This window comes from Lygodium microphyllum, chromosome 8 (assembly GCF_053477565.2).
Source record: "Lygodium microphyllum isolate KBCC chromosome 8, Lygodium_microphyllum_v1.1.10, whole genome shotgun sequence".
NCBI lineage: Eukaryota > Viridiplantae > Streptophyta > Polypodiopsida > Schizaeales > Lygodiaceae > Lygodium > Lygodium microphyllum.
In genome coordinates, this window is record NC_141142.1 from 138514107 (window position 1) to 138658285 (window position 144179).

A 144179-nucleotide genomic window follows, 5' to 3' on the forward strand; every position below is an offset into this window, starting at 1 on the left:
TTACTTGTCTTATGACAAGGACGAACCATTTCTAGGATGTTGTCTTGATCAAAGAGGAGAATACTAGTTTCATTATGTTACAATTCACGTAAGCATGCGATTCATTTCCTCTAGATTCACAATCCCTAACTTTTCTTGTTAAGACCAAGCACATGTTAAAATTCGCATAACTTCCATTGATCCTACTAGAACATGCATTCACGATTCATGCCACTAAGCTTTTTAAGGTTTTATGTTAAACAAACCATGCAGCCTTTTCCTAACTTCATTTCTGAATGAAATATTCATATGCTCATTGAGCATTACGCAACCTTTCCTAACTACTACGTAGTTGAATGAGATTTATGCCAATTGACTAGAGTTAACCTACTTTATGCAGCCCTAGAATCATTTCCATGCCTTGCAATTTCCTACGGTTGTTAGCAACCTTCTTAATAAATCATTGCGAAGAAAGAGATGTCTAATAATGTGACATGCGATTTAATCTTTCCATTCATAATCGAAGTGTACTACAATAATTTCGACTTTGTAATGATGGTCATTAGTTGATCTAGATTCGTTACTTTTGCAATGCATAAAAACAACTTGCTAAGAATGCATAGACGTCTTATGTTCTTTTTTCATTTGTTTCATTGAAAAATACAAATGACCGATCTTCAATCATGAGTTACTTCCTTTAAAATAGCCAATGTATTTCAATCGCAAAAGTGCATCTTACTTCTGTGAATTAATCATGCATAATTGCAATATTTCGACGCAAATCAAAAATAGGAAGAAAACCTGGACTTGTGGGTTCGGTGAAATGTCCACATGAATGTTAGGAAATGATCCTCTTGCGGTTGCGCCTTATGCCTTTTTAGGGTCCATCGTGAATTCAACCTTCTTGCCTTGGCCGCAGTATCATGATCTTGGCTCATCTCCCTCGTATGCACAATTCCCTTTGAGGTACGGCTTCCTTGACCGAAGTACCGACTTGCGGAATTGGGCTTTGGAAGGCCTTAGGGTTCGAAGCTTGGGCCTTCTTTCTTTCGAAAAAGAGGGATTCGTGAGTGGGTTCTTGCAAAATCCTTGCGAAAACGGAGGCTTGAGAGATTCTTCTCCTTGAAATTCCGGCTAGGAAGGGTTTTATGGTTTTGCAGAAATGGGGCTTTATGAACTTCTACTTCCTTTCATAGAAGTTCCGGGAATAAAGATCTTTATGGAGAGGGAGTGTGAGGGGAAATTTTAGAGATGGGTTTATGGGGGGAATTTGAGTGGAAAGGGGCTTAGAGAAACCCCTCTTCTTCAAAGCCGTGATGGGCTTATTTGAGGATCTAATGGAGAAGCCTTATAGGCTTCCTCCTCGAAGCTGGGAGGGAAGAAAAGTTATCTTTAGGAGGGTTCAATGGGAAAGCCCTTAAACCCGGCAAGGAGTTTGGGCTTGTGACGGATGAAATGGAAAGGGGACTTAAATCCCGGGGTACAAAGGTCTTATGGAGATCCAATAGGAAGGGACTTAAAGAAAAACCCGAGCCTAATAGGGCTTTATGTAAATCCACGGGAAGGGGCTTTAGAAACCCAGGGTAAGGTGGGATTTATAGGGACTTGGGTGGGAATCCACGGGAAGGGCTTTACAATCAGGGTAAAATGGCTTTTGGGGGATGCAAGGGGAAAGGGGGCTTAAATCCTCAGGGGGGGGGTGGGGGTGTGGTAAAAATCGCTTGTGTAGGAATGCAATGGAAAAGGGGGCTTAGAGAGCCCCCTTAGAATCTTCTAAGAAGCTTCTAAGGAGCTTCTGGATTGCAGCACCCATGTGGAACAAGGCGAAGGCGATTCGTGGATGAGGAAAGGGGCAGCGTCACCAATGGATGGTCGTGGCGTAGTGATAGGTGGAGCTGGTGGCATACTCCAGCACGGCGGCTGATGGCTTGGACAGGCGGCGGCCACTACTCTCCCACCACGACGATCTTCAGCAGCAACACATCTACAATGAGTCTCCCATAACCTGGCGAAATCTCCCTTCTCTCCCCCTCTTACTCCCCCCAAAGGGGGGTTTTTATAGGATAAGGGGGGAGAGGGCTCCCTCCCACGTGGTGCCTCACATGGCTATTCTCCCTACCACCTCCTCAGATTCCCATTATAGCCCATCCCCTTCCGTCAGCCACGCTTCGACTGGGGAAAGGTAATTAAAAATTTTGCAATAAATCTATTATTATCCTCTTGACCTCCTCCCAAGAGGATGTTCACCTGCGGTTATGTGGGTTTTTTAAACCTCGGTTCCGTTTTGCCAATGGAGAGTCATGATACCTCGCGTATAGCAAGATTGCACCGGCGGTGACTTTAATGCCGGAATTGTCATTTGCATGAGTCTCACGCGGGCTAGTAATATTTTTCCACAAAAATATTACAGAAGAAGAAAGGAAGAGGAAGAGAGAATGAGAGAGAAAAAGAGGAAAGGTAATAAAGAAAGAGAGGAAGAGAGAAACAATATATAATTGTCCTTAATAGTTAGTGTGTATTTTTTGTATATGAGAAACTACTAATTAGTTTTATTTTGTATTCAAATATAATGTAATATTTCCGCGTACCCCGTACCGCAAATATTAACTTCCCGCACGCCGTATAAACCCTGTGCAAGAGTATTCCCTACTTCGTGATTATTGGTAACCTAATCCACACCATGCACGCTCGAAAATGAGGTCTCCACGTCGAGAATCAAAGGCCGGGGTTAAAGACCGTAAAACCGCGAGGAGACGACCGCTTGGGAAGGGCAAATGGATAAATTCAAGGCAAATTTTTTTATTATTATCCCTTCCCCCAGCCGATGCATGGCTGGAGGAGAGGGAGTGTGGGGGGGAATGGCCAAGAGGGAGTGAAGTGGGATTGCTGGAGGAGGAGTCCTCCACGTGTGTGGAGGCCCTCCTTTCCCAAGGCCTATAAGAACCCCCTCTTTGGGGGGGGGGAAGGAGGAGGAACAATGGGCAGAAGGCTGTCGTGAGGAAGTGCCAGACGGCCGTGAGGAAGGGTCAACGTGCTGGAGGAGGGGTCGTGCTGGAGGGAAGGAAGCGTGTGAGGAAGGAAAAGGCGGCAGCAGACCATGTGAAGGAAGGGGTGGAAGGGACGGACGTGCTGGACAAGCGTGAGAGGGAGGAGGAGGAGGTCGCCGTCGCCAGCCGCCACGCTGCCGCCCAGTCCACCATAGCCGCCGTGAAGCTGCCCGGCCCTTCAGTCCGCCGCTGCTGGATTACGATCCCCCCCTGGACACAGCTGGCAGAAGCTTCTTAGAAGCTTCTCTAGGAAGCTTCTAAGGGGGCTTCTCAAAGCCCCCTTCCCGTGGAGGCCTTTATAAACCCTTTTTTTTTTTCCCCGGGATTCAATCCCCCTTTTCCATTGTATTCCCACACAAGCCCATATTAGCCCGGTGTAAGTTTCCCCCCCTTCTCGTGGAATTCCAACACAAGCCCCTTCCCACCGATCACCCATAAGCCTTCTAGGCTCGGATTTAAAGCCCCGTTCCACTAGATCCTCCAAAAGTCCAATTTTTCCCCTCGGGTTTCGAAGAGCAAGCCTATAAGGCCTTCCCACCAATCACCCACAAGGCTGGGCCTAGGATTTTTGGGAAGGAGAAGAAGAACTCTAAAGCCCCATTCTTGCAAGGCCCATTCGCAAGAGCTCCTTCCCATAACAAGCTTAAATTCCCACAAGCTTGCTCGAGAAAGCCCCAATTTCCACAAGCAATTATTAAGTTTCATTTTTTCCACAGCTCTTCTGCAAAAAAGCCCAAGTTCCAATCCCTAAGGCCTTCCATAAGCCAAATCCCACAAGCCGGTATTTCCTTTTTTTCAAGGATCCGTACTTACAAAAAGGATCTTGTACGTATGAGGGAGAAGGGCAACATCTGGAGGCTGCATTCCGAGGCAAGTCAATTCGTAGACCACAAAGGCAAATCAGAAACGGAATCCACGCCTACGATGGCCCCAAAAAGATCACAAGGTGCGACTGCGGAAGGATCTTCTCCTAGTATTTACGTGGATATTTCACGGAGTCCATAAGTCCAGGTTTTTATCTATTTGGATTCCACACAAAAGTATTGAATTATTCACGATAACTTCACGGATTAGGAAGCACTCATGCATGTTCGAATTCAACTAGTCAAGTTAAATGCAGTTGGAAAATGAATTGGCTATTTGAACATTTATTAGAAATAGCTTAAGATATGAAAATTGATCATTGGTACATTCAAAGGAATGAATGAAAAGAGCATAAGGTGTCTTTGCATTTGTAAGACCTTATCAGCAAGTTTTTCTTTTGTGTATTCAAAAGCGACGAGCCTAGGACAATTGTTGCCTCATTACAAGGTTGAAATTATTGAGGTACACCTTTTTACTAGGCATGGAAAGATTAATGGCATGTCCCATTTTTAGATAGATCTTCCTTGTAATGATTCATGAGGGAAAGTTAACACCCATAAGACGTTATTCGAAAAGGAATAGAGGGGCACGAAAATGATCTATGGACTTGAAAGTGGAATGATTATTTGATGTAAGTAGGACCTAGGGAAGTTAGTGTCCGGATTATCAAGCATTTTTACCTTACCAAGGAAGGATAGGGTTATTGTGAACCATGTGATGCGTAGAAGCAGTGAATCGCATGTTTACACGTATTGGTGTAGTTGTAACTGTTGTTCTCCATTAAATCTAGTTTATTACCTTTGGGAAAGGTTCATCCTTGTCGCAGGACAAGTATATTGTGTTGTCTAAATCACATAAACCACACGGGATTCATATGGGCATGGTTCAGACGATATGATAAGTATCCCAAGTGCTAACTAGGGTTTAGTGCGATAAGAATTCGACCTAGTTTTACACTTGTTGCCAAGTAAAAACCGCAAACCCAAAGATCTTACACACATTCACTAAATGTTGAGTCAATTGGATGCTCATGCATGAAATGATCTAAGGTTTTATCCCAAGGATCATTCGTTTAAAATGATGAAACTCCGACGGAGTTGCCTATTTTTAGGATCATGGGCCAACATAATTAGGAATGGTTTGGAGGATACCCTAAAACCCTGCCACTCGGCTGGAGGTAAATTCCGTGACCGGAAAACGCTAAGCAATTGGGTAGAATGATTCTGTGGAATGATGCAACACATGTGCAAAAAGGTTGCAACATCGTATAGACTTGAGATTTGTCCACAAGAGAGTTTTGTCATCTCTCGAAATGAGGTTGGCAAGTTATTGAAAGAATTTAACTTACAAGAGGATGAGTAATCATCCTGTTACTCACTTTTCTTGGGGGATAATTGCCAAGCAAAAGGGAAGTTAGGTATTTTCCTTGAAGCAAATGACCAGACAATAAACTAAAGCGACATGGTCGCTGGAACCTACCACAACAAAACCTAAAGTATTGGTAGGGTATGACCCTAACCCAAGAATGATAGGAATCTTGCCAAGTTGCAATTGATTCCGGATCGAATGCGGGTTGCATTCGGAGAAAAGAAGTCACTCCTTAATAGTTTGCCAGCTAAACGATCACTGGAAATTGATTGTGGTTGTAACAGTTTAGAAAGCATTGTTTGCATTGTTTGCTCAATGAACTAAAGGATGAGAATATATCTAAATACTTCAGGTTGAAGCCTGAAGGGAGAGGCAGCTTCAGTTACCCCCGACTACCTGCCTGACCCTAACCAAGGGGGTTGTTATCCGCGCCGGGAACGTGGACCGAACTCGCCGTGAGAGGTCTCTCCGTTGAGTTCTACTTGGAGCAGGAGGACGCTTGGGTGCCAGGGGGGGCTCTGGCTGTAAATCCCTCGCCTTCCGGGCCCTGCACAAGAGACTAACGTGACTCGGGATTGGATCTCGAGGCCCGCATACTAGTCTACGGGCGGAAACTTGGATTAGTGATCCCTGGTGGATTACTGGATAGCCTTCGGGTGGATTATGAATACGCCTACGGGCGGGAACTCCTTGTATTTCAAAGATAAAAGGATAAAATGATAATAAAGAAGTTGTTTGGCATTGTTTTCTTTATGTCCTGTGATAAGATTACGTGAAGGAAACGATGCATAACAGGGTTAATCAAAGAAGCTGTTTGTATATGTCAAACTAATGTGGTAGGTAATTACATAACTAAAACAAACCGAGGAAAGTGCGAAGGATGGACCATGGGTCCGTCCTATGGATGGGTGGTCCCGGTTAGCCGGGAACTTTTCTCAAGGTCTTCGACGAACAGCAGGTTGATCTTCAGCATCAAAGCGAATAACGAGGACGATGACCTAGTGTTACATCCTACCCGATTTACGCTGTTGTAGGGGAACGGAATGGGACTATGCCTTATGGCAGAGAGGTCGAGCCTTGCATCCCTCTCATTTCCCATTCTCCTTGAACCAAGTGCAGCATGAATCCGCTTCAGACCGGGCGCTTCCGCGTAAAGTAGTTCGCTCGGGTCTGACGCTAGTTGTTGCTAGCTAATGACCAAACAGGAAAACCCAAACTCAGGTCGATCCTAAGTGGGAACGGCCAGGATACTTCCGCTACGTGGCAGACGCGGGAAGACCTAGATCACAAGTCCCGTAACATTCCATGGGAGTGCCGGGCGGAGCTTTCTAGACATCCTTCCCGATGGACTGCTAAGACGTGTCCGGGATGATTCTAGTGGACACGTTACAGTTGGTATCAGAGCCAACCAACAAAGGATTTGTTTTTAGGAAATTTTAATAAGAAGAAGTAAAGCAAATGTTGTGTCCCAAACATTTCCTTACTTTGAATACTGTCTTGCAGAATTATGAAGCATGGAACAGGTTCTTAGTGTTCCGAGTCATGTTTATGATCGCGATGCATTCCACGGATTATCGACGAAGGGTTGAGATGATGAACATCCTAGACCGCATTTACAATCCATCGCCTGTGTACGTGGAATGGAGATGGATGGGTGTTACAGGGATCTATTACATAACTGCCTATCAACCTGTGTACCTTCAAATTAACTTGAAGAGAATCAAGTGGATGGAGGATTTGAAGATCGTAAAGCTGTTCGTTTTTATTGAGGCTCATGCAAACGCGACCCTACGGGTCGGAGGTCGAAGGGTTAACCAGAATAAGTATGTGTACGGGGAAGTGATTCAAAGAATCCCTTCCGACCGAATCAAGGTTTTGGGACGTCATGCGAAGAAGGGATATCAAAGGAAAAGATACCCCAATCTTCCAATGAACTATCGATTCCTGAAAATCGATGACCCCAATCCGTACTATTACTCAGTTCCTGTAGCTGAATGCAACAACATCTTATTCTCCTCGAATTAATGTATTAACTTGTTCCATCGCCCCAAGAAATAATTGTAAGGGCTATGCTGATATGAATGGAATAAAACTTTTTCCCGATTGTCTTGACTATGAATATTGACGTAAAGTGATTTGGTCACTTGGCTGAAGGAATACGTGGACGTAGTTCTAAAGAGTTAACAGAACTCCCGCTTTAAAGAGAAGTAGATCATGAGATCAAGCTAGTAATAGGAGCTGCGTCAATTGCGAAGAGACCCTATAGAATGTCTATATCGGAAGCTATTGAGTTGAAGGAACAACTCAAGCAACTGTTAAACCAAGGCTACATCCGGCCAAGCAATTCACCATGGGGAGCTCCAGTCCTATTCCAGAAAAAGAAAGATGGGACACTTCGACTATGTATTGATTACCGTGGGTTGAATTAATCAACAGCCAAGAACAAGTATCCTATCCCTAGAATAGATGAGCTTCTTGATCGCCTTCAAGGTGCAAAGATCTTCTCCAAAATTGATCTCAGGTCAGGCTACTATCAAATCAGGATCAAGGATGAGGATATTCCAAAAACGGCTTTCAATACAAGATATGGGCACTTTGAATTATTGGTTATGTCATTCGGGCTTACAAATGCACCTGCCACCTTCAATAGATTAATGCAGGATATTTTTAGACCATATCTTAATGATTTCGTGCTTGTCTTCTTCAACAATACTTTAGTCTATTCTAAACAGGAAGGAGATCATCAATTCCAACTTCGGATTTTTTTTTCTGGGACAAGGAGGTCACGCAAGCGGTATGCTAAGATGATGGAATTGCACGTTCCTCAAACATCAGAATGATCATCTAGAATTCATCATATCGGAAAAAGGAATCTCAGTGGAGCCAGCCTAAGTTAGAAATGTTCTAGGATGGCCAAATACCAACAACTGTCAAAGAAATACTCAGCTTTCTTGGATTGACAGGATGGTATGGGGTCTTCATCTAAAACTATGCCTTGATTGCAGCACCTTTGACTGAATTATTGAGGAAGCAAACGTCCATTGCATGGTCAACTGCCGAACAAACTAGCTTCGATAGGTTGAAGCAAAGTTTGGTATCAGCACCGATCCTAAAACTTCTAGACCACAGTAAGGAGTAGAGGTAGTAACTGATACTAGCATGCTTGCCTTAAGATATGTGCTCATGTAGGAAAATCATCAGCATATTCTTCAAGGAAATTGAAGAGTCACGAAAAGAATTATGCCACTCATGATCTGGAGTTATTAGCTGTCATCCATGCTCTAAAGCTTTGGAGACACTACCTGTTGGGTAACAAGTTTACTCTAGTAACAGATCATAAGAGTCTCAAATGGATTTTTACCCAGAACGAGCTCAACATGAGGCAATGTCGATGGATTGAAGTATTGGAGGAATATGATTTTAAGATCAAGTACCGACCTGGAAAGAAGAATGTAGTTGTTGATGCACTCAATCGCAAGGCATTCCTTAATTCACTAATCTTGCAAAATCTATCAATAGCTAGATCTCTAGCTACAGAGGTGTCCATGCCAAACGACCTAATACTTGAGCTAGCTAGAGAGGAAGGATGCCATGATCTAGCCTATCAAAGGATGCTAAGGGAAGTCTCTATCAAGGACCAGGAACAAAAGCTAGAGGCTAAGTATCATGAATTCTCTATCAGTAGTGGACTTGTCTACTATAGGATGAGAGTATGTATACGAGCAAGCCAGTTATTTAAATAGAAGATATTGTGCGAAGCTCATGATTTCACTTTATCGGGACATCAAAGCTGCGAAGGATAGACAGAAGGCATACACGGATTTGAAGTGTCAAGATAGAATATTTGAGGAAGGAGACATGGTCTTCATTCACGTATGCCCAAGGAAGAGTTCTCTATCCTTAGGAGATTGCAGGAAGCTAAGTCCAAGGTATTGTGGACCATACAAGATCCTCAAGTGCTTAAGACCTAATGTTTATAGACTACAATTCCCTGAAAACCTAAAGGTTCATAATGTATTCCATAACAGTCTATTGAAGAATGAAGTATGTACCTAACCCTAATCATGTACTTGTTGACCAACAAATTGGAATGCCTAGTCAAGGAGACCTTGAACTAAGGCCGGACAAGATTTTAGATGCTAACTAAGATCCAGGACCTTGAGAGAATGCCTCGTCCAGTGGAAAGATTATCCTAAGGAGGATGCTACCTGGATGGATGAAAGCTCTCTCAATCTTCAATATCCCCAGTTTATCTCGAGATGAGGACATCTCGATTCTTCTAAGGGGGAGAGAATGTAATATTTCCACGTACCCCGTACCGCAAATATTAACTTCCCGCACGCCGTGTAAACCCTGTGCAAGAGTATTCCCTACTTCGTGATTATTGGTAACCTAATCCACACCATGCACGCTAAAAAATGAGGTCTCCACGTCGAGAATCAAAGGCCGGGGTTAAAGACCGTAAAACCGCGAGGAGACGACCGCTTGGGAAGGGCAAATGGATAAATTCAAGGCAAATTTTTTTATTATTATCCCTTCCCCCAGCCGATGCATGGCTGGAGGAGAGGGAGTGTGGGGGGGAATGGCAAAGAGGGAGTGAAGTGGGACTGCTGGAGGAGGAGTCCTCCACGTGTGTGGAGGCCCTCCTTTCCCAAGGCCTATAAGAACCCCCTCTTGGGGGGGGGGAAGGAGGAGGAACAATGGGCAGAAGGCTGTCGTGAGGAAGTGCCAGACGGCCGTGAGGAAGGGTCGACGTGCTGGAGGAGGGGTCGTGCTGGAGGGAAGGAAGCGTGTGAGGAAGGAAAAGGCGGCAGCAGACCATGTGAAGGAAGGGGTGGAAGGGACGGACGTGCTAGACAAGCGTGAGAGGGAGGAGGAGGAGGTCGCCGTCGCCAGCCGCCACGCTGCCGCCCAGTCCACCATAGCCGCCGTGAAGCTGCCCGGCCCTTCAGTCCGCCGCCGCTAGATTACGATCCCCCCCTGGACACAGCTGGCAGAAGCTTCTAAGGGGGCTTCTCAAAGCCCCCTTCCCGTGGAGGCCTTTATAAACCCTTTTTTTTTTTCCCCGGGATTCAATCCCCCTTTTCCATTGTATTCCCACACAAGCCCATATTAGCCCGGTGTAAGTTTCCCCCCCTTCTCGTGGAATTCCAACACAAGCCCCTTCCCACCGATCACCCATAAGCCTTCTAGGCTCGGATTTAAAGCCCCGTTCCACTAGATCCTCCAAAAGTCCAATTTTTCCCCTCGGGTTTCGAAGAGGAAGCCTATAAGGCCTTCCCACCAATCACCCACAAGGCTGGGCCTAGGATTTTTGGGAAGGAGAAGAAGAACTCTAAAGCCCCATTCTTGCAAGGCCCATTCGCAAGAGCTCCTTCCCATAACAAGCTTAAATTCCCACAAGCTTGCTCGAGAAAGCCCCAATTTCCGCAAGCAATTATTAAGTTTCATTTTTTCCACAGCTCTTCTGCAAAAAAGCCCAAGTTCCAATCCCTAAGGCCTTCCATAAGCCAAATCCCACAAGCCGGTATTTCCTTTTTTTCAAGGATCCGTACTTACAAAAAGGATCTTGTACGTATGAGGGAGAAGGGCAACATCTGGAGGCTGCATTCCGAGGCAAGTCAATTCGTAGACCACAAAGGCAAATCAGAAACGGAATCCACGCCTACGATGGCCCCAAAAAGATCACAAGGTGCGACTGCAGAAGGATCTTCTCCTAGTATTTACGTGGATATTTCACGGAGTCCACAAGTCCAGGTTTTTATCTATTTGGATTCCACACAAAAGTATTGAATTATTCACGATAACTTCACGGGTTAGGAAGCACTCATGCATGTTCGAATTCAACTAGTCAAGTTAAATGCAGTTGGAAAATGAATTGGCTATTTGAACATTTATTAGAAATAGCTTAAGATATGAAAATTGATCATTGGTACATTCAAAGGAATGAATGAAAAGAGCATAAGGTGTCTTTGCATTTGTAAGACCTTATCAGCAAGTTTTTCTTTTGTGTATTCAAAAGCGACGAGCCTAGGACAACTGTTGCCTCATTACAAGGTTGAAATTATTGAGGTACACCTTTTTACTAGGCATGGAAAGATTAATGGCATGTCCCATTTTTAGATAGATCTTCCTTGTAATGATTCATGAGGGAAAGTTAACACCCATAAGACGTTATTCGAAAAGGAATAGAGGGGCACGAAAATGATCTATGGACTTGAAAGTGGAATGATTATTTGATGTAAGTAGGACCTAGGGAAGTTAGTGTCCGGATTATCAGGCATTTTTACCTTACCAAGGAAGGATAGGGTTATTGTGAACCATGTGATGCGTAGAAGCAGTGAATCGCATTTTTACACGTATTGGTGTAGTTGTAACTGTTGTTCTCCATTAAATCTAGTTTATTACCTTTGGGAAAGGTTCATCCTTGTCGCAGGACAAGTATATTGTGTTGTCTAAATCACATAAACCACACGGGATTCATATGGGCATGGTTCAGACGATATGATAAGTATCCCAAGTGCTAACTAGGGTTTAGTGCGATAAGAATTCGACCTAGTTTTACACTTGTTGCCAAGTAAAAACCGCAAACCCAAAGATCTTACACACATTCACTAAATGTTGAGTCAATTGGATGCTCATGCATGAAATGATCTAAGGTTTTATCCCAAGGATCATTCGTTTAAAATGATGAAACTCCGACGGAGTTGCCTATTTTTAGGATCATGGGCCAACATAATTAGGAATGGTTTGGAGGATACCCTAAAACCCTGCCACTCGGCTGGAGGTAAATTCCGTGACCGGAAAACGCTAAGCAATTGGGTAGAATGATTCTGTGGAATGATGCAACACATGTGCAAAAAGGTTGCAACATCGTATAGACTTGAGATTTGTCCACAAGAGAGTTTTGTCATCTCTCGAAATGAGGTTGGCAAGTTATTGAAAGAATTTAACTTACAAGAGGATGAGTAATCATCCTGTTACTCACTTTTCTTGGGGGATAATTGCCAAGGAAAAGGGAAGTTAGGTATTTGCCTTGAAGCAAATGACTAGACAATAAACTAAAGCGACATGGTCGCTGGAACCTACCACAACAAAACCTAAAGTATTGGTAGGGTATGACCCTAACCCAAGAATGATAGGAATCTTGCCAAGTTGCAATTGATTCCGGATCGAATGCAGGTTGCATTCGGAGAAAAGAAGTCACTCCTTAACAGTTTGCCAGCTAAACAATCACTGGAAATTGATTGTGGTTGTAACAGTTTAGAAAGCACTGTTTGCATTGTTTGCTCAATGAACTAAAGGATGAGAATATATCTAAATACTTCAGGTTGAAGCCTGAAGGGAGAGGCAGCTTCAGTTACCCCCGACTGCCTGCCTGACCCGAACCAAGGGGGTTGTTATCCGTGCCGGGAACGTGGACCGAACCCGCCGTGAGAGGTCTCTCCGTTGAGTTCTACTTGGAGCAGGAGGACGCTTGGGTGCCAGGGGGGCTCTGGCTGTAAATCCCTCGCCTTCCGGGCCCTGCACAAGAGACTAACGTGACTCGGGATTGGATCTCGAGGCCCGCATACTAGTCTACGGGCGGAAACTTGGATTAGTGATCCCTGGTGGATTACTGGATAGCCTTCGGGCGGATTATGAATACGCCTACGGGCGGGAACTCCTTGTATTTCAAAGATAAAAGGATAAAATGATAATAAAGAAGTTGTTTGGCATTGTTTTCTTTATGTCCTGTGATAAGATTACGTGAAGGAACCGGTGCATAACAGGGTTAATCAAAGAAGTTGTTTGTATATGTCAAACTAATGTGGTAGGTAATTACATAACTAAAACAAACCGAGGAAAGTGCGGAGGATGGACCATGGGTCCGTCCTATGGATGGGTGGTCCCGGTTAGCCGGGAACTTTTCTCAAGGTCTTCGACGAACAACAGGTTGATCTTCAGCATCAAAGCGAATAACGAGGACGATGACCTAGTGTTACATCCTACCCGATTTACGCTGTTGTAGGGGAACGGAATGGGACTATGCCTTATGGCAGAGAGGTCGAGCCTTGCATCCCTCTCGTTTCCCATTCTCCTTGAACCAAGTGCAGCATGAATTTGCTTCAGACCGGGCGCTTCCACGTAAAGTAGTTCGCTCGGGTCTGACGCTAGTTGTTGCTAGCTAATGACCAAACAGGAAAACCCAAACTCAGGTCGATCCTAAGTGGGAACGGCCAGGATACTTCCGCTACGTGGCAGACGCGGGAAGACCTAGATCGCAAGTCCCGTAACATTCCATGGGAGTGCCGGGCGGAGCTTTCTAGACATCCTTCCCGATGGATTGCTAAGACGTGTCCAGGATGATTCTAGTGGACACGTTACATATAAGGTCTGTCATTCACGACTTCAAGGACTCGTATGAAGGTTTTTATTATGGGCCTAATGAGAAAAAAAAATTGGGTTATGTTCGAGTTACAAGTAATTCCACATATAGTGCAATAAGACAAGAGATTATACAAGATTCGCAACTTTTTTGTGATTCATTTGAATTCATAGTTGAATATGAAGCTAAAGAGGACGAATGTTGCATCCTAAACCTAGTACAAGAAGAACATTGACATGTAGAAAATGTAAAGCTTATTAGTATAAAGAGGGATTTAAGCATGGTAGATAAGGTCGGGGGGATAAGGGTGGGCCTAGAAAATTCATATGTGAAGGCTTGAAGGATACTATAGAAATTGTATACTTCAAAGAAAAAGCAATGAATGTGATCCTAGTTTGCACAAGCTAAGTGACAATCCAAGGAACACAATATTAGTGAGTTTGGGAATCTCGCAATTCTCATTTTTTGAATACTAAAAAGGTGGCATCTGGATAACATGCCCATAAGTTTTGCAAAACCATATAATCTAACCTATCATTGGAAAGCGCTTGAAAAATGGAATCTATTGAGCTATAGAGCACTCAATTTGGAGTTATAGTGTTCAAGTAATGACAAATCCAAAGAATTGACAACGTGTCCCAAACTTATGGGAAATTCCCATACTCCCCAATATGGTATTAAGTCATGTCATGAGTATACTCAAGAGCACATTGATCTCAAAGTCTATGCTTGAAATCTGGTTCGATCAATGTGAGAAGATTCACAAGAAGTTGAGGGAGCGAGACCCACCAAGAGATAATAGATTTGAGCTTACTATGGAAGATCTTGAAGGTGCACTCTTGGATTGACTATGGTGCCATGAATGTGATGCTTCTTATGGATCAAGAGTCATTGGAAAGCAATTTGTTTACTCGTGTCGTTTTAATTTCATGAGAGTGCATGTGTTAGATGGTCAAGCACATCAAAAAAGATATTTGACAAATAAAAAATTGTTAACCCCAATACAAGATGGAAAAAAGAAAATGCAAAAATATTGAATAATGCGAAAAAAGCAGTCATGCAAGGAATAAAAGAGGAAATACCAAAAGTGCAAGGGGGACTGCAAAAGTCAATTTGAAGGCAAAGGCGCATTTTATAAAGCAAAGACGCCACTAAAATTTTGTAAAAGAGCGCCAGGCTCCCTCCTCCTGTCCGAATTGTAAAACATAGATGAGCATAGGTGAAGGAATAAGGTAACTAGAAGGAAATAGGCAAAGAGGACCTTGGCAAGATGCCTTGCCATGTAAAAAGGGGATAGATGCCCAAGGGATTGAGGACTTGTATATAAACTCAAAAAGTGAATGAGAAGCTCATGCTTTGGTGTGTGGCTAAAGTGGTCTCTTCTTCTTCTTCTTCTCTTCTTCTCTCCTTCTTACTTGCTTATGTATGCTTGAGTGAGGAAGTGTGAGAGTCTGAGGGAGTGAATATGTGAGAGTGAGGAATCGTGGTGGAGAAGCTCTCCATCATCTCCTCTCTTCATCTTCTCTTCTCTTCTCTTCTCTTGTCTCGTGCATGGCTATGGGGGATGGAGCTCGAAGGAGAAGGATTGAGGTTGCTTGAGCTCACATCTCAAATCGTGGAGCTAATGGCTTACTTGAGGGCGGAGGCTTACTGATTTGGGTATCAAGGTAAGCTCACTACAACCCCATAGGATCAAAGGCGTGTCGCGGCTAAGTGAGAGATAGCCATTTGTTCTCACTTGAAATGCTTGAAGTAATAAGCAGTCCATGGGTCTTGATAGATGAGTATGAACTCCCACTTCATTTTGGTTCCATTACTGGGACAACAAATTCAAGCTTGAACACTTGCCCGCTCTTCAAATCAAGCGTCGAAGTAGGGTTTCATCCTCGAACAGATGCTTGATATAGGTAGGGTATTTGGGGTTTTAATATTCAAAATAAGTAATTATTTTCAGTTTTTGATAAGTAAAAAATTAGGATAAATCATTTTAGTAATTGGGTTTTGATTTTTGTTGCATTTAGAGTAGGATAGGATCAAGAAATCGAAGCAAATTGCTTTAGGGTTGCTGCTGTAGAATAGGCCCAAATAGGGCACAAATAGCGGAAAAATGGGAAAAAAAGAGTGCTTGAATGTGTTGATGTCACAAGGGGAGAGATTAGAGAGGTCAAGGATGAGTAGGGCAAGGGTTTAAGACCCCAAAGAGCAAGGGTGAAGCTCACTTTCACCTATAGTAGTGAGAGAGAGAGCTTGAGAGAGAGAGAGAGAGAGAGAGAGAGAGAGAGAGAAAGAGAGAGAGAGACCTAGAGCCCCGGTGGATTGATCATCTTCCACATGTATTTTTCACACATATCAAGTATATACAAACCCTGCTCTTAATCCATACTTGCATTCTGGAGGTTCTTGTGGTCTTGCATGTCGTAAATCGTTGTGTAGAATGCATTTAGTGCCATCGGAAAAATTGGAAGCATGAACCAATAGAGTCCAATCCTAGGAATCGGACACTCGAACCTATTTAGCTTGATCGAATACTAGTGTCTAATTCAAAAAATTAGACTAGAAAACTCGACCCGTCCAATTTTGAAAATCCGACAAGCTATGATCGACAGACTACTTCAATCAGACACAGAAATCAAACAAACAGAATCAGATTCGGACAATCGGCCATTGACCAGTCAGACCATCTACAATCAGATGCAAAAATCGGATGAGGTAGAATTAGAATATCCTCACTCGAACGTCTGATTTTTAGGATCAGAGGACGTAGAATCAGACACTACAGAAGCGAACAAAATATCTGACAGCAAAAGATTGACAAATTTAGTGCATCTCCCAAGCAAAGTAGAACACCTCCCACAGTAGATGAATCCTCTAAAAGCCTTATTGGTGCATTTGACCTTAGAAATCACAACTAGGTGAATAGAAACGACCATTGAAAATCACATCAACTTTTAGCCCCTCTTAGAGCCACAAACTGATTTGTAGGCCCCAATTAGACCTTGCCTGAGCTAAAAGACACAACACAGGACCGGCTAGCAACTGAGCCTAAAGCTATATTCGATCTCGGGGGGTTCACTACATATAGCGTGCGTTCATGGCCTATTTATAAATATCCTAATCTGTGATTTTTTCTTGAATAAAACACAACCCTTTTCTATTCAATTTGTAAGTAACCCCTTTATATGACACCCTTCTGTATTATGTAAAAAATGTATAAAACCCCTTATTTTGAACTCATGTGTTCTATACATATATTCATGAGTGACCCACCCCCCCAAGTATTTGGCCAAGAATATAGACAAGAGTGCAGAAGCTACATTGACCATTCTACATTGCACTCCACGTTGTTGAGACTGGAAGTGCACTTTAAAAAACTGAAATCCTGACTTCGCACCATGCACAGAAAGAGCACCACACACACATTGAGTGAACATAAATTGAGGGTTATTTGTAAATAAGAAGGAACCCACTCAGACTTAACAAGAAGAATGAACCCACCAACAGGAGATGACCCTCAAACCCAGACGGGTGATCAAGAACCCCAACCTGTAGGACCAGGAGAGAAACCCAACATGGAAAGCCCGACGCATAGAAGGATTGACACCATTGGAGGCACAACAGTGCCCGACTTAATCAACCTCATCAACAACTTGCCGGAGCATGAGACCGCATATATGGTAGAAACCAATACAAACCATAGAAATGAAGAGCTCAACTTGGGATATTTCCTAGTTGAAATCCAATGGATGGTGAATAAATACGATGCGCACACCAAGGTGGGACCGGGATGGAGACCACCAAGGTAAGCCGTTAGAGGACATCATAGCAAACCTCGAAGAGGAGAGGAAACTAGTGTGGAGAGCCTTGCAACGCATAGGGGTGTACAAATTGGAGCAAAAAGCCAAGAAATTGTGCCAAGACATAGAGATGCGAGAATTCCAGCAAATAGGAACCAAACAAGACCGAAGAGAGAGAGAGAGAGAGAGAGAGAGAGAGAGAGAGAGAGAGAGAGAGAGAGAGCACAAGAGGTAGACCTAACACTGAGCGAGCTTCTCACAAAGAAGTGGCTCATAGACAATGCGTTGCGGCAAAACAAAGTGCACCACCACTAGCGACCTCATTGCTTTGCAGGATTAGCATCTACCCAAGGATCTAAGAGCCAATCAAAAATCCATATAGTTGCAAAGTAGTTAGGCAAATACTAGTTGAACAATGACCCTTATAGCTTTGTGGAGAAATTGGAGCAGGTTTGCGAGGCCAATGGCCTCATTGATCTCACTCATAGTGCTCATAAGCTTTCGACCTATGCCTAGCTGATAAGGGTAGGATATGGTACACAAGCCTAGATGTTGGGAGTGCAACAAATTCAACAATCGCAAGAGTCTCTTCATCGAGAGATTCTCTAAGATTGAGTACTCCAATAATCTCATAGTGTGGCTGATGAACGTTAAGTAGAAGGACAAAGAAGACATCATGCACTATGTTACCCACATGCAGAGTCTCTTTAAGAGAATCTTGACTAACAAAGGACCCACTAAGAGAGCGGTGTCCACAGTCTTCATCAATGGAATCCATAGTAAGGAACTCTACAAGGCCTTGGCAGGCAACTCAAGCTTGCAAAGAGATACACTAGCTAAGGTTTTCAAAGAGGCGATACGAGTGAATGACCAACTCAAGGAGAGGAGCTTGATGAGCTCAAATCGAGACCAGGCCAACTCTAGAACCTCAGAAAGGGCAACTGCATCTAGAAAATGATCAATTCCAAGCACTCAGGACAAGGGAAAAAGCGTTGACCAAGGTCAAGAGCTAGCGGAGATGAAAATGGAGCTAGCCATACTACAAGATGTGATGAGAAGACCTATGCACCCACATGTCCAATGCATGTATTGTGGCATAAAAAACCTTTCAGCTAAGTGTCACGACCCTAGGTCTCAACCTTGTACCCATTGCAATAGGTTTGGTCATGATGCCATGCATTCTAGACTACTAAGGAGACTTCCATACTCAGAGTCTTATAAGCACGCATACCTAGGGAACTGGCCTCTAAATTTCTTGGGGAGAGGAGCCCTCTTGGCTCTTCCAGCACTGAGAATGACATGAAACTAGCCATTCCTAGGATGGAGATCAATCCCACTGGCATACCTAGGCCGCCTCGACCTTTCGTAACCCATCTACTGAGCAACGCTCCAATTTGCTACATGGAGGAGCCAAGTGATGAGGAGCCTTAGGTAAACCCTTACGAGTATGACGAAGAGGGAAATTCAGTTCTCATGGACTATCGATCAACCATGATGAAGTTAGGAAGAGGAAGATGAATATACTTAAGAGGGAAAACCCAAGAATCAGTGTTGGACTTGCAGTCACCTAGGACACATCCCTTTGCACTACATTGAAAGGGAGCAAGCCAACCAAGATAAGGTTGACCTCAAATGTGTAGAGTGTGGAATCACTCGCCTCTTTCAATACCACTCTCTAGTTCGACAATTGTACCTTCACTACCATTGGGGCTATTCAGAGTCGAGACACTCAAGGGAGAGGCCACACCCATCCCATTGCATGTTATGACTCGAGCACAGATGAAGCAAGCTGGCATATCACTACCAGGGCCTAGAAATGTTGGCACAGCCTCAATAGGAAAGAAGAGATGTAGGCAAAGGAAGAAGAAAACCGACATAAAGGTTACACTTAAAATCGAGAGCATAGGACACTACCTATTGGAAAGAAAGTCACAAACACAGAGGTAGAGACATCCGCTCCAAGGGCTGCTGAGAAAGGGAGTGCTAAGATAGGAGTGTACCCAATCTGAGACACCAACCCGAAGCCATAGAAAATGTCATGGAGTGGGTGAGAGAAGCCCATGAATACCTAAAGGATGTTGAGACCATCTTGGAGAATGAGATCGATGATCTCTCCAGCATAAGCATAACAGTCTCTCCTACATGACTAAGAGATGTATCTTCACCTCAAGTAGTGCCGACTAGACGGAGCTTGAACACCATGGGTTAGCAAACTAGTCAAGGCCATTGGCAAAGGAGTGCAGAATTAGGAGAGAAGAAAATAGCCAACAATCTTCTGACAATGCTAGTGGCCACCCTTGTAACTCTGAGCTTAGAAGACATACTTAGGGAGTATCCAATGCTATGGCAAGAGTTAAAGTAGTGGATAGAAGGATTGCTAGAGCAAATGATAGTTGATATGCAAGACCACGACACAGTAACGCAAATGCTGATCCTGAGGCGTTGCACTCAGTGCCCAAGTCCTTGCACGTTAATGCTTTCTAGGAAGGCATAGAGATGCATGCAGTCTTGCTGGTCCTAGCTTTAGGTGATACCATGAGGAAAGGGATTGTAAATATGAGGGTAGGAATCAATGTGCTTAGCAATGAAGGGCTCTAGGCTTGGGGTAAGCCATTGTCAAGAATGCTAGGTTCAACGTCACACTAGCTAACAAAATGAAAGTGATGCCATTCGAAGTGCTAAACATTTGGCCATTGAAGATCATAGGAGTCTAGTTCTCTGTAGACTTCATAGTCATGAAAGGAGTGGACTATAATATCCTATTAGGCCGACTGTGGATGCGCAACGCACGAGTCATAGAAGATTGAAGCAATGGTCTGATCTTCCTAGGAAATCAAACGGAAGTAGTGAGAGTGGAGAGACGGACACTTGGAAGACTACACCAATTGATCTAGATACCATCTCAACCATGCTAAAGGGCAACACTCATATTAGAAAGTCTTATAGGCCATTGATTAAGTATATTCATTTCCCTAAGGATGAGCAAGATTGGATGCATGTGTTAGCCACAATCAATGTGCCATTTTTGAACAAGGATAAGTATGAACATGTTGCCAAGGTAGTTGGTGAGCCCAAGAACAAACCCTTAGTACCAATCCGTATGGTTACTAGAAGCTCTTATAGACGACCCACCCCCATTATGCTCCATGTCCCGAACAACAAATGAGAGATCCATGAGATCTTAGAGCACCTAACGAACAAATTAGTCGATGACCCAACTGTCACAAATCTTAAGCTGCTTAAGGATCTTTTGGATGAACCCTAGTGGCAGTGGACCAAGATGCACGATCAGAACTTGATGTACAATTGGGCCTTAGTTACCAATTATAAGGAAACACAGTATCAAAACCTAAGGGATGACGAGCAATCAAATGACAATGACTCAAATGACAAGTACGAGGCCTTCTATTCCTTTAGTAATGCAAAGGAGAGATCAACACAATAGAGTATGGCACTGAGGGACACTTGATTGAACAAATATGAGCAGACTCGAAATCCTAGAAGGTCTTTAGAATCAAGAAAGGAGTCATGCATAAGGATTGCGATCGCATATGGTTGGAGCATGTAGGAGTGATTGATTACCAACAAGCAGACCTCGCCCATCCATACCATTTTTTAGAATGGAATCACCATCCAAGCTGCAACCACTAGGAGAGACTCCCTCTTCTAGCAAAGACGGAGAGTTTGATTCTGAGTCAAAAGTAAGCTCGAACAATGATCCTGAGGTACCGAGGCCACCTAAAACCAAACGCGCCAAGGGAGACCTACGAGTCCACCTAAGGCACTAAAGGTTGAGGAAGGAAAGAGAGAGACAGCATAGGGAACCACAACCTGAGGAGTAGAGAAGGCCGCAAGACCTACCAAAACGATTCACAAAATTTAAGAAAGGTGATAGGGTAGTCATCTTGCTAGGAGCCAAGCAACAAGGGCAAGCAAGTGAGCTGATAGAAGAATATGTCAAAGTGAAGGAGGTCAATCTGGCTAAGGAAGGGGAAATGCCCCAACTTGTGTTCATAGCCACAATGACTTGAGTGAGCAAGAAGAAGTGAGCCTCATTGCTCTCTTACAAGAGTATATAGACATATTCACTTAGTCCCTTATCGATGAGTTGAAAGGGGTAGATTCAAGCGTGGTGACTCAGAACATCCCCATGACACCTGATACAATGCTGATCAAGCAACAATGATCGTATCCTATGAATCCCAAACATGCTCATGCTATCAAAGAGGAAATCAACTAAAGCAGAATGGAAAGATCAGAGTTTGCATCAATTATAAGAAGGTTAATGCTGTTACAAAGAGAGACAATTATCCACCACTGTACACTGAGCATATGCTCAAGAGAGTAGTTGGTAAAGAGGCTTACAGTTTCTTGGATAGCTTCTCAGGGTAAATCAGGTGTAAGTACACCCTAATGATAAGCATAAGATTGCATTTTCTACGAAGTGGTGTCTTCACCTACATAGTCATGCCCTTTGGATTGACTAACGCACCAACCATGTTTCAATGGCTCATGTATGCTATATTCAAGGACATGCTTAGGCGAGAGTTAGAAGTGTTCATTGATGACTTGTGTGTGCACTCAAGTTGGAAGGAATACTTAAACAAACTTCGAGCAGTCTTTGAATGGTGTAGATTATATCGTCTCTCATTGAACCACTTGAAGTGTCAATTCTAGATGAAGCATGGATGTATCCTAGGGCACGTGGTGTCCAAGAACAACATTGCCACCGAATTCTCAAAATTTAGGGTTATTGTCGACCTACCACCACCAACCAATTACAAGGGAGTTCAGTGCTTCCTAGAACATACGGGATACTATTGGCGATTCATGTTGAACTATGCATTAATTGCTAGACCTCTATACAAACTGTTGATAATTTTCAAATGAACTGAGAAATGCCAATGTGCATATAAATAATTAAAGAAGGCTCTAACCATCACACCAATCCTAAGAGCCCCGGACTGGATTATAACCTTCCACATTCACATTGATGCCTCGAAGTTTTCCATGGAAGCTATGTTATGCCAACCTAGTGAACACAATCTAGACTATCGAGTGAGCTTCGCTAGTAGACAACATGGATACGGAGATGAACTCCACAACAGAGAGAGAGGGCTAGCCATGATGCTTGCTATAAAGAAATTTTGACACTATCTTTAGGCTACGTTGTTACGCGAGCGGTGATCGAGAGCAAGCCTCACTCATAACTCGATAACGAGACGTTAAGGAATGTCAATTGGGATTATTGACTTTGTCAGATACACAACACAATACAAAAATTTAAATGTTTTGACAAACACCACACGAACCACACACGAAAAACAAAACACTAAACAACGCCTCTTGTAGCTCAAGACAATTCAAACCCGAATTCGGGTAGAACATCACACAACCACTACACAACAAAAAAACCAACAATTTGAAAATAAAACAAGTGAAATATATTCTCGTACCTTAACAACCTTGAGCCGACACTCGGCGCCACAAATCCAAAATTTTCAACTTCCAAATTGGCATGACAAGAGCTTACTCTAGCATGCGACCCTCCACTCTCCTCTCTCACATAATACAATAATTGTAAACAAGGGGGAAAGGCCCTTAACTCTCCATTCTCATCTCCTTATATAGTTTTTCAATCCGCATACATTCTCTTATGCTTTTGGATTTTCATGCTTTTCATAAAAGCTAAGGCTTTTTATGCCTTTAGCTTTCTCAAAATGTTTGGGAGATCAAAAGGCTTAGAAAGGTTTATAGCCTTTAAGGCTTTTAACTTCTTTGATATGTTGTCGTCATTCGTCACAATCACACCGCCTCATGTTCATGATTAATGAAATGCAACCATAATTACTATCATTGTTGTGATGTCGTTTTGAAACTATAACATCCCTCCGATCTGCATACACTGTCATGATCCGTCATGTTCTGGACATTGTCCCCTGCCCTGCCATCATCCAGTGGTCATAAAAGGTGTCTTCATCACATTTTCAAACGTCAAGTAGGTCGAGATGCTATATCGTCGGCCTTGGAAGATGAACTTGGCATCGTTTCCTTATTGCCATCTCATTTAATTCTCATCTTCATAGTCTTTGCCATAATGCCTTCAACCAGCCTGCTCGCCATCTTCAACAATACCACAAATTAGATCGTCATCTTGTTCTGCATTAATCTTCGATAGCCACCCTCTTTGTATCGCTTCTTGCAATGCCATTATTCATATGCCCTGTAGTACGCTGCCATTTATCCCTCAAAGGGAAATGCCATCCTACATTCATTTCAATATTTTAAAGGTCGTTTTGTCTGCTATGCCTCCCGTAGCTATACTTGATGTATATATACCCTTCATACCAAAATCCTTATGATTCACTGGGTCATTCAGAGTTGAAAGCAGTGTTCCTAGCACAAAACTTCTCGAGAGAAATTGCTCCAGATGAATGTTTGCAAACTAGGGGGAGGGCTAAATATGTCAAGCGTTTCTTTGAAACTGAAAAGCCCTAGTCTAATTGTAGTTAGGTTTGATTTCTACTAGCTTAGTTGTTTGCGTGACTATTTGTTTTGTTGTTTCCCAATTGGATTTTTTGTGTTTGTCTAGCTTAGCATTTGTTTCTATCATTTTGTTTGATTTGTTGAGTGTAAAACCTGATAGCCTTGGTCGAGCTTGGTATTTTTTTGGACAGGTAGGAGCTGGAGTTTGCTAGTAGCTGTCGAACATTGTGGAACAAGGTATGTTTTCTTGTCAAGACTCTTGCACATCACAAGGATGATGTGTTCATGAACACTTCACGTTGCACTTGTTGATGCATTGCACTCGGGGGTCGTCTCCTGTTCTTATCATTTACTTCCATGCCATGGGTTGGGATGAAGCACATTTTGCACCATCATTGAGCACTAGTACGGCATGAGGTGCACTGCAGCTATATACAGTAACTTTTAGTTGCACACGCACATGAGAGAGCACCTGTCATTGAGCACACACATTTCTTGCACACACGATATTTGGGATGTTCATCACAAAGATAGGAACCTCTGGTTGAGTGTAAGGTGGTTGGGTGAGTAGAGGGTCATGAAGGACCCCACCAATTGTGAGATGGGTTGTTCATATCAGGTCAACATCTTGAGGACCATCATTTCTTAAGTGATTGTGAGATTTTGGATGGGTGGAGCGGAGATTGATATCTTATTGATGAGAGGGAGAGGTGAGGTCAAGGATTTAAAATAATCAAAGAACTTTTGTTTGCATTATGCATGATGCACAAGCACATCTAGGTAAGGTAGGCATAAATTTTTCAGTGCATCCATAATTTTGTGTGGAACATTGATTGATTTGTTGCATATCATGGATCCTACATTGCATATTTTTTCATATCATGAATGATTGGACACAAATTTCTATTTCATAGCATATTCTTGCTAGGGCACATTGCATGAAATTGAAGATGGAGATTTTGGAAATCCTGAATTGGTAGCACAAAGGCTTCTGTTTGTGTTTCTCTTATAATCGAAGATTCGAGTCCACAAACAAGAACGAGATATATAATCAAAAGTACCTAAGGAGGATCAAACACAAGTATTTGTTGGGATTCATTTAGTCAAATGGCTTCTAGACAAATCGAACCTACTCGATCCACATGTTAGCATCTTGTGGAGTATTGTTTTGTGGCACCAAGGGTTTCAACATGGCAATCTGCAAGTTTGATGATTGTTACAGTTGTCATTTGTGGAGTATGAGTGGGAAAAGATTTCAAGTCTTTCCCCCTCCCATACATCAAATTGTGCATTTGGGAAAAACACAATGGATCTGAAGGCACGAGAATTGAAAATAAAAATCCCTGTATTCATTATATATAAAATGCATTTACATGGGGAGTTTAAGTGCTTGTGACCTAAAGCGTGGCCGCAAGCAGTAGGCTCAAAGATGGATAATAGATATACAAGGAAACAAGGCCATAGAGGAGGTATGGTGCTCCTCTACGAATTTGAAGAAGAAACATCTTCGCTAGCACCACCATCGCTACTAGCATCGCTATCTCTCTCCTCGCTATGCTCCACATTGGGGTTCGCCTACACATACAAAAGATCAAGGTTGCTTATGCACAATTGCAAAGAAAAAGTTATAATTAGCTATACTTTTAATAGGAAAGTAAGAAAGACATACCTCCTCTCACTGTCGAATCCTCATAGCCTGGTTGTATTGCTTCTCAGTGATGAGACCCTCCTCATAGAAGTGAAGCCATGTGGCTACGCGGTTATGGCCTCGATGGTAACCTACCTCTCTAGGAGTAGGTATCCTACCAACGATAGTAGTCTGCAAAACAATTATGATATATACAAATAATTATGAGACACAATATATTAGAATAAATTATATAAAGAATTGAAAAAAATATAAAATTTAAAAAACTAAAAATCAAAATATACTTACAAACTCTGTCTCCTACGACTCTCTGTCACCCGATCCGTAATGCGACGATCCCATGGTTTCCATTTGGATGCGTTGCCTCTACGTGCTGGCGACTCTTCACTTTCTCTACTGCTTTCTTCTTGGCTTTCTTCCACTCTATGCGGTGGCACATAGGTGGTTGGCTATAGGCTCCACGCCCCTCCTCCTATCTCTGCAGTGACTCCCTAGCGCGTGTCATGAGGTGGGATCTTTTGTTGTGAAGCAAATCCCTCACTTTTGTGCATCCCCAATCATCCAAGAATCGCTGACCCTCAGGATTTGGGTACCTCCTATGGACTGCCCTCAACACCTCCTACCATAAATCACTTTTCTGATTCTTCAAGTAAATGAAACAATCTTTATACGTCGCATGCATGACGCTCCTCATGTACGCCATTACATCCCTTCCTTCATCATCATGGAAGATGCCACCAGTATCTGTAACTCTATAGTACTGGCATACAAGCTCCTCCACGTGATCTTCTGGTGAGGGTGATCGCTCACTACCTCCTAGGCAACCCCCACACAAGCCTCATCCTCCCTCTCGACTCTCCCTCCTCCCTCTCTGTCGACTACCCTCTGCCTCGCTAGATGCACGTGCTTCTGCAAATGCACGTGCATCGGCTAATGCTTGTGCTTCAGCCGATGCATGTACAAGCGCTGCACGTGGAGTACCTCCAATTGGAGTTTTGACATTTGGTGTTTGGGAAGCAGTGCCAGGCAAAGACGTCAGATGCATTCCAGACATGACGCTGAACACCTTGTCTGCTGTGGGAGAGCGGCCAAGGTGTCTAATCATCTCTCCCATGAAGTCTTCCTTACTAGAAAAACCTCCAAAGAAAGCATTGACCCCTCTGCTGAACAAGCCCAATGTATCATTCATGCGGTCCAAATCTGGGTCATTGCTAGATGAACCAGGATGATGTTGAGAGAGAGAGAGAGTACGAGAGAGATACACAAGACATGCTCCCAAAGAATGGTTCATATTGATGTAGAGTTAGTATATATAGGTGAGACCCAAGTCAAGTGAGAGATTATATATATAGTTGTAACATCCCCACTCAAACAAAGGTCTCTGGCTGCGATTGAAAAAACCCTTGGGGAGAACAAGGGAAAAACCCGAGCCCCTGCACATACCTACGATACAAAAATGATTTACTATAAAGTTTTCTTGAATACAATGATACATGCCTCAATCAGTGAGACAAGAACTTGGAACAATACCTAGTGCATGTCTTAATGAACTAAAGAGAGCTTCACTAAGAGCTTTTGTGAAGATGTATGCAACCATTTGATCACTGGGACAATGCTCCACCATAATTGAACCTTTCTTGACTTCATGTCGAACATAATGATAATGAATAGCAATATGCTTTGATTTACTATGTTGTATATAGTCTTTGGTAAGACTAATAGCACTTTGGTTATCGCATCGAAGAGATGTACTAGATGATGAAGGATGTCCCAAATCCGCAAGTAGTTATCGAAGCCAAACTAGCTCGCGAGCTGCTAATGATGCAGCAACATATTCAGCCTCAGTTGTAGAAACCGCAACATATCGTTGTTTCTTGCTGGACCAAGAAACCAAACATCCATTTACAAATAAACAATTCCCACTTGTAGATTGCATGGATAAGTGTGAACTTGCCCAATCTGCATGTGTATATCCAATAAGGTCAAGAGAAGTTGAAGAAGATAAAGAAGAATCATCTCGACGACGATAAATAGGACCAAATTCCTTAGTACCCTTGAGGTACTTAAGAATACGTTTTGCAGCACTCCAATGAATAGTGGAAGGGGAAGAAAGATATTGTCCCAAAAAGTTAGCTGCAAATAAAATATCTGGTCTTGTGTTTAAACCAATAAATTGAAGATAACCAACAAGATTAGCAAAAGGTTTATGAATGGCTGATTCTTCATTGCGTGTTGTAGATGCACCCTTGGTAGAGCTCGAAAGAATGGGAGTGTTGGCAGAGTGCGCATTTGTCAACCCAAACCTTTTAACAATATCATTAATAAACTTTGTCTGGAGAAGAAGAAGAATGCCTTGTTGTTGGTGTCGTTGAACTTGAATACCCAAACAAGAATGTATCTCACCAAGATCCACCATTTCAAATGTAGTCGATAAAAGCTTCTTCATAGCATCCAAGAAAGCAATATTATTTGACACAAGAATAGTATCATCAACATATAGAGCAAGAATAGTAAAACATTTGTCCTCCCTTTTGATGTAAAGATTTGGGTCAGCAAAACATGCAACAAAACCTTTAGATGTGATGAACTGATCAATCTTAATATACCAAGCATGAGAGGCTTGCTTCAATCCATATAATGCACGATGAAGCTCGCATACAAGATGCTCGTTTCCTACAATCATAAAACCTTCAGGTTGCTCCATATAGATTTCTTCTTCAAGATCTCCATTGAGAAAAGCCGTTTTAACATCCATTTGGTGAATTTCTAGATCAAATAGTGTTGCAAAAGCCAAAATCATACGAACAGTTGTGGAGTGCACAACTGGAGAAAATGTTTCTTGATAATCTACTCCTGCAATCTGCAAGTAACCTTTTGCAACAAGTTGTGCTTTGAACTTATCAAACGAGCCATCAGCTTTGGTCTTGGTTTTATAAACCCATTTACATTTGATAGGAACATGATTTGGGGGGAGTTCAGTAAGAATCTATGTACCTTTGGAGATTAAAGAATCATACTCAGCTTGCATAGCTTCTTGCCATTGATCCCTTTGAGACGAATTGGTAGCTTCCATATATGATATTGGATCCTCTTGGACAGACATAGCATCATCAAAGACATCATATTCAATAGAATAGAATCCATGCTCTATCTCAATAGGAAGATCGACATAGATCTCCAAATTTTCATCAATCTTCTTTGGAGGTGAAGGAGGTTTATGATCATTAGAATTAGTAGACTCACAAACACTACAAGAGAAAGGCCCTATAGACACGCACTGTACATGCGAAAAAGCGGACGCGTTTATAAGCACGTGTATCAGTGCATCTAGTCACGCTAGTATAAAAAACGCGTCTATATATCCGCGCTGATAAACGCGCTTATAGATGTAAAAATAAACGCACATATTTTTCATTTCTCATAAAGTCCCTGAATATGACCAAACCTCTTAACAGCTAGTATTTGTTTGAATAGGGCATGATTGGATGTATATATGACCTAATTACACCTGGATCATACGCTAGGACATGATATACATGTATAGGATCATACGGACATGATATACATGTATATCCGACATGATATATATGTATAGGGCATATACATGCATAGGACATGATATACATTACCAACTTTACTTCTTTCTGAGTATTACAAATATACATCCAATCATTCAAAGCTAATTACATATATGTGATTTCATGCCCTATATACATCCAATCATGCCCTATACAAATGTGATTGGATAGGGCATGATGATTGGATGTATATATAGATCAAAGGTTGACTTGTGCATTTGCAATATATATATATATATATAGAAAGAGAGAGAGAACTGATCAATACACTCACATGTCTCATTTGTTGTGCACTTAACCTAGCCATGCATGCCAATTCATAGCATGAGTAGATTGATGTAAATCAGTTGGCTTGTGCATGTGCAAGCTATTCCAATCATGTCAAGGTGCACTTATAGCTCACATATAATTTTAGATAAGGTGGACCACATGTAGCCAATGTGCACATGTCCTCTTTTCATCATCTTTAGCCAGTGTGTCCACTTGTTGGTGACTAATACGAACAAGCCAACTACAAATCTCTTATCTATGAAATGTATAAGTAAATTAACTTGGTTAATTTGATGAGGCCAAGTTTTCCTTCCATGGACAGTGTGGTTGACTATATTCTACTTCAAGGTTATAAGAACTTGCAAAAGTCAATGGAGCATCCTAAAAATGACGATACTTTAATTACTATATCAAGTCACTTCATGTACATATCTTTGATTGATTGATGGATAATATGCCTTTCTCTATCTCTTTCATGTACACCTTCATTGCATTATCTCTCTCTAGCTAAAAACCATTCATGCTTTATCCACCTATTGATACTTGCATGCAATTGTAAGTGGGATGGTCTAGTAAGTCACTACATATGTGCCAATTGACTTGCCAATGTGTTATCTCTTATCCTCAAGCTTTGTTATATATGTCACCAGATAGGTCAATTGATTCCCTAAATGCATGCATTAATTCCCTAAATTATTCCTGCGCGTCTGTAAGCGCGTGTAATAGGCATTATGTGCGCATATACACGCGCAATTACACGCGCTTACAGACGCGCCACACAGGTATAGAAAAATTTTAAAAAAGTTGTGGCTTTCTTTTCAAAGCTATGCTTTCCTGCGTTTTTTGCACGTCTTCTGCAGTTCGAGCTCGACATCACTACTCGTGTCTATCTATCACTTCATGAAGACAATGAGGCAAGGAGATAAGAGTAAAAAGAGGACAGATGGAAAGAAGAGCCAAAGAGTAAAGAACAAGAGCCAAACAGCAAGGAAGAGAAGAAGATTCAAGCAACTTACCAAGGGAAGGGAGAAGGAGGACAAGGAGCTTGCAACCTAGCCGCCACCCATTGGAACAAGCAAAGAAGGTGAGTTCTTCTTCTCTCTCTCAATCTTGTTTGCTTTCTCTATTTGTTTGTCTCTCTCTTCTCTCTCTTCACATGCTAGATCTTCTCATCTATGGAGGTTTTTTTGCACGTTTTTTAAGCAAGTTTGAAAGGAAATGGTCCGACTATGCGCGCCTGTCAACGCGTCTAGATGACAGTGTAGACGCAGGTATAGACGCGGAAATAGACGGCTGACCGACGCCCACAGAGATGCACTGACAGACACCCATAGAGACGCAGATATAGATGCGCATAGAGACATAGGTATAGACGCTGCATGTAATATGTTTTATGTGCACAAGGTAATATGATTTTTCTTGTGTAGATGTGGAATCTTGGATCCTCCAGCACCCCATTCAACAAGGAGCAATTCATGGGGGAGATGACCAATTATCTTGGTTGCCCTCCCATTACAGAGGAGGTTTTCAGTGTGATGTCTGGGACACCTATCACATCTTTGCCTACACAGGGATCAGCTGAGGTACATGGATCGGCCGAAGCACGTGCATCTACAAAAGCACGTGTATCGAGTGAGTGCACGTCGAGGGAGGAGGGAGAGTGGTGCGGGAGGATGAGGAGGTCGAGGGCTTTGTGGAGGTTGCCTAGGTGGTGGCTCTCGATCACCCTCACCGGAAAATGAGAGAGGTGAGCCTCCACAAATGTACTACTCTATCACTGATGGTGGTATCTTGCATGACTTTGAGGGGAGGGAAGTGATAGCCTACTTGAGGAGTGTCGTGCATGCCACATACAAAGACTACATGATTCCCTTCAAGCACCAAAAAAATGGTTTGTGGTAAGAGGTGCTGCGGGCAGTACATAAAAGGTACCCTAATCCTGAGAATTTACGATTCTCAGATGATTGGGGATGGTCAAAGGTGAGAGATGCACTTCATAACAAGAGGTCTCACCTTATGGCGCGCGCCAAGGAGTCATTGCGGAGACAAGAGCAGGGGCGCCCTGGATATGGCCAACCATCCAATTGCCACCGCAAGGAGTGGAAAGAGGCCAAGAAGATAGCAGCGGAGAAAATGACAAGTCACCAGCATGCAGAGGCACGACATATCCAGATGGCAACCATGGGATCGTCGCATTATGGATCGGGTGGCAGGGAGTCATGGGAGGCTGAGTTTGTAAGTATTATTTGATTTTTTAAAAAATTAAAATTTGTAATTTGTTTCACTTCATTATGTAGTGTGTTTTAATACGTTGTATGTTCAAATTGTTTTGTAGTATCATATCGTTGGTAGGATGCCTACTCCTAGAGAGGTAGGCTACCATCGAGGTCATAACCGGGCATCCACTTGGCAGCATTTCTACGAGGAGGGACTCATCATGGAGGAGCAATATAATCGCGCCATGAGGATTCCACCACCAGAAGAGGTATGCTTTATTTTTTACATGAAAAGTATAGATAACTCTAATTTATTGTTTGTAATGGTATTTATATACCTTAATCCTTTGTGTAGGCGAACCCTGATGCAGTTGAGGATAGCGAAGGGGGGACTAGCAGTAACGGTGGCGGCAACGACAGTGGCACAGGCAGCGGTGGTGGTAGCGATAATGATGCCTCTTCTGAGGAGATATAGAGGAGCCCCATGCATGCATGCCTCCCCTTGGCTTGTAATTTTCATTTTTGATATGTATTACTTTCAGCTTAGTGCTTGCGACCATGATGTCACAAGCACTAGAACTCATAATGTAAAAACATTTCATCTATATATATGAAATTTCATGTTCTACATACATTGTTTTGTTTTCAGTATCCAATCTTCGAAATAATCTTTCTCTATTTTCCCTAAGCATACAATTTGATGTTGATGGGGGGAAAAAAACCAGAGAGCATGTGGCTTGCAAAGCCACATGCTCTCTGGTTTTTTTTTCATACCTCTGTTTTGCGCGTCTATTAGCGCGTCTAAATTGCAGGATAAATACGTGTCTATTCTCTTCAAAAACTTGCAGAGTAAACGTGGTTTTAGATGCGTAGATACACGCGTGTATAGACGCACAATATGAATATATCCACTTTTTTATAAATATGATTATATATTTACGTAGCGCGTCAATACGCGCGTCTATATGCGCGTCTAAGTGCATGTGTAACTTTGATTATAAGCGCGCTTTTAGATGCGATATGGTAGACACAGAAATAAACGTGGTAATAAACACGTCCGACATTTTTTTTCACAATTCAAATATTGCGTCTACAAGCGTGTCTATGGAGCCTTTTTGTTGTAGTGAAAGCAAGTAAGGAAATGCACTAAGCAAAGACTGTGTATCATCTGAAACATCTGATGACCATGTACCACCCATAGTCTTCTCATCAAATATAGCATCACGACTAATGATAACCTTTTAAGTAGAAGGATCATAAAATTTGTAATCTTTGGAATGATCTGAATAACCAAGAAAAATAACCTTCAAACCTAGAGGATCCAACTTGTGTCGAGTGTCCTTGGGCACATGAATATAAGCAATGCAGCCAAATGTGTGAAAGTGAGAGACTGAAGGTGTCTTCCCTATCAAGATTGTTATACGAATTTTACTAGCAGGTGCAGTAGTTGGAAGATGATTTTGAATAAAAACGGCTGTTAGAAGTACTTCAATCCAAAACTTTCGAGACAAACCAGAGTGTATAAGCATGCAATGTATAGCATTAAGAATAGTGCGATTTTTGCGCTCAGCAACACCGTTTTGTTGAGGAGAATAAGAAACTGTAAACTCATGATGAATACCTTGATCCTTACAGAAGTCATCAAATAGATTGGATACATATTCATCGCCATTGTCACTGCGAAGCGTCTTTATAGAGAATCTAGTTTGAAGCTCCACACTTATCTTGTATTGTTTAAATATAGATAAAGCCTCAAACTTATGTCGAAGAAGATAGACATGTGTGTACTGTGAGAAAACATCAATGAAAGTTATAAAATATCGATATTGAGACTTTGAGGTAGGAAAAGGACCGCAAATATCGGTATGAACCAAATCCAAGAGAGCACAGGAATGTGATGAAGTAGAAGTGTGGAAAGGCGAACGATGGTGTTTTCCAAGTGCACAGTACTCACATATGCCCATACGTGGATGAGATTTAAGATCCATACCTTGCACAAGACCATGACGATGAAGATCAAGAATTTTGGCAAAATCGGAGTGTGCAAATCGTTGATGCCATAATTTGCAATCTGCATCTCTAGGGGCAGTAACAGCATTTGCAACTGTATCGTTCAATGATAGCTCAAATAGATTACCATGTCGAGGAGCCACTGCTATAGTATGTCCATCTTTCTCTATACGACATTGATTATGATCAAAGCCAACAAAAAAACCAAGATCAACTAGACGAGCAACAGAAAGAAGATTTCTTTGCAAATATGAAACGTGAAGAACTCCTCTTAATATTTTAGTGGATGAAACAGTCCCCAGATATAAATCACCCACTCCTTTGACTTGACAAGTTGTATCATCCGCAAGGTAAGCAAACTTCTTGACAGGAAGAGAATGATAATTGTGAAGCCACTGAGATTAGTATGTCATGTTTCCAGTGGCACCTGAATCAACGATAAATAGAGAACCATCATGAACATGAAGTACCTTTCCTAGAGAGATATCATGATGGACAAAATTGAGCTCCTGATGAGTATGATCATCATCAGTTGTAGTTTGTTGAACAATATAAGCTCGAGAATGTTCTTCATCATATCTGCGTTTATAACAACGATGAGATGGATGATCTCTATGTGCACAATAATTACAAGGAGGAAAACTTTTGGAGGAGCGAGGTTGCTTTGTAGTAACTCCATGCTCCTCATCATATTGACGTGCCCAGCAATCAGAAGCCACATGGCCTTTCTTATCACAATAAGAACAATGTTTGTTAGGATAAGCAAGATGAGAAGATTTACTACCTTGATTAGGGTGTCCACCATACTGAAAACGTGAAGCGGGATGCTTATGAGCAACAAAAGCAGCATCAAAATCCCTTTGTTCGTGAGTGACAAAAACAGCATCAGATTTTTCCAAATGATGCTCATGACGTTGAGAATATTCAATAAGAGATATACATGCTTTGTTAAAGTGGATATCATCCTTGTTAGACAGAATAGTGATGATATTGTCATATAAAGGATCTTTGATGGTATGAAGAAGTTGAGTAACAATTTGATTTTTAGCAACACGAGCGCCGGCAGCACCAAGCTGATTGATAATGTCTTTAAAAGCCTCGATATGAGAGTGCATAGAAGTACCAACCTTATATTGAAGATTCTTCAAACAAGTTTGGAGATATAAAATTTCGGTGACCGATTTCTTCTCAAACGTTGAGATAAGATACTCCCAAAAAGCATGAGAGGTTTCCAGATGAAAGACATCCAACATAAGTGAGTCAAGAAGTGCAGACAATATGTACCGACGAGCTGCTTTGTCACGACGAATCCAATCAGTATGATCAATTTTCCATTGTTCAAATAATGGACCATCAATAATCACAGAATTGTTATTCATCACATCAATAGGTTGAACTGGCCAAGACAAGTCGCCCAAAACAATATCAAATAATTTGCCACCTTCAAGAATTAGCATCATCTTTGCTTTCCACCCAGGAAAGCCTTGTCCTTGGAAGAAGGGAACCGAACGTTGGCCAAATGGATATCCATTAATAATTACGCAATTGGCCATGCCTGTATGTCGAGAGAAAACAAATAAGATGAGATCACAGAATCTGCAAACCATGATCAAGACGAGCGTAGTTGAGACGCATGACAATCAAAATAGGGAGATGCACGTAACAACGACGAAAAGTATTGAGTGACTAAAAAGAAAGCCCAAAATAGAGAGATGTAACATGCAAGACGAGATGACGCATATAAGAAAAGTACTATTTCGGTCGAGCAAAGAACATGAACGATAATAAAACATCGCTAAAAATAGCAAGATGTTTGCTTGTCGTAATCAACGTCATTAACGAAGACGAGTGATTAACGAGCTGTAATTGGAAATTAACAAACTATAATTAGAATTACAATTTTAAACAAAGAATCGCAGATTCAAGCAGAATTGTTGTCTTGAATCCTGAACTGTCATAACTTTTGATCCAGAACTCCGATTGACAAGCAGTTTTGACAGGATTCAATTAACTAATACTTCTAGTTTGAACAACTTTATGTATCAAATCATCACTTGTGCAAAGAATTCAATCAAGTATAAACAATTAAACAACTTATCTTCCTTGTTGTTGCTATGCATCCATAGCTCTGATACCATGTTGAGAGAGAGAGACAGTACGAGAGAGATACACAAGACATGCTCCCAAAGAATGATTCATATTGATGTAGAGCTAGTATATATATGTGAGACCCAAGTCAAGTGAGAGATGATATATATAGTTGTAACAGATGCGACATCTGCAAACAAAACACAGGAATAAGATAAATTTGCTAAACTGCAATATTGTATAAACTGTACTATTGTGTAACATATTCGTACAATTCTAGAAATAAAAATTTATTTTTTTATCAGAGCTGGCGCGTGTATAATCGCGTTTGAGATGCAGAATAGATGCACTCTCAGATGCTTCCCTGAAATCAAACCTTCTGGTCGGAGCACGTGTATATTCGCTTCAGAGATGCAGAATAGACGCGCTCTTAGACGCGTCCGAGAAGTCAAAGCTTATGGGCGAGCGCGTGTATATTCACGTCTGAGATGCGGAATAAATGCGCTCTCAGACGTGTCTCTGAAGTCAAAGCTTCTGGGTAGAGCGCGTGTATTCTCGCGTCAAAGATGCAGAATACAAGCGCTTGGAGACGCGACTGCAGACGCGGTGATCGCAAACATAGCTGCGCATCTATGTCTGCATCTGCATTGAAATCTACACGCGTTGTCAAACGCGCTAGGTTGACTGCTCTCAATCCGACAACCGCCATCCATGATTTATTTGTGATATAAGAACTTCAATCATAGATCCTAATACATAAAGAGAGAGAGAGAGAGAGAGAGAGAGAGAGAGAGAGAGAGAGATGACTCACCTTGGGTCTTTGGTGTGGACAGGTGGTGGTGCTGCTTCCTTCCCCTTCTTCCTCTCCTTGGTGAGTTATTCTCCCTTGATGCTTGTTGTTTGTTATCTCCTCTCTTTGCTTCTTATTCCTCTTATTCTTCTCTCTTTTGTTCTCTCTTTCTTCCTCTCCTTGTCTTTCTTCTTTCCCCTCTTGTCTCTTTGAAGTGAAAGAAGAGGTGAGTCATGAAGAGACTAGTGGAGGTAGACTGCATGTCGGCTAAACTCGAGCTTCAGAATGCGCAAAAAACGTAGGAAAGGCGCAATCTGAAAAGAAATGATTCAAGTATCTTTTGAATTTTGACTTTTCGTCTATTATTGCATGTATATGCACGTCTAAGTTTACGTAAACATGCTTATAGACGCGGATTTAGACGCAAATTTAGACGCGTTGTTGTAGAGTTCGTGTAAGAGCTGCTGAACACGGAGTTCAAGTGGCAGCAAGGAAAGAGGCTAACAAGAAGAAATCGAATTTTTGGTGCCAAAGTTCACTATATTGCTTGTCAAGTTTGTAGAGTTACAACAAAGAAACTGCCAATAAACAAATTTTGTTCAAGTCCTTCAGCATGTAACTTTTGGCTTTACTCCAAGGCTCTTAAGCAAGCTCAAACTTTCAAGCCACTAACAAAGGTAGACAGTAGAAGGTTCACAAATAGTCTCCAACCCCATGTATAAATCAGAGCAACATCAAGGGCCACCTGTTCCTCAGCATTGCTGAACTCCCATAAACCTGGATAAAATTTTGTTCAAGTCCTTCAGCATATAACTTTTGGCCTAAGGGCATAGAAGAAGAGCTGAAAGAGAACAAAAGAGGACCAATGAAGTGGGAAGTTCCTCAAAGACTCTCCAAATGAGGTGGGTAACCCTTCTCTAAGGCCTTCCAAATGAACACTTCAGCAAACCTTGAAATTTGAGGCCTAATGCTCATTTTCTCTTTCTTATCATCAGACTGTTCCTTCCAACTGCTTTTCGTAAGGCATAATACCACTGGGCATACAATCTGGACCATTATTTGGGTCACTTTGACCAAGCATTGGATTTGTTTCTGGCTGAAGAGCCATCACATTGTTTGATCTTTGGTCTACTTCCCAAGTTGCTTAAGATGCAGCATCTAAGACTGCCATATTTAGGAGACTTTCTGGATAAATCTGCTGTGCTAGTTGGCTGTAAAGAACGACCTGATGGCTTGACTCCAGTAGTTGCCTTTGTAGCCGCAGCTCTTTTAGGCAACATTGCTATTTTTCCTCTAGCTCGTTTGCATCCTCTATTGTTTGGAATGATTCATATAATCTCAATCTTTGTTGCAAGTTATAGTAATACACCTGAAGATCTTGCAAATGGTGGTGCAGACTCTCAAGACTAGGTGTTGGTGCACTCATGATCGAGCTTCTTGAACACACGTTTGAGTTGCTCCAAAGCTTCAACTTTCCTTTTGGCCCTCTCTTGAGGTGCTAGATTTGCAAATCTCATTATGGCATCCTCTGGAAGGCTTCTGGTCCCATTGACCCAACTCAATTTGCCAGGGGGAAAAAAACAAGATGAGAAGGATATCGATGTCGCAGAGCGTGGCGAGCTCTTTGGTCATCTTCTCGAGGCCCGATCGGCGCTTGCTGTAGGTAACTTGTTTGCCATTCGGGGTCTCAATCCGCTTCTGTACTGCTTTTTCTTTGCATTCTCCATCGACCCAGAGGTCATCTCATTCGCATCAAGCTCTTCATCTCGATCATCTGCCGCCTTTCAGAACACAGGAATGTACAAAGGGGAGGATGGGTGAGGGAGCGAATAGGATTCGATGAATTAAACTTCTCAGAAACCAGAGATATGCCCTGGAATGGAAAATTCCCTGTAGTTTTCCAGATTGAAAACGAGTCAGGATTGAGAGGTTCCCACTAAAGGCGATGGCGTAGTCCACCGATTATAGCGGATCCAAAAACAGGGGTGAGGCGCTATGCCTCCTTTTTTACTCTAAAAAAAACCAGACGCTTTGCTTGGAAGAAGAGAGGCATGTCCAGCCCTATCCACTGAGAAAGCAGCAGTCTAGGTTGCTTTTCCTGATACCTTCTGTCAGAGACCAATCCAGGATCTATCCTTTTTCGTGGTGGTTCCGTCGGGCAAAATAATTGAACAAGTGTTTAAACTTGTGCGGGATATGACCCTTGGGAATTTCGAAATGCATTGAGTTCAAGGTCCATTCCACCATGAGAAATAGCCTCGTAGATTCCATACAATTCCATTGTATCAAAATTGAATAAGAACAAGAGCGTGCCAGGGGTAACCTGCTCCACCAGATCTCTTCTTGCAACAAGTGGCAAACCAAAAACCTTATATCAAAAACACTCTTGCTTGGTATGGTTGTTGCACATGAAGATAACACCAGCAAACCAGGCCCAATAGCTATCCTTGTCGAAGCTTGACACATTCTATGGGATACAGTCTTTGAGACAGCTGTAGAGATTCCTTCCATCAAAGGCAAAGGCATATGAACCCTTCTTCTCCATGGCATGTAGTGCTAATGTATCTTCTTCAAAAATGCTTTGTCCCGCATATTACGTCAGCCTTGATCACGTGTAACCTTTATCTTCATAGCTTAAATGTCGACTTCTACAAAGCTTCCTTTGATTCCACAGTTTCCTGCACTTTTCTTGGAATTCATCATTGAAATTGACAGCATAATATTACTCTTTGGCATCAGTTTTTCATATTTTTCTGACATACACACAACATGCACACAAACAGAAACACACACAAACACAAACACACAAGTGGAGTATGTTCATTGGATGCGCGTACTGAAAAGGACGGAAAGATAATGCAGCAGTCAAACACAATGAAACACACGCAAAAAGATAACACAGATGCACAACAAAAATGGAGGTGTTTATGGCTCGGATGCGCAGCAGCACGACATCCACCCCCTCTAAACCTGCGCATCCTCCGGATGAGCCAACTATCCAGGATCATCCAAGTCCACAAACAGGTCCAGTCCATCAGTTTCCGGTAGACCTGTTTCTCCATCAGCTTCATCATCCATATTCTCTGCTTCTTCTGTTAGAATTTCTTCTGACTGCTCTTCTTCTTCCAATGCTTCAAGTGCATACTCTTCATCTTCTCTTCTCTTGAAAATCTTGACTCGTTTTCCAGCAATGGGCACCCTCAATACCGTCCCATCCAATTCAGCCAACTCATAGGTAGCATTGTCAAAAACTTGTTTCACCTCATACGGTCCAAACCATCTTTGAACCATTTTTCGCATGTTGCTATGCTAATTCTCTAGGCTACTGTCATAGACTAGAACCCAATCTCCCTCTTTTATGGCTCTAGGCCGCAAGCGATGCCTCAAATCAAACCTGTCCTTGTTTCTGAGTCGGGCTGCCTTTAAACGATCAACTGCTAGCTGCACATCTTCTGTCCTTCTCTCTAGTTGACGAATCCGAAGAGCTAGAAGCTCCTCTCTTGATAAATTCTCATGCCATGGAAGAGCACTCCACGTGAGAGCACAGATTTCAGTAGGCATGACAGGTTTTTGCCCATACGTCAACTCTGCAGGCATATATCCAGTAGTCACGCTATGTGTAGAGCTGTCTGCCCACAATGCAAAAGGTAGTAATCTCGGCCAATCTCCAATGCGACCTCTACAAGCTTTTGCCAATGCCTTAACTATCAACAGATGTCCTGTTTCGCTCTTGCCATTCCCCTCTGGATTATAGGCAGTAGTAAGAGCCAACTTAATCCCAAGCCGTGAGAAAAATTCTCTAGCTTCGTCTGCATCTAGCTCTCCACGATCAGCTGTAATCTTGCCTATACATCCATACCTACAAAATATTTCTTCGAACAAGAATTTACATACTGTAGTGGTGGTCTTCGTCCGCAAAGATCTGCCTTCAACATAGTTTGTAAGATCCTCCCTAGCCAAGACAAGATATCTCATTTGCCAAAGTCCCATTGGCAAAGTAACCAAGTCTACCACCCACTTATAATGAATACATAGTGGATAGGTCGGATGCGACTCATCACGATGCCGCACTAAAGAGTAAAGCTGACAGTACCTGCAAGTCTCCACAAAGTGGGAAACATCTTTATACATCCCTTTCCACCAGTATCTTTCTTTGTTTTTCTCATAGGTAGCCGACACATCTCTATGTCCAGCCCAAGAACTCTCATGAAACTCTCGCATAATCTATATCTGCATCGCTGCCTCACAAACTACTCTCAAGGGTAGGCCGCCTCTCTTCTTTGGATACTTCCAAAGAAAACCATCTTTCAAGAAATACCCATAAGCCTTTCTTCTGATTTTCTTGAATACATCATCTGTCCAATCAGCTCTTCGAGTTAATGAACTCAGATATTGACCAATTTGCAGCCACTCGTCAACATAGAGTTCTTCAGTAAAGGCTTCAATAGTAGACACATGACAATCATGAACAAGGACAGAAGCTGCAAACTCTGTCTCATCATCTTCTACAAGCATTGACTCCTCATCCTCATATCTCGCTCTAGACAGCATGTCAGCAACAATTGGATTATTTTTTCCTGCTATATGTCAAAATTCTGGATTAAATGATTTGATGTAGGCAATCCACCAAAGTATCGCTATATCTGGAGTCGAACAGCTAGTAATCACAAGCAAAGGCAAGCAATCCGTTTCCACAACAACTGTAGCACCAATAAAACACCCTTTATCACACTTCAGTTGTAACGTGTCCGCTAGAATCATTCCGGACACGTCTTAGCAGTCCATCGGGAAGGATGTCTAGAAAGCTCCGCCCGGCACTCCCACGGAATGTTACGGGTTTTGCAATCTAGGACTTTCCGCGTCTGCCACGTAACGGAAGCGTCCTGGCCGTTCCCACTAGGATCGACTGGAATTGTTTGGTCATTGTACTAACAGCGACTAGCGTCAGACCTGATCGAACTACTTTACGTAGAAACGCCAGGTCTGAAGCGGATTCATGCTGCACTTGGTTCAAGGAGAATGGGAAACGAGAGGGATGCAAGGCTCGACCTCTCTGCCAAAAGGCATAGTCCCATTCCGTTCCCCTAAAACAGCGTGAATCGGGTAATCGATAATTCCAAGTCATCGTTCTCTCTACTTGTTTCGGTGATGTTGATCATCCTTCTGTTCGTCAAAGACTTTGAGAAAAGTTCCCGGCTAACCGGGACCACCCATCCATAGGACGGACCCATGGTCCATCCTCCGCACTTTCCTCGGCTTGTTTTAGTTATGTAATTACCTACCACATTAGTTTGACATATACAAACAGCTTCTTTGAATTAACCCTGTTATGCACCGGTTCCTTCACGTAATCTTATCACAGGACAAAAAGAAAACAATGCCAAACAACTTCTTTATTATCATTTTATCATTTTATCTTTGAAATACAAGGAGTTCCGCCCGTAGGCATATTCATAATCCACCCGAAGGCTATCCAGTAATCCACCAGGGATCATAATCCAAGTTTCCGCTCGTAGACTAGTATGCGGGCCTCGAGATCCAATCTCGAGTCATGTTAGTCTCTTGTGCAGGGCCGGGAAGGCGAGGGATTTACAGCCAGAGCCCCCCCTGGCACCCAAGCGTCCTCCTGCTCCAAGTAGAACTCAACGGAGAGACCTCTCACGGCGGGTTCGGTCCACGTTCCCGGCGCGGTTCACAACCCCCTTGGTTAGGGTTAGGCAGGCAGTCGGGGGTAACTGAAGCTGCCTCTCCCTTCAGTCTTCAACCTGAAGTATTTAGATATGTTTTTCTCCTTTAGTTCATTGAGCAAACAATGCAAACAGTGCTTTTCTAACGGTTACAAGCACAAACAAATTCCAATGGTCTTTGTGGCTGGCAAACTGTCAAGGAGTGACTTCCTTTCCTCCGAATGCAATCCGCATTCGTTCCGGAATCAATTGCAACTTGGCAAGATTCCTATCATTCTTGGGTTAGGGTCATACCCTACCCATACTTTAGTGTTTAGTTGTCGTAGGTTCCAGCGACCATGTCACTTTGGTTTATAGTCTGGTCATTTGCTTCAAGGCAAATACTTAACTTTCCTTTTCCTTGGCAAATTATTCCAAAAGTGAGTAACAGGATGATTAGACATCCTCCAAATCATTCCTAATTAGGTTGGCCCATGGTTCTAGAAATATGCAACTCCGTCGGAGTTTCGTCATGATCCTTAGGATAACCTTAGATCATTTCATACATGAACATCCAATTGCTTCGACATTTTGTGAACGTGTGTAGGATCTTTAAATTCACGGTTTTTGTCTAAAGCTAGGTCGAATTATTATTGCACTAAGTTCTAGTTAGCACTTGGAATACCTTTCATTCCGACGGAGCCATACCCATGATTAGGTTACTTAGTCACTATCTTGCGACAAGGATGATCCTTCTAAGGGTAATAACTAAATCTAACGGAGAGCAATAGATACAATACCACCAAAACGCGTAAACATGCGATTGATTGCCTCTACGTATCACATGGTTCATGATAACATTATCTTTCCTTAGTAAGGTAAAATGCTTGCCAATCTGTACGCTAACTTTCCTAGGTCCTACTAGGCTTTACCAATTAATCATGCCTACTACTTGTAGTCCATACTTCGAATACTATGCTTTGACTCCTAAATGCAGCTCTTAACGATGGCATGACGACTACGCAATACACAACGTTCTCCTAGCTACGAAGTAGATAATGAAGTTTATACAAACTAGTGTTAATTTATTCCATCTTACAAGCTATTTGCAAGTCCATACGTTCACTTTAGTACTCTATTCTTTCCGGAAAATACCTTATGGTGTTAACCCTTTTCCTATGAAGTCATTGCGAGAAGTATGTTGCCTAATGTGCAGCACACACTTATTCCTACCATGTCTAGGACGGAAGATAATGTACTTATAAATTCCATTTCTTTGCCTAAGTTTAGACTCATTACCTTGATGATGTACCAAAAACTACATGCAACTAGCCTTCTACTCGTTCAAATTCACGACATATATCAATCTTATCTAATGTTCAAGAGATGCCTTAACACATGTATTTCTTTCCAATTTCCGTATGCATGTGCAATTTCCTTTATGAGCTAAGCGCGCCTAATCATTTCCTTATGCGGAATTAACTCGAAGAAACCTGGACTTGAGGAGTCGGGGAGATGTCCACTTGTACATTCGGAGATGAGCCTTCCGCGGTCGCACCTTGCGATCCTTTTGGGGCCATCGTAGACGTAGATTCGGTTTCTGAATTCACTTTCGTCGTCTACGGATTGTTTTGCCTTGACATGCAACCTTTCGGCTTTTGCCTTTCCTCGTAGGCGGAAGATTTCTTTACGGAATGTCGCTTGCGGTAAAGGGGCTTTAAAGACTTATTGCGGGAAGCCTTTCCCGACGGTCTAGTGGGGTTCTTACGGCTTCACCTTCCCCTTCAAAGTCCCGGGAAGGGGGTATTAATGGATCTTTGGGGAGATGTCGTGGGAAAGGACCTTTGGGAAGGGCCTTTGGAAAAATGGTGGGAAGGCCCTTTAAGGAGGCCCCTCTTAGAAGCTTGCAAAGAAGCTTCTGACTTCAGCAGCTACATGGAGGGGTCGTGAACAGCGTGGCGGGCGGGTGGAGGCTGTCTGGCGGCTGTGGCGGACAACGCGGACTGGGGGCGGCAGCTACGGCAGTCTGGGCGACAGCGTCGGCGGACTGGCGATCCTCCTCACAACCAGCACGAACCTTCCTCTCTCCCTCTCTCCTCCAGCCTTCCCTCTCTCTCCCTCCCTAGCACACCCCCTTGATGGGGGGTGTTTATATAGGAATGGGGGTGGGGAAGAGGGTCTCCACCCACGTGGAGAACTTCCTCATGCAATCCCTCACTTGGCCATCCCCCCTCCACACTCCCTCTCCTCCAGCCATGCATCGGTTGGGGGAAGGGGTAATAGTAAAAAAAATTTCCTTAATTTAATTAAATTGTCCCTCCCAAGAGGGTGTTTTTGCGGGTCTTGCGGTTTTGATCTCCCGGTCTTGATTTACCAAAGCGGAGGATCCCATTTCACGCGCGCTGGTCACACATTACACTGTCAATAATTTCAATGCAAGAGATACCCTTTGCACAAGGTTTACACGGTGTGCGGAAGGTTAATATTTACGGTACGGATACGCGGAAATATTACATTCTCTCCCCCTTAGAAGAATCGAGATGTCCTCATCTCGAGATAAACTGGGGATATTGAAGATTGAGAGAGCTTTCATCCATCCAGGTAGCATCCTCTTCGGGATAATCTTTCCACTGGACGAGGCATTCTCTCAAGGTTCTAGATCTCAACTGTCTCTCCCTGACATCTAAAATCTTTTCCGGCCTTAGTTCAAGGATTCCTTGACTAGGCATTACAATTTGTTGGTCATCAAGTACATGATTTGGGTTGGGTACATACTTTTTTAAGAGACTAATATGGAATACATTGTGAACTTTTAGGTTATCAGGAAGTTGTAATTTATAAGCATTGGGTCCTAGGCATTTGAGGATTTTATACGGTCCACAGTACCTTGGACTTAGCTTCTTGCATTTACCTAGAGATAAAGAACTCTTTTTCGTCTGTACTCGAATGAAGACCATGTCTCCTTCTCCGAAGATCCGCTCTTGGCGCTTCAAATCTGCATATGCCTTTTGTCTATCTTTGGCTGCTTGTATGTCTTGTCTTATTGACCTTATTTGGTCATCCATGTCCTCCAACATTTGTCTTGAAGCTTCCACTCTCAGGGTAGGATCAGAAAAATTTAGAGGACTTCGACAATCATGACCATACAATGCCTGAAAAGGAGTCATTTGAATGCTCTGCTGATAAGAAGCATTGTAAGCAAATTCTACTAACGGCAAATATTGAATCCATCTCTTTGGCTCTCGACAGCAGTAGGCCCTAAGAATATCCTCAATGATTTGATTTACCCGCTCTGTTTGTCCATCTGTTTGGGGATGGTAGGCAGTGCTAAAACAGAGTTGAGTCCCAATAGCTTCAAAGATAGCTTTCCAGAAGTGAGAAGTGAAAAGAGAATCTCTATCGCTAATGATCCTTCTAGGTAAACCATGTAGCTTGAATATTTCTTTGATAAACACTCTTGCGATATCGGAGGCTTTATAGTTTGTCTTTACTGGAATCAGGTGTGCAACCTTAGTAAGCATGTCAATTACAACCATAATGGAGTTGTATCCTCCTTGGACTTGGGGTAAGCCCACCACAAAATCCATACTGATGAATTCCCATTTCATTTGGGGAATGTCAAGTGGTTGTAATTTTCCTGGCATCATGACATGTTCAGCCTTGATACGTTGGCAAGACAAACATTCGGTGACATATTTGAGGACGTCACCTTTGAGCCTCTCCCAATAATAGCTCTTCCTGACTGCATTAAGAGTTTTTGCATAGCCAGGGTGTCCGGCGAAAGGGGAATCATGAGCTTCCCACAATATCTTCTGCTTAAGTGACTGGCTTGCTGGTATACATAGCCTTGTTCTATAGTAAATAAGTCCATTGTCAATAGAAAATTCATGATACTTTGCTTGCAACTTCGGATTCTGATCCTTGGTAGATATTTCTTTTATCATTGCTTGGTAGGCTAAGTCATGGCATGCTTCCTCTCTCGCTAATTCGAGTACTGGGTTGCTTGGCATAGATACCTTTGTAGCCAGAGATCTGGTCGTTGATGGATCCTGCAAGATTAGGGAGTTTAGGAATGCCTTGCGACTGAGTGCATCGGCAACTACATTCTCTTTCCCTGGTCGATACTTGATTTCAAAATCATATTCCTCCAATACTTCAATCCATCGACGTTGCCTCATGTTGAGCTCGTTCTGGGTAAAAATCCATTTGAGACTCTTATGATCGGTTACTAGAGTGAACTTATTTCCCAACAGGTAGTGTCTCCAAAGCTTTAGAGCATGGATGACAGCTAATAACTCCAGATCATGAGTGGCATAATTCTTTTCGTGACTCTTCAATTTCCTTGAAGAATATGCTACTGGATGTCCTTCCTGCATAAGAACACACCCCAATTCAAGAATGCTAGCATCAGTTACTACCTCGAACTCCTTATTGAGATCAGGAAGTCTCAGAATAGGTGCTGATACCAAACATTGCTTCAATTGATCGAAGCTATTTTGCTCGGGAGTTGACCATGTAATGGAAGTCTGCTTCTTTAGTAAGTCGGTAAGAGGTGCTGCAATCAAAGCATAGTTTTTGATAAAGACCCTATACCATCCTGTCAAGCCAAGAAAGCTACGTATCTCTTTGACAGATACTGGTGTTGGCCATTCAAGCACATCTCTGACTTTGGCTGGATCTACTGATATTCCTTCTGATGATACTATGAATCCTAGATATTCAATCTGACGTTTGAAGAATGCACACTTCTTCATTTTTGCATACAGCTTATGAGACCTCATTGTCTCCAAAACAATCCGTAGTTGAGGTTCATGATCTTCTTCCTGTTTAGAATAGACTAAAATGTCGTCGAAGAAGACAAGTATGAAATCATCAAGATATGGCCTAAAAATATCCTGCATTAACCTATTGAAAGTGGCAGGTGCATTTGTAAGTCCGAATGACATAACCAAGAATTCAAAGTGCCCATATCTTGTATTGAAGGCCGTTTTTGGAATATCCTCATCCTTGATCCTGATTTGATAGTAGCCTGATCTGAGATCAATTTTGGAGAAGATCTTTGCACCTTGAAGGCGATCAAGAAGCTCATCTATTCTAGGAATAGGGTACTTGTTCTTGACTGTTGATTGATTCAACCCACGGTAATCAATACATAGTCGAAGTGTCCCATCTTTCTTTTTCTGGAATAGGACTGGAGCTCCCCATGGTGAATTGCTAGGCTGGATGTAGCCCTGATCTAACAGTTGCTTGAGTTGTTCCTTCAACTCAATAGCTTCCGGAATAGACATTCTATAAGGTCTCTTTGCAATTGGCACAGCTCCAGGTATTAGCCTTATTTCATGATCAACTTCTCTTGGAGGTGGAAGTTCAGTTAATTCCTCAGGGAATACGTCAGCATATTCTTTTAGCCAAGAGGGTCCCTCATGAGACTCTTGCTTTTGATCCAACTTGTTGAGTTTGATCAAGTAAACAGGTAATCCTTTCCTAACCCCTTTTATGATCCGCGAGACCTTGGCTAGCTGGATTCTCGGCACTCCTGCCTCACCTTGAGTCGTAACAAACTCTCTGTCAGAGTTTCGAAAGGAAACTTGACCCTTTCCACAGTGGATGTGGGCGTCATTGGGCTTAAGCCAATCCATCCCGAGTAGACACTCATGGATGCCTAAGTTCATGACTCTGAATTTGACTGAGGTTTTCTTTCCTCCCAGATAGAACTCCTCCTTAGCAGTTTGCCTAGCACAAGTTACCTCACGACCGTTTGCCAATTCCACAAGCAGGGTAGGTGCTTCTACTGTGGCTATTCCTAATCTCTTAGCACACGCTGGTGAGATAAAGGAATGTGTACTGCCACAATCAATCAAGGTTTTGAACCCTTTACCTTGATAGTCCGACGGCGTTTGAATTACCGAGAACTAGCGATTCGGGCCCTTCCTGTGTAAAGCGGCATGGACTGTTGCTCTTTCAAATTCCGCTTCCATAGTCGGGTCTTCCTCTTCTTCCGCATTACATCTTTGCCTAGTGGTAATGCAAGCAGCTCTTCCTCTACCACGGGTGGCGGCTCCCTGCCCGCGGCCAGCACCTTGACGGTGTCCCTCGCTAAGCTTGGGACATTCCTTTCTGAAGTGACCAAGTTCGTTGCAATGGAAACATCGGAGGTTTCGGCCATTACTGTGAGTAGGAACAAAGTTGTTGACGTTATTTGTCCTTGCTTTCTTCCTTTGTCCCTGATTGTGGCCTTGAACTCTCTTAACCTGAGGTCTGAATGCTCCTTTGCTTGGGTTGCTATAAGTCCAGTTCTTAATACTCCTTGGTTTAGCTTGCACTTCCTGAATTATAGGTGCTGCTCGAATGAATGCATCCTGAAGATCTGATGGTCTCATAGATTCGAGACGGGTATTTACAGGTGGATTTAAGCCTGCGCAAAATTTGGACACCTGCTGTGTCGTGTCCATTTGTGGCGCATACTTTAAGAGTGAGACAAACTTAGAGTAGTATGCGTCAAGCGTGAGTCCTAACTGTTTTAGCTCATAGAACTCATTCATTTTCTGTGTACGATATGCGGGTGGTAAATATCTCCCTTGCACGGCTTGCTTTAACTTCTCCCAGGTAACGGATCCCTCTGAAATCCCTTGATCCCTGCACCATTGTTTCCACCATAGTCTGGCTTCACCGGTGAGTTTTAATTTGGCGAGCATGGCCTGATTGGTAGGTGCAGTGCCAGCGGCTTCGAAGTAGTCCTCCATAGATTCAATCCAAATCTCAGCGTCTGACTGGACGAATCTGCCCCTCCCGTCAAACTCGGGTGGCTTAATCTGTTTGAGGAGGAACGTCTTCTCCTGGATCACAGTCGTACTTGCTGTAGGGGGCGAATTTGGAACCTGTACCTGGGGTTGCGCCTGGGTAAAAGTTTTCTTAACATTATTATATAATAATTGACATTAGCTTATCCTTAGTTCAACTATTTCGTAACTCATGAAGTTACTTAACTTTTCTTCAACAACTTTGATGCACAATTGGATAGTGATAAAAGAAGTCCTTATTTATATTTATATGGCGTAGCCCCATACAACATCTCCAGTCATTACATCTAGTTTGGGGAGAACAACATAGTATTGGATTTGTCTACAGGAACTGTGTAATAGTAGGGTTTTGGGTCATGTATCTTTAGGAATCGATAATTCATCGGAAGTTCGGGATATCCTTTCCGCTGGAAACCATACTTTCCATGGCGGCCCAATACCTTAACTCTATCGGCTGGAATTACGCGGGTTACTTCCTCATAAACATATGAGTTTAATTCAACCCTTCGACCTCGAATATGCAAAGTCGAATTCACGTGAGCTTCCACAAAAATGAACAGCTTCACGACTTTCAAATCTTCCAACCATTTGATCCTCTTCAGGTTGGTTTGTAGATAAGCGAACCGGTGGGCAGCTATGTAGTAGATTCCTGAAGACCCAGTCCATCTTCGCTCTATATATAGAGGTGATGGGTTATAAATCTGCTCCAAGATGTTCATCATTTCAATTCTCTGCCTATAATGCGGAGAATGCATCGCAGTCATGAACATGATCCGGAACACCAAAAACTTGTTCCACGCCTCGTAATTCTGCAAGACAGTATCGAAGATGAGAAAATGTTTGGACAGGAACAATTTCTTTACTTCACTTCTAATGAAATCTTATGAAAGCAATTCCATTGTAAGTCGAGTCTGATACCAACTGTAACGTGTCCGCTAGAATCATTCCGGACACGTCTTAGCAGTCCATCGGGAAGGATGTCTAGAAAGCTCCGCCCGGCACTCCCACGGAATGTTACGGGTTTTGCAATCTAGGACTTTCCGCATCTGCCACGTAACGGAAGCGTCCTGGCCGTTCCCACTAGGATCGACTGGAATTGTTTGGTCATTGTACTAACAGCGACTAGCGTCAGACCTGATCGAACTACTTTACGTAGAAACGCCAGGTCTGAAGCGGATTCATGCTGCACTTGGTTCAAGGAGAATGGGAAACGAGAGGGATGCAAGGCTCGACCTCTCTGCCAAAAGGCATAGTCCCATTCCGTTCCCCTAAAACAGCGTGAATCGGGTAATCGGTAATTCCAAGTCATCGTTCTCTCTACTTGTTTCGGTGATGTTGATCATCCTTCTGTTCGTCAAAGACTTTGAGAAAAGTTCCCGGCTAACCGGGACCACCCATCCATAGGACGGACCCATGATCCATCCTCCGCACTTTCCTCGGCTTGTTTTAGTTATGTAATTACCTACCACATTAGTTTGACATATACAAACAGCTTCTTTGAATTAACCCTGTTATGCACCGGTTCATTCACGTAATCTTATCACAGGACAAAAAGAAAACAATGCCAAACAACTTCTTTATTATCATTTTATCATTTTATCTTTGAAATACAAGGAGTTCCGCCCGTAGGCATATTCATAATCCGCCCGAAGGCTATCCAGTAATCCACCAGGGATCACTAATCCAAGTTTCCGCCCGTAGACTAGTATGCGAGCCTCGAGATCCAATCTCGAGTCACGTTAGTCTCTTGTGCAGGGCCGGGAAGGCGAGGGATTTACAGCCAGAGCCCCCCCTGGCACCCAAGCGTCCTCCTGCTCCAAGTAGAACTCAATGGAGAGACCTCTCATGGCGGGTTCGGTCCACATTCCCGGCGCGGTTCACAACCCCCTTGGTTAGGGTTAGGCAGGCAGTCGGGGGTAACTGAAGCTGCCTCTCCCTTCAGGCTTCAACCTGAAGTATTTAGATATGTTTTCCTCCTTTAGTTCATTGAGCAAACAATGCAAATAGTGCTTTTCTAACGGTTACAAGCACAAACAAATTCCAATGGTCTTTGTGGCTGGCAAACTGTTAAGGAGTGACTTCCTTTCCTCCGAATGCAATCCGCATTCGTTTCGGAATCAATTGCAACTTGGCAAGATTCCTATCATTCTTGGGTTAGGGTCATACCCTACCCATACTTTAGTGTTTAGTTGTGGTAGGTTCCAGCGACCATGTCGCTTTGGTTTATAGTCTGGTCATTTGCTTCAAGGCAAATACTTAACTTTCCTTTTCCTTGGCAAATTATTCCAAAAGTGAGTAACAGGATGATTAGACATCCTCCAAATCATTCCTAATTAGGTTGGCCCATGGTTCTAGAAATATGCAACTCCGTCGGAGTTTCGTCATGATCCTTAGGATAACCTTAGATCATTTCATACATGAACATCCAATTGCTTCGACATTTTGTGAACGTGTGTAGGATCTTTAGATTCACGGTTTTTGTCTAAAGCTAGGTCGAATTATTATTGCACTAAGTTCTAGTTAGCACTTGGAATACCTTTCATTCCGACGGAGCCATACCCATGATTAGGTTACTTAGTCACTATCTTGCGACGAGGATGATCCTTCTAAGGGTAATAACTAAATCTAACGGAGAGCAATAGATACAATACCACCAAAACGCGTAAACATGCGATTGATTGCCTCTACGTATCACATGGTTCATGATAACATTATCTTTCCTTAGTAAGGTAAAATGCTTGCCAATCTGTACGCTAACTTTCCTAGGTCCTACTAGGCTTTACCAATTAATCATGCCTACTACTTGTAGTCCATACTTCGAATACTATGCTTTGACTCCTAAATGCAGCTCTTAACGATGGCATGACGACTACGCAATACACAACGTTCTCCTAGCTACGAAGTAGATAATGAAGTTTATACAAACTAGTGTTAATTTATTCCATCTTACAAGCTATTTGCAAGTCCATACGTTCACTTTAGTACTCTATTCTTTCCGGAAAATACCTTATGGTGTTAACCCTTTTCCTATGAAGTCATTGCGAGAAGTATGTTGCCTAATGTGCAGCACACACTTATTCCTACCATGTCTAGGACGGAAGATAATGTACTTATAAATTCCATTTCTTTGCCTAAGTTTAGACTCATTACCTTGATGATGTACCAAAAACTACATGCAACTAGCCTTCTACTCGTTCAAATTCACGACATATATCAATCTTATCTAATGTTCAAGAGATGCCTTAACACATGTATTTCTTTCCAATTTCCATATGCATTAAAATTAAACGTAAAAATGTGCAATTTCCTTTATGAGCTAAGCGCGCCTAATCATTTCCTTATGCGGAATTAACTCGAAGAAACCTGGACTTGAGGAGTCGGGGAGATGTCCACTTGTACATTCGGAGATGAGCCTTCCGCGGTCGCACCTTGCGATCCTTTTGGGGCCATCGTAGACGTAGATTCGGTTTCTGAATTCGCTTTCGTCGTGTACGGATTGTTTTGCCTTGACATGCAACCTTCCGGCTTTTGCCTTTCCTCATAGGCGGAAGATTTCTTTACGGAATGTCGCTTGCGGTAAAGGGGCTTTAAAGACTTATTGCGGGAAGCCTTTCCCGACGGTCTAGTGGGGTTCTTACGGCTTCACCTTCCCCTTCAAAGTCCCGGGAAGGGGGTATTAATGGATCTTTGGGAAGATGTCGTGGGAAAGGACCTTTGGGAAGGGCCTTTGGAAAAATGGTGGGAAGGCCCTTTAAGGAGGCCCCTCTTAGAAGCTTGCAAAGAAGCTTCTGACTTCAGCAGCTACGTGGAGGGGTCGTGAACAACGTGGCGGGCGGGTGGAGGCTGTCTGGCGGCTGTGGCGGACAACGCGGACTGGGGGCGGCAGCTACGGCAGTCTGGGCAGCAGCGTCAGCGGACTGGCGATCCTCCTCACGACCAGCACGAACCTTCCTCTCTCCCTCTCTCCTCCAGCCTTCCCTCTCTCTCCCTCCCTAGCACACCCCCTTGATGGGGGGTGTTTATATAGGAATGGGGGTGGGGAAGAGGGTCTCCACCCACGTGGAGAACTTCCTCATGCAATCCCTCACTTGGCCATCCCCCCTCCACACTCCCTCTCCTCCAGCCATGCATCGGCTGGGGGAAGGGGTACTAGTAAAATTTTTTTCCTTAATTTAATTAAATTGTCCCTCCCAAGAGGGTGTTTTTGCGGGTCTTGCGGTTTTGATCTCCCGGTCTTGATTTACCAAAGCGGAGGATCCCATTTCACGCGCGCTGGTCACACATTACACTGTCAATAATTTCAATGCAAGAGATACCCTTTGCACAAGGTTTACACGGTGTGCGGAAGGTTAATATTTACGGTACGGATACGCGAAAATATTACATCAGTGCAGTGACTACTCCCCACAACTCTCTTTTAATCTGCAGATATCTCCTCTACCGCTCATTAAGAACTTTAGCTCCAAAGCGGATTGCATATCTATTCCCATCAGCATCATCCTGGCCCACTACCCAACCTATGCCAATAGGGCTAGTATCAACTGTCAACATGATTGGCCATCCACACTGATAATCCGTCTTGCGAAGAGTAGGAGCTGACTGCAACAGCTTCTTGAGTTTATGCATGGCTTTCGAATGCTTCTCATCCCAATGAAACTTCTGCCCCTTTCGAAGCAGTTGATAGAGAACATCTGCAATGTGAGCAAAATGAGGAATCCAAATCATGTAAAATACACAAGCTCCCACAAATCTCCGCACCTCTAAAGTAGTCGAGCAATACTCTGCAATCCTGCTTATGGCATCCACCTTTGCAGGTGAAGGCTTTCTACCATAATAACCAACCATATGCCCAACTATGATAAATTCATTAACACCAAAGACAGATTTCAGCCCTGAAAGAGTCAAATTCACCTCCTCCAATCGTGTCAATATTTGCTCACAAGCAACCAAGTGTTCAGCCACAGACTGTCTACATCCTCGCAAATCAAGACTCTCATTCTTTTCTTCTTCTGCACAACCCTTAATAGGCACATCATCTAAGAAAGGCATGGTATATTGCGAAATATAGTCTCGCAGAACTCTATGCATAGCATTCATCATATGAGCAACTGAGTTGGTGGCACCTTGAGGCAAGGTACACATTCTCACAAGACCAATAGGTGTCTGCATAGTAGTAATATCCCTGCTTTCCAAGGCAAGCTGAAACTGGTCATAACCTGAATACAAGTCACCTAGGGAGTAGATGGCTCGTCCTGCAAAAGCCTCAGCAAACTCATCCACAACTGGACCTGTTCCCACATTCCTGATTGTCACTCTATTCACGGGCTGCATATCCTGAATAAATCTCAAGGTACCATTCTTCTTTGGTACAGTAAACCACCTGTTAGAATAGGGCGCAGAAGAGGGTTCCAAAATTCCCATCTTAATCTTCTCATTCAGCAACTCTATTAGCTTTGGCAAGTGTGCTCTAGGCATAGGTATAGGACGTATATTCCATGGCACATGAGGAATAGTGAAGATGACCATAGGCGCAACCAATTCGGGACTAATGCAGCCAATTTCATGAGGAAAGAAAGTAAATGCCTTACCATGTCGTCCAAGCATCTCTCTAAAACATTCTTTTTCCACTGGAAGCAAGAAATCATCATTTCCAATCTTCAATTCTGCAAGAGTTTCAGCTGTAAATTTATGTCCAATATTTGCAGGATCTCTCAACATAGGCTGCTTCATAGCTTTTTCTATCTGCTCATCACTATCAGGAGGAAGTGGCCCTGCAACCGGCTTAACCTTCTTATCAATTGTTTTATACTTCGTGTCAACCTTGGCATCAATCAGGCACTCTTTTCTTTGCTGCAATTTTTGCAATTTTTCAGCAACTCTCAACTCTGTTGGCTGAAAGATTTCAGCCCTTTGCTCTATGGACTGCATGGGTACAGCCTGAAACTCTGTATGCTGAAATTTTTCAGCATTAAACTCTGTTGGCTGAATGGTTTCAACCCTCTGCTCTATGGACTGCCATGATGCAGCCTCATACTCTATATGCTGAATTTTTCCAGCATTTAACTCTGCTGGCTGAAAGGTTTCAGCCCTCTGCAACTCTGAAAGCTGATCAAGATCAGCCATAGATTCGGTTTGCTGAGTTTTCTCAGCCTCTAACTCAGTTTTCAGCATAAAATCAGAAATTTCCTGATACATATCCAAGGTTTGCATAGGTATGATCCTTGAACCCTTATATACATCAGTTTTCAGTATATTTTCCATCTCAGACAATGTATCTGCATAAGACATTCCTTATACAGCCCATCCACATGCTCTTCTGCTTGCAAAATACTTGCAATATTCAACTCTTTCTCCTTATGACCAATGTACTGCCTGGCAGCTCTAGACAAATCTGAAATTTTCTGATAACTCATTGAACTATCTGAAGAAAAACCAACAAAATTAGTAAAGAAAGAATGGCTACCAGGAGGCGAGATCTCCTCTTTTCTCCGCTCCGTACCACTGGCATCTCGCAAGACAGCGGTACCCAATGAAAATCCAACTCCTTCGCAGGTAGTGGTGCCTCACGCAAGGAGTCCCTATTTCTCGAATGATTTACTCCAACAGTCATAAACTGAACAGCTCGCATACCATCTTTACTGCGTATCCATGCATAGGCTGAGCCATCAACCATCACTTTCGTCTCCATTCTTGCTTCTGTAATGAAAGGCTGTCCAAGAATAATCGGATAAGAGCAAGAATCCCGAACAAAGCAATGATAATCCTCTTCAACATTACCAATAGAAATTCTGATGCTCGGACAAGCATCATACATATCACCAGAAGTATTATTGGCTGCTCTCATGCGCCAGCCATGCTCTGCATCCATAGGCCACTTGCCACTCTCATAAACACCTCGAGCAATAAGATTAATCTCAGAACCATGATCGACTAAAGCGACCAAAGGAATCTGTTTCTCTCCAATTCTTACCACCATCTCAGTGGTTGCTCTAGCCCAATGACTACATGAAAAATGGATGCGAGGAATGAGGATAGGGGTATCATCATCTTCATACTGCATAGGCTGAACTATTTCTCCAACTGCGGATTGACAGAAGCATTCTCAACCATCACTGTATCATCATGCTCTTCCCCAAGAGCTCCATGCCATAACCCCTGTAAAGCAGGTCCTTCCATTGCATGTCATTTCCTCCGCAAAAGATCCTGCATCTGATCCTGTATTTCTCTTCTAGCAATCCCAAGAGCTTCACCAACAGTAAAAGTGACTTCACTATTTAAAATTCTTTCATGAAAAATCTTACTCATATCCGTCTGCATATCAAGGTCTGACAAGAGCTTGAATCCTGGCTCCTTTCTTGGTTGTCTCTTTTCTTTCATCTGTTTGTCTCCCATAGGTTGCTCAGGACCTGATTGTGCTGGAGAACTCGTCATAGGTGGAGCTGTAACAGGTGGTGAAACAAAGTCACCCCCTGTAGTCGTTTTGGAGGTGCTAAGACCCTCCTCATCTCTTCTTCTCTTTTCCTGAACCATGGCATCTAAACCCTGTGTTTTCGCCATATAAGCAAAAATAGAATACATGTCAACAGGAGAATCCCATCCCGTTTCTCCTTGGATGCTAGAGCCCACATAAGTCATAGTGGATGCCTGAACTTTCCCTCTTCTCGCTATCTCCAAGGCAGAGGACCATAAGGCTGAGTCTCCATCTGATTTCTGCTCAAGCTGGACTCCATAAGCTAAAGCATCTCCTCTAACACTCACATAAGCTGATCGTGTAGCCATATCATCAACGAGCTTCTTCATGCCTCCCTTACCAAATTTTGTGTCAAGAGGAGCACCAGTCTCTGTCAGCCATATCTTCCCATCTTGTCCCCAAAACACTACGTTCTTCTTATGCCCTTCTTGAAAAGCATCACAATCTCTGCAGTATTGGTGCTCTGTACTATCGCACCAAATACATCGTCTCCCTTTTCTTTGGCCAGCTGGAAAAGCAGTCACTGGAGCAGGTGCTACAACAGGTACTGACATAAGTTGCTCTTTTAACTTCCCAACTTCAGCTTTGACTGCCTCTATCGTCAATTCTGCCAAGCCTTTAATAACATCATCTATGGATAAGGGCACTGGAGCAGCAGGAACTGGTAGATTTACAACAGGAGGAGTAGGCTTAGGCATAGAACTTGCAGCAGGGGTAGAAGTAGAGGTCTCCAAGGATTTTTCAGAAACAGATCCTGTATTACGATGCAATCATACCCTCCTCCACTGCTTCTTAACAAGCTCATTCACAACATCAATGACATGTCACCACTCGGTCTTTAAACCTGAATCAGTAGCTTGATCTTCCAAAAGATCATCCAACTTTTCCTGTAAATCAGCATCAGCAGCTTGTAAAAATAATTCCACTTTCTGCATCTCCAAAGCTTGCTGCTCAGTTCCATCCAACTGATCATAGCGGCTCTCAAACTCTCGCAGAAGGGCGGTAACTGAAAGTCCCTTATTAGGCATAGAAACCCATGCTAAGAAATTCCTGCGGTTCATAAGACATGTATCCTCCAAGAAATATTCATATTTTAATGCCTTCTTAAACTCTGTCCAACCAGCATGCGTTCCTTGAATTTCTGAAATTCGGACTTCAAGCGCGCGAACCACGATCCGCAAGAAGTAGCGGCTCCAAACATCTTGAGAAACCCCAAAAAACTTCATCTTTTCTTCATACAAATGCAAGTAAGTTGAAACTTGTTGGCCGTTGAACTGCTTCATCTCCTGTTGGACAGCTTTCAAGGCATCCATGGCATCACTATCACGTTTCGCGTGAGCTTGCTGTTGCATATAGGTTGTAAATGACTGAAACAGATGCTTCATGACATTGTCATCTATCATCTCTTCTTGCGAGTCTCCCATCTTGCTGAAAATTGACACTGCGCTTTCACGTTGGGTTCACCAGAAATGTCATAGAGTTCGTGTAAGAGCTGCTAAACACGGAGTTCAAGTTGCAGCAAGAAAAGAGGCTAACAAGAAGAAATCGAATTTTTGATGCCAAAGTTCACTATATTGCTTGTCAAGTTTGTAGAGTTACAACAAAGAAACTGCCAATAAACAAAATTTGTTCAAGTCCTTCAGCATGTAACTTTTGGCTTTACTCCAAGGCTCTTAAGCAAGCTCAAACTTTCAAGCCACTAACAAAGGTAGACAGCAGAAGGTTCACAAATAGTCTCCAACCCCATGTATAAATCAGAGCAACATCAAGGGCCACCTGTTCCTCAGCATTGCTGAACTCCCATAAACCTGGATAAAATTTTGTTCAAGTCCTTCAGCATATAACTTTTGGCCTAAGGGCATAGAAGAAGAGCTGAAAGAGAACAGAACAGGACCAATGAAGTGGGAAGTTCCTCAAAGACTCTGGTGGGTAACCCTTCTCTAAGGCCTTCCAAATGAACACTTCAGCAAACCTTGAAATTTGAGGCCTAATGCTCATTTTCTCTTTCTTATCATCAGACTAATCCTTCCAACTGCTTCTCATAAGGCATCATACCACTGGGCATACAATCTGGACCATTATTTGGGTCACTTTGACCAAGCATTGGATTTGTTTCTGGCTGAAGAGCCATCACATTGTTTGATCTTTGGTCTACTTCCCAAGTTGCTTAAGATGCAGCATCTAAGACTGCCATATTTAGGAGACTTTCTGGATAAATCTGCTATGCTAGTTGGCTGTAAAGAACGACCTGATGGCTTGACTCCAGTAGTTGCCTTTCAGCCGCAGCTCTTTTAGGCGACATTGCTATTTTTCCTCTAGCTCGTTTGCATCCTCTATTGTTTGGAATGATTCATATAATCTCAATCTTTGTTGCAAGTTATAGTAATACACCTGAAGATCTTGCAAATGGTGGTGCAGACTCTCAAGACTAGGTGTTGGTGCACTCATGATCGAGCTTCTTGAACACACGTTTGAGTTGCTCCAAAGCTTCAACTTTCCATTTCGCCCTCTCTTGAGGTGCTAGATTTGCAAATCTCATTATGGCATCCTCTGGAAGGCTTCTGGTCCCATTGATCCAACTCAATTTGACAGGGGGAAAATAACAAGATGAGAAGGATATCGATGTCGCAGAGCGTGGCGAGCTCCTTGGTCATCTTCTCGAGGCCCGATCGGCGCTTGCTGTAGGTAACTTGTTTGCCATTCGGGGTCTCAATCCGCTGCTGTACTGCTTTTTCTTTGCATTCTCCATCGACCCAGAGGTCATCTCATTCGCATCAAGCTCTTCATCTCGATCATCTGCCGCCTTTCAGAACGCAGGAATGTACAAAGGGGAGGATGGGTGAGGGAGCGAATAGGATTCGATGAATTAAACTTCTCAGAAACCAGAGATATGCCCTGGAATGGAAAATTCCCTGTAGTTTTCCAGATTGAAAACGATTCAGGATCGAGAGGTTCCCACTAAAGGCGATGGCGTAGTCCACCGATTATAGCGGATCCAAAAACAGGGGTGAGGCGCTATGCCTCCTTTTTTACTCTAAAAAAAACCAGACGCTTTGCTTGGAAGAAGAGAGGCATGTCCAGCCCTATCCACTGAGAAAGCAGCAGTCTAGGTTGCTTTTCCCGATACCTTCTGTCAGAGCAATTCAGGATCTATCCTTTTTCGTGGTGGTTCCGTCAGGCAAAATAATTGAACAAGTGTTTAAACTTGTGCGGGATATGACCCTTGGGAATTTCGAAATGCATTGAGTTCAAGGTCCATTCCACCATGAGAAATAGCCTCGTAGATTCCATACAATTCCATTGTATCAAAATTGAATAAGAACAAGAGCGTGCCAGGGGTAACCTGCTCCACCAGATCTCTTCTTGCAACAAGTGGCAAACCAAAAACCTTATGTCAAAAACACTCTTGCTTGGTATGGTTGTTGCACATGAAGATAACACCAGCAAACTTGGCCCAATAGCTATCGTTGTCGAAGCTTGACACGTTCTATGAGGCTTTGAGACAGCTGTAGAGATTCCTTCCATCAAAGGCAAAGGCATATGAACCCTTCTTCTCCATGGCATGTAGTGCTAATGTATCTTCTTCAAAAATGCTTTGTCCCGCATATTACGTCGGCCTTGATCACGTGTAACCTTTATCTTCATAGCTTCAATGTCGACTTCTACAAAGCTTCCTTTGATTCCACGGTTTCCTGCACTTTTCTTGGAATTCATCATTGAAATTGACAGCATAATATTACTCTTTGGCATCAGTTTTTCATATTTTTCTGACATACACACAACATGCACACAAACAGAAACACACACAAACACAAACACACAAGTGGAGTATGTTCATTGGATGCGGGTACTGAAAAGGACGGAAAGATAATGCAGCAGTCAAACACAATGAAACACACGCAAAAAGATAACACATATGCACAACAAAAATGGAGGTGTTTATGGCTCGGATGCGCAGCAACACGACATCCACCCCCTCTAAACCTGCGCATCCTCCGAATGAGCCAACTATCCAGGATCATCCAAGTCCACAAACAGGTCCAATGCATCAGTTTCCGGTAGACCTGTTTCTCCATCAGCTTCATCATCCATATTCTCTGCTTCTTCTGTTAGAATTTCTTCTGACTGCTCTTCTTCTGCCAATGCTTCAAGTGCATACTCTTCATCTTCTCTTCTCTTGAAAATCTTGACTCGTTTTCCAGCAATGGGCACCCTCAATACCGTCCCATCCAATTCAGCCAACTCATAGGTAGCATTGTCAAAAACCTGTTTCACCTCATACGGTCCAAACCATCTTTGAACCATTTTTCGCATGCTGCTATGTTGATTCTCTAGGCTATTGTCGTAGACTAGAACCCAATCTCCCTCTTTTATGGCTCTAGGCCGCAAGCGATGCCTCAAATCAAACCTGTCCTTGTTTCTGAGTCGGGCTGCCTTTAAACGAACAACTGCTAGCTGCACATCTTCTGTCCTTCTCTCTAGTTGATGAATCCGAAGAGCTAGAAGCTCCTCTCTTGATAAATTCTCATGCCATGGAAGAGCACTCCACGTGAGAGCACAGATTTCAGTAGGCATGACAGGTTTTTGCCCATAGATCAACTCTGCAGGCATATATCCAGTAGCCACGCTATGTGTAGAGCTGTCTGCCCACAATGCAAAAGGTAGTAATCTCGGCCAATCTCCAATCCGACCTCTACAAGCTTTTGCCAATGCCTTAACTATCAGCGGATGTCCTCTTTCGCTCTTGCCATTCCCCTCTGGATTATAGGCAGTAGTAAGAGCCAACTTAATCCCAAGCCGTGAGAAAAATTCTCTAGCTTCGTCTGCATCTAACTGTCCACGATCAGCTGTAATCTTGCCTATACATCCATACCTGCAAAATATTTCTTCGAACAAGAATTTACATACTGTAGTGGTGGTCTTCGTCCGCAAAGATCTGCCTTCAACATAGTTTGTAAGATCCTCCCTAGCCAAGACAAGATATCTCATTTGCCAAAGTCCCATTGGCAAAGTAACCAAGTCTACCACCCACTTATAATGCATACATAGTGGATAGGTCGGATGCGACTCATCACGATGCCGCACTAAAGAGTAAAGCTGACAGTACCTGCAAGTCTCCACAAAGTGAAAAACATCTTTATACATCCCTTTCCACCAGTATCTTTCTTTGATTTTCTCATAGGTAGCCGACACATCTCTATGTCCAGCCCAAGAACTCTCATGAAACTCTCGCATAATCTATATCTGCATCGCTGCCTCACAAACTACTCTCAAGGGTAGGCCGCCTCTCTTCTTTGGATACTTCCAAAGAAAACCATCTTTCAAGAAATACCCATAAGCCTTTCTTCTGATTTTCTTGAATACATCATCTGTCCAATCAGCTCTTCGAGTTAATGAACTCAAATACTGACCAATTTGCAGCCACTCGTCAACATAGAGTTCTTCAGTAAAGGCTTCAACAGTAGACACATGACAATCATGAACAAGGACAGAAGCTGCAAACTCTGTCTCATCATCTTCTACAAGCATTGACTCCTCATCCTCATATCTCGCTCTAGACAGCATGTCAGCAACAATTGGATTATTTTTTCCTGCTATATGTCAAAATTCTGGATTCAATGATTTGATGTAGGCAATCCACCAAAGTATCGCTATATCTGGAGTCAAACAGCTAGTAATCATGCCAAGCAAAGGCAAGCAATCTGTTTCCACAACAACTGAAGCACCAATAAAACACTCTTTATCACACTTCAGTGCAGTGACTACTCCCCACAACTCTCTTTTAATCTGCGGATATCTCCTCTGCCGCTCATTAAGAACTTTAGCTCCAAAGCGGATTGCATATATATTCCCATCAGCATCATCCTGCCCCACTGCCCAACCTATGCCAATAGGGCTAGTATCAACTGTCAACATGATTGGCCGTCCTCACTGATAATCCGTCTTGCGAAGAGTAGGAGCTGACTGCAACAGCTTCTTGAGTTTATGCATGGCTTTCGAATGCTTCTCATCCCAATGAAACTTCTGCCCCTTTCGAAGCAGCTGATAGAGAACATCTGCAATGTGAGCAAAATGAGGAATCCAAATCATGTAAAATACACAAGCTCCCACAAATCTCCGCACCTCTAAAGTAGTCGAGCAATACTCTGCAATCCTGCTTATGGCATCCACCTTTGCAGGTGAAGGTTTTCTGCCATAATAACCAACCATATGCCCAACTATGATAAATTCATTAACACCAAAGACAGATTTCAGCCCTGAAAGAGTCAAATTCACCTCCTCCAATCGTGTCAATATTTGCTCACAAGCAACCAAGTGTTCAGCCACAAATTGTCTACATCCTCGCAAATCAAGACTCTCATTCTTTTCTTCTTCTGCACAACCCTTAATAGGCACATCATCTAAGAAAGGCATGGTATATTGCGAAATATAGTCTCGCAGAACTCTATGCATAGCATTCATCATATGAGCAACTGAGTTGGTGGCACCTTGAGGCAAGGTACACATTCTCACAAGACCAATAGGTGTCTGCATAGTAGTAATATCCCTGCTTTCCAAGGCAAGCTGAAACTGGTCATAACCTGAATACAAGTCACCTAGGGAATAGATGGCTCGTCCTGCAAAAGCCTTAGCAAACTCATCCACAACTGGACCTGTTCCCACATTCCTGATTGTCACTCTATTCACGGGCTGCATATCCTGAATAAATCTCAAGGTACCATTCTTCTTTGGTACAGTAAACCACCTGTTAGAATAGGGCGCAGAAGAGGGTTCCAAAATTCCCATCTTAATCTTCTCGTTCAGCAACTCTATTAGCTTTGGCAAGTGTGCTCTAGGCATAGGTATAGGACGTATATTCCATGGCACATGAGGAATAGTGAAGATGACCATAGGCGCAACCAATTCGGGACTAATGCAGCCAATTTCATGAGGAAAGAAAGCAAATGCCTTACCATGTCGTCCAAGCATCTCTCTAAAACATTCTTTTTCCACTGGAAGTAAGAAATCATCATTTCCAATCTTCAATTCTGGAAGAGTTTCAGCTGTAAATTTATGTCCAATATTTGCAGGATCTCTCAACATAGGCTGCTTCATAGCTTTTTCTATCTGCTCATCACTATCAGGAGGAAGTGGCCCTGCAACCGGCTTAACCTTCTTATCAATTGTTTTATACTTCGTGTCAACCTTGGCATCAGTCAGGCACTCTTTTCTTTGCTGCAATTTTTGCAATTTTTCAGCAACTCTCAACTCTGTTGGCTAAAAGATTTCAGCCCTTTGCTCTATGGACTACATGGGTACAGCCTGAAACTCTGTATGCTGAAATTTTTCAGCATTAAACTCTGTTGGCTGAATGGTTTCAGCCCTCTGCTCTATGGACTGCCATGATGCAGCCTCATACTCTATATGCTGAATTTTTCCAGCATTTAACTCTGCTGGCTGAAAGGTTTCAGCCCTCTGCAACTCTGAAAGCTGATCAAGATCAGCCATAGATTCGGTTTGCTGAGTTTTCTCAGCCTCTAACTCAGTTTTTAGCATAAAATCAGAAATTTCCTGATACATATCCAAGGTTTGCACAGGTATGATCCTTGAACCCTTATATACATCAGTTTTCAGTATATTTTCCATCTCAGACAATGTATCTGCATAAGACATTCCTTATACAGCCCATCCACATGCTCTTCTGCTTGCAAAATACTTGCAATCTTCAACTCTTTCTCCTTATGACCAATGTACTGCCTGGCAGCTCTAGACAAATCTGAAATTTTCTGATAACTCACTGAACTATCTGAAGAAAAACCAACAAAATTAGTGGAGAAAGAATTGCTACCAGGAGGCGAGATCTCCTCTTTTCTCCGCTCCGTACCACTGGCATCTCGCAAGACAGCGGTACCCAATGAAAATCCAACTCCTTCGCAGGTAGTGGTGCCTCACGCAAGGAGTCCCTGTTTCTCGGATGATTTACTCCAACAGTCATAAATTGAACAGCTCGCATACCATCTTTACTGCGTATCCATGCATAGGCTGAGCCATCATCCATCACTTTCGTCTCCATTCTTGCTTCTGTAATGAAAGGCTGTCCAAGAATAATCGGATAAGAGCAAGAATCCTGAACAAAGCAATGATAATCCTCTTCAACATTACCAATAGAAATTCTGATGCTCGGACAAGCATCATACATATCACCAGAAGTATTATTGGCTGCTCTCATGCGCCAGCCATGCTCTGTATCCATAGGCCACTTGCCACTCTCATAAACACCTCGATCAATAAGATTAATCTCGGAACCATGATCGACTAAAGCGACCAAAGGAATCTGTTTCTCTCCAATTCTTACCACCATCTCAGTGGTTGCTCTAGCCCAATGACTACATGAAAAATGGATGCGAGGAATGAGGATAGGGGTATCATCATCTTCATACTGCATAGGCTGAACTATTTCTCCAACTGCGGATTGACAGAAGCATTCTCAACCATCACTGTATCATCATGCTCTTCCCCAAGAGCTCCATGCCATAACCCCTGTAAAGCAGGTCCTTCCATTGCATGTCGTTTCCTCCGCAAAAGATCCTGCATCTGATCCTGTATTTCTCTTCTAGCAATCCCAAGAGCTTCACCAACAGTAAAAGTGACTTCACTATTTAAAATTCTTTCATGAAAAATCTTACTCATATCCGTCTGCATATCAAGGTCTGACAAGAGCTTGAATCCTGGCTCCTTTCTTGGTTGTCTCTTTTCTTTCATCTGTTTGTCTCCCATAGGTTGCTCAGGACCTGATTGTGCTGGAGAACTCGTCATAGGTGGAGCTGTAACAGGTGGTGAAACAAAGTCACCCCCTGTAGTCGTTTTGGAGGTGCTAAGACCCTCCTCATCTCTTCTTCTCTTTTCCTGAACCATGGCATCTAAACCCTGTGTTTTCACCATATAAGCAAAAATAGAATACATGTCAACAGGAGAATCCCATCCCGTTTCTCCTTGGATGCTCTAGAGCCCACACAAGTCATAGTGGATGCCTGAACTTTCCCTCTTCTCGCTATCTCCAAGGCAGAGGACCATAAGGCTGAGTCTCCATCTGATTTCTGCTCAAGCTGGACTCCATAAGCTGAAGCATCTCCTCTAACACTCACATAAGCTGATCGCGCAGCCATATCATCAACGAGCTTCTTCATGCCTCCCTTACCAAATTTTGTGTCAAGAGGAGCACCAGTCTCTGTCAGCCATATCTTCCCATCTTGTCCCCAAAACACTACGTTCTTCTTATGCCCTTCTTGAAAAGCATCACAATCTCTGCAGTATTGGTGCTCTGTACTATCGCACCAAATACATCGTCTCCCTTTTCTTTGGCCAGCTGGAAAAGCAGTCACTGGAGCAGGTGCTACAACAGGTACTGACATAAGTTGCTCTTTTAACTTCCCAACTTCAGCTTTGACTGCCTCTATCGTCAATTCTGCCAAGCCTTTAATAACATCATCTACGGATAAGGGCACTGGAGCAGCAGGAACTGGTAGATTTACAACAGGAGGAGTAGGCTTAGGCATAGAACTTGCAGCAGGGGTAGAAGTAGAGGTCTCCAAGGATTTTTCAGAAACAGATCCTGTATTATGATGCAATCGTACCCTCCTCCACTGCTTCTTAACAAGCTCATTCACAGCATCAATGACATGTCGCCACTCGGTCTTTAAACCTGAATCAGTAGCTTGATCTTCCAAAAGATCATCCAACTTTTCCTGTAAATCAGCATCAGCAGCTTGTAAAAATAATTCCACTTTCTGCATCTCCAAAGCTTGCTGCTCAGTTCCATCCAACTGATCATAGCGGCTCTCAAACTCTCGCAGAAGGGCGGTAACTGAAAGTCCCTTATTAGGCATAGAAACCCATGCTAAGAAATTCCTGCAGTTCATAAGACATGTATCCTCCAAGAAATATTCATCTTTTAATGCCTTCTTAAACTCTGTCCAACCAGCATGTGTTCCTTGAATTTCTGAAATTCGGACTTCAAGCGCGCGAACCACGATCCGCAAGAAGTAGCGGCTCCAAACATCTTGAGAAACCCCAAAAAACTTCATCTTTTCTTCATACAAATGCAGGTAAGTTGAAACTTGTTGGCCGTTGAACTGCTTCATCTCCTGTTGGACAGCTTTCAAGGCATCCATGGCATCACTATCACGTTTCGCGTGAGCTTGCTATTGCATATAGGTTGTAAATGACTGAAACAGATGCTTCATGACATTGTCATCTGTCATCTCTTCTTGCGAGTCTCCCATCTTGCTGAAAATTGACACAACACTTTCACGTCGGGTTCACCAGAAATGTCATAGAGTTCGTGTAAGAGCTGCTGAACACGGAGTTCAAGTTGCAGCAAGAAAAGAGGCTAACAAGAAGAAATCGAATTTTTGATGCCAAAGTTCATTATATTGCTTGTCAAGTTTGTAGAGTTACAACAAAGAAACTGCCAATAAACAAAATTTGTTCAAGTCCTTCAGCATGTAACTTTTGGCTTTACTCCAAGGCTCTTAAGCAAGCTCAAACTTTCAAGCCGCTAACAAAGGTAGACAGCAGAAGGTTCACAAATAGTCTCCAACCCCATGTATAAATCAGAGCAACATCAAGGGCCACCTGTTCCTCAGCATTGCTGAACTCCCATAAACCTGGATAAAATTTTGTTCAAGTCCTTCAGCATATAACTTTTGGCCTAAGGGCATAGAAGAAGAGCTGAAAGAGAACAGAAGAGGACCAATGAAGTGGGAAGTTCCTCAAAGACTCTCGTGGGTAACCCTTCTCTAAGGCCTTCCAAATGAACGCTTCAGCAAACCTTGAAATTTGAGGCCTAATGGTCATTTTCTCTTTCTTATCATCAGACTGTTCCTTCCAACTGCTTTTCATAAGGCATAATACCATTGGGCATACAATCTGAACCATTATTTGGGTCACTTTGACCAAGCATTGGATTTGTTTCTGGCTGAAGAGCCATCACATTGTTTGATCTTTGGTCTGCTTCCCAAGTTGCTTAAGATGCAGCATCTAAGACTGCCATATTTAGGAGACTTTCTGGATAAATCTGCTATGCTAGTTGGCTGTAAAGAACGACCTGATGGCTTGACTCCAGTAGTTGCCTTTGCAGCCGCAGCTCTTTTAGGCGACATTGCTATTTTTCCTCTAGCTCATTTGCATCCTCTATTGTTTGGAATGATTCATATAATCTCAATCTTTGTTGCAAGTTATAGTAATACACCTGAAGATCTTGCAAATGGTGGTGCAGACTCTCAAGACTAGGTGTTGGTGCACTCATGATCGAGCTTCTTGAACACACGTTTGAGTTGCTCCAAAGCTTCAACTTTCCTTTTGGCCCTCTCTTGAGGTGCTAGATTTGCAAATCTCATTATTGCATCCTCTGGAAGGCTTTTGGTCCCATTGATCCAACTCAATTTGCCAGGGGGAAAAAAACAAGATGAGAAGGATATCGATGTCGCAGAGCGTGGCGAGCTCCTTGGTCATCTTCTCGAGGCCCGATCGGCGCTTGCTGTAGGTAACTTGTTTGCCATTCGGGGTCTCAATCCGCTTCTGTACTGCTTTTTCTTTGCATTCTCCATCGACCTAGAGGTCATCTCATTCGCATCAAGCTCTTCATCTCGATCATCTGCCGCCTTTCAGAACGCAGGAATGTACAAAGGGGAGGATGGGTGAGGGAGCGAATAGGATTCGATGAATTAAACTTCTCAGAAACCAGAGATATGCCCTGGAATGGAAAATTCCCTGTAGTTTTCCAGATTGAAAATGATTCAGGATCGAGAGGTTCCCACTAAAGGCGATGGCGTAGTCCACCGATTATAGCGGGATCCAAAAACAGGGGTGAGGCGCTATGCCTCCTTTTTTACTCTAAAAAAAACCAGACGCTTTGCTTGGAAGAAGAGAGGCATGTCCAGCCCTATCCATTGAGAAAGCAGCAGTCTAGGTTGCTTTTCCTGATACCTTCTGTCAGAGCAATTCAGGATCTATCCTTTTTCGTGGTGGTTCCGTCGGGCAAAATAATTGAACAAGTGTTTAAACTTGTGCGGGATATGACCCTTGGGAATTTCGAAATGCATTGAGTTCAAGGTCCATTCCACCATGAGAAATAGCCTCGTAGATTCCATACAATTCCATTGTATCAAAATTGAATAAGAACAAGAGCGTGCCAGGGGTAACCTGCTCCACCAGATCTCTTCTTGCAACAAGTGGCAAACCAAAAACCTTATGTCAAAAACACTCTTGCTTGGTATGGTTGTTGCACATGAAGATAACACCAGCAAACTTGGCCCAATAGCTATCGTTGTCGAAGCTTGACACGTTCTATGAGGCTTTGAGACAGCTGTAGAGATTCCTTCCATCAAAGGCAAAGGCATATGAACCCTTCTTCTCCATGGCATGTAGTGCTAATGTATCTTCTTCAAAAATGCTTTGTCCCGCATATTACGTCGGCCTTGATCACGTGTAACCTTTATCTTCATAGCTTCAATGTCGACTTCTACAAAGCTTCCTTTGATTCCACGGTTTCCTGCACTTTTCTTGGAATTCATCATTGAAATTGACAGCATAATATTACTCTTTGGCATCAGTTTTTCATATTTTTCTGACATACACACAACATGCACACAAACAGAAACACACACAAACACAAACACACAAGTGGAGTATGTTCATTAGATGCGGGTACTGAAAAGGACGGAAAGATAATGCAGCAGTCAAACACAATGAAACACACGCAAAACGATAACACATATGCACAACAAAAATGGAGGTGTTTATGGCTCGGATGTGCAGCAACACGACATCCACCCCCTCTAAACCTGCGCATCCTCCGAATGAGCCAACTATCCAGGATCATCCAAGTCCACAAATGAGAGCGGAATTTAGGTGACGGGAAGTGCTTAAAAATAGCTAAAAATTATGAAGATCAAGGGAAAAATATTCACTGTCAAAGGCGGCGGCTCGATCTAGGACGATTTTAAGCGCCAAAGTGCTTTAAAGGCGCCCGAGCGACACTTGTTGATTTTTCATAATTTTTCAGACAGTCGTGCGGGTTGACACAAGCTACTGGCCAATGCGGGATGCTAAGCTGGACGCCCAGGATTTTTCAGAGCTCGATTCCGAGTCCGGACGGGGAAATGGCCAAGAAACCGGTCAAGATGCGAAGAGGTGGACAAAATTTTGGCCAAAATGGACAAGTGACCCTTGGGAGCCAAAATTTTAATGTAGCATGAAAGTTTCATGCATTTCATGGGAAGAAAATCGTGGAGGAAGCGTGGAGAAACTGCGCCCGATTTTTTCGCTTGGATGATGGATGATCAATCTACAGCCTGCACACAACTCCCCCCAATCATCATTGGCCCTCATTTCCCTCTGTATGCAGACTCTATCGCCGCCCTTCGCTCGCGCAATGATGCCCTCTTTGGAGAATTCTGATTTCAGTCTTTCTCTCTCCTCCCTCTCTCTCTTCTAAAGGCAAGTTCCTGTGGGAGGAAGAAGGAAGAAGAAAGAATGATGGAGGCTTGTCCGGCATGGACCGGATTGCTACACGGGCTGAGAATGGTGATTTGTGATGATGCTGGACATGAAGTGTTGCTATTTTCCAAATCTACAGCCATGGAAAAGAAACCCGAAACACGCGTTTAAGCGGTAAACTAAAAAATTACAAAGGAAATTTAGTGTTTTATGCTTTTGATTGATGGAATGCCGTTCATATGGACTAAGATTTGATTATGCTGCTGATTCTTCTGAGTTATTACTGTTTATAACCAGAAATTATGAAAAACATGCATTTCATGGCTCGAAATAATGTCAAGAAACTCGAAAACGCATGAAAAATGGGGAAAAACAAGGGTTTTGGGCATATAAATGGGGAAAACCGTCGATACACATCAACTAATCTTTCAATTTTGTTGCAAATGAACTAAGGGCCACAGCCCACAAACTGGTTTTCATTTTCAGCAATTTAAAAAATACAAGAAAATGAAGAAAATGGCGGGAAAATGATAAAAAAACCATGAAAAATAGGGGAAAAATACATTTGGGGCTACGAAAAATATAGAAAAATAGGATTTATGTTTGTTGATGTATAGCAAGGCTGGGGCATGAAGTTATGCTTCAGTTCAGCCTTGTTTATATGTTTTAGTGCGTGTTTCCTTCCTTTCTCCACATAAAATGACAAGGAAACCCTAAAAGAAATGAATGTAATGATGCACTATCAACGGGGAAGGGTAGAGTTGTGGAAAAAATGGTTAAATGCCGCTGAGCATGAGGAATAATTTGCTGATTTTATATGCATTGCATCTAGGACGGAATAATAATGATAAAAATTAAAACCTAGTAGCACGAAGATCACTTCGGTGCTAGGTGTTGCAGCGAAGCACAAAGCGGTTAGAAAGAAAAGCATGAAGGAGATGTTTTGCACTTGCACGCTGCTGGTTTTTAAAATGTTTGAGCACTAGGCATCCACCTCTTTGCATGATCATTTAGAGGAAATTAAAAGTATCAGAGTTAGCTCCTGGACATGCATAGCAATTGTTTTCAGTAGGCCTTTGACCCACCGTTGAGAGCGTGAGGTTCCTATGCTGTAGGCTAGTCGTGGGATCATAAAGGGGAAGTCAAGTAAGGACCATGGTACATTCCTGGATACGTTTATTTGGTACCTTGAGCGACGTGAGCGACGTTTGTGCGAAATGTCTAAATGTTGAGCGGCGCATCGAGGGGCCAATCCCCAAGGTGTAGGAGAGTCGCAGAGGGTTGACGGCATTCAGCCGTAGGAGGAACCCCATGTGTATGTGATTCGAGCCTTTTGGCTATGTGAAAGGGACTCCCTCTGAGGAGCAATATTGGGTTAGGATCAGTTGGACTACAACGTATTACAAACGCAATGTTTAGGAAGGCAGAGATTTTGATAGACGCTCCTGGCCGCGAGGCCGAGGGGTTGTCTTGCGCATAGTGACGAGGTCCGGCTAGTGCATGAGCCAGTGCCGGCCCGTTTTTAGGTCCATCAGTGGTGCATCTGCCGGGAGCTGCTTAAAAGTGGCGGTTCTCGAATCCTGGTTGTTTAAGGACCAACTAGCAGTTTATGCCAGAGGATACTGAGCTTGATCCGTTATTTATTGATAAGCATCGTCTAGCAAAAATCCAAAAGCAAGAAAGAGACGAAAGAGCTAGGCGACGTGCTGAAATTTTTAGGAGATATTCCCCTAAGCGTAGCGGTGCTGAACCCTTACGAGGGAGTGGATCTAGTGGTCTTAGGACCACAAGCAGTAAGTTAGGAGAAGGTGGAAGCTCTAGTGCTCCCCTTCCTTCCATAAGCCAGTCCACGTCAAGTACGGGAGGTGTAACCCCACTGGTCCCTATTCCTAGTGCAAATCCAATCCTCGTCATGGCGCAGCCTATTGCAATTCCAGCAGGAACGACGGATTTGCCGGCTCTAGGTTACCCGCTACCCATTTTTTATGGGCTAGTTGAGGAAGATGCGGAACTCCACATTAGGGAGTTTCAAAAGTTGATGTTTAACTGTCGCATTCAAGAGGAAGGACATTTAATGATGTTCTTCAACATGACTCTCAAAGGAAGAGCCGCTATATGGTATCATGGTTTAGAAGCCGGAACCATATTGAACATTGATGCATTTTATGGAGCTTTTCGAAGGGAGTTTGCCCCTGAAAGGGGTGGGCAATATTGGTTGCGTGTACTCAACGTGACCCGCCAAGATCCACACGAGGATATTCGTGCTTATGCGAAGAAGATAAAAGAGGTCTTCCGTAAGTTGGACACCTCTATCCCTATCCCCGCAGCTGCCCAATTGCAATATTTCCTACATGGTTTGGACTTTAATATCCAATTGCAGTTGAGTAGTGTCCCCTTGGGGGATATAGACACTGCCATTACACGAGCACAAGAGGTGGAATCCCGACTACAAGCAGCCTATGCTTCTAGAGGCAATTCGAACATGGGTTTAGTATTGGGAAACAATATGGCAATAGCCAATGGCAGTAGTGGCCAAGGGATAGCGATGGCTAACCCTAATGGGAGAGGGAACATGATGCAGAATGTCCCTTTACTACCAGCTTCCCCTAGCATGTCGATGCCTACGGGCAGTCAAATGGCTCCAAGTAGTGGAGGCTAGGCGGTCAATTCTAACACCATGCCTGCAGCTCAACAGCCTGTGCCTAATCGAATTGTTAGGCCGATTGAACGACATGGTAATGACCAAGGCTATGAGTCGAGTTCTTCAATGTTCTTGGCGAGGTTAAGGACATGATGAAGCATTATACCGACATGATTACGGAGCAGTATCAACAAATAGCCGTTGATGTCAACTTCCTTAAAAAACAACAGAATTTAATAGGAAGTAGATACCCAGAGGAGGGTGCACCGTCGAGGTTTAGTTGCAAATGGTGTGGCGGGCAGCACTATCCAAGGAATTGCCCAAATGTTAAGTGCGACATTTGTGGAAAATCCGGCCATCTAGCAGCTACTTGCTGGAGTAAGATTAGTTCTCTCCAGCGTGGTAGTCGGCAACCAGGGCCTGTTAATCATCGTGCCCAAGGAAATGATTCCCAGCCAGAAAATGGGCCTAAACAAATACTTCAACGACCAAAGACTACAGTGGAGGAGCTACCAAGTGGTAGTGGGGTTAGTTTGATTGAGGCTGTACGCGTTAATGATGCTGAAACCTCTAATCTACGAGCTGTCCTTACAAGAGGTAAAAAGGGTAGAGAAGTCGACATGGATAAGCCTGTCGACAGAAACCCTAAACAAGGCGACAAAGGAACGCAAGTTTTGGATCCTGCCCTAGAAGGGGGACCTTTGAAGCCCGTAGAGAGTAAAGTCGATAAGGAACCACCAAAGAAGAAGGTGAAAGTTAAGAAAGAGGCAATAAAGCCAGTTCAGCGACCTAAAGAGCGGATGGTTTGGCGTGAAAAGCGAGCTCTATCGAACTATCATGAATTCGATTTGGCGGGCTCTCTTTGCGAAGTCAAACCGGATGTGAACCTTTTGCAGCTTATTAAGCTTTCCCCAGGAGTACGCAAGGAATTTAGAAAGATCCTACGTACCGGGTATATCGTAGAACCTTTGGGTATTGCGCGAGTTGGTGATGACTGGTTCGAGCATGCTGAGAAGCATTGCCCAAGGGTTGCAGCCTATGTCGATGGGATATTAGTAGATTATGCCATTGTCGACACGGGATCATCTGTTAACATTATGAGTTCTGAACTGATGGAAAGGTTAGGTCTTGCGATTCAGAAAGATACCTCCACAATTCTCAGAATGGCAGATGACAGTTTGAGACAGCCGGAAGGCTGCATTACTAAGGTCCATGTCACTGTTGCAAATGTAGAATGCATGTTGGACTTTAGGGTGATTCGTTTTGCAGGGCGGCCAAGTTATCAAGTATTACTTGGACGACCTTGGATCTTGCAAGCGGATTGCCAAGTAGATATACCCGCCGGTCGATTGATATTCGGCAGAGGTGCCCAGCGTGTGGTGGTTGATGCTTATCCTGAGTCCCCGCAGAGTGAGAGAGCTCCTCTATCCTCTACAGAATTGGAGACATTAGAAGATTTATCTGCCAGTGGGACATCATCAAGTGATGAGTCCAAAGAGGGATCCACCACGGAGGACATCTATCAGGTCACTTTGAACGAGCCGATAGAGGCCCAAGATCGTATAAGAGATGCAGATGTTATCGAGCTAGACCTTGGTACGCTTGATGATTCGCGGCCAATCAAATTAGGGTCTATGCTCAGTTCAGCAGAAAGGGAGGACTATGTGGCCTTGATCCAGGAATTCCGTGATATTTTTGCCTGGAGTTATGATGAGTTGAGAGGCATTCCTCCTAGTCTTGCTGTTCATACAATTCCGTTGAAAGAGGGTAGTCGTCCTGTCCGACAGAAAGTAAGGCGTATGCCTTTCGAATTGAGGGACGGGCTGTTTGAGGAGTTACAGAAGCTTCGAAAAGCGGGTTTGATTTTTCCTGTGCAACACACGGAATGGTGTTCGCCAGTTGTGATTAGAAAGAAGAAGAATAATCAGATCCGTTTATGTGTAGACTTTAGGGAGCTGAATAAGCAGACAGTTAAGGACTACTACCCATTGCCATTTATTGACCAGATTTTGGATCAATTAGCGGGTAGGGAGATATATTCGTTTATGGATTGCTTTGCAGGGTATAACCAAATGGAAATTGCAGAAGAGGACAAGTTGAAAACAACTTTTATCACTGTATTTGGCACTTTTGCTTACCACGTGATGGCTTTTGGTTTATGCAATGCGCCTGGTTCGTGGCAACGAACAGCCGATAAGACATTCGGTGACATATCCCCTGAAGAGTTGAGGGTGTTTATTGATGACTTAGGGGCTGCCACCGTGAGAGAAAGGCAGTTGATCATTTTGAGAAAATGCTTTGAGCGCTGTAGACAATTTTGCATCGCCCTAAACCCACGGAAGTGTGCTTTTGGAGTACCTTATGGGCTATTGCTGGGCCATGTGGTCAGTTCGGTAGGAATTGCGACAGACCCCGAGAAGGTCAAAGTTATAGTTGCCATGGGTCCACCACGCACTCCGAAAGAAGTTCATAGCTTTCTGTCTTCGGTTGGTTACTACCGTAGATTCATTAACGCCTTAGCAGAAAGAACGTTGCCGCTTACAAATTTATTGTCCTTTAGCTATTCGTTTGTATGGGGTGACCCTTGTAAGGTAGCATTCAAGGATGTGAAACAAGAGCTAGCAAGAGCGCCCGTTTTAAAAGCACCTAAAAGAGGTGAGGTGTTCTATATATTTTCGGCCGCCACTATGTATAGTATCAGCTGCTGTTTAGCCCAAATTTGGGAAGAGAAGTGGTACCACCCGATTGCTTTTGCTAGTCGGAAGCTAGGGGTATCCGAAATCAATTATACTTACATGGAGAAATTATGTCTAGCAATGGTCTTTGGGACCAAGAAGTTTAGGCATTACATTCTCTATGAGAAAGTTGTGCTTTATACGAAGGCGGAGGGACTTCGACTATTGATGAATAAGCTACAGCCGCCTGACCGTCTAGCGAAGTGGTTAATCACTTTGTAGGAATTTGATTATGAAATCAAGAGTAAGCCACCAAGGTTGCAAGGCATCGTGGAATGTCTAGTGGACTTTGGGGAGCCGAAAGAATCTGTGGCTGAAGGTAGTGACATGGAGATGATATTTAAAATAGATACGGCATCTATTCCCTCCTGGTATGCTGCAATAACGCATTATTTATCAACGGGAGAGGCGGGATCCGAACTATCTAAGGCTGAGAAAAGGAAAATTAAGCAGCAAGCGTTAAAGTTTGCCTTGATCGCAGGTACATTATATCGGCAAGGGGTTGATGATATCTATCGCCGATGTGTGACGCCTGACGAGGTGCCATTCATTTTGGAAGAGTGCCATGATTCTGCTTGCGGTGGCCATTTTGCTGGACGACTCACAGCACAAAAGGCTTTAAGAGCAGGTTATTGGTGGCCTGCCATCTTCCAGGATGCGTTTGCGTATGTTAAGAGATGCGATATTTGCCAACGACATGATAGTCGAGAGAATAGGAAACGACCACTCACCCCTATTATGGCGATGCTTCCATTTGAGAAGTGGGGAATCGACTTTGTGGGTCCTATTACTCCGTCATCGACTACGCAAAAGCGGTACATCATTGTAGCAACTGACTACTTCACAAAGTGGTCAGAAGCACGTGCAACAAGGAAAGATGATGCTAAAGAAACTGCTAGTTTCCTTTTAGAGCAGATAATATGCCGGTTTGGTCCACCGAAAGAATTAGTGTCGGACCGCGGAACTCATTTCCTGAATAAGGTGATCAAAGGTTTGACAGAGTTGTGGAACATCAAGCATAACAAGACAACCCCATATAATCCGCAAGCCAATGGGCAAGTCGAAAGTACTAACAAGCAGCTTGTGGGCATCCTGTCCAAAATTGTGTCGGAAAAGAAACGGGATTGGGATAAAAAGTTATACGTGGCAGTGTGGGCTTATAATACGACTTTCAAACGAGCCACTGGCCATACCCCGTTCAAGTTAGTATATGGGGAGGAGTGTGTCTTGCCTTTAGAAATTGAGCTGCCGACCATTCGGTTTGCCATCAATCATTCTTTGAGCGATGAAGACGCTCTTTTTGAGCGCTTGACGACACTGGCACATTTAGATGAGCTTAAGTTGCAGAGCTTATTGCACCAAGAAGTGGCGAAGCACCGAATGAAGAAGCTACACGACCTCAAAGCCAAGAAATACACCTTCAAGAAAGGACAGCTTGTTCTGTATTATGACGCACGACGAGAATTATTCCCAGGCAAGCTAGAACCCAAATGGGATGGGCCCTATAAGATCGTTAGAATAGGAAAGAATAAATCCACAGTTTTGTTAGCTGACCTTGAGGGGATAGAATTTAAAAATAAGGTTAATCTTAATAAGATTAAACCTTATTACTTCTGATTTTTCTAATGCTATGACTGCCTTGCAGGTCTAGGCAAGATTGATCAAACATCTGCAAGGAGATCGTGATAGAGGTTGATGGGTCGTCTGATCCCTTATTTAGAACACCCATATTTAGAACAGAGATATCATCAGGGAAAGCTCATTTGGTGGAGCAAAGGATACAAGGTGATTGAGCAAGAAGGCGGGACATTTATTTGGGAAATCACGGTCTTCTGCCATCACTGCCTACAACTTTTGACGAGCATCCCTGTTGAATTCAATGATGATGGAGGGATGGAGCCTACAGTCCACCCGTCGAATATGCTGAATTTCGATTACCATAATTACGAGTAGAGTTCAGGATGGCAGAATATGTAAACCCTTTATGGACGTACACCTTGTACTTTGATGGGGCGTCCAGGGGTGCATGCAAAAAAGGAAGTGTAGGAGTTGTCATCCGAGATCCCCGACGACACATTGTCATGAAGTTAGCTGCTTATCTCGGGGTGAATTTTACCAATAATATGGCAGAATACAAAGCCCTGATTATGGGTTTGAATATTGCAAAGAAGGGTGGTATCCGCCAGTTGTTGGTGAAAGGGGACTCTCAGTTGGTTTTAAATCAACTCAATGGGACGTACATGGTGCGGAACCGGATCCTTTGTATGTACCATCACACTGCTATAGCCCTGCTAGACGAATTCGATAGAGTATCTTTTCAGCTGATTCCACGGAATTGGAATCAGTTTGCCGATTCATTGGCTAATCTTGCGTATGAAGAGGACCTCTTCTTTAATTGTGGCCCTTGTCCCGATATATCTATTGATGGTGAGACAGGACCTGGTCGTTTGTGGGGTATGCTTTCTGAACATGCCCTCTTTGGCAGACGATGGTTGATTTGGGTGATGCAGAGGGTAAGCAAGACTCATCTACCTTTATTATCTCGGACCCATAGACTGATTCGACAACATGTGATGCGAACACCTCTTGCGATATACGCAGGAGGGATAGGTCATAATCTACTGCACCTAGTTTAGGGCTACAAGCCCTGTTCCCCTGGGAATAGTATGCTTTGATGTCTATCATGGTTGTTTCCAGGTGGATGTTCTGCATAGTATTGTTTGATTTCATTAGGCCAAGAGGGCCGATTCAATTTTGTAGCAAAGTCATGTCTAAATTCATTAGGCCAAGAGGGCCATTTCCCTGTCTAGTGCGGGTGCGTTTAATTGGGTTTTTGTTTAGTGTTGTGCTGGACAGGTTTCTCGGGTTGTGGAATTTTGTGGAGCCTGGAGGAGCCTTTGCTGCGATGGAAGCTTCTTGTGGCCACTCCAGGTGATATTTCTCCTTTACGAGTACCTTTCTTTCCTGTTATATGTGTATTTGTACTTGTCGAGGGGATACTTTTTGTTGGGGGCCGGCAACCAAGGCATGAAGTCCCAGGTTTAGGTTGAGTATGTTTGAGGGAGGTCGGAGTAGTCATTGCCTCCTGTAAAGACATTGTTAGACATTGAAAGACCTGTTTTAGAAGGAAGTCCTAGTGGCCCTGTCCTGCTAACCTGCTAGGCAGCCGTTCTAGGAGTTCTTGTTAGTAGTGAGGCAGTTAGAGAAGCCTGCTAGAAGATAATAATAATGATGCCAAGAAATCTTGAATATCCTAAAAGATGAATATAAATACGAAGGTGTGTAAAAAGGGGTTCTAACCCCTATCAATGAAAAGAAAAGAAATGAAAATATATAAGCAGTTGATCATTGCCTTGCGAAGGCCTGGTAGGTTCCTGGGGACGAGTCAGACCCGGGGCTGATACCTTGTCTTCCTAGGGGTGGCTTCTTGCTGGAAAAAGTAATATCAAAACCAGGAAGGTTGGAGCGAAAATAAAAGTGAGCGTTAGAAAAGGATTAAGTGTCACCTTGCGAGGGCTTGGTAGGTTCTTGGGTGCCGAGACAGGTCCTGAGACCGATGCCCTGTTCTCCTTGGGTCACTACGCTCAGCTCCCTCCTTTTTACATGCCCAAGTATGTTCATCCAATAAAAACCCTCAAAGAAGAGATATACTGAAAGAAAATATCCTTATACCACTTAGGGCAACCTCTTTGATAGGTTTTTTTTGTTTGGCTGTGTTGGAGCAGCTGGTTAGTGATTCGCTTCGGATCTTCTATTAAATGATGCTAGGCCTACTCCTTGTGGATGTCATGCCTTGGTTTTGTCCAGGGGTAGGGGGAGCATTGTGCTGAGTTTTATGATGATAATTGTTTTGTATCAGTTTGATGCTTCTTTGGTTGTTTATGTGCAGATATGTTCGTGGATTCGACGGGCTGAGTCGCCCTATCCCGTGGTCGCCAATGAGAGCGGAATTTAGGTGACGGGAAGTGCTTAAACATAGCTAAAAATTATGAAGATCAAGGGAAAAATATTCACTGTCAAAGGCGGCGGCTCGATCTAGGACGATTTTAAGCGCCAAAGTGCTTTAAAGGCGCCCGAGCGACACTTGTTGATTTTTCATAATTTTTCAGACAGTCGTGCGGGTTGACACAAGCTACTGGCCAATGCGGGATGCTAAGCCGGACGCCCAGGATTTTTCAGAGCTCGATTCCGAGTCCGGACGGGGAAATGGCCAAGAAACCGGTCAAGATGCGAAGAGGTGGACAAAATTTTGGCCAAAATGGACAAGTGACCCTTGGGAGCCAAAATTTTAATGTAGCATGAAAGTTTCATGCATTTCATGGGAAGAAAATCGTGGAGGAAGCGTGGAGAAACTGCGCCCGATTTTTTCGCTTGGATGATGGATGATCAATCTACAGCCTGCACACAACCCCCCCCAATCATCATTGGCCCTCATTTCCCTCTGTATGCAGACTCTATCGCCGCCCTTCGCTCGCGCAATGATGCCCTCTTTGGAGAATTCTGATTTCAGTATTTCTCTCTCCTCCCTCTCTCTCTTCTAAAGGCAAGTTCCTGTGGGAGGAAGAAGGAAGAAGAAAGAATGATGGAGGCTTGTCCGGCATGGACCGGATTGCTACACGAGCTGAGAATGGTGATTTGTGATGATGCTGGACATGAAGTGTTGCTATTTTCCAAATCTACAGCCATGGAAAAGAAACCCGAAACACGCGTTTAAGCGGTAAATTAAAAAATTACAAAGGAAATTTAGTGTTTTATGCTTTTGATTGATGGAATGCCGTTCATATGGACTAAGATTTGATTATGCTGCTGATTCTTCTGAGTTCTTACTGTTTATAACCAGAAATTATGAAAAACATGCATTTCATGGCTCGAAATAATGTCAAGAAACCCGAAAACGCATGAAAAATGGGGAAAAACAAGGGTTTTGGGCATATAAATGGGGAAAACCGTCGATACACATCAACTAATCTTTCAATTTTGTTGCAAATGAACTAAGGGCCACAGCCCACAAACTGGTTTTCATTTTCAGCAATTTAAAAAATACAAGAAAATGAAGAAAATGGCGGGAAAATGATAAAAAAACCATGAAAAATAGGGGAAAAATACATTTGGGGCTACGAAAAATATAGAAAAATAGGATTTATGTTTGTTGACGTATAGCAAGGCTGGGGCATGAAGTTATGCTTCAGTTCAGCCTTGTTTATATGTTTTAGTGCGTGTTTCCTTCCTTTCTCCACATAAAATGACAAGGAAACCCTAAAAGAAATGAATGTAATGATGCACTATCAACGGGGAAGGGTAGAGTTGTGGAAAAAATGGTTAAATGCCGCTGAGCATGAGGAATAATTTGCTGATTTTATATGCATTGCATCTAGGACGGAATAATAATGATAAAAATTAAAACCTAGTAGCACGAAGATCACTTCGGTGCTAGGTGTTGCAGCGAAGCACAAAGCGGTTAGACAGAAAAGCATGAAGGAGATGTTTTGCACTTGCACGCTGCTGGTTTTTAAAATGTTTGAGCACTAGGCATCCACCTCTTTGCATGATCATTTAGAGGAAATTAAAAGTATCAGAGTTAGCTCCTGGACATGCATAGCAATTGTTTTCAGTAGGCCTTTGACCCACCGTTGAGAGCGTGAGGTTCCTATGCTGTAGGCTAGTCGTGGGATCATAAAGGGGAAGTCAAGTAAGGACCATGGTACATTCCTGGATACGTTTATTTGGTACCTTGAGCGACGTGAGCGACGTTTGTGCGAAATGTCTAAATGTTGAGCGGCGCATCGAGGGGCCAATCCCCAAGGTGTAGGAGAGTCGCAGAGGGTTGACGGCATTCAGCCGTAGGAGGAACCCCATGTGTATGTGATTCGAGCCTTTTGGCTATGTGAAAGGGACTCCCTCTGAGGAGCAATATTGGGTTAGGATCAGTTGGACTACAACGTATTACAAACGCAATGTTTAGGAAGGCAGAGATTTTGATAGACGCTCCTGGCCGCGAGGCCGAGGGGTTGTCTTGCGCATAGTGACGAGGTCCGGCTAGTGCATGAGCCAGTGCCGGCCCGTTTTTAGGTCCATCAACAAACAGGTCCAATGCATCAGTTTCCGGTAGACCTGTTTCTCCATCAGCTTCATCATCCATATTCTCTGCTTCTTCTGTTAGAATTTCTTCTGACTGCTCTTCTTCTGCCAATGCTTCAAGTGCATACTCTTCATCTTGTCTTCTCTTGAAAATCTTGACTCGTTTTCCAGCAATGGGCACCCTCAATACCGTCCCATCCAATTCAGCCAACTCATAGGTAGCATTGTCAAAAACCTGTTTCACCTCATACGGTCCAAACCATCTTTGAACCATTTTTCGCATGCTGCTATGTTGATTCTCTAGGCTATTGTCGTAGACTAGAACCCAATCTCCCTCTTTTATGGCTCTAGGCCGCAAGCGATGCCTCAAATCAAACCTGTCCTTGTTTCTGAGTCGGGTTGCCTTTAAACGATCAACTGCTAGCTGCACATCTTCTGTCCTTCTCTCTAGTTGACGAATCCGAAGAGCTAGAAGCTCCTCTCTTGATAAATTCTCATGCCATGGAAGAGCACTCCACGTGAGAGCACAGATTTCAGTAGGCATGACAGGTTTTTGCCCATAGATCAACTCTGCAGGCATATATCTAGTAGCCACGCTATATGTAGAGCTGTCTGCCCACAATGCAAAAGGTAGTAATCTCGGCCAATCTCCAATCCGACCTCTACAAGATTTTGCCAATGCCTTAACTATCAGCGGATGTCCTCTTTCGCTCTTGCCATTCCCCTCTGGATTATAGGCAGTAGTAAGAGCCAACTTAATCCCAAGCCGTGAGAAAAATTCTCTAGCTTCGTCTGCATCTAACTCTCCACGATCAGCTGTAATCTTGCCTATACATCCATACCTGCAAAATATTTCTTCGAACAAGAATTTACATACTGTAGTGGTGGTCTTCTTCCGCAAAGATCTGCCTTCAACATAGTTTGTAAGATCCTCCCTAGCCAAGACAAGATATCTCATTTGCCAAAGTCCCATTGGCAAAGTAACCAAGTCTACCACCCACTTATAATGCATACATAGTGGATAGGTCGGATGCGACTCATCACGATGCCGCACTAAAGAGTAAAGCTAACAGTACCTGCAAGTCTCCACAAAGTGGAAAACATCTTTATACATCCCTTTCCACCAGTATCTTTCTTTGATTTTCTCATAGGTAGCCGACACATCTCTATGTCCAGCCCAAGAACTCTCATGAAACTCTCGCATAATCTATATCTGCATCGCTGCCTCACAAACTACTCTCAAGGGTAGGCCGCCTCTCTTCTTTGGATACTTCCAAAGAAAACCATCTTTCAAGAAATACCCATAAGCCTTTCTTCTGATTTTCTTGAATACATCATCTGTCCAATCAGCTCTTCGAGTTAATGAACTCAGATACTGACCAATTTGCAGCCACTCGTCAACATAGAGTTCTTCAGTAAAGGCTTCAACAGTAGACACATGACAATCATGAACAAGGACAGAAGCTGCAAACTCTGTCTCATCATCTTCTACAAGCATTGACTCCTCATCCTCATATCTCGCTCTAGACAGCATGTCAGCAACAATTGGATTATTTTTTCCTGCTATATGTCAAAATTCTGGATTCAATGATTTGATGTAGGCAATCCACCAAAGTATCGCTATATCTGGAGTCGAACAGCTAGTAATCATGCCAAGCAAAGGCAAGCAACCTGTTTCCACAACAACTGAAGCACCAATAAAACACTCTTTATCACACTTTAGTGCAGTGACTACTCCTCACAACTCTCTTTTAATCTGCGGATATCTCCTCTACCGCTCATTAAGAACTTTAGCTCCAAAGCGGATTGCATATCTATTCCCATCAGCATCATCCTGCCCCACTGCCCAACCTATGCCAATAGGGCTAGTATCAACTGTCAACATGATTGGCCGTCCTCACTGATAATCCGTCTTGCGAAGAGTAGGAGTTGACTGCAACAGCTTCTTGAGTTTATGCATGGCTTTCGAATGCTTCTCATCCCAATGAAACTTCTGCCCCTTTCGAAGCAGCTGATAGAGAACATCTGCAATGTGAGCAAAATGAGGAATCCAAATCATGTAAAATACACAAGCTCCCACAAATCTCCGCACCTCTAAAGTAGTCGAGCAATACTCTGCAATCCTGCTTATGGCATCCACCTTTGCAAGTGAAGGCTTTCTGCCATAATAACCAACCATATGCCCAACTATGATAAATTCATTAACACCAAAGACAGATTTCAGCCCTGAAAGAGTCAAATTCACCTCCTCCAATCGTGTCAATATTTGCTCACAAGCAACCAAGTGTTCAGCCACAAACTGTCTACATCCTCGCAAATCAAGACTCTCATTATTTTCTTTTTCTGCACAACCCTTAATAGGCACATCATCTAAGAAAGGCATGGTATATTGCGAAATATAGTCTCGCAGAACCCTATGCATAGCATTCATCATATGAGCAACTGAGTTGGTGGCACCTTGAGGCAAGGTACACATTCTCACAAGACCAATAGGTGTCTGCATAGTAGTAATATCCCTGCTTTCCAAGGCAAGCTGAAACTGGTCATAACCTGAATACAAGTCACCTAGGGAATAGATGGCTCGTCCTGCAAAAGCCTCAGCAAACTCATCCACAACTGGACCTGTCCCCACATTCCTGATTGTCACTCTATTCACGGGCTGCATATCCTGAATAAATCTCAAGGTACCATTCTTCTTTGGTACAGTAAACCACCTGTTAGAATAGGGCGCAGAAGAGGGTTCCAAAATTCCCATCTTAATCTTCTCATTCAGCAACTCTATTAGCTTTGGCAAGTGTGCTCTAGGCATAGGTATAGGACGTATATTCCATGGCACATGAGGAATAGTGAAGATGACCATAGGCGCAACCAATTCGGGACTAATGCAGCCAATTTCATGAGGAAAGAAAGCAAATGCCTTACCATGTCATCCAAGCATCTCTCTAAAACATTCTTTTTCCACTGGAAGCAAGAAATCATCATTTCCAATCTTCAATTCTGCAAGAGTTTCAGCTGTAAATTTATGTCCAATATTTGCAGGATCTCTCAACATAGGCTGCTTCATAGCTTTTTCTATCTGCTCATCACTATCAGGAGGAAGTGGCCCTGCAACCGGCTTAACCTTCTTATCAATTGTTTTATACTTCGTGTCAACCTTGGCATCAGTCAGGCACTCTTTTCTTTGCTGCAATTTTTGCAATTTTTCAGCAACTCTCAACTCTGTTGGCTGAAAGATTTCAGCCCTTTGCTCTATGGACTGCATGGGTACAGCCTGAAACTCTGTATGCTGAAATTTTTCAGCATTAAACTCTGTTGGCTGAATGGTTTCAGCCCTCTGCTCTATGGACTACCATGATGCAGCCTCATACTCTATATGCTGAATTTTTCCAGCATTTAACTCTGCTGGCTGAAAGGTTTCAGCCCTCTGCAACTCTGAAAGCTGATCAAGATCAGCCATAGATTCGGTTTGCTGAGTTTTCTCAGCCTCTAACTCAGTTTTCAGCATAAAATCAGAAATTTCCTGATACATATCCAAGGTTTGCACAGGTATGATCCTTGAACCCTTATATACATCAGTTTTCAGCATATTTTCCATCTCAGACAATGTATCTGCATAAGACATTCCTTATACAGCCCATCCACATGCTCTTCTGCTTGCAAAATACTTGCAATCTTCAACTCTTTCTCCTTATGACCAATGTACTGCCTGGCAGCTCTAGACAAATCTGAAATTTTCTGATAACTCACTGAACTATCTGAAGAAAAACCAACAAAATTAGTGGAGAAAGAATTGCTACCAGGAGGCGAGATCTCCTCTTTTCTCCGCTCCGTACCACTTGCATCTCGCAAGACAGCGGTACCCAATGAAAATCCAACTCCTTCGCAGGTAGTGGTGCCTCACGCAAGGAGTCCCTGTTTCTCGGATGATTTACTCCAACAGTCATAAACTGAATAGCTCGCATACCATCTTTACTGCGTATCCATGCATAGGCTGAGCCATCATCCATCACTTTCATCTCCATTCTTGCTTCTGTAATGAAAGGCTGTCCAAGAATAATCGGATAAGAGCAAGAATCCCGAACAAAGCAATGATAATCCTCTTCAACATTACCAATAGAAATTCTGATGCTCGGACAAGCATCATACATATCACCAGAAGTATTATTGGCTGCTCTCATGCGCCAGCCATGCTCTGCATCCATAGGCCACTTGCCACTCTCATAAACACCTCGAGCAATAAGATTAATCTCGGAACCATGATCGACTAAAGCGACCAAAGGAATCTGTTTCTCTCCAATTCTTACCACCATCTCAGTGGTTGCTCTAGCCCAATGACTACATGAAAAATGGATGCGAGGAATGAGGATAGGGGTATCATCATCTTCATACTGCATAGGCTAAACTATTTCTCCAACTGCGGATTGACAGAAGCATTCTCAACCATCACTGTATCATCATGCTCTTCCCCAAGAGCTCCATGCCATAACCCCTGTAAAGCAGGTCCTTCCATTGCATGTCGTTTCCTCCGCAAAAGATCCTGCATCTGATCCTGTATTTCTCTTCTAGCAATCCCAAGAGCTTCACCAACAGTAAAAGTGACTTCACTATTTAAAATTCTTTCATGAAAAATCTTACTCATATCCGTCTGCATATCAAGGTCTGACAAGAGCTTGAATCCTGGCTCCTTTCTTGGTTGTCTCTTTTCTTTCATCTGTTTGTCTCCCATAGGTTGCTCAGGACCTGATTGTGCTGGAGAACTCGTCATAGGTGGAGCTGTAACAGGTGGTGAAACAAAGTCACCCTCTCTAGTCTTTTTGGAGGTGCTAAGACCCTCCTCATCTCTTCTTCTCTTTTCCTCAACCATGGCATCTAAACCCTGTGTTTTCGCCATATAAGCAAAAATAGAATACATGTCAACAGGAGAATCCCATCCCATTTCTCCTTGGATGCTAGAGCCCACACAAGTCATAGTGGATGCCTGAACTTTCCCTCTTCTCGCTATCTCCAAGGCAGAGGACCATAAGGCTGAGTCTCCATCTGATTTCTGCTCAAGCTGGACTCCATAAGCTGAAGCATCTCCTCTAACACTCACATAAGCTGATCGCGCAGCCATATCATCAACGAGCTTCTTCATGCCTCCCTTACCAAATTTTGTGTCAAGAGGAGCACCAGTCTCTGTCAACCATATCTTCCCATCTTGTCCCCAAAACACTACGTTCTTCTTATGCCCTTCTTGAAAAGCATCACAATCTCTGCAGTATTGGTGCTCTGTACTATCGCACCAAATACATCGTCTCCCTTTTCTTTGGCCAGCTGGAAAAGCAGTCACTGGAGCAGGTGCTACAACAGTTACTGACATAAGTTGCTCTTTTAACTTCCCAACTTCAGCTTTGACTGCCTCTATCGTCAATTCTGCCAAGCCTTTAATAACATCATCTACGGATAAGGGCACTGGAGCAGCAGGAACTGGTAGATTTACAACAGGAGGAGTAGGCTTAGGCATAGAACTTGCAGCAGGGGTAGAAGTAGAGGTCTCCAAGGATTTTTCAGAAACAGATCCTGTATTACGATGCAATCGTACCCTCCTCCACTGCTTCTTAACAAGCTCATTCACAGCATCAATGACATGTCGCCACTCGGTCTTTAAACCTGAATCAGTAGCTTGATCTTCCAAAAGATCATCCAACTTTTCCTGTAAATCAGCATCAGCAGCTTGTAAAAATAATTCCACTTTCTGCATCTCCAAAGCTTGCTGCTCAGTTCCATCCAACTGATCATAGCGGCTCTCAAACTCTCGCAGAAGGGCGGTAACTGAAAGTCCCTTATTAGGCATAGAAACCCATGCTAAGAAATTCCTGCGGTTCATAAGACATGTATCCTCCAAGAAATATTCATCTTTTAATGCCTTCTTAAACTCTGTCCAACCAGCATGTGTTCCTTGAATTTCTGAAATTCGGACTTCAAGCGCGCGAACCACGATCCGCAAGAAGTAGCGGCTCCAAACATCTTGAGAAACCCCAAAAAACTTCATCTTTTCTTCATACAAATGCAGGTAAGTTGAAACTTGTTGGCCGTTGAACTGCTTCATCTCCTGTTGGACAGCTTTCAAGGCATCCATGGCATCACTATCACGTTTCGCGTGAGCTTGCTGTTGCATATAGGTTGTAAATGACTGAAACAGATGCTTCATGACATTGTCATCTGTCATCTCTTCTTGCGAGTCTCCCATCTTGCTGAAAATTGACACTGCACTTTCACGTTGGGTTCACCAGAAATGTCATAGAGTTCGTGTAAGAGCTACTGAACACGGAGTTCAAGTTGCAGCAAGAAAAGAGGCTAACAAGAAGAAATCGAATTTTTAATGCCAAAGTTCACTATATTGCTTGTCAAGTTTGTAGAGTTACAACAAAGAAACTGCCAATAAACAAATTTTGTTCAAGTCCTTCAGCATGTAACTTTTGGCTTTACTCCAAGGCTCTTAAGCAAGCTCAAACTTTCAAGCCACTAACAAAGGTAGACAGCAGAAGGTTCACAAATAGTCTCCAACCCCATGTATAAATCAGAGCAACATCAAGGGCCACCTGTTCCTCAGCATTGCTGAACTCCCATAAACCTGGATAAAATTTTGTTCAAGTCCTTCAGCATATAACTTTTGGCCTAAGGGCATAGAAGAAGAGCTGAAAGAGAACAGAAGAGGACCAATGAAGTGGGAAGTTCCTCAAAGACTCTGGTGGGTAACCCTTCTCTAAGGCCTTCCAAATGAACACTTCAGCAAACGTTGAAATTTGAGGCCTAATGCTCATTTTCTCTTTCTTATCATCAGACTCTTCCTTCCAACTGCTTTTCATAAGGCATAATACCACTGGGCATACAATCTGAACCATTATTTGGGTCACTTTGACCAAGCATTGGATTTGTTTCTGGCTGAAGAGCCATCACATTGTTTGATCTTTGGTCTGCTTCCCAAGTTGCTTAAGATGCAGCATCTAAGACTGCCATATTTAGGAGACTTTCTGGATAAATCTGCTGTGCTAGTTGGCTGTAAAGAACGACCTGATGGCTTGACTCCAGTAGTTGCCTTTGCAGCCGCAGCTCTTTTAGGCGACATTGCTATTTTTCCTCTAGCTCGTTTGCATCCTCTATTGTTTGGAATGATTCATATAATCTCAATCTTTGTTGCAAGTTATAGTAATACACCTAAAGATCTTGCAAATGGTGGTGCAGACTCTCAAGACTAGGTGTTGGTGCACTCATGATCGAGCTTCTTGAACACACGTTTGAGTTGCTCCAAAGCTTCAACTTTCCTTTTGGCCCTCTCTTGAGGTACTAGATTTGCAAATCTCATTATGGCATCCTCTGGAAGGCTTCTAGTCCCATTGATCCAACTCAATTTGCCAGGGGGGAAAAAAACAAGATGAGAAGGATATCGATGTCGCAGAGCGTGGCGAGCTCCTTGGTCATCTTCTCGAGGCCCGATCGGCGCTTGCTGTAGGTAACTTGTTTGCCATTCGGGGTCTCAATCCGCTTCTGTACTACTTTTTCTTTGCATTCTCCATCGACCCAGAGGTCATCTCATTCGCATCAAGCTCTTCATCTCGATCATCTGCCGCCTTTCAGAACGCAGGAATGTACAAAGGGGAGGATGGGCGAGGGAGCGAATAGGATTCGATGAATTAAACTTCTCAGAAACCAGAGATATGCCCTGGAATGGAAAATTCCCTGTAGTTTTCCAGATTGAAAATGATTCAGGATCGAGAGGTTCCCACTAAAGGCGATGGCGTAGTCCACCGATTATAGCGGATCCAAAAACAGGGGTGAGGCGCTATGCCTCCTTTTTTACTCTAAAAAAAGCCAGACGCTTTGCTTGGAAGAAGAGAGGCATGTCCAGCCCTATCCACTGAGAAAGCAGCAGTCTAGGTTGCTTTTCCTGATACCTTCTGTCAGAGCAATTCAGGATCTATCCTTTTTCGTGGTGGTTCCGTCGGGCAAAATAATTGAACAAGTGTTTAAACTTGTGCGGGATATGACCCTTGGGAATTTCGAAATGCATTGAGTTCAAGGTCCATTCCACCATGAGAAATAGCCTCGTAGATTCCATACAATTCCATTGTATCAAAATTGAATAAGAACAAGAGCGTGCCAGGGGTAACCTGCTCCACCAGATCTCTTCTTGCAACAAGTGGCAAACCAAAAACCTTATGTCAAAAACACTCTTGCTTGGTATGGTTGTTGCACATGAAGATAACACCAGCAAACTTGGCCCAATAGCTATCGTTGTCGAAGCTTGACACGTTCTATGAGGCTTTGAGACAGCCGTAGAGATTCCTTCCATCAAAGGCAAAGGCATATGAACCCTTCTTCTCCATGGCATGTAGTGCTAATGTATCTTCTTCAAAAATGCTTTGTCCCGCATATTACGTCGGCCTTGATCACGTGTAACCTTTATCTTCATACCTTCAATGTCGACTTCTACAAAGCTTCCTTTGATTCCACGGTTTCCTGCACTTTTCTTGGAATTCATCATTGAAATTGACAGCATAATATTACTCTTTGGCATCAGTTTTTCATATTTTTCTGACATACACACAACATGCACACAAACAGAAACACACACAAACACAAACACACAAGTGGAGTATGTTCATTGGATGCGGGTACTGAAAAGGACGGAAAGATAATGCAGCAGTCAAACACAATGAAACACACGCAAAACGATAACACATATGCACAACAAAAATGGAGGTGTTTATGGCTCGGATGCGCAGCAACACGACATCCACCCCCTCTAAACCTGCGCATCCTCCGAATGAGCCAACTATCCAGGATCATCCAAGTCCACAAACAGGTCCAATGCATCAGTTTCCGGTAGACCTGTTTCTCCATCAGCTTCATCATCCATATTCTCTGCTTCTTCTGTTAGAATTTCTTCTGACTGCTCTTCTTCTGCCAATGCTTCAAGTGCATACTCTTCATCTTCTCTTCTCTTGAAAATCTTGACTCGTTTTCCAGCAATGGGCACCCTCAATACCGTCCCATCCAATTCAGCCAACTCATAGGTAGCATTGTCAAAAACCTGTTTCACCTCATACGGTCCAAACCATCTTTGAACCATTTTTCGCATGCTGCTATGTTGATTCTCTAGGCTACTGTCGTAGACTAGAACCCAATCTCCCTCTTTTATGGCTCTAGGCCGCAAGCGATGCCTCAAATCAAACCTGTCCTTGTTTCTGAGTCGGGCTGCCTTTAAACGATCAACTGCTAGCTGCACATCTTCTGTCCTTCTCTCTAGTTGACGAATCCGAAGAGCTAGAAGCTCCTCTCTTGATAAATTCTCATGCCATGGAAGAGCACTCCACGTGAGAGCACAGATTTCAGTAGGCATGACAGGTTTTTGCCCATAGATCAACTCTGCAGGCATATATCCAGTAGCCACGCTATATGTAGAGCTGTCTGCCCACAATGCAAAAGGTAGTAATCTCGGCCAATCTCCAATCCGACCTCTACAAGCTTTTGCCAATGCCTTAACTATCAGCGGATGTCCTCTTTCGCTCTTGCCATTCCCCTCTAGATTATAGGCAGTAGTAAGAGCCAACTTAATCCCAAGCCGTTAGAAAAATTCTCTAGCTTCGTCTGCATCTAACTGTCCACGATCAGCTGTAATCTTGCCTATACATCCATACCTGCAAAATATTTCTTCGAACAAGAATTTACATACTGTAGTGGTGGTCTTCGTCCGCAAAGATCTGCCTTCAACATAGTTTGTAAGATCCTCCCTAGCCAAGACAAGATATCTCATTTGCCAAAGTCCCATTGGCAAAGTAACCAAGTCTACCACCCACTTATAATGCATACATAGTGGATAGGTCGGATGCGACTCATCACGATGCCGCACTAAAGAGTAAAGCTGACAGTACCTGCAAGTCTCCACAAAGTGGAAAACATCTTTATACATCCCTTTCCACCAGTATCTTTCTTTGATTTTCTCATAGGTAGCCGACACATCTCTATGTCCAGCCCAAGAACTCTCATGAAACTCTCGCATAATCTATATCTGCATCGCTGCCTCACAAACTATTCTCAAGGGTAGGCCGCCTCTCTTCTTTGGATACTTCCAAAGAAAACCATCTTTCAAGAAATACCCATAAGCCTTTCTTCTGATTTTCTTGAATACATCATCTGTCCAATCAGCTCTTCGAGTTAATGAACTCAGATACTGACCAATTTGCAGCCACTCGTCAACATAGAGTTCTTCAGTAAAGGCTTCAACAGTAGACACATGACAATCATGAACAAGGACAGAAGCTGCAAACTCTGTCTCATCATCTTCTACAAGCATTGACTCCTCATCCTCATATCTCGCTCTAGACAGCATGTCAGCAACAATTGGATTATTTTTTCCTGCTATATGTCAAAATTCTGGATTCAATGATTTGATGTAGGCAATCCACCAAAGTATCGCTATATCTGGAGTCGAACAGCTAGTAATCATGCCAAGCAAAGGCAAGCAATCTGTTTCCACAACAACTGAAGCACCAATAAAACACTCTTTATCACACTTCAATGCAGTGACTACTCCCCACAACTCTCTTTTAATCTGCGGATATCTCCTCTGCCGCTCATTAAGAACTTTAGCTCCAAAGCGGATTGCATATCTATTCCCATCAGCATCATCCTGCCCCACTGCCCAACCTATGCCAATAGGGCTAGTATCAACTGTCAACATGATTGGCCGTCCTCACTGATAATCCGTCTTGCGAAGAGTAGGAGTTGACTGCAACAGCTTCTTGAGTTTATGCATGGCTTTCGAATGCTTCTCATCCCAATGAAACTTCTGCCCCTTTCGAAGCAGCTGATAGAGAACATCTGCAATGTGAGCAAAATGAGGAATCCAAATCATGTAAAATACACAAGCTCCCACAAATCTCCGCACCTCTAAAGTAGTCGAGCAATACTCTGCAATCCTGCTTATGGCATCCACCTTTGCAGGTGAAGGCTTTCTGCCATAATAACCAACCATATGCCCAACTATGATAAATTCATTAACACCAAAGACAGATTTCAGCCCTGAAAGAGTCAAATTCACCTCCTCCAATCGTGTCAATATTTGCTCACAAGCAACCAAGTGTTCAGCCACAAACTGTCTACATCCTCGCAAATCAAGACTCTCATTCTTTTCTTCTTCTGCACAACCCTTAATAGGCACATCATCTAAGAAAGGCATGGTATATTGCGAAATATAGTCTCGCAGAACGCTATGCATAGCATTCATCATATGAGCAACTGAGTTGGTGGCACCTTGAGGCAAGGTACACATTCTCACAAGACCAATAGGTGTCTGCATAGTAGTAATATCCCTGCTTTCCAAGGCAAGCTGAAACTGGTCATAACCTGAATACAAGTCACCTAGGGAATAGATGGCTCGTCCTGCAAAAGCCTCAGCAAACTCATCCACAACTGGACCTGTTCCCACATTCCTGATTGTCACTCTATTCACGGGCTGCATATCCTGAATAAATCTCAAGGTACCATTCTTCTTTGGTACAGTAAACCACCTGTTAGAATAGGGCGCAGAAGAGGGTTCCAAAATTCCCATCTTAATCTTCTCATTCAGCAACTCTATTAGCTTTTGGCAAGTGTGCTCTAGGCATAGGTATAGGACGTATATTCCATGGCACATGAGGAATAGTGAAGATGACCATAGGCGCAACCAATTCGGGACTAATGCAGCCAATTTCATGAGGAAAGAAAGCAAATGCCTTACCATGTCGTCCAAGCATCTCTCTAAAACATTCTTTTTCCACTGGAAGCAAGAAATCATCATTTCCAATCTTCAATTCTGCAAGAGTTTCAGCTGTAAATTTATGTCCAATATTTGCAGGATCTCTCAACATAGGCTGCTTCATAGCTTTTTCTATCTGCTCATCACTATCAGGAGGAAGTGGCCCTGCAACCGGCTTAACCTTCTTATCAATTGTTTTATACTTCGTGTCAACCTTGGCATCAGTCAGGCACTCTTTTCTTTGCTGCAATTTTTGCAATTTTTCAGCAACTCTCAACTCTGTTGGCTGAAAGATTTCAGCCCTTTGCTCTATGGACTGCATGGGTACAGCCTGAAACTCTGTATGCTGAAATTTTTCAGCATTAAACTCTGTTGGCTGAATGGTTTCAGCCCTCTGCTCTATGGACTACCATGATGCAGCCTCATACTCTATATGCTGAATTTTTCCAGCATTTAACTCTGCTGGCTGAAAGGTTTCAGCCCTCTGCAACTCTGAAAGCTGATCAAGATCAGCCATAGATTCGGTTTGCTGAGTTTTCTCAGCCTCTAACTCAGTTTTCAGCATAAAATCAGAAATTTCCTGATACATATCCAAGGTTTGCACAGGTATGATCCTTGAACCCTTATATACATCAGTTTTCAGCATATTTTCCATCTCAGACAATGTATCTGCATAAGACATTCCTTATACAGCCCATCCACATGCTCTTCTGCTTGCAAAATACTTGCAATCTTCAACTCTTTCTCCTTATGACCAATGTACTGCCTGGCAGCTCTAGACAAATCTGAAATTTTCTGATAACTCACTGAACTATCTGAAGAAAAACCAACAAAATTAGTGGAGAAAGAATTGCTACCAGGAGGCGAGATCTCCTCTTTTCTCCGCTCCGTACCATTGGCATGTCGCAAGACAGCGGTACCCAATGAAAATCCAACTCCTTCGCAGGTAGTGGTGCCTCACGCAAGGAGTCCCTGTTTCTCGGATGATTTACTCCAACAGTCATAAACTGAACAGCTCGCATACCATCTTTACTGCGTATCCATGCATAGGCTGAGCCATCATCCATCACTTTCGTCTCCATTCTTGCTTCTGTAATGAAAGCCTGTCCAAGAATAATCGGATAAGAGCAAGAATCCCGAACAAAGCAATGATAATCCTCTTCAACATTACCAATACAAAATTCTGATGCTCGGACAAACATCATACATATCACCAGAAGTATTATTGGCTGCTCTCATGCGCCAGCCATGCTCTGCATCCATAGGCCACTTGCCACTCTCATAAACACCTCGAGCAATAAGATTAATTTCAGAACCATGATCGACTAAAGCGACCAAAGGAATCTGTTTCTCTCCAATTCTTACCACCATCTCAGTGGTTGCTCTAGCCCAATGACTACATGAAAAATGGATGCGAGGAATGAGGATAGGGGTATCATCATCTTCATACTGCATAGGCTGAACTATTTCTCCAACTGCGGATTGACAGAAGCATTCTCAACCATCACTGTATCATCATGCTCTTCCCCAAGAGCTCCATGCCATAACCCCTGTAAAGCAGGTCCTTCCATTGCATGTCGTTTCCTCCGCAAAAGATCCTGTATCTGATCCTGTATTTCTCTTCTAGCAATCCCAAGAGCTTCACCAACAGTAAAAGTGACTTCACTATTTAAAATTCTTTCATGAAAAATCTTACTCATATCCGTCTGCATATCAAGGTCTGACAAGAGCTTGAATCCTGGCTCCTTTCTTGGTTGTCTCTTTTCTTTCATCTGTTTGTCTCCCATAGGTTGCTCAGGACCTGATTGTGCTGGAGAACTCGTCATAGGTGGAGCTGTAACAGGTGGTGAAACAAAGTCACCCTCTCTAGTCTTTTTGGAGGTGCTAAGACCCTCCTCATCTCTTCTTCTCTTTTCCTCAACCATGGCATCTAAACCGTGTGTTTTCGCCATATAAGCAAAAATAGAATACATGTCAACAGGAGAATCCCATCCCGTTTCTCCTTGGATGCTAGAGCCCACACAAGTCATAGTGGATGCCTGAACTTTCCCTCTTCTCGCTATCTCCAAGGCAGAGGACCATAAGGCTGAGTCTCCATCTGATTTCTGCTCAAGCTGGACTCCATAAGCTGAAGCATCTCCTCTAACACTCACATAAGCTGATCGCGCAGCCATATCATCAACGAGCTTCTTCATGCCTCCCTTAACAAATTTTGTGTCAAGAGGAGCACCAGTCTCTGTCAGCCATATCTTCCCATCTTGTCCCCAAAACACTACGTTCTTCTTATGCCCTTCTTGAAAAGCATCACAATCTCTGCAGTATTGGTACTCTGTACTATCGCACCAAATACATCGTCTCCCTTTTCTTTGGCCAGCTGGAAAAGCAGTCACTGGAGCAGGTGCTACAACAGGTACTGACATAAGTTGCTCTTTTAACTTCCCAACTTCAGCTTTGACTGCCTCTATCGTCAATTCTGCCAAGCCTTTAATAACATCATCTACGGATAAGGGCACTGGAGTAGCAGGAACTGGTAGATTTACAACAGGAGGAGTAGGCTTAGGCATAGAACTTGCAGCAGGGGTAGAAGTAGAGGTCTCCAAGGATTTTTCAGAAATAGATCCTGTATTACGATGCAATCGTACCCTCCTCCACTGCTTCTTAACAAGCTCATTCACAGCATCAATGACATGTCGCCACTCGGTCTTTAAACCTGAATCAGTAGCTTGATCTTCCAAAAGATCATCCAACTTTTCCTGTAAATCAGCATCAGCAGCTTGTAAAAATAATTCCACTTTCTGCATCTCCAAAGCTTGCTGCTCAGTTCCATCCAACTGATCATAGCGGCTCTCAAACTCTCGCAGAAGGGCGGTAACTGAAAGTCCCTTATTAGGCATAGAAACCCATGCTAAGAAATTCCTGCGGTTCATAAGACATGTATCCTCCAAGAAATATTCATCTTTTAATGCCTTCTTAAACTCTGTCCAACCAGCATGTGTTCCTTGAATTTCTGAAATTCGGACTTCAAGCGCGCGAACCACGATCCGCAAGAAGTAGCGGCTCCAAACATCTTGAGAAACCCCAAAAAACTTCATCTTTTCTTCATACAAATGCAGGTAAGTTGAAACTTGTTGGCCGTTGAACTGCTTCATCTCCTGTTGGACAGCTTTCAAGGCATCCATGGCATCACTATCACGTTTCGTGTGAGCTTGCTATTGCATATAGGTTGTAAATGACTGAAACAGATGCTTCATGACATTGTCATCTGTCATCTCTTCTTGCGAGTCTCCCATCTTGCTGAAAATTGACACAACACTTTCACGTCGAGTTCACCAGAAATGTCATAGAGTTCGTGTAAGAGCTGCTGAACACGGAGTTCAAGTTGCAGCAAGAAAAGAGGCTAACAAGAAGAAATCGAATTTTTGATGCCAAAGTTCACTATATTGCTTGTCAAGTTTGTAGAGTTACAACAAAGAAACTGCCAATAAACAAAATTTGTTCAAGTCCTTCAACATGTAACTTTTGGCTTTACTCCAAGGCTCTTAAGCAAGCTCAAACTTTCAAGCCACTAACAAAGGTAGACAGCAGAAGGTTCACAAATAGTCTCCAAACCCATGTATAAATCAGAGCAACATCAAGGGCCACCTGTTCCTCAGCATTGCTGAACTCCCATAAACCTGGATAAAATTTTGTTCAAGTCCTTCAGCATATAACTTTTGGCCTAAGGGCATAGAAGAAGAGCTGAAAGAGAACAGAAGAGGACCAATGAAGTGGGAAGTTCCTCAAAGACTCTGGTGGGTAACCCTTCTCTAAGGCCTTCCAAATGAACACTTCAGCAAACGTTGAAATTTGAGGCCTAATGCTCATTTTCTCTTTCTTATCATCAGACTCTTCCTTCCAACTGCTTTTCATAAGGCATAATACCACTGGGCATACAATCTGAACCATTATTTGGGTCACTTTGACCAAGCATTGGATTTGTTTCTGGCTGAAGAGCCATCACATTGTTTGATCTTTGGTCTGCTTCCCAAGTTGCTTAAGATGCAGCATCTAAGACTGCCATATTTAGGAGACTTTCTGGATAAATCTGCTGTGCTAGTTGGCTGTAAAGAACGACCTGATGGCTTGACTCCAGTAGTTGCCTTTGCAGCCGCAGCTCTTTTAGGCGACATTGCTATTTTTCCTCTAGCTCGTTTGCATCCTCTATTGTTTGGAATGATTCATATAATCTCAATCTTTGTTGCAAGTTATAGTAATACACCTGAAGATCTTGCAAATGGTGGTGCAGACTCTCAAGACTAGGTGTTGGTGCACTCATGATCGAGCTTCTTGAACACACGTTTGAGTTGCTCCAAAGCTTCAACTTTCCTTTTGGCCCTCTCTTGAGGTGCTAGATTTGCAAATCTCATTATGGCATCCTCTGGAAGGCTTCTGGTCCCATTGATCCAACTCAATTTGCCAGGGGGGAAAAAAACAAGATGAGAAGGATATCGATGTCGCAGAGCGTGGCGAGCTCCTTGGTCATCTTCTCGAGGCCCGATCGGCGCTTGCTGTAGGTAACTTGTTTGCCATTCGGGGTCTCAATCCGCTTCTGTACTGCTTTTTCTTTGCATTCTCCATCGACCCAGAGGTCATCTCATTCGCATCAAGCTCTTCATCTCGATCATCTGCCGCCTTTCAGAACGCAGGAATGTACAAAGGGGAGGATGGGTGAGGGAGCGAATAGGATTCGATGAATTAAACTTCTCAGAAACCAGAGATATGCCCTGGAATGGAAAATTCCCTGTAGTTTTCCAGATTGAAAATGATTCAGGATCGAGAAGTTCCCACTAAAGGTGATGGCGTAGTCCACCGATTATAGCGGATCCAAAAACAGGGGTGAGGCGCTATGCCTCCTTTTTTACTCTAAAAAAAACCAGACGCTTTGCTTGGAAGAAGAGAGGCATGTCCAGCCCTATCCACTGAGAAAGCAGCAGTCTAGGTTGCTTTTCCTGATACCTTCTGTCAGAGACCAATTCAGGATCTATCCTTTTTCGTGGTGGTTCCGTCGGGCAAAATAATTGAACAAGTGTTTAAACTTGTGCGGGATATGACCCTTGGGAATTTCAAAATGCATTGAGTTCAAGGTCCATTCCACCATGAGAAATAGCCTCGTAGATTCCATACAATTCCATTGTATCAAAATTGAATAAGAACAAGAGCGTGCCAGGGGTAACCTGCTCCACCAGATCTCTTCTTGCAACAAGTGGCAAACCAAAAACCTTATGTCAAAAACACTCTTGCTTGGTATGGTTGTTGCACATGAAGATAACACCAGCAAACTTGGCCCAATAGCTATCGTTGTCGAAGCTTGACACGTTCTATGGGATACAGTCTTTGAGACAGCTGTAGAGATTCCTTCCATCAAAGGCAAAGGCATATGAACCCTTCTTCTCCATGGCATGTAGTGCTAATGTATCTTCTTCAAAAATGCTTTGTCCCGCATATTACGTCGGCCTTGATCACGTGTAACCTTTATCTTCATAGCTTCAATGTCGACTTCTACAAAGCTTCCTTTGATTCCACGGTTTCCTGCACTTTTCTTGGAATTCATCATTGAAATTGACAGCATAATATTACTCTTTGGCATCAGTTTTTCATATTTTTCTGACATACACACAACATGCACACAAACAGAAACACACACAAACACAAACACACAAGTGGAGTATGTTCATTGGATGCGGGTACTGAAAAGGACGGAAAGATAATGCAGCACTCAAACACAATGAAACACACGCAAAAAGATAACACAGATGCACAACAAAAATGGAGGTGTTTATGGCTTGGATGCGCAGCAGCACGACAGCGTAGTTAGATGCAGGTATAGACGTGCATTTAGCGTGCTTGCATTTTTATCATGAGTTTTTGTATTTAAGATAAGTTTTGATAGTAAGTTCTTATCATAAGTTTTTATGTATATATGATAAGGTTTGTGTATTTAAAATTGAGATCTTAGCATAATTAATATGCCTTGAAGTTTTTATGCAAACATATGAATAACAAATTTGATGTTATCATGAATTAGGTTTAATCATGTCGTCATCATCACCTAGTGGGGTGCATGTTGATGAGTCAACGAGCACATCCTCAAGTGAGGATGAAACATTACGTCTTCATAATCGAGATGCATGGCTATGACAAAAAATTAAACGCATGTGTGATCGTTGTCGAGGGTGTATTTTTCAAGCACGTCGAGTTGCAATGTCACACCTCAGTATGTATGGAGAATGGGACCGAGAAAAATCACCGGTATTCATTGTTTTTAACACTAAGATTGCTAGTCTATGTTACTCAATATATATCAACGTACATGTAACTCCCTTTTGTGGTTGAGCAGGATGCGGTGCCACATCCTCAGATGCTCCCTTCCGAGCGTCGAGAGGCTGCAAAACATCGACGCGAGGAGGCACAGTCTTCAAGAAGAGTGGAGACTGATGACCATGATAGTAGCCCTCATGAAATGCCCCATCAAGTTGTAGAGGATGAGATTTTGGACAACATGGTACACGATCTATTTTCGCAACCGGTTCAGGGAGAAGGTCACTCTACGAAGCCAGATGACCCACTATACGTAGCATCATCTACGCCATTATATGAAGGTTGTACATACTCCGTTCTTTGTGTATCCCTCGAGATACTTAACTTGCAAACAATTTATGGATGGAGTAATGTCAGTTTGAATGCGTTATTGAAGTAGGTATCAATTCAGTTTGGATTATGAATCATAATATTAATTGTTCTATTTTGAAATCAGACACAAATATATGTTGCTGGTTTTTTAACTCACTTTTAAAAATATATGTAGTTTATTATCATAAATGCTTTCAGAAGGAAATAAATTGTCAACTAAGAGAGAGCAAGCAAGACATTACTTGACATCTCTAGGAGGCCTCGATTATGTCAAGATTCATGTATGTGTCAATGATTGTGTCTTATTTCGTGGGATTCATGAGCTTGCACGAGAGTGTCCTGTTTGTGGCAAATCAAGATACGAAGTGGAGATGAAGTCAATGGATGTGCCTCGTAAGGTTTTGTGGCATTTTTCGATTGTTCCACGTATTCAACTTATGTTCAAGTGTAAGTCTATTGGAAAGCTCATGTCATGGCATGCTAGTCATCGTTCAAGTGATGGAAAATGGAGGATCCATGCAGACACACCGGCATGGCAACAGATAGACAACTTGTGGCCCATTTTCAAAGAAGAGCCAAGAAATTTGATATTTGGTTTAGGTATGGATGGAATCAATCCATTTGGCATCAAAAGCACATCATACAGTTTATGGCCAGTGGTATTGGTGAACTATAATATTCCTCCATCCATGGCAATTAAAAAGGGACATGTAATGTTGTCCCTTTTGATTCCTGGAAAGCACAAGGTAAAAAACATGGACATTTACTTAGAGCCTTTGATTGAAGAGTTAGAAATGTTATGGGAAGGTATTGAGGTGCAAGATACAAGTGCATCTACATCCTCTAGAGATTTCATGTTGAAGGCCATGTTGTTATGGACCATGCATGACTTTCCAGGATATGGAGAGTGTTCAGGTACACGTATATAACTCTATATTTGAAATTCAAGACTTGAATCAATTGCATGTTATTAATTCACTTGTTTGTTCAGGTTTAACCACATCAAGATATCATGCATGTCCTATTTGCGGTCCCTCTCTAGTTTCCTCTAGGCCGGCACGTTTAAAGAAGGTTATCTATGACAATCATCATCGATTTCTTCCTACTGACCATCCCAAATATATTCTCCCTACTAATGGAATGACTCCACAATCTCTAACCATTCGAGATTGGAAGGAGAGATGGATTAATGCCGACAGCCACCCTCCACTCGGCATGAGTCGGTAAGAAGTATATTTCTCTCAATTGACTTTAAAGTATTTAGCATGATGAATTGTGTACATAATATATTGTTTGTTTGTTAGGTTCTCTATATTTTTTCGTCTTTTGTATTGGACTGAACTCAAGATCAATCACCTATTGGACCCCATGCACATATTCAAAAATGTTGTATCTACATTATGGGATCTCTTGATAGGGGCTCGTGATTCAGTCAATGTAAGGGAGGATTTACATAACATTGGTCGCATGAGACGAGCCTGGCCACGCATTGGACCCAGAGGAAAGATTGAGCTACCCCATGCACCTTGGATATTATCAAAGAACGAGGAAAAAATAGTGAAAGAACAAATATGTAGCTTTCGAACACCCACAGGATGTATGAGATATCTCAAGGGAGCCTTCATAAAGAAAAAGAAAAGAGGTGTGGAGCAACTATCTGGTTTGAAGTCCCACGATTGGCACAAAATGATTCAAGTAAGGGTATCTCTAACCATGAATATAGTAATTAGTGGAGTAACTATGTGTAAACTTTGGGGTATGATGACTTTTTTCTCAACTAATCATTTGATCTATGAATATTATTTACATTCAGTTCGTACTTCCTACTAGCATATCCCATTGTGTATCCAAAGATATACATGATATCATTTGAAAGATGGGAGAGCTTGTGAGGTGTGTATACATTGTATTTTTTCATTATATATTGCATACATCATGTAGTGAACCTCTTTGAATTTCTACACAAAAATAAACAATTGACAAATACATACTGACAGATACGTGAGCTCGAAAGAAATTGATCCAAACACATTGCAAGATGCTCGAGTATTATTTGTTGAGGTGGTTTGTTTGGTGGAGGAAATTTTTCCTCGCTCCATTTTGACTACTCAATTACATTTACTCGTACATTTGATTGATGAGATCGCACTTTGTGGGGCAGTTCATGCAAGGTGGATGTTTTTTCTTGAGCGCTTCATAAAAACCTTGAAAGATTTTGTGAGGCAAAAAGCACGGCCTGAGGGAAGCATGGCTGAGGGTTGGTTAGTGCAATCATCCCTTGTTTATATCTCTAAATATCTTGCTGAAGTGGACTCCTCTCAACCACGACTATGGAAAGACAATGAAGACTTGAGGATGACCTCTACAATACCTCAAGGAAAAGGAATGAGTAAAGTGCTAACAAAAGAAGAACTTCGTAAGTTAAATAGTTTTTGTGTGCTCAATAGTGATGTAATGAGCAAATGGGTGACACTATATAATGAAGCAAGGGCAAGAAGAAAAAGCAAAAGACAAGCATTTTGCACCAGATATGGACGTAATGTCTCATTTCCAGATCGTCTAAATGCGCTCCCACATCATATTGATATAGATTGGTTACATGAGGAAATGGAGAGAATGGAAAAAGAGGAGGAAATTAATATATCTCAAGAAGAGTGGGAATACGCATGAGGTTGCTTATCAAAGGTGAGACGTACTATCAATTAATTTGTTTCTAGTTATATTTTATATAATAAATTGATATTTTTTATCTTAATCTTTTACTACTAGTGCACATTATTCAATGCTATTTGGTGTCAGGGTAAACATCTTCAAACTCAACGTATAGATGAAAAGAGAAATACCCAAGATTGTGGTGTCCTTGCTCACTTCGAGGATGCCAATGGTACCATGGAAGGTTATTGTGGCTTGATCCAAGATATTCTGAAGCTTGACTTTAGATGATTCTTTATATATGTACTAGATGTGAAGTGGTCTAAAGAAGTGGTAACAAATGGTGAGCATTGCACGATCAGATGTCATCCAAGTGGTTTTGTAACCATTGACTCTATAAAATTTCACCAAAACAAGAATGACGCATTAGTACTACCTCAACAATGCGAGCAGGTATATATGTAAAAGCTAATTTTTTTATATGTATACATGTGGTACATATACACAATATAATAAGTATTTAAGTTTCTTGCTTTTGTTTTTCAAATACAGGTTGTGTATCATCCAATGGTAAACAATAACCAATGGTGGTATGTCATCCCTATATCTAATCATTCAAAACCAATATATGATAATATTACAGACATAGAGATAGCAGATGACAATCCAACAATTAATGATGATGTACATGATGACACCATAATGGATGATATGTGTGATATAGTACAAGATGAACCTCGTGAGGATGTTCAAGGAAACGCAGAAGATGATAATAATGTGGTTGATGATGATGAAGTTATTGAGCAATATAGCAACACATCTATAATGGGATAGACTTATTTGTTTCGTTACCTCTTGGTAACATAGACCTAGAAGTAGATAGTTTAGCAAGGGCTGATCTCATTGAAGATGAGATGGATCATTCACTGTAACATACTTAATTCACTTAATGATTCAATGTGTATTCTTAATTCTATGGAAAATATCATACGCACATGTGCATACTCAAGAATCAATAGTCAAGTTTAAAGCTAAATTGAATTTTTCATAATAAAAAGGAAGTATTTTTTATCATCTTCAAGTAGAGAAATTACGAGATACATGCAATGCTTTCTACTAATTATATAATAAGGTTTGTGTCGCTTGCCACTAATTACTTATATCAGGCTTGTCAACTAGAGGAACTACCATTCATTAGAGAGCAATGCAAAAATAATTATTAACTCTAGTTTTTTTATTATATTAAGTCCAATTTTAGGTGATTAAATAATTACGCGTCTGCAAATGCGTCTATATTTGTGTCTATCTGTGCGGATATATAGACACAAAATTCGTGTCTATTTACACGCGCATATAGACGCAATGATAGACGCGCCCGACTTTGCGCGTCTATGCCTCGTTTTTGTTGTGGTGAAAACAACCAAAAAATCATCATCGAAACTATCAAGGAGTAAGAGATTAGGTCTACTCAAAACCACATCATCAACACCACAAACAAAAGCCTCTCCAAGGCTACTCAAAACATCACCAAATAACTCACAAGACTCAACTGATTCAACAACACCAACACCAAAATCACAACATGAGTCAGAACCTAAAACCTCAATACTCTCTTGATCATCAAACTCACAACAAATCTCAACAAACTCATTAGGTAATAAATTTGAATTCTCAACTTCATCTTGAAACCTTTTAGTTTCTAAGCCCTTCCCCTCATGTCTTCTAAAAGACTCAAAAATTCATCCTCAATTCTCTCCTCCTCTCTCTCAAAACTCACTAACTCAACTGCAACAGATGACATCTCCCTATCAGAATCACTCTCTGAACTCTCATCCTCACTATCATCTTCCTCAGAAGAGCTATCACTCCATTCCTCATTTTCTTCTTCAGAATCTTCTTCATTCACAAGTTCCTTTCTCGAAGACATGTCAAACTTCTTCGGTAATCCCCTTCGATCATAAATTGTTATTATCCCTTTTCCCTAGTCTTGAATTGCTCTTACTTTCCTAAGCCAAGGTCTACCCAATATAAGCGAAAAAGCTTCCAACCCTGCTGGCATAACATGACAATCAATTTTTATAGAGACTCCATAAACCTTCACTTCCAAATTTTGAATCATACCTAAGCACTTCACTTTAGCATGATTAGCAAGCCTGATTTGAAATTTAGACCCTTCGATGATTTGAGGTCCAAATTGCTCAACACAAGCCTGAGTAATCACACTAATTTGTGCTCCTCCATCAATATATGATTCTCCTATGTTCTGATTCTTATACCATGCATCAACAATAGGACAAATATCAGGCAATTCTTCAATACTCAAAACTCTCACTGTTCCTTTCTTTTTTTCCTTGTACTTCGACGGATTCACTAATTTCTTCCATTGTCCTTTCATCTTAGGGCACAACTCCATCAACTAGGCAAAAGATATATCAGCTTTCTTACCCATCATATCCTTTTTTAGGTCATAATCACTCTCTCCTTCTCCCAAAGGAATATCAGTAACATGATAATGTTTCCTAGGCGCTCTCGATTTATTTTCCTCTCTCTTCTCTTTCTTCTCTCCCCTCTTTGTTTTTCTTCCTTTTTCCTCACCGGCCTTACTAGTTTCAGGTTCATCTCTCTCAATATCTCTTATTCTTTTAATTGCATACATTACATCAACAATTTTATTTTCTTTTTTTTTATTTTCTAAAAGAATACAATTTATAGCACTTTTTCCTCTCTTCTTCAGTCAACTTAGGTTCTTGAGAGCTAGACTCATTTTTATTTTCTATCCCAAAATCATTCTGTCTGTTAAGAAAATTTTGAGGTAAAGGATACATATCCCCTCCCGCTCTAGGCGGATAAGGACAATTTATACTCACATGACCTAACTCTCCACAGGAAAGAAGTCATCATCGGTCTACAAAAATATTCTCTACCATTTACTCCTCTCCCACTTCCTAAATTTTCCTGATTGATCTCTTTTTTTAAATTTCTCAAATTTTCTCTCTTTTTCTACGAAAATCATCACAGCTTCTTCAAAAGTACTAGGTTCTTTAACTTTCAATTTTGTCCTCACCTCTCCTTGCAATTTTTCAATGAAATGTTTGATTTTCAACATTTCCGGGGCTCTCTCTCCTAGGCCTAAAGATACATTCCAACGATCCCAAAGTCTAGCGTACTCCATGGCCAAAATTTCTATGGCCTGGTCTTCTCTCTTCTGGCAAGTTCTTATTTTTCTCCAAAGGTCCTGGGAAGTCTCAGTTTCATTAAAACGGTCAAGGAACGCCTACTTAGTTGCTTCATATTCCATAGGAACATGAGCATAGGAACCGGAGGATTTCTCAATCTAAGGGTCTTTTCATAATCTTCAAAACAATTACGACCTTCATCCAACAATAGAAATTTCAGAATTTGGAGTTTCAGGGTTGAGTCATTTATTCGTTGGATAATATATCCAAGCTCTATTTTTTTGAGGAATCGCTGAGGATCCTCTCCCTTCTTTCCATATAATTCAGGACAAGAACTAGCCATCGAAAAAACGATTATAAACAAGAAATCAATCCACAAATCACGCACAAAGTCAAAAACTTTTCGAATTCCTCAGCGGGGGCACCAAAAAAGAGATGTTACATGAGCGGTGATTGATAGCAAGCCTCACTCACAACCTGATAACGAGACGTTAAGGAGTGCCAGTTGGGGTAATAAACTTTGTCGGATACACAACACAATACAAAAATTTAAATGTTTTGACAGATACCACACGAACCACACATGAAAAACAAAACATTAAACAACGCCTCTTGTAGCTCAAGACAATTCAAATCCAAATTCGAATAGAGCATCACACAACCACTACATAACAAAAAAACCAACAATTTGAAAATAAACCAAGTGAAATATATTCTCGTACCTTAACAACCTTGAGCCGACACTCGGCACCACAAATCCAAATTCTTCAACTTCCAAATTGGCATGACAAGAGCTTACTCTAGCATGCGACCCTCCACTCTCCTCTCTCACATAATACAATTGTAAGCAAGGGAGAAAGGCCCTTAACTCTCCATTCTCATCTCCTTATATAGTTTTTCAATGTGCATACGTTCTCTTATGCTTTTGGATTTTCATGCTTTTCATAAAAGCTAAGGCTTTTTATGCCTTTAGCTTTCTCAAAACGTTCGAGAGATCAAAAATCTTGGAAAAGTTTATAGCCTTTAAGGCTTTTAACTTCTTTGATATGTCGTCGTCATTCGTCACAATCACACTGCCTCCTATTCATGATTAATGAAATGCCACCACCATTACTATCATTGTTGTGATGCTGTTTCGAAACTGTAACATCCCTCCGATTTGCATATACTGTCATGATCCGTCATGTCATGGACATTGTCCCCTGCCTTGTCATCATCCAGTGGCCATAAAAGGTTTCTTCATCACGTTTTCGAACGTCAAGCAGGTTGAGATGCTATATCGTCTGCCTTGGAAGATGGACTGAACAGTTACTGCCTTTTCTCTCAACTATCGGTACCTTTTCTGTAGATGTTTGATAGAGCACAACTCTGCAGGTAAATTGTAACTGCCCGCAATCTCAGCCCGATTAATCGGCTGACCTGATGCAATCATGCTTCATTTATGGTAGCCGCCCTTTGTCTGTAATGTCGTTACTCTGCATATGTTGTCGTCGTTTCCATATTCATATGCCCTGTAGTACGCTGCCATTTATCCCTCAAAGGGAAACGCCATCCTACGTTCATTTCAATATTTTAAAGGTCGTTTTGTGTGCTATGCCTTCCGTAGCTATACTTCATGTATATATACCCTTCATACCAAAATCCTTATGATTCACTGGGTCATTCAGAGCTAAAAGTAGTGTTCCTAGCACAAAACTTCTCGGGACAAAGTCTGCAAGACTTGAAAATTTTCCCCCTCATACTCCGCAAATGACAACTGTAACAATCGTCGAACTTGCACATTGCCATGTTGAAACCCTTGGTGCCACAGAACAATACTCCACAAGATGCTAACATGTGATCGAGTAGGTTCGATTTGTCTAGAAGCCATTTGACTAAATGAATCCCAACAAATACTTGTGTTTGATCCTCCTTAGGTACTTTTGATTATATATCTCGTTCTTGTTTGTGGACTCGAATCTTCGATTATAAGAGAAACACAAACAGAAGCCTTCGTGCTACCAATTCAAGATTTCCAAAATCTCCATCTTGAATTTCATGCAATGTGCCCTAGCAGGAATATGCTATGAAATAGAACTTCGTGTCCAATCGTTCATGATATGAAAAAATATGCAATGTAGGATCCATGATATGCAACAAATCAATCAATGTTCTACACAAAATTATGGATGCACTGAAAAATTTGTGCCTACCTAGATGTGCTTGTGCGTCATGCATAATGCAAACAAAAGTTCTTTGATTATTTTAAATCCTTAACCTCACCTCTCCCTCTCATCAATAAGATATCAATCTCCGCTCCATCCATCCAAAATCTCACAATCACTTAAGAAACGATGGTCCTCAAGATGTTGACCTGATATGAACAACCCATCTCACAATTGGTGGCGTCCTTCACGACCCTCTACTCTGTGAAATACACGGGATCTAGAGCATGGCAGATGTAGAAGCTATGGAGGTTGAAATAGGAAAAAGAAACTCATGAAGACATTGACCTTGACTAGGACAAATTGTTACACAAGTGAATTAGGTTCCAAGATTGAGACTTGGACACATCAACACAATCTTGTGTATTGACATTGACATGACACTTTACTGGAAAGAAAAGAGTACTATCATTGCATTAGAAAAAGAGTGCAAGTACAATGCTTTATAGGAATTGAGTGGTGGTACTTTCTCCTATTGTGCATATGGGATTCTGGTCTTGAGCCCTCACTGCTTCTCACAAAGGGACTAAAGTAGGTGTGATTGCAAATATCTCAACACCCCTCCTCAATCACAACCAAAATTACAAAGTGTGTAGAGGCTTTAGTGAAAGCAACATCTGCAAAGTGTGGGCACACCATAAACATGGCAGAGATAGGCCTTTTGGGACCTCTTTTTGGCATGGCAGAACTTCTCGGTGTGTCCGGTCCTTTTGCAGAAGTCACAGAAGAGTTGATCCTTCTTACCTTTGTACATGTTGCCAACATATAATGCATGCTCATCTCTAGAGGTACTTGGTTCTTCCTTAGTTTTTAGCTTGTTTTTCTCCTCTAACACTGATGCCTGGATATCAATAAGTTCATGATTTGGCATGTTGATTAAAGTTGTTGATACATTATTATATTCAGGAGGCAAACTCTTAAGTAGAACACCGATGCAAACATCTTTTTCCATTTTAATGTTGATTCTTGCAAGTTGGGTTAGAAGTCCTTCCATGTAATTTAGATGTGTGGCAAGTGATGTGCTAGACTTCATTTCAAGCCTGAAAAACTCAATTAGGAGACCATACTTTGATGATTTAGACTGTGCACTGAACAAGGTATCAAGTCTCTTCCATGTATCCTATGAGGTCTCACAATTATCCACATGGTGGATATAGCTGTCATCTAGCTCTAGTTTGATAATGGCCTAAGCCTTATCATCATTATTTTGCCAAGTGACAACAAGATCCGCATGACGAGGCTTATTTTCTTTTCCAGTGGTAATGGCCCAAAGGCCCTTCTTCATCAGGATCAATTTGATGCGGGTCTGCCAGGTATGAAACCCGACTCCTTTAATATCGTGCGTGCAAGAAATGTGTGTGCTCAATGACAGGTGCTCTCTCATGTGTGCGTGCAACTAAAAGTTACTGCATATAGCTGCAGCAGACCTCATGCCATGCTAGTGCTCAATGATGATGCAAAATGTGCTTCATCCCAACCCATGGCATGGAAGTAAATGATAAGAACAGGAGACGACCCCCGAGTGTAGTGCATCAACAAGTGCAACGTGAAATGATCATGAACCCATCATCCCTGTGATGTGCAAGAGTCTTGATAAGAAAACATACATTGTTCCACAATGTTCGACAGCTACTAGCAAACTCCAGCTCCTACCTGTCCAAAAAAATACCAAGCTCGAGTAAGGCTATCAAGTTTCACACTCAACAAATCAAACAAAATGATAGAAACCAATCCTAAGCTAGACAAACACAAAAAATCCAATTGGGAAACAACAAAACAAACAGTCATGCAAACAACTAGTAGAAATCAAACCTAACTATAGTTAAACTAGGGCTTTTCAGTTTCAGAAAAACGCTTGACAACGTCTTTTACCTTTTTTTAAACTATCAAACTTTGCTTTATCTCGTAAACAAACCTTACACTACCGGATGCACTGCTTGATGGTTACTTTTGCTATTAGAATTTGACTTCTCTGTGGTTGTACGCAAAGAGAAGCAACACTACATGGCTGACCATATGTCTTGCATACCCACAAGAGAAGTCGTTGAATAGGGCATCATGTACGATTTGCTAGACACGCATCTATTTAATATGTCTAGCAAGAGGGATTTATTTATAGCCGATTTGATGCCATATTGGGCAGAGGACATAGTCCACATGTTGAAACACCGGCTACCTGAACAACCTATGGAGAAGGCCCGACTTAGGTGACTCATTCTCAAGATACAACCCTATCAATTGCTAGTAGGTCAACTCTATAGGATAAGGCAAGATGGACTGCTACGTAAATGCATGTGTGAACATGAGATCCATGACATACTTGCAGAAGCACACGACGGAATTGCTAGAGGACACTTCAGTGAGATGGAGATGCAACAGCCCGCAAGGTGCTGCACGCTCAACTATGGTGGTCAACTCTTTTTCGAGACATTGCACAATTCTTAAAGCACTGTGACAAGTGCCAATGGATTAAGATACCTGTCCACAAAGACTAGATGGAGCTAACTCCAATAATTGCAAGACAACAATTTGAGAAATGAAAATTTGACTTCATTGGGCTGATCAATCCTACAACACAATACTCATAGGCTAAGTACATTATATTTTCCATGAACTATCTCACAAAATAGGCAAAAGCACAAGCCACTAGGAAAAATGATGCTAGAACCACTACTAAGTTCCTTTGGAAGTAGATGATCTTAGATTCCTCGGCTGCCCCATTGAAATGTTTAGTGATCAAGGCACACACTTCATTAATGAAGTGATTGCTCATCTCCGATCAACCTTCTTGATCATCCATTGAAAATTTTGACCCTACAATCCTCAAGAGAATGGCCAGCAGGCTGAGTCTACTAATAAGATCTTAGTGAATGTCTTGTCCAAAGTAGTCTCTGCCTTGTGTAGTGAAACTGGGACAACAAATTGATGGCAGCCTCATGGGCCTATCAAATAACCTATACAATGGCGATAGGAAAGACTCCCTTCAAGTTAACCTACGAGACTAAAGCTATTCTACTTGTAGAGTTCTTTATCCCGAGCTTGAGAGTAGCCATCCAAGAGATATGGGATGAAAAGGAGGCATGGATGGAGTGCCTAATCGAGTTAGAATACTTATTGGAGACTCGACTTCTAGCCACCCATACACTGATTTGCAAAAAGGCACAACACAAAAGCTCGTTTGACAAGCACGTCAAGCAATGAGAACTCAATCAAGGTGACTTAGTGTTGTTGTACTCAGTAAAAGTCCATAAACAGAAGATGAAGTGTAAGGGAATAGGGCCTTTCCAAGTCCGCACTATCAGCCAAACTGGCAATGTAGAGCTTGAGACCCTAGATGGAGAGAGCGTACGCTTCTTCAACGGTAGTCACATAAAAAAGTACTACCCTCCCCACACATCCAATGCACGAGCCTCCCATGCTAGAGTCCCTTGTAAAGGTTCAAGTTTCCACAATAACAAAAATTGATGAGGAGAATAAAGAGGCAATAGCACCTGCTTGCCTCTGCATAACAGTCAACGCTGCCCAACAAACACATATCTTCGATGCATTGATTGATCAGGGAGCTGATTTTAATATCTTAACTCACAATGATTGGACTCAAATTATCCGTCTACAACTACAATCTACCAATGCTAAATTTAGCCATTTAGGGGCTAATCGTATGCACTTTTAAGAAATTTCAAAGTTGCAGTCTCTATTGAGTCATTTGAAAGCATACGCATAATTTTCTATGTGTTGTTGAATACAAAAGATGCTGGTAAGAAATCATTTGTTAGGATGCTCATTTAAAAAGCAAACACATTGTAATGTCAACTACAAGTCTCAGCATATTCTCCTTGCTATTGGCAATGTACAAATAGTCACAGCTTTTAGCAAGGGTAGCGTGGCTCCATCCAAGCTTGCAAGGCCACCAATAGAGAAACACACCACTAAGCCTAAGGAGGGGGATCATGACCTATCACAACCCACCAAGCCACACCATCAATAAACCACTGAGATCAATGCTAAGTCCCTTGAACCAAAGTTCAATTGGGTGCCTAGACATCAAGGACTGCCACTTAGAAGCATACAAACATAACCTCATAAGCCTAGGAACTCATACGCGAAACCGAGGAGGCAAAGAGGAAACTACAGGCATTGATGAATGGTCATTGTGATGGGTCTGCAAGCCCTTATTACAAGTGCAAGGCTACTACGAGGGGAATGCCTAGATATGGGTGCCTAAAGCCAAGATGGCGAGTAGCACTATTCAAATGCCACCCTCAAACTTGACCACACAAAGCCCCACGACAAATTAGGCACTAAAATGGCAAAAGATTGAAGCTGCGAAGTCCATAGAGCCCAACAGCATTAAGCTTGCAAAGCCTCAATGAGTCTATTGAGACTAAAAGCGCAGCTTGTTGACTCCAAACTAACTCAACCTAGCTGTGCTAGTGCCCCTAAAGCCTCACAAACATGTGGCAACACAATGTCAAAATCACAAACCATGCTTAGCACGCAAGAGGCTAAACCACACACTCTAGAGCAACAAATTGCAGACATCGTGCTGAGCTTATGAGTTCAATCAAACCCCAACCCCTGGCAGGCTTTAAACCCTCCTATGAACGACGATCGATTCTTACCTTGGCCTCAGACTCAGTTGAAAATATGGGGGATGACTTGGTTGTTTGCCTTTGGGCCTTAATTGCCACATTTACCACACTTGCTAAAAGCTATAATTGATTAGCCCTAGGTCTTTTAAATGAGCCTTTAGCAACGAAGGTATGCACATTGCCTTGCTTCTAGGAAGAATAAGAATTTATCTTCATTTAGGCTCCCTAGGTAGCTGAGGAACTAATTTCCACTGAGATTTCCTACGAACAAGCACACCAGCAATGCCTCATTACATCTTACGAAAAGGGCATGGTCCTTGCTAGCACCAACCAGGAAATTGAAGACTTGAATCAACTTCCTGACAAAGACTCCTATTTCTTGTGAAAATGGTATGCTTCTCTGACTTCAATGGGAGCAAGACCACTACAAAATCATGACCAACGTTGAGCAAAGATGTGCAATCAAGACCTGGGAATACGACCCAACTTATGTAGCTCCAACCTCCTATAGGGTGTTGACTACCATTCACAACTAGCCCTTAGAAGAGCACATCATGACTCACTCCTACTTAAATTGCATTTTGATAGAGGAGGAGCTGCACATTTTCGGGAGAATAGACTCCGGTGATTTTCCATTGGATGTCCTCACCTATATCCTTCATGTAGATATCCGACCTTTCAACATGGGGCACTATGCTAATATGGAGTACAACCTAAACTTCTACACCTGGTTCATGTGAAAGTGAAGCACCATGAGCATGTGCTGAATGTCCTTAACCCTTCAAATCCTAGGAAGGATTCTTCTCATCTCCCAAGGGGGGAGGGGGTAAAGTGTGGAACATAAAAACAGACTAGCAGAAAAGAATGGATAAAAAACAACTTGGGATTAAGGAAAAGTGTTATAAAATTGGTTGGAATGCATGGACTACTTGAAGAAAAAGTCTTTATTTGTACTTCAGCATTTCAAATTTCCATTAGCATACAACCATTTTCTACGTGTCTTTTCGTAAGAATTTTTTTTAAAAAACACTAAAGTTAAGCTATGGCTTCATGACACGCACCTACAATGGTAGGACATAAAAAATCTAGCAAGTTGATGTTCTCAGAGCAAGATTAAGCAAAGTATAATCTCTCAATGGAGACAAGGGCCTACATCCAATTCAAGTTCAAGCACATCCTGAACTTGGAGGACATGGTCATGGAGGTGTAAGCCATATGGTGAACTATGAGTCAATGCAAGTTGTAGAAGTATGTGGAAAAGGTTGGCCAGGCCATCGATTACGAAAAGTGAGTGGAATTCCTCCGGACCTTCAATAGGAACCGCAGCATTGTAACAATGTACCAACGAGAAGACACATGCCTAAGCTAACCCTAGAGTTGGTGGAGAGGGTGTTGGCCTAGCCAACAAGGTGGAAAGATGGCAAAAAAGGGATGTATATAGCATGCTTGGAATGGAGAAAGTCCTGGTCCACACTAATGATGGCATCAACTTGGCAGATATCCTTGATTGAGAGTCGAACTGCAAGCCAAAATGGTGAACGCCCTATTTTCTAGCCGAAGATATAATGCATTGATGAGTAGGATCAATGTGCCGATGTTGGAAAGCATTGTAGCTAAGTCTCTAGATGAAGTGAACCTGAACGGTTTCATGTAGAAGACCATTGAAACTTCATCAAAGGCACTGGTCACAAGAGAAGACTCATAGGTGGAGAGTGCTTGGCCTTCACAACAAGAAAGACATCATCCTCAAGGCTTCAACCATAGGATTTGGTGGAGTCTTGATGGCCATCCTTAGGACACGTCACCACCTCACTGTGCACAAGAGCAATCTAGTAAGAGAATGGTGAGTGACAACAAAGAAGAGTAGGAAGCACAATCTAGCTATGGAGGGACCAAGAAGTCAAAGAAAAAGACTCCATCGGAGAAGACCGGAGAAGAGAGTAGGAAGAAAGAGAAATTAGACCTACAAAGAGCCCAAGGAGAGTCCAAATATACTAAAGAAAAAAGAAAGCGAAGAGAACAGGAAGAGTCAAAGAGGATAAAAGAGGAATCCAAGAGGGCAAAAGAGGAATCCAAGAGGGCTAAAGAGGAGAGAAAGAGGAAAGTAGACAAAGAAGCAGAGGATCTCAAGAGGAGAGAAGAAAAAGACAATAGCCCTAGCCATCTGCCTATCGGTGGAGTAACCCTCCAGAGAGGAGGAGCTAGCTACCATGAGTCCCCATAAAGAAGAACACCTAGGGATGAGCTCCCATGTACCCAAAAGCATGCCACCCCTAGTGGCAGAGGGCAAAGTCAAGGGCCTAATTGACCCCATTCCACCTATCCTAGTGCCCACCACTGTAGACTCTGCACCCACCCAAGGCACTTCTACCAAAGTTGATGCCAGTAACCTTGTGGCCTGGTGCAGCTTTTGGTCAATAAAGAGATAACTCAAGGTGCAAGTGGAGGGATCCCACTAACTGGAGCAAAAACCTCGGAAACTGTGGATGCGGAATTCACACACGATCCAAAGAGACAAGAAATAAAATCATCCACAACGGCTACTCCTACATCATTGTCGTTCGACCAACTATGATGGTTACGTCAAATAACTCCTTTCACAGTTGGAAAGAGTGAAGGAGGAAAAGAAGGTGGTTGTTTCTGAGCTAGAATCCAAAAAGGATACATTAGCAGCCTTCTAGCTCGAGAAGACCCACCAAGTGGCCTTGTATCAAAAAGAGATAAGTGAGCTTAAAGCCGAGCTCAAGGCCAAGGAAGGAGAAGAAGACAAATGGCAAGCAAGGCTCATTGAAGAGAGGCAAAACTTAACGAGCCTACAATGACATTATGACGAGCTAGTAGTGCTATATAAAGACCTGCAAGGGGAGACTAAGAGAATCTAGGATGTTGCAAAGCAGCTAGTAGCAGCAGTAGAAGAAGAGAGGGGCCAAAGCATCAAAAGCACATAAAAAATTTGAAGTAAAGCTAGATAAAAAATGATTAGAAAGACAAATTGAGGAACAAGAGTGGAGGCTAATGATCCTAGCTCAAAGGCAAGGTAAATGCTTGGAAGAGATGAAAAAGAGAGCAAATGATTGGGTGGGAAAAAGCAAACAAAGAGTCAAAGACCTAGTGAAAAGCTACTAGTAAAGAGCAGAGCAGAGGCTGCACAAGTGAGCTTAGAAGCCCAATAAAACGCCTTCCTCAACACTATCATGGTCATCACTCAATGAGAAGAGGAGAAGACCATTGAGTTATTAAAAAGAAAGTTGGGATTCCCCCGCAGGGCTTTAAGATTTGCATTATGGTTGACTTTGTAAACCCACTTATAGCCAATAGCTTTCTTGCCCTTAGGAAAGGGTACCAAATCTCAAGTCTTATTGGCTTCTAATACAACCATCTCCTCATCCATTGCTGCATCCCAATGAGCATGATGAATAACATCCTCAAAACAATTGGGCTCAACATCCTCAACTACCTTCACTATATAAGCATAATGGTGAGCTACATAAGCTTCAAAACCAAATCTTTTAATAGGGTATCTAACAGTGGGACCTGCATACCACTGGATCACTTAGTGGAGCCTTTACATTACCATGTGCTCTCTGTACACCTAGTGTCCTAATTGAAGGAATACCAAGCTCATCATCCAAACTCTCTAAACCACTAGAATATCCATCAAATCCCAAATGACTAGTAGATGCATCATTACCATCCAAAACTTTCTTCTTTCCTTTGTGTTTACCTACAACACTTGTAGATCCACTTGAAGATGTGGGGCTAGTCCTTAGTCTCCCAAAGCAAGGGTTAAGTGTAGGTGTAGTACGAGATGATGTTTTTGGTCCACTAAGACTCTATGAATTTTGTTTTTCTTTCTAGCCATCGTGATCATTATCATCATCTAATACATCACCAACAGTTGCATACCAATTTCTTATCTCATAAAAAATAACATCCTTGCTCACCTTGAACTCACCTATAATAGGGTTATAACAATGATACCCTTTCTCTTCTAAAGCGTTCTTCTAAAGCGTATCTAATAAAAATACATTTTTTAGCCTTTAGATCAAGCTTTTTTCACACCTCATCTAGCATATGAACATATACAATATAGCCAAATGCTTTCAAGTGTGATATATTGGGCTTCTTGCCTATAAAGTATTCTTCAAGGGTATCCCATGAACTGCAATTATCGAAGTTGTGTCCATAATATAGACACCAATATGAACAACTTCAGACAAAAATGTTTTGGTATATTCTTTTCAGCCAATCAATCCATGTGTGACTTCTACAATATACTTTATTTTTCTTTCTTGCAAAACCATTTTGTTGTGGGGTATACCTGCAAGTAAATTGACTCTTTATCCCATGAGATCTTAAGAAGCTACTAAACTCATTAGAGAGGTGCACTCCCCCTCCATCTAATCCGAGATTTGATCTCAAGCACTTAACTTTCAAGCCTATTTATGTTTCAACAACTGCCTTGAAAGATTTGAAGTACTCAAATACATCACTCTTTTCCCTCATAAAATATACCCATAGCTTCTTTGACCAGTCATTCAATAAATGTGGCAAAGTATTTACTGCCACCAAGAGATACATTCTCTATAGGCCCATAAACATCTATATGCACTACATCAAGTATATTTCTGCTCACTTATCCATAATGCAAAAAGGGTTGTCTTGCCTACTTACCAGACAACTCACATGCTTCACACACTTTATGAAATTCTATAACTCTAAAAGAAGCAACGCTATAAGCAATCCTTTCGACATCATTAATTTCAGCCTTTGCACATTTGCATGTCCAATACGTTTATGCCATATTTCAATGTCTCCAACCATACCTTTTTCTTTAGCATACATAGTAGCATCCATTTCATGAATACCAACACCTAAAGTGAACATGCAACCAACTCTACTTCCTTTTGCACCAACCTGCACTTATCATTAAAGTCTTCTACAAAACAACCTTTTGCATTGAATTGAATGTACAACCCTTACTCTACCATTTGGCCAACACACACTAGATTCTTTGTGATTGATGGCACATGTAGTACATCTGTAAGACTCTTTCTCTAGTCGTCATGCAAGGACAAGAGAACATTTCTAATGTGTGAAATTGGTTGGCATGAATCATTATCCATCAATAGATAACTTAGAGTTTTTAAGTCCTACATTTCTCCAAACCATTCAACATGACTAATCATATAATTAGATGCATATGAATTGACATACCATACATCATCATGTGTTCCCTTTCTTGTAACAACATTCATCATATGCTACATAACAAGCATACGCTCATTTTTGTCTTCATTCACAATACATGTAATCCACAACATGTTTGCATATGAAACTTATGTTTACTTCCTAGCAAATACCTCAAAAATTACATTGCAACCTGTGCGACCCACTTTTGATTGACACAGTTGAAATCACATTATACCTTGAAACTAATGTCTGTAACCTTGCAACTCTAGAGCGGGATGTGAAACATCCTCAAATGCTCAAAACAACTGCAAAAAAGCCCTGAAGGGCATATGTGTAGAATATACTAAGAGTGGAAGAATGGAAGAGCTTCTTTCTGTTGCTTTCTTGATCGATCCTTGCTTCTTCTCCTTCACTTCAACCTTGAAAACTAGCCTCTCTTAGTGGCACTACTCTAATACAATGTCAAGAATCGCATGGTGGGGGGACTTGCTTGAGCTAGTGCACCAAACACACACCATACACACAAGAGAAAGCTCACTCAAGAACACAAGAAGAGAGATGGAGGACAAAACATTTTCTTGTTGGTGTCTTCTTTTTCTTTCACCACTATACAATGTACACAAATTATAGATAAGATACAACATAAAGGAGAGTGGCCTACTAAGTCAAACATTGCATATAACGGACTACATTAATCGATTGGCACTATATCTTTGCCAGTTGTAGGTAGGTGTAACAAACTAAATATAATAAGTGATAAGTCAATGGCCATGTGAGTATCATAATGACCATGCTGACGTACTAAGTGTAGATATTTGGACCCATCTCTAGCCAGGCGGTCCACCATCAGTGTCAACACGTGTTGAGCTTGCCATCTCAACATAGTGTACCTTCTTTTCTTTTCAGGTAAATACAAATGCTACAAACCACCAACTTATGAGACCTCCGTGTTCACTCAATTCACTCTCAGCCTCCACTACATCAATCATTTAATCAACCTCTCCCCAAGATCAATCCCCATGAGGCCCCATCATCATCGACTCACATGACCACCCTTCAAGGGGCTGGCAAGTGCCATGGGATTGGCACTTATCTAGGAGGGGGTAATGTTAACCCCAATACCAGACAGGAAAAAGAAAATGTAAAAATATGGAATAATGTAAAAAAGGTAGCCAAACAAGGAATAAAAGAGAAAATGCCAAAAGCACAAGGGCGACCATAAAAGTCAAATCGAAGGCAAAGGCACATTTTATAATGCAAAGGTGTTAATAAAAAATTTGTAAAAGAGTGCTAGACTCCCTCCCGGTGCAAATTGTAAAACATAGATGGGCATAGGTGAAGGGATAAGGTAACTAGAAGGGAATAGGCAAAGAGGACCTTGGCAAGAAGCCCGATTATGTAAAAAGGGGATGTGCGCCCAAGGGATTGAGGGCTTGCATATAAACTCAAAAAGTGAATGAGAACCTCATTGTTTAGTGTGTGGCTAAAGTGATCTCTTCTTCTCTCCTTGTTGCTTACTTGTGTGTGCTTGAGAGAGGGAGTGTGAGAGTGTGAGAGAGTGAGTGTGTGAGGGTGAGGGGTTGTGGTGGGAAAGCTCTCCATCATCTCCTCTCTTCCTGTTCTCTTCTCTTCTCTTCTTTTGTGTGCAAGTATGGAGGATGGAGCGTAAAGGAGGAGGCTTGATGTTTCTTGAGCTTGCATCTCGGATCGTGTAGCCATCGGCTTACTTGAGGGAGGAGGCTACTCATTCGAGCATCAAGATAAGCTCACTACACCCCTGTAGGATCGAAGGGATGTCAGCTGTGGTGAGAGATAGCCATTTGTGCTCACTTAAAACACTTGAAGCAATAAGCGGTCCGTGGGTCTTGGCAGATGAGTGTGAGCTCCCACTTCAAGAATTGAATGTGGAAGGGATATCCAATTCAAAAGATGTAGAAGACAACAATGAAGATAATATGACTACAATTTTAGGTGCAATAGAGGAGATGTCTATTTTTAATAGCATTCATCAAGGTAAGTGACTTCTTTCTAACCATTGAAACCTTACGTAGGATACTTTTTTTATACGTAAACATTATGAGTTTATGAAAGAGTTGAACTTCAGCTAGATTTGGATTTGTTTTAAAATCACTGTTAGTATATGTATCTTATAATTGCTTTCTACTAACTTTGAAGATTAATTGGTGAGAGTTTTAATGTGAAATCATGTAGGATTTGATTTTGAGCTTATTGAGCCAAAGTTGGATAACTACAAAGATAGAAGGAGAGTAAGATTTGTGTGCAAGTATGATTAGAAATGGTTGCATTTTTGTTCTCCACAATCAAACTTTGACACAACTTTTACAAAGCATATTAAGTCAAAGTCTCATATTATAGCTATGTCCAAAAAAACATCAATGGACGAAGTAGTCTTGAAAAATGTTCGAGGGTGACCAAAGAAGCTTTTTTATGTAGATTCAAAGGCATGTGAGGCTGACATAAGATCTATTCTACATTGTCTTAAAATGGACCACACATAAAAGCTATCCTATATGATGGATCTGTTGAAATCAAGGCAGATGGATGTTATAGGCACATAAAATTTATTTGTATTTCATGTGGTGGAAAATCCTTTGAATGTTTCACTTGTGAGCATTGTAGACGAATTCCCACTTGTGATGATTTTCTCTTGTGGGTGTATAAAGAGAGTATTGCTATTGAGAAGAGAGGGGCTAGGCGCATATAGGAGAACAAATGTGATTAGATTATCTTAGCACTAAAGAGCTACAAAATTTGACAATTAAGCCTAAGAAAGACTTCAGATAAGACAAGAGAAAGCTATGGAGGTTAAAAGTAAGAGTTGTGCTTTCTATGAGAATTAGATCTTTGAAAGAAGCAAACTTTGAATGCTTCAATAGGAAGAATGTAATAATATAGCTGCATCTCATCGACAATGTAAATTTAGAGGTAAACCAACTTTGTGGGATCTCTTTCAAGGTATAGTAAAGAATGTAGTATGAACAAAGCAGTCCACAAAGGCCATGTTCAAGCTTGTTAAGCTTTGGGGTGGGCCATGCTTACATGAAGTTTTGAGTATTAACCTTGGAGGGCTATCCATATGCACTACAAGAAGGCAAGGATAGAAGGCCATTCACTTCATGCCTAGAGAGCATGAGCACATCTTTGAGGCACTGGGTAAGATATACATAGATGCAAAAAGTAAGTATGGAATAATGTCAATGGTACCGCTCATTATCATTGAAGATGAGACAACCATCAAATGCCGTATAGGGTAAGCTTAAATAGATATAATGTCTTATATCTTGCACCATTTTCTACTTTCAATCATGTAAAGAAAGTGTGCAAGAGATATAAAGTTAGAGAGAATTTCTATTTATACAGGTGGAATGCAAAGGATGATACACTTATTGAGAGCCTTTGACTTTGGAGACCTTCTACACAGTATTGGTACTTTGAATAAGATTTCCATGCATGAATGTAGTTTAGATTGGCTAATTTTCTCAAGGGCCCATAAAAAATAAGAGCATATATGGAAATATTTGAATAAAAAAGATAAAATTATAGAAGTAGATTTAGGGATTAGGGTTTTTGCATCTTCAGATATGGGGAAGGGCAAGAAGTGAGTTTTTTTTTTGGAACCCCTCTATTCTTATTCCATATAGTTCACTTATTCCATCCTTAGATGTACCCAACGTCCACTTTCCACCACCACCACCTTCACTCTCACACACACACACACACACTCTCTCTCTCTCTCAACCCAAACAATTTGTGTTAGTACTCTGGATTGATAGAATCTGTATTATATTTTATTATGAAAGGTATTTCAACAAATAGTTCACTCTCTCTCTCTCTCTCTCTCTCTCTCTCTCTCTCTCATTTGCAACACAAAAGTATTTGTGTGAGTACTCTAGGTTTCACAAAATTTATTTTACATTGGATTATGATATGTGTCGCAAGCAACAAATAGTTTGCTCTTTACTTGTAAATAGTTCTCTCTCTCTCTCTCTCTCTCTCTCTCTCTCTCTCTCTCTCTCTCTCTCTCTCTCTCTCTCTCTCTCTCTCTCTCTCTCATTCATTTACAGTACAAAATAATTTTTGCAAGTAATCTAAATCTAGATTTTTATTACATTGACCTTTGGCAAGTGTACTACTATTCGACAAACTGTAAACAATGATAATAAAATGATATCATAAATTTGATCATAGCTAACCAAGCGAGGTATGTATGTATTTTCTCAACAAAATAAATTTATAAGTCTTCTATGGTAAGCATGGGTTGGTGTATAAAGATGTCTACATTTGCATCAATTCCAAATACTCACTAAACATTTTTATTTATACATGGCTTTAGGAACCTCATTAAACATTGATTAAAAAATAAAAACTCGTTACTAAAGCTTGCACATTTGTGGATTATTTATTGTGTTCGCAAGAAGGGATATTGTATTGTGTTCGCAAGCAGGGATATTGATCGGTGAAAAAAAGTATAAATTTGATACTCAATCAATATGCTTAATAAGAGAGAGAGAGAGAGAGAGAGAGAGAGAGCATCATCTTGATCTCTCATTGTGCATGTCTTTGCTAACTTGATATCATGTTGTTGTAATATTAATATTCCTAGGCTATAAAATGTAGTTATACTTATTTCAACTAATCTTATGTGTGTGTCTATGTTAGGACTTCCAACACATACATACATACACATATAGTTATACTTCTTTAAACTAATCATATGTGTGTACATGTGCATGCGTGTGTTAGGACTTCCAATATAAACACATAAATACATGCACATATACATATGTATATATATCAATAAGAGAGAGGGAGAGAAAAAGAGTTCTTTAGTGACAATAGTTTTTGAATGAGAGAGACATAGAAATAATGAGACACATATGCATGTGCATGCATGCATATACACATACACATAGAGAAACAAATCAAGGTAGGTTTATTTAGTGTATATTATAGAACTAAAGATATAACTTTAAAGATTATTGCTCATACAAACTCTAATCTACCTTGACTAAGTAATTCATCAATGGTTTGCCTAGTCTTTAAAATAAAAAATATATTATACATACTTTGAATGTAAGGAATTTCAAATCTTCAAAGGGTATTAGGATTCAATGGAGAAGAGAGGGAGGAGAGAGTGAGATGAAAATAACTTTTGGATGAGAGAAAGAGAGAGGAGATAAAAACAATTATTGATGAGAGACAAAAAGAGGTGTCTTTTTAAAAGTCATCAATAATAAAGAAGAGAAATAAATATGAAAAATACTTTGGATAGAGAGGTACCTTATTCAAATTAATGTAGGAGGGGGTCTAAGGTAGTATTATAGGAGAGAGTGCTATAAATTTTTGAAGCCAAAGAAGGGGGCGCTCAGCACTCTCTCCTATAATACTACCTTAGACCCCCTCCTACATTAATAGCCTTGGATCTTTATACACGCATACTCTCTCTCGCTCTCTCGCTCTCTCTCTCTCTCTCTCTAAATAGTACAATATTAACTTTGGGCCTTTCTTACCCATTAATAGCTTTGAATTTTTATCAAAACACACACTCACACATATACACACACACACACACATTCTCTCTCTCTCTCTCTCTCTCTCTCTCTCCCCCCTTGTGTCTTTAAGAAATTCTAGCAACTCTCTCCTGTAATACCACAATACTACATTTGGACTTCTCCTGTATTAATAGCTTTGGAACTTTATCAAAATACACACACACATGCATGTTCTCTCTCTCTCTCTCTCTCTCTCTCTCTCTCTATGTGTGTGTGTATGTATGTGTGTGTGTGTGTGGATTTTAAAAATTCTCTTAACTTTCTCTCACAATACTACATTTGGGCCTTTTCTACACATTAATAGCTCTAGATCTTTATCAACACACACACACACTTTGTGTGTGTGTGTATGTGTGTGTGGCTTTTAAAAATTCTTTTAACTTTCTCTCACAATACTACATTTGGGCCTTTCCTACACATTAATAGCTTTAGATCTTTATCAACGAACACACACACACACTCTCTCTCTCTCTCTCTCTCTCTCTCTCTCTCTCTCTCTCTCTCTAGCTTAAAACAATTATAGCAACTCTCTCCTATAATACTACAATACTACCTCTGGACATCTCTTATATTAATAACTTTGGACATTTATCAAAATACACACACACATTCTCTCTCTCCCTCTCTCTCTCTCTCTCTCTCTCTCTCTCTCTCTCTCTCTCTCTCTCTCTCTCTCTCTCCAACTTGAGATCAACTTCCTCCATTTAAAAGTTTTTGGCCTAAGTACAATCAGACTAAAAAGTCACATTTTGATTATAGTTTCAATAGTACAAAACTTTTTAACTTTTTTATCATTCTTTATTTTTTCCACATACACAAAGCAAAAGACAATAGCTATTATATGTTATATTAATTATTGGTTTTCTATGTTAGGAGAAAAAAGTCCCAAAAGAGAGAACTTCTTTTTGTTCATAAGGTCCAAATATTTCAATATTATTCATTCAAAAAGTTTCAATCTACTATGTCTCATATCAAAACATATCATAAATATACACATAATTTGATCTTATTTTTTATCTCTTCTCTCTCATCAAATATTATTTAAAAACTTTCCTCTCATCGTCTCTCTCATTAAAAAATTATTTAGATATATATATCTCTCTTCTCTCTTTCTCTAATGACTCTATTGAGTCCTAATGGCTCTAGAGAGAGAGAGAGAGAGAGAGAGAGAGAGAGAGAGATAATGAGAGATGAAGGTGAGGGCCATGCACAAATACTTAAAAATACAAACATAAAGAGAGAGGCACATACACACGTACACTACTTAATTTATTGTTTAGTTAATAATTAATTCCTAATTATTTGTAAGTAATTACTAAATAAAAATATAAAGATAGGGGAGAGAGAGATAGAAGAGACAAATGGGAGAAGGAGAAAGCGAGATAAACAAGAGAGAGAGAGAGAGAGAGAGAGAGAGAGAGAGAGAGAGAGAGAGAGAGATTATGTAACTTGCTTTAACCTTTTTTTGGTCGAGAAGTGGGTTGCTAGCAACTCGTCGAGAAGAGGGTTGCATGCAACCCCTTCTCGAGATGAATTTTTTTTTCACAAGTTTCCTCCATCATTTCTTTGAGGGGACTTGTGATTTTTTGTCGAATAGGGGGTTGCCAGCAATCCCTTCTTAGTAAAAGTTTTTTTCACAAGTCCTCTCTTAAAAAAATAATTCACTAAACACGGAGTTTTTAGCAATCCCTTCCTAACAAAAAAAAAATTATAAGTCTCCTTAGAGAGATGGAGGAACTTGTCAATTTTTTCACTGAGAAGGGGTTGCTAGCAACCCTTGTCTATAGCGACAAAAATTTTCACGTTGTCGTGCTGCTACGCGCACACTGTGTAAAAAATCTAGAGTGTGGCTTCCTTTTATATTTAGACAGTCAATGCCACTTTAGGCATTAGTATTAGTGTCCATGGTTCAAAATATTAGTTTTTTTGGACAAGTTTTTAATCAAATTTTGATATTATAGATATTATCTCTTGTAAAAATCCATAAAACTATAGATAACTTCTAGATTAGGAGGACAAGTAAAAGAAAGCATGTAGCTTTAAGCCAATGCGAGAGGATTTTATGTAAAAAAAGAGATTAGCAAAGTTGCGGGATGCACGATCGTTGTTTTCAAGTAGTCAATAGCACTCCGAAAGTGGGAGATGAAGAATGAGTGATCTGGCAGGATTTTGGGCAGGTGTCCTGGGATTTAGTCCCCCTTTTAGAGCCATTGGAAGCATCAGATTGGCGATGTGAGCACCATAGAGGAAGGTATTATTTTATATACGTTTTTGTCTATTAGAGTTATATTTTCTCGTAATGTTGAAAGAAAGTGACAGGCTTCATCTCGGTTAGTACTCTTCTATATTTTCTAATTCTTTTTCGGAGTATTCTTCTACATCTTCAATCTCTTCGAACCCCTTCTCTTCTGTCTACACCTCTCCTTGAATCTGCCTACACCCTGTTGTCTCTTATCTTCAAGAACTTGGCTTGAAACCTTCAACCCTTCTCTTATCTCTACCATCTCCGAAGTCTAAGCTCTTGAACCCCCATACATTCTTCTCTTGCCAAACCCCTGTGGTGACCTTCAATCCTACGTGCTGCGACATTGGTGAACCCAACGTGAAAGTCGGTGTAAGATAACTCCAAGATGGGGGATTCTTCAGGAGATACTCTACAACAATTGGTGTGCATACAGCAGCAGCAGAATCAACAACAACAAATCCAAATATTACAATAACAACAACAAAGGCAAGACGAAGAGAAGATTGATTCCACAGCTATCAAGGGCCTAGAGGAAGTTGGGCATGAATTAAAACAATTTAATGGTCAAAATGTCTCTGTTTTTATTCGCTTATATATTGAAAAAATGCTCTTCTTTGGTATACCACAACATGCATGGAGCCGTTATTTTGCAAGACTAGCCAAGCATGGTCTTTAAAAAAGAATCCATGGTCTTTTTAAACAAGATGTGGATTGGGCTGCATTCAAAAAATCCCTACGCAAAGAATTCTTCTTAGAAGACTCTAGCCTAATGACGAAGAAAAGTTTCACTGAATGGGTTGAAAAACCCAACAAAGGTTTAGCTGCAATAGCTTTATACCATGAGTTTGAAAGTAAATTTGGACAACTTGATGCTGAAGACCAACAAAGTATGGAAGGTCAGAAGATTGAATTATTCCTTAAGGCTGCAGATCCCATTCTACAAGAGAAGCTTGCTGATCGCCTAGAAGATGCTATCTCTGAATCAGGAGTCAAGACTGCATGGATAGATGTTACTGATGCAGTTAACATGATTGCTCAAAGAGAGCGGATGTGACTAAGATTGGGCTCTACTTCAACTTTAACAACTCCATTGATGGAGCTTGTTCCACCTTCAAAATCCCCTATTCCTTTGACTAATCAACCAACTCTTTCTTCTTATGTTCCTTCTAAAAATGATGTAATGGATGAACTCATTAAAAGCATGTGTGACCTTCATCTGAATCTTATAGAAATTAGTTCAAAAGTAGAGAAGCTGGATGACCCATGAGAGAAGGCTTTAAGAGACGTTGTATTTGGTGTGACAACCAACAACATGACAAGAGGGAGTGTTCTACCTTTCGTGAGGCTAAAGCACAGAAGCTCGTCTTTTGGAAAGAAAGAAAAATTCATGCGACTGAAACTGGTCTTCCAGTGGTGCCAAATTTTGGCAATGGTGGAATGAAGAAAAGATTAGAAGATTTAGCTGTAAAGAATGCCTATGCAACAATTGATGCAGCTACCTATGGGCTGCAAATTGAGCCAATTAAATCAATTTTGAAAGCATGTAAATCTAATGTGCAATCTAAAGCATGGATGGAGTCACTAGATCAAATGGAACGTGGTGAAGCAGCCAAAGAAGATTTGGCTAACGCCAGTCAGTATATTCGAGGAATAACTGGTTGGAAAGAACCGATAGATTCTTTTTCTACCTTTGCACATTTGGCTGATGTCAATCATAAATAAGTCTTGATTAAAGAAAAGAGAACAAGAGAAGATGAACCAGGGCCTTCCTCTTCTGGCCCTCCGAAACGGGTAACTAGAAGAACGCCTCAACAACCAAAGCTTGCTCAAAATATAACCCCAAATCAAGAGATGAAAGATGTGCCACAAACAAAGAAGACCAAAGGAAAGAACAAAGGCAAGTAGCCAGGCTACAAATTGCAGTTTGACATAGAATCTGCAACCGATCTCAAACGAGTCCTAGAAGAACGAATTCTAGGAAGCAAAATTGAATTCACCTTAGGCAAAATTCTTGGAATTGCCAAACGTGAATTCCATGATGTAATTATTAATATAATCAAAAGGAAAAGACAATATGTTGGTGATGAAGCTGAAGAAACAGTGCATGCTTTTTTGCAAGTTCTTCGAGTTTTTGCGCAGGATGACGAGAAGCTGACTTCACAAGGAATTCTGCTCCGAAGCAGTTAAAGAATTAATTGCAGCAATTGAAGCTGAAGATAAAGAAAACATGAATGCAGAAATTAAAGAAGTGAAAGCTAAAAATGTAATGGTCGGCTGGTCCAAACCAGTTGGGCAGCCCACCTCTCAAAAAGAATGCCGTCTATAGCACATGCATGAGGAAGAAGAGGCTCAGCTCATTCCAAGCAATCACTACTCCCATATGCATTGGGTAAGAGAAACAACGAAGATAGTCGTCAAAATTGGAGAAAGTGGCAAATGGCCCATAGATGTTGATCCAAGTTGGCAAATGAGAGCTGCAAACAACTCTTCTGGAGAGTTATATGCTGCATGTCCTAATGTGCACGTAAATATTGGAGACATAAAAGACAATTTTTACTTTTTCGTTCAAGACTCTTATAGTTACCCTATCATTCTTGGGCAACCTTACATTTTTGAAGCCCACTTGGAAACAAAAGCTCTTGATGATGGTTCTTCCTATGCTCGAATCTGAAGAAAGGATAATGAACAAGCTGTCCAATTTCTTACTATGCGTGTTAACCATCATCGAAACAGAAATCAACAGTGTGATTATCCTGTGCCTCTTAATGCCCGAGAATTCAAGGGTTTTCGGGCTGCACTACTATAAAGGGAGGCTATGGTAGTGCATCATGTAAAAAGATTGAACCTCCTTATGCTATAGAAACTGTGTCTCTAGCAAATTTGTATATATGTACAATAGCCAATAGTATGGGCTGTTATAAGTCTCTTTCGGCCATGACTAAGGCTGAAAGAAAATATTTATGTCATGTAAAAAGGGAGCTGAAAAATTATGACATGATGGCTGAAAATGAAGATATTTCAGGCATTTTTTTTGGACTGATTACTACTGACACATTGGCTGAAATATATGCAGCTGCTAATGCATAAAATCAGGCTAAAAATCAGTCCATAGAAGTATGTACATTGGATTTCTATCAAACAATTCAAGAATTTGTTGAACAGGAAGACAATGGTTTACTCAACAAGGCTGAAGCACAAGTGGAGACAAAATACAAGACAGTGGATAAGAAAGTCAAACCTGTAGCAGTCCCACTACCTCCTGAAAGTGAAGGCCTCACTAATAGGGCACCAAATCAGCCAAGTATTCGTGATCCTTCCAACATTGGTCACAAGTTCACATCTGAAAATATAAAAGAGCTCAAAATAGGTGAAAATTCTTTCCTTTCGTCAACTGAAAAATACTTTCATGCAAATGCTAATGAAACATGAAAAAGCTTTTGCATTTCAACCAAGTGAAATAGGCTGTGTGGATCCAAATATTGTGGCTCCTATGATCATTTTTACGGTCCCACATGTGCCTTGGAACCTCAAGCCCATTCCCGTTCCAAGGGCGCATCTGCCCAAATTATTGGAACTTCTAAATGAGAAGATCAGAATGAAGATTTTAGAACCTTCTTCAGCACCTTACTCAAACCGATGATTTACTGTGTCTAAGAAAAATATATCTTTATGATTCATTCAAGATCTACAGCCTATCAATCGTGTCACAATCCGAAATGTTGGTTCAGATCCAATTGTTGATGAGTTTGCTAAAGCTTTTGCAAGTAGAGCAATTTACTCTATGGCCGACCTATACTCACGATATGACCAATTTCAACCTTCATTACAAAGCTAAGACATTACCACAATGAAGACACCTCTTGGATTGGTCTGCATATGCATTCTACCACAAGGTGCAACAAACTCCGTAGCCCATATGATGAATGCCATGCACAAAGTCTTAAGGAACTTGATTCCACAACTTACCCTTCCATTTCTTGATGATGTACCTATCAAGGGATGTGAAGTCAATGAAAAGGATGAGAAGCTTGATGAAGATGGTTGCAGGACATTTGTAGTTAACCATATTCATGATTGTGACAGGATTTTGACAAGGCTAGAAGAGGCGCATCTTACCCTTTCTGGAGCTAAGTAGATTTTTGGAGTAGAAGAAGTCCTAGTGATCGGTCATCTATGTGGCCCCTATGGACGCAAACCTTCTCCAATCAAGATAGATGCCATCAGCAGAATGCAAGAAAAATGCACAAATGTTTTAGAGGTGAGAAGATTTATTGGCGCATGTGTATTCTATCTCATATGGATACCACATTTTGCTCATGTAGCCTAAAATATTTATCAATTATTAAGAAAAGACCAAAGATTCTCTTGGAATAAAGAGCATACTCTCACTATGCGTAAATTAAAGAAGCTATTAATTTCAGTCTCCCACTCTCAAAAGGGCTGGCTATTCAAATGGTCAACCCATCATCCTTACTGTGGATACAAGTCCATTGGGATAGGATGGGCTGTTGGCCAAGAGGATCTTGAAGGTAACATGTATGCAATTCGTTTTGGAACAAAATTTCTCAATGAACGTCAAAGAAGGTATGCACAAGTAAAAAGGGAATTGTGGGGAGTTTTAACAACATTAAAGTGTGATCATTAATACTTTATAGGTGCTTCCGTAGTGGTAGAAACTGATTGTCTTCCACTCTTGGGCATGATTGCCATTTTCTCTACACCCGACATTCCTATGCTAAGATGGATTGCATATATTAAGTCTCTCAACCCCGAATTAAAGCATATTGCAGGAAAGGAGAATCTAGTTGCTTACATGCTATCATGTGCAAGATATGACAATGAAGAAGAGCTGATGGAAGAAGATGAAGTTGAAGAATCTATACTTGCTGAATTTCATTCCATGACTGCTGAAAATACATTTTTAGTTACTGCATATACTGGTCCAAAGCTAAAAACAACAAGATGGTCAACTAGAAGCCAGCATGCTCATTGCATTGCTCAAGTTCTAATTCATTTTTTTGAAGAAGGTTATGAATAGATTGGCTAAAGATCAGCCAATATTTGAGCACAATGATGAAGAAGGAGACTTGGACTGATGAGGAGTTCAAGCATATCAAGAGGAAATCTTATGTCTTTTTTCTTAAAGAAGGATATCTATGGAAGCACGCAAAGAATAAGAAAGGAGCGCCTGTTTGAGTTTTAGGTAATAAAAGATTGCAACAACAGGTAATGAAGGAATTTCATGAAAGCCTGTGGACTAGCCATAGAGGCATATGGGGGAACCTTCAGTAAAGTCAAAGGAAAATATTGGTGGCAAAACATGTATCGGGACATAGCACATTTTGTTAAAACCTGTTATGTGTGTCAAATGTATTCTATGGTCAAGCATCGAGATGGGTTACAACCAACTTATCCTTTGCCTATACATTATAGATGGGTTATTGATCTTGTAACCATGCCTACAAGAATATGGAATATGTGGTATTTAGTGCTTGCAAGAGACGATCTAACCAATCAAGTTGAAGGCAAAGCCTTAACAACCAAATCCACTCAAGTTGTTTGTCGTTTTTTGCTTGAAGAAGTGTTTTGTAGATATGGTTGTGTGGGTAAAGTAATTGCAAATATGGGAGAGTTGGATGCTGATGAGGCACGCAACTTCTTTTCTCAATTGGGTATTAAGTTGGCTTTAACATCATCCTTCAACCCTGAAGGCAATGGAAAGAGTGAGAGAGGTCATCAACCTATTCTCAAAGCTCTAGCAAAGTCTTGTAGAGGAAAGATCAAAGAATGGCCTAAAATGCTACCTTTTGCATTATGGGCTGATCGGACTGCTCACAGTTCAGTGTGGCTATATGCCAGCTGAACTTATGCATGGACAACAACCAATTATGCCAATTGAAGAATCTATTCTCACATAGAGTCTTCTACCTTGGGAGGAAGGCATCAGTAGAGAAGAGTTGTTGACTTTTTGTATATGGCAGCTAGAAAGAAGGCTTGAAGATGTTCAAGCAGCTATTGAGAAGCTAGAGACAGCAAGACTAAAGAACAAAAGAAGATTTGATAAGCGACATCAACTTCGGCCAAGAGCAATTCAAGAAAATGACTAGGTGCTTTTTTATGACAGTAGCCTAGATAATCAATACAGTGCTTCTAGGAAGATGGTAAAGTGTTGGTTTAGCCCATATGTGGTAAAGGTCGTTCATGACAATGCCACATATTCATTGGCTGAATTGGATGGAACAAGCATGAGATACCCATAGCTGAAAAAAGAATCAAGCTCTTCAAACGAAGAGAAAATTCAACATATGAGCTAGAAGACTTGAATATAATTAAAGAGTATGAAGACATAAAGGAAGAAGAAGAGGCATACGATGAAGACATTGACATGGCAAAAGATACTTCTTCTGACACTGCAAATCTGTGAGACTTTGGCACATGCCAGAGGATATGCAGGTTAGGAGAGGGTGGATGTCATGCCGCTATGCGCACACCATGTAAAAAAATCTAGAGTGTGGCTTCCTTTTAGATTTAGAGAGCCAATGCCACTTTAGGCATTAGTATTAGTGTCCATGGTTCAAAATATTAGATTTTTTTTATAAGTTTTTAGTCAATTTTTTATATTCTAGATATTAACTCTTGTAAAAATCCATAAAACTATAGATAACTTCTAGATTAGGAGGACATGTAAAAGAAAACATGTAGCTTTAAGCCGATTTGAGAGGATTTTAGGTAAAAAAAAGAGGTTAGTGAAATCGTGCGACGCGCAATCGCTGTTTTCAGGCAGTGAACAGCACTCCGAAAGTGGGAGATGAAGGAGTGATCTGTCATGATTTTGGCCAAGATTCCTAGTATTTAACCCCCCTTTTGGAGCCATTGGAAGCATCAGATTGGCGATTTGAGCAGCATAGAGGAAGGTATTATTTTGTACACGTTTTTGTCTATTAGAGTTATATTTTCTCAGAATGCTGAAAGAAACTGACAGGCTTCATCTCTGTTAGTATTCTTCTATATTTTCAAATTCTTTTTCGGAGTATTATCCTACATCTTCAATCTCTTCGAACCCCTTCTCTTCCATCTACTCCTCTCCTTGAATCCACCTACACCCTGCTGTCTCTTATCTTCAAGAACTTGGCTTGAAATCTTCAACCCTTCTCTTATCTCTACCATCTCCGAAGTCTAAGCTCTTGAACCCCCATACATTCTTCGCTTGCCAAACCGCTATGGTGACCTTCAAACTTACGTGTTGCAACAACGTCCCCTTAGAGAGATGATGGAGAGGAGTTGTGATTCAAAGCTCTCTCTCTCTCTCTCTCTCTCTCTCTCTCTCTCTCTCTCTCTCGTGAAGAAAGGGTTGCCAGCAACCCTTGTTCAACAAAAAGAAATTCACATCGCCTTAGATGATTATAAAGTCACATAATCTCTCTCTCTCTCTCTCTTAATGAGGAAATACTACAACATTCAAGTGAACAAAGATTTGTTCTTCTAGTTCACGTAGGAGATAAGAGAATTTCAAACCAGATGATGATATTGAGTCTCAAAAGTCATGCAAGTTAGCAACACGGAGACTTCTCTATAGGCATAACTTGGTATCCTTCTATGGAAGTATATTTGCAATGGTATCTTGTTGATATGTTCTCTGTATGTAATAGAACTATTAATGGTAGGTTCATGTGTAGGAAATTGGAGAAGGGGATGCTACCACCTTTTCCACGAAAATGCATAGATTAGGTGCACTTGAAAGAGAGGTAGCTCATATATAAGGATCACTAGATTGAGTAACAGTGGAATGAAGAGGTATACTGGAGATATTCTATCTTCCTCAACTACCTAAAGGTGAATTTCCCTCTCACAAGAATGCATTACACAAAAAATATGCGAAGAAAAAAAGGTGCAAGAGACATAAGGATCTAGATTCCTGGTAAGTAATTCCACATGTATTCTTTAGAATATGTCACACTTTAATGTCTTCTTCTAAAGATAATATGACTAATTGTAGTAAAGTGATATCTCTAGTTCATTTGTTCTCTTGACTCATTCTTCGATAAGGAGTCAAGGTGAAGCCATGATTTCTAAAATGTTTTGATGATATTGATTAGCCACACTCTAGCCCTAGAATGATACTATTTTTTGTGAATGATAACATAGTGTAACCCACCTAACTCGTTTTCATATCCATTTACATTTCAAGAAAATCCCATGCATACCATTCTCTTCAAATGCATGCTTTCCTATTTGATTGAGAAAAATCCCTTCATTACTATCTTCTTGGAATACATGCTTTCATGTTTGACTCAACTAGCAAGTTTTCACGATGAACTCTAGGAGTTTGTTAGAGAACACCCATTTCACTTTCTAGCAATGGGTGGACAGTTGGATTAATATTTAATGTTTGCAATAAATATATTCATTTGCTTTGCACATAGTAGTTCACTAACTTTTAAATGCATTTGTGGATTTAGTATATATTTTGTAGTTTTTGTAAAGTAAGTTCATGTAGGATAATGTGAAATATATCAATCAGAGATTGTGAAGCAATTGCTTGCAAGGGTCTTTGTAAATGAATGCATAACTTCAATCCATATGTAAGCCTAATCAAAAGAGGAAGAGAGAACAATGTGCAAGTATAAGTGGATGTGTCTATAGTTTGCTCATGTGTGCATAATTAAAATACTAACATATCAAGATGTAATTATAAAATACATGCAAAAAAGGGAGAGAGGGGGGATGTGAATGTATATAGGCTTTGATTTGGCAAATCAATCTCAAGGCATAGAAGTTCAATTTGGTTGGGACCAAAGGAAGGGTCAAAGGATTATAGATGTTCACATATGACTTGATTGACTTGAACATGATTGCCATAGAGTCAGTCATCACATTGGAAAATTTAACATACAATGCATCAAATGAAAGATACTAATTGGATGAGAATGATTATAAGATACTTAATGACTTTCTCAAGTATGTTGACTAACAATTTTCATTGTCAAAGTAAGTGATTTAAATCTACAACAAGCTTTATATTGTCTTTCTAAACAAGGTCATTATGTTAATTATAGTGTATTTTTTTAAATAGGAAATGGACCTTTAAGCTAGAACTTAGCAAGGCTACGATATACTTTTTGCAATTGAAGTATTGCAACTAAGAGTTCTTTTGATCTCTTTGAACTAGTCTTACTGCAAGGTGCTACATTGATGGAAGTATACTTTTATGGTTGAAGTATTAAGGTGATGCATCATGGTTGCATGATGGTTGAAATTATGACGTATATATTATAGGTAAGATCTAGTCTTTTTCTTTTGATTTTAGTTATGCCATCTACTTTTGCATGAATTATTGATGAGGGAATACTTGATACAATGAAATGATTTTTGTTTTTCTTTCAAATAAAATTTGTAGCATTTTGATCTTTGGGATTCTCAAGAAGCATAATGCATGGAGATGGCTAGGCATGGAATCAATGGAAACAACATACTTATGTACTATTCTTTTCTATAATATACGTATATAGCCTTTATCATAATACACAATCCAAATGCACATGATATGCTTTGGACATGTGGATCTTGGAGCTTTTTTGCGTATAGTTCTACATCATAGTACTACTCTAAAATGTTCATAATATTGAAATTAATCTTGGACTATAACGAAAATCCCATGTCTAAATTATTATAGTATCATGTTTTCTTTTGAATTTTACAGAAGGGGCCATGAAGATGCACCTTCTCTTTACATTTTAGATTTATGGAAGGGATATGATTATTATCTTCAAAAGTATTATAGTATCATGTTTTCTTTTGAATTTTACAGAAGGGGCCATGAAGATGCACCTTCTCTTTACATTTTAGATTTATGGAAGGGATATGATTATTATCTTCAAAATTATCAGAAGGGGTATATAAAATGTTGCAAAATTTTTAAAAAGGGATTTTTAAAGTATCCTTTGAATGCACGTGATATAGAGGGCTTCTATAAGGTGAACACCCCCCCCCCCCCCCCCCCCCCTCCCGAGGAGCATCCATCTTCTCTTGTTCTACTAAAAGTTTTGCTTAATAAACTTTAGCCTTTCCTTTTTCTATGTTGTTTTCTTAGCATCTCTTTTTTTTTTACATAAGGGAAACCATAATAGTATTTAATTTTTTCTTTTGTCTTTAAAACTACTAATGGGCCTTGGTTATATTGTCATGTCCTCTCATTCACTACAGAATTCTAGGATAGGAAAACAAGATCATCCTTTGAGAATTTTGATGCAGAAACCCTTTTTATGTCTTCTAGATTTAGTTCGCTTCATTTTGGAGCTAGTCTCAAAGGTAAGAAGTCTCATACTATACCAAATTACATAATACACTCACACACATTTTTTTATTTTTTTCCACTTCTCATTTTGTCCATGATCTCTCTTTCTCTCTCTCTCTCTCTCTCATATGTACATGTATATGTATATGTCTATATATACACACACATACACATTTCTTCTTTTTTGCATCTTCTTGTATTTTCCATGCTCTATGTGTGTGCATGCATACACATGTATATGTGTATGAATATGTGTATGTGTGCATGTATGCATGTGTGTGTATACATTGCACATATATGTACATGTATGTATATGCATGTGGATGTGTGTGTCTATATATGTCTATGTGTGCATTTAGGTGAGTGCATGTTTTATAGGCGTGTATCCATTCTCTCTCTCTCTCTCTCTCTCTCATATTTTTATGTCTACGTCAATGTGTATGCATGTATGCATATATGCATACATGTGTGCATGTGTTTGCACATATATGTATATGTGTACATGCATTTTTCATGTATTTTTATAGTCTTTATGCATTTGTGTTTTATTTTATAACATGTATACATTGCATGAACATGTCTCAAAGCCAAGAAGGCCTCAAATTATACCAAACAAAATTGTCAATGCCAATCACAATGAAACAAACTTTGAGAAGCATACAATTGTGGCCTAGTTTCCCTCACGCCTTCAAAAACATATTTGGAAGTATTTGAACCCATTTATGCACTGCTACTAAGATAAGAATACTTCATTGATGGACAACACACTTAATCTTGATTTTCAGGAAGTGCAGAATGGAATCAATGCCATGCAGTCAAAACAATTTATACCACATAATACAAAGGATGGATGCACTAAAAAGGGTCCATATCTAGCCTAGCTAGAGTTTCAATGTGTCATGCACACAACTCCTTGATTAGAATGTAAGATCCTTAATCTCATCCCTTACAGCTTACAAGAAGAAAATGAAAGTGGTCTACTCCTCCTACCCAAAAACACATAGTTACTTTAAAAAATTTGGACTTTTTGACATTGATAAAATAAAGTGGTCCATATCATAACTATCGAAGTCCTATATAACCCTCAATTGCTCCTTCCACCTTATCCTCTCATCCTGGGGTTCGTAACTGAGTGACAAAATATCCCAAAATTGTAAGTGTAAGGAATAATTTGTGCTCAATGATGGTTCTCTCTCATCGTGCTCATGAAATCTAGGTTTTTGTTTCATATAACTATAGCGGGCTTCATGTTGTGTACTACTCAATATGGTGCAGTGTGCATAAACTCCTCCCATCACATGGAAGTATTCTTAAAAGAATAGGAGTTAACCTTGGAATGCAATAAATCCAACAAGCAATGCAACATGATGTGTTTGTTAATCTAGCATCATGTGAAGTGGAAAGATAAGACAATAAACTTTACATATTCCATGACATCTAGTAGCTCTAGTGAAAGTATAGCACCAACCTTTGAAGAAATACTATTAATTCTCAACCAAAAGGATTACGCTTGTAAAGCAAAAATAAACCAAAACAACTAAAAAAAACTTGTAGTCTAGGTAAACAAGAAAACACGACATAGTGCCAAGTCGATATTACATATTTGTTAAAAGACACTCACTTGCCAAATTCACAACTGAGTGCCTATTTAACAAGTACATTTTGGCCATGCACACACTCATTATGAGACAGAGGTATCATGATATATATATATATATATATATATATATATATATATATATATATATATAGATATATATATATATATGTTGAATACACAACACATGCCAATCCACATACACTACAAGATATAGGCCTTATATCGACGTTTAAAGCGACGAAAATGCAAACAACAAAATTTTCCTCCATCATCACAAAAAGTGTCGTTATTGGCAATGCCATAGAACAATCGGTATTGGCATCGGTATTGGCGTCGTTATGTGCGTCGCAAATCGTCGCTATAAGCATCAGTATTGGCATCGATAGTGATGGTTTGTGACACGCATAACGACGCCAATAGCGACGCGAGCAGTAAAATTTGCAATGCTAATAGCGACGGTAACAGGGGAAAAAAAATTTGTAGCAGGGTAGTTTTTGCACTACTGTGTACAATGTGCTTGCAAACAAAAACAATGTATACTGAAATCATAAAACTGATACATGAAATAAATACATGATCACATAAAAAGCGATTGGTACAATCATGAAAGGATATCACTAATACATAGAAAATGTCTACATAGATCAGGCGACTCAAAAATAAAAGTGTGTGAGCTTCAGGGATCCAAGGGCGAGCTACGCATCCTCGTCCACCAAAAGCTCGTCCCGCCGCAAAGGAGCATCGAACAGACTCTGCAGAAAAAGAAACAACATATTAGTCCACCATACAATAATGCATTCAAATATCTCATGGTAACTACAGACAAGAAAGATGAGTGACTTACAAGGCCGACGTGTCTATACAATCGGTCGATCAATGTAGTGAGACCATACCTCTCTGCATATCGAGTCTCAAGGCCAGTCGGATCACAATTTGTAATGGAGTGTTGCAAAGAAAATAAAATGCTAATTGTTAGAAACATGATTGTCAGTACAAAGAATATTTAAAAAAAATAAACAAGCAAAACAAAAGAAAAACTTACAAAGTCCTCCAAATATGTCATGTGGCCGCCACTCCCAAGATGATGGACCACTCCGGCCTCGAGTTGTGTCCTCGCCACCCCGCGCTGCTGACTCCAACGTCCTGGAGAATCTGTAGACTCCTCCCTCAGTTAGCGCTAGTCGTCTGCATCTAACTACTCAGGCTTTGTAGCCCCACTCTTGATTGCCTTGCGTGCATCGGATTGTCTATGTGACATGTATGCATGCATGCAATCCATCATCCAGCTCGTAGAGAATCTATCTACTGTGGCTGGCACCGAAAACTCCTCGTGCAAGGATGCTACTATGTAGTCCTTGCTCCCCTCCGGTATGTTCTTCCAATGATCCAAGACATTGTGCCGAAAAACTTGTTGGCACAACTCTCTTATGTGAGCCATCACCCTCCTCCCCTCATCATTCATGATGATGGCTCCCGACCTACTATCGACTAGATATCCATAACCCCTAGGAGTCTGCCTAAGATGGGTCCTCTCCCATCTGCGTCCACACTCCTGGGCATATCCAGGAGACCCCTCTACATCCGGTGTACCGACGGGGGTAATCTCTCTCAGAGTGGCACCCATAGGGGTGCCACCTACTGACGGCTACGCAAAAGCCGGAGTAACTGGAGTAGACATCCCCACAGGTGTGACAAATCCTAGAGGTGACGCCGCTCCAGCTGAACAACGAGACGGAGACACCGCGTCCGTGTCTCCACAGCATCCACCTGAGCCACGAGAATGAGTCGCACATGTATCCCATGTCGACCGCAGGCTCACTGCCTCTGTATCTTTGTAGCATCCCCCTGATCCCGATGCACTCCCTCCCTCTGGTCCAAGTCGTGAGCGTCGAGATCGTCTACTCAAAGCCGAAGCATCCGATCGCACTAAAGCAGATCTAGCAGAGCGCCCTGACGAAGACCGAGATAGCTCTTGGTCTGCCATCTCTCTGAATCTGGTGATCTAGTCTGGAGACATGCGTGCGAAGATGTCTTGTAACTCCTCATCGCTCATCCCTCGACTCATCCTGAAAATGTCACCTGCACAGATAAAAAATGATGTTAGAATAATCAATTTAAATCATACAAAGCACAGTAATATAAATCATTTAAAAAAAATCTCACTTAAAATGCATATCTTATGTACCCTTATAAGCGATTGGTCAACGAATTGAGTAAGTGGATGCTCCAAGTATGAAGTATCCTATGGTCCCATGTTAATCTCCTGACACAGCTCCGCATACACTGGAAGGTTGATAGACATGTCACCACAAAAGAATGAGTACGCCTCGTTCTCAAAGAATTCTTGGACTCCTGTATTTCCATCATTGTTAGTGGATGCTGGCTCCAAGCTTTCGATGGCCTCCACCCCTTGCAATATCGACCCCTCTATTTGCATATTATCTTCATCTATGCTCAGAACATCGCTTTGATCATATACTCTCGCACTTCAGGGAGCTGAAGGTATAACATACCACCATCGAGCTTGTCGGGGGTTTGGATAGAAGATTACTTATTCACAAATACGTACAAGAGAGTTCAAACCATTGTGATATAAACCATGTCGTAATACAATTAACAAGAAAATGAGTCCATGCACTTGTTCACAATGGGCCGGCAACACAAAGGTGTCGCATAAATCCATTCATTTTTTTTCAGAATCTATTTCAAGAAATCTAGATGGACCTCGTCAAACTGTTACTCCAGCTTCTCCAAGTACCACTTTGAACCACTGCACATCGAATAGTATCATGGAGAAGCTACGGTAATCCACTGTAACAATACTTTGCAAGTTTCCAAAATACTCCATCTCATCCACAACCATGTTTGGATCCGTTGCTCGTCACCGGCTCTCTTGCTCGAACCTTGCCATGACACCACAATCCATTGTGGAGCGCATTTTGTCAATACGCTCCATGTGAAAATGTCGTCCGCGCAACCACGTTGCACTATATATTTTGTACTGTACATTGAAACACTCAAATTAGATGTCTTATATAAAATTTAGATACGATAGATTCTAAACCCCTCATCACCTTTGTTCTACATCCCCTCGAGAATTCCCACTCCTCCATTGAGACCTCTGTCCCTTCGCGAGACACTCGGTCAAGGCTCCATGCAACCATCGTTTTGACATAAACCATGGCATCTCCTCCATGCCTTCGGGATATCGAATTGGTCGATGACGCGTACTATGTCGGAATTCAGCTCGCGCTTCCTCTCGATCTTGCCTTAGCGATCTGGTACTTGGCGAGCCACGTCTCCATAGAGACATGGTGTAACATACAAAAGCGATTCACCTTCTCTTCCATTGAGGCATCCATTCTTTTTTCTACCCCATTTCCAACCACCACATCTCCAGTCAGTCTATCATCATCCTTCAGTGCCATAGCATTTCATTGTTTGGTTCCACCATTGGTAGCCATTGTGAAATATGCACTAGCGCCTCAGACACCAACCAACCTTCGGCCATGCTACCTTCTGGCCAAGCTCGTTGTCGCACAAAGCATTTCAGGGTTTTCATAAAGTGCTCCAAGAAGAACATCCATCGCGTATGGATAGGTCCAACAATCTCCACTTCATCCACACGATGCACAAGAAGGTGGATTTGTATCGTGAGCATGCTGGTGGGCAGGTATTTCTCAAAGAGACATACCATCTCCATTGCTCCCCGCCTTGTGGATTCAATAGAGGACGTCTTAATCTCCTTTTGTGAGATCCGTTGCACCAAAGTCGGCAACTTGTAAATGGCCCCGCATATTTCTGGAGTAAGACATCCTGTGATCACGATCGGTAGTACAAACTGCCACAAATGAGAAAGCATTATGAATAATGGCTACACTCCAAATAGCAAAATTCTGACGCTAATTACAATCCATTCGTAGTACAAACCTGACATACCTTATGCCAGTCATGGGATTTTAGCCCTGATAATTGGTCGTCTTTAGAAAATGAGGACCTGAGAGAACGCATCATACCCATCGGAGTGCGGATAGACTTGATTACTTGCTTCACAATGCGCTCTTCTTTAGTGGAAAAAACCCAAGGAGCGCGAGGAAGCTGCACGCGACCATCAGCACTCGACTACGGCCAAAGCGCCTCCATCTTACCTACCTCCTTCAAATCCATTCGTGCCCCTATAGTGTCTCTCTTTCCTGTGATGTGGTCCCATAACAAGCTATTCACATTCTTGAAAATGTGCATGGGATCCAACAAGTGGTTGACATGTAAGTGGGTCCAATATGGCAACTCATAGAAAACTGAGAACCGCCGCATTCCATTTGGATGTGATTCCGCATGGACCATTTTCAGCTCGTACTAGCTTGTGACGTTCATACGTATTGGAGGTCGTCCAAGGAAACCTTCCCTGAGTTCATGATTCTCTGGCAAGAAAGCAGCGTGTCCTTGATATACCATCTTCTTCATGGTTCATGACCTTTGGGAGTCTAACTGTGGCCCGCACAATGGACATGCATGATAATCTGAGGTAACCAGACCTGTTCCAACACAACGACATAGTGAATACTTGATTGAACGAGATAAAATATAGATATTACCAATGAGAATGGAGGCCTGCTCACCTGAGCACTCTCGCAATCCCGAAAAGTCATGCATCGTCCACATGATAATGGCTCGAATATTGGCTGACCGTCGACCATCACGCCTGCTCATATCTTGCACAGTGACCCTCTCCTCCCACAAAATCTTAAGCTCATCGACTAATGGACGAAGATATGCGTCCATATTTTTTACTTTGTAGCAGCCTGGGACGAGCAAGCTAAGGATGAGATGTCCTTTCTTCATAGAAAGCCACGGAGGGATGTTGTAGTTGACAAGGACTATAGGCCACACACTATAAGAAGTTGAGCGCAGACCGAATGGGCTCACGCCATCCATTGCGAGACCGAGCCGAAGATTCCTTGGCTCTCGGGCAAAGCGTGGGAAGGTAGAGTCAATGTGGCTTCATGCGTGCGAATCCGCTGATATTCGTTGAACTCCATCCGTGGACATATTCTGCGCATGCCACGTTGTCAAGCTCGCCATGTCGGACATACGAAACATGTGGTTTATGCGAGGGATGAGCGGAAAGTGTCTGAGAACTTTTTGAGGGATGGTTTGCCCTTGCAAGTCCTGTCAATACCTATGAGCACCACACTTTGGACATGTCTCCATAGTCTCGTATTCTCCTCGAAACAGACAGCAATCGTTGATACATGCATGGATGTTATTGTAGTCCATGCCAAGCTTCCGTAAAACATGTCGTGCATCATCACGAGACTCAGGCATGGTATTTGCAGGTGGTAATATATGTTATTTTAATAACCTGAAAAAAATCATAAAACACCTTGAAAAAACACAAATGTTTGTAATAATAGTGTCGAAAAAAAATATCAATGAAGCGTATGTACAAGGTACCTGAACAACTCCGTCACACTCGTATCACTCCACCCGTATTTTGCTTGCACACTTAAGAGTGCAAGCAGTGTCTTCAGCCAAGATACTCGTCACCCATCATATAATGGTATGGATGCTTCCTCTCTAAGCGGATCAGAAGTCTCGACATCCATGGGAATCAATGCATCGATCATTGCCTTTTATCTCAGGCTCCAAGATTGTAGGTAGGTTTGGAAGGTTGCCTGTCTCCTCTGGTATTGATAGTATAGATCGGCCTTGCGAGTGGTGGATTGGCTCTTGCACTCCATCCATCGTACGCCCACGTACTCTTCTAATTGGCCGCAAAGGGTGCACTCCCCCTTAGGATGAGACATCACCTCCCTGGATAGAAAATTTGCCAGAAAGACCCAATCTTATTGTATATGGTATTCAATTAGCTTGCGAGTATAATGCATGATTGATATTAACTTCAAATTACCGTTTGCTGAAAATCCGCAATTGCCTGATCAATGATCTCAGATTGAAGCTCGCCAAATCATCGTACGTGTTCTATAGACAATTGGCGTTTTCGTCTAATTGCCAACTTGCATTGAGAGCAAGGACATGGGACACTCTGATTAAGATATGCCTCGTGATCTTGAACAACAAGACCTTCTTCGTTTTCCATCTTGTCTATGTTACAATAAACAATTTAATGACTTGTAAACAATTTGGGAAAACCCTTCACTCATTGTTTATTAGAGGTCACTTATGCTTCTCGAGATGTCTATTTGATGTGAGATCACTTGGGATGCTATGTCAATGTCTTGGCATGCTATTGGACTAATTTGAGCACTCATTTACTCAATTTTATAGAGGTTTTCACTTCTGTAATAAGTAGGGTTGGATGCTATTTTGTCAGAGAAACTTCATGCTTATTGCTTGTTGATGCTTATTGATTACTTTGCATGCTACACTAATGTCTATGGTTGATGCCATATACTTGGCCATGCTTCTAGAATGCACCTGGATTGAGATTGAAGCTTAGTCTCATTGAGTTTGACTATCACTTCTCGCATCAAGCATTAATTTAAGACACTTCATGCCTCTTATCATTGGATGATACATGAGCCATTTGTTAGATATATTATAGTGAGACAATAGGACTAATTGTGACATGTACATGCTCTCTTGATACTCATTGGATGCAGTACCCCTATCATAGGATGATTTGATGTTTTGTCTTGGATCTAGTACTTATATCTGTCATAGTGTTGTCAGTGGTATTTATATGCTTCTAGGTTATGTATTGAGCCTCAGTGCCCTCTCTCATTTTCTTTTCTCTCTCCTCTCTCTCTCTCTCATTTTTTCTCTCTCCTCTCCCTCTCTCATTTCGTTTTCTCTCTTCCTCTCC

General features: G+C 41.7%; 5 pseudogenes; all 5 read right to left on the bottom strand.

The window, feature by feature from the left end:
• Window positions 1–37497: 37497 nt before the first annotated feature.
• Window positions 37498–58574, bottom strand: LOC148032924 (agamous-like MADS-box protein AGL66; annotated as a pseudogene).
• A 36-nt stretch (window positions 58575–58610) lies between these two features.
• Window positions 58611–59744, bottom strand: LOC148032925 (agamous-like MADS-box protein AGL65; annotated as a pseudogene).
• Window positions 59745–67295: 7551 nt separating this feature from the next.
• Window positions 67296–68584, bottom strand: LOC148032926 (agamous-like MADS-box protein AGL66; annotated as a pseudogene).
• Window positions 68585–88195: 19611 nt separating this feature from the next.
• LOC148032927 (uncharacterized) lies at window positions 88196–89484 on the bottom strand (annotated as a pseudogene).
• Window positions 89485–97035: 7551 nt separating this feature from the next.
• LOC148032928 (agamous-like MADS-box protein AGL66) lies at window positions 97036–104403 on the bottom strand (annotated as a pseudogene).
• Between the last annotated feature and the right edge of the window lie 39776 nt (window positions 104404–144179).